At 58.5% G+C, this 115,612-nt stretch overlaps 3 protein-coding genes across 10 annotated transcripts; 2 read left to right on the top strand and 1 right to left on the bottom strand.

The window, feature by feature from the left end:
* Positions 1-348: 348 nt before the first annotated feature.
* NSD1 (nuclear receptor binding SET domain protein 1) lies at positions 349-106,470 on the top strand. Of its 7 annotated transcripts, none has more exons than XM_075918718.2 (23): positions 375-429; positions 6,333-6,517; positions 36,296-36,431; positions 43,229-43,401; positions 49,336-51,445; positions 62,799-62,920; positions 63,027-63,318; positions 64,136-64,245; positions 65,119-65,194; positions 66,073-66,191; positions 74,578-74,709; positions 74,894-75,017; positions 75,099-75,299; positions 76,105-76,284; positions 77,525-77,681; positions 77,885-78,090; positions 78,511-78,623; positions 79,350-79,619; positions 80,149-80,265; positions 82,336-82,477; positions 83,541-83,647; positions 94,503-94,707; positions 98,990-106,470. In XM_075918718.2, the coding sequence occupies exons 1-23, from the start codon at positions 390-392 to the stop codon at positions 100,744-100,746; spliced, it is 7,074 nt and encodes a 2,357-aa protein (XP_075774833.2). In that variant the 5' UTR covers positions 375-389; the 3' UTR covers positions 100,747-106,470. The 7 variants fall into 7 exon arrangements, with proteins under 7 accessions (XP_075774828.2, XP_075774833.2, XP_075774827.2 ...); XM_075918712.2 differs by having other exon boundaries at positions 49,336-51,850; XM_075918715.2 differs by having other exon boundaries at positions 74,894-75,299.
* Positions 106,471-106,730: 260 nt separating this feature from the next.
* RAB24 (RAB24, member RAS oncogene family) lies at positions 106,731-111,347 on the bottom strand. 2 transcript variants are annotated; one of them, XM_075918721.2, is made up of 8 exons: positions 111,187-111,347; positions 110,137-110,205; positions 109,832-109,910; positions 109,440-109,507; positions 108,846-108,945; positions 108,525-108,575; positions 107,768-107,906; positions 106,731-107,055 (listed from the first exon to the last, which is right to left on the bottom strand). In XM_075918721.2, exons 1-7 carry the CDS (start codon positions 111,301-111,303, stop codon positions 107,806-107,808), a joined length of 585 nt encoding a protein of 194 aa, XP_075774836.2. In that variant the 5' UTR covers positions 111,304-111,347; the 3' UTR covers positions 106,731-107,055; positions 107,768-107,805. The 2 variants fall into 2 exon arrangements, with proteins under 2 accessions (XP_075774836.2, XP_075774835.1); XM_075918720.2 differs by having other exon boundaries at positions 107,768-107,830.
* Positions 111,348-111,378: 31 nt separating this feature from the next.
* Positions 111,379-115,293, top strand: PRELID1 (PRELI domain containing 1). The gene is made up of 5 exons (XM_075918719.2): positions 111,379-111,559; positions 113,374-113,599; positions 113,666-113,779; positions 113,943-114,021; positions 114,987-115,293. Exons 1-5 carry the CDS (start codon positions 111,435-111,437, stop codon positions 115,124-115,126), a joined length of 684 nt encoding a protein of 227 aa, XP_075774834.1. The 5' UTR covers positions 111,379-111,434; the 3' UTR covers positions 115,127-115,293.
* The last annotated feature ends 319 nt before the right edge of the window (positions 115,294-115,612 follow it).

Raw genomic sequence — 115,612 nt, 5'->3', positions numbered from 1 at the left:
GGCTTGTGGACCCGCGGCTGCCAGGCAGCCGGCGGCCGATGGAGGGAGCAGCGGCTGGGCGCGTAGCCGCCCGACTAGCAGCGAACACAGAGCAGGGAGGGGCCGCGGATGAGCCTGCGTCACGGTTCTGGGCAGCGGCTTGGAAACCAGGGTTCACTAGTCCTGGCTGAGCCCTGACTCCCAGGAGACACGGGGGGGGGGGGGGGGCGCTCTGGGGCCAGGCAGCAGCTGGCAGCTGGCAGCCGGGAGCCAGGAGAGAGGGAGCCCTGCTTCCGCCTAGCGCAGCCCCCCTGTGGCCACAGCCAGCGGACGAGAGAGGCCGAAACGCCCTGGGTTCCAAAAGGAGCGAGAATGGGTCCATCAATGGCGGTTGTCCAGGAAAGTGAGGGATGCTGCCCCATGCACGGGGAGTCCCTGAGCCTACTCCAGGTAGGAATAAGAGATCCTCCGGAAAGGGCTTTATTCCGGAGGATCGCGCCAGTCTGGACGCGCTTTCCCCAAGATGGAAAAAAAGCGGCGGCCATGTTTATTTAAATCCCCCGCGGATTTCCCTATTCCAAAGTTAGAAATTAGCATGCCTCTTCCGGAGAAGGGGCCAGTCTAGACGTAGCCAGCTGCTTTTGTGTAAAAACTTGCCAGCTGTCTACACTGGCTGCTTGAATTTGCGCAAGAACACGGACGTACTGTACAAAATCAGGGCTTCTTGCGCAAATACTTTCACGCTCCTGCTCAGGAAAAAGCCCCCCTGCGCGGGAATACTTGCTCAAGAGGGCCAGTGTAGACAGGGAAGAATTGTTTTGCGCAAAAAAGCCCCGATAGCCCCGATCGCCATTTTAGCTTTCTTGCGCAAAACCGCATCTAGACTGGCCACGGATGCTTTTGCGCAAAAGCATCCGTGCCAATCTAGACATGGTTTTGCGGAAATACTTTTAACGGAAAAACTTTTCCCTTAAAAGCATTTCTGCAAAATCCTGCCAGTCTAGACGCAGCCATTGTGTAGTGGGCCTAGTTAGCACATCTTGCACGGGGCCCAGTGGGGTACCTCGCCCCACCCACTCAATGGCCCAGTAGCAACTACATGGAGTGTAGCCCCCAAAGCTTGTCTCTCTCCTCACACTGGTCCAGTAATGCCAATCCTGCCAGAGGCAAGGCTGTCAGCAGAGGCCCTGCCGCATGAGCAAACGGTTCACCTCTGCTTGCACGGGAGGGGCAATACGTGGGCTTCTCCCCGTCCAGGCCAGAGACTGTCCCTACAAATCTGGCCTTGCCCCTAGACATTGGGGCCAAGGCTGGCTCCCAACCTGGGGACACTTGAGGAAAAGCCCTCCTAGCCCGCAGCACATGCTAACCTCCTCTAAGCAGCACGGGGAAGGTGAGTAGAACCAGGGAGGTGGTTTCTCCTGCTCCAGAGGGAAAAAGCCTGGGGGGGGGTGGAGAAGAGCAGGATGCATCCCCATCCCTCTGCTCTGGCATGTTTCAGGCGATGCCCCTTTAAGAGAAGGGGTGCAGTGCGGGGGCCTATAGAGTCCATGGTGCAGTGTGTAGTGACAGGCGCCCCCCAGCCCGGGTAAGGAGGTGCCGACGCAGCAGGGAAGGACCAGGCCCGATCCAGGGGTGTGGCGAACAAAGGAAAATAACCTGAGTTGTGGTGCCTGAGAGGGAGTCACGTGCAGAGATCCCCAGGCAGGAAAGGGGCTGGAGGCCCTGGTGCCATAAGGAAACCACCCACAGGCACCAGGTAACGAGGCCCAGGTCTGGCAAGCGCCACAGCCGCAGCATCCAAGGGTCCCTCCCTCGGCACGAGGTGCGTAAGCCCGGAGCAGCGAGCCTCTGGCGTGCTGGCAAAGCCTGCCCACACTGCGCTCCTGGGACCCCGGGCGGCAGGGGCCGATACACTAGACTAGAGCCGCTGCGGGCCGCGACCGAGCTGTGCAGGCCTTGCAGTGATGTCTGCCTGGGAGTGCGGCACCTGCCCCCAGCACTGGCAAGTCCCCCGCCCGCCGGCCCCCAGCTAGTGCGCATGGTGCGCCCCGCCATGAGTCCCCCCCAGCTAGTGCGCATGGTGCGCCCCGCCATGAGTCCCCCCCAGCTAGTGCGCATGGTGCGCCCCCCGGCCATGAGTCCCCCCCAGCTAGTGCGCATGGTGCGCCCCCCGGCCATGAGCCCCCCCCAGCTAGTGCGCATGGTGCGCCCCCCGGCCATGAGTCCCCCCCAGCTAGTGCGCATGGTGCGCCCCCCGGCCATGAGCCCCCCCCAGCTAGTGCGCATGGTGCGCCCCGTCATGAGTCCCCCCCAGCTAGTGCGCATGGTGCGCCCCCCGGCCATGAGTCCCCCCCAGCTAGTGCGCATGGTGCGCCCCGTCATGAGTCCCCCCCAGCTAGTGCACATGGTGCGCCCCGCCATGAGTCCCCCCCCAGCTAGTGCGCATGGTGCGCCCCGTCATGAGTCCCCCCCAGCTAGTGCGCATGGTGCGCCCCCCGGCCATGAGTCCCCCCCAGCTAGTGCGCATGGTGCGCCCCGTCATGAGTCCCCCCAGCTAGTGCGCATGGTGCGCCCCGCCATGAATCCCCCCCAGCTAGTGCGCATGGTGCGCCCCCCGGCCATGAGTCCCCCCCAGCTAGTGCGCATGGTGCGCCCCGTCATGAGTCCCCCCCAGCTAGTGCACATGGTGCGCCCCGTCATGAGTCCCCCCCAGCTAGTGCACATGGTGCGCCCCGCCATGAGTCCCCCCCAGCTAGTGCGCATGGTGCGCCCCGTCATGAGTCCCCCCCAGCTAGTGCGCATGGTGCGCCCCGTCATGAGTCCCCCCCAGCTAGTGCACATGGTGCGCCCCGCCATGAGTCCCCCCCCAGCTAGTGCGCATGGTGCGCCCCGCCATGAGTCCCCCCCAGCTAGTGCGCATGGTGCGCCCCGCCATGAGTCCCCCCCAGCTAGTGCGCATGGTGTGCCCCCCGGCCATGAATCCCCCCCAGCTAGTGCGCATGGTGCGCCCCCCGGCCATGAGTCCCCCCCAGCTAGTGCGCATGGTGCGCCCCGTCATGAGTCCCCCCCAGCTAGTGCACATGGTGCGCCCCGCCATGAGTCCCCCCCAGCTAGTGCGCATGGTGCGCCCCGTCATGAGTCCCCCCCAGCTAGTGCACATGGTGCGCCCCGTCATGAGTCCCCCCCAGCTAGTGCACATGGTGCGCCCCGCCATGAGTCCCCCCCAGCTAGTGCGCATGGTGCGCCCCGTCATGAGTCCCCCCCAGCTAGTGCGCATGGTGCGCCCCGTCATGAGTCCCCCCCAGCTAGTGCACATGGTGCGCCCCGCCATGAGTCCCCCCCCAGCTAGTGCGCATGGTGCGCCCCGCCATGAGTCCCCCCCAGCTAGTGCGCATGGTGCGCCCCGCCATGAATCCCCCCCAGCTAGTGCGCATGGTGCGCCCCCCGGCCATGAGTCCCCCCCCAGCTAGTGCGCATGGTGCGCCCCGTCATGAGTCCCCCCCAGCTAGTGCGCATGGTGCGCCCCGCCATGAATCCCCCCCAGCTAGTGCGCATGGTGCGCCCCCCGGCCATGAGTCCCCCCCAGCTAGTGCGCATGGTGCGCCCCGTCATGAGTCCCCCCCAGCTAGTGCAGTGCGCCCCGTCATGAGTCCCCCCCAGCTAGTGCGCATGGTGCGCCCCGTCATGAGTCCCCCCCAGCTAGTGCACATGGTGCGCCCCGCCATGAGTCCCCCCCAGCTAGTGCGCATGGTGCGCCCCGCCATGAATCCCCCCCAGCTAGTGCGCATGGTGCGCCCCCCGGCCATGAGTCCCCCCCAGCTAGTGCGCATGGTGCGCCCCCCGGCCATGAGTCCCCCCCAGCTAGTGCGCATGGTGCGCCCCGTCATGAGTCCCCCCCAGCTAGTGCACATGGTGCGCCCCGTCATGAGTCCCCCCCAGCTAGTGCACATGGTGCGCCCCGCCATGAGTCCCCCCCAGCTAGTGCGCATGGTGCGCCCCGTCATGAGTCCCCCCCAGCTAGTGCGCATGGTGCGCCCCGTCATGAGTCCCCCCCAGCTAGTGCGCATGGTGCGCCCCGCCATGAGTCCCCCCCCAGCTAGTGCGCATGGTGCGCCCCGCCATGAGTCCCCCCCAGCTAGTGCGCATGGTGCGCCCCGCCATGAGTCCCCCCCAGCTAGTGCGCATGGTGCGCCCCCCGGCCATGAATCCCCCCCAGCTAGTGCGCATGGTGCGCCCCCCGGCCATGAGTCCCCCCCAGCTAGTGCGCATGGTGCGCCCCGTCATGAGTCCCCCCCAGCTAGTGCACATGGTGCGCCCCGCCATGAGTCCCCCCCCAGCTAGTGCGCATGGTGCGCCCCGTCATGAGTCCCCCCCAGCTAGTGCGCATGGTGCGCCCCCCGGCCATGAGTCCCCCCCAGCTAGTGCGCATGGTGCGCCCCGTCATGAGTCCCCCCCAGCTAGTGCGCATGGTGCGCCCCGCCATGAATCCCCCCCAGCTAGTGCGCATGGTGCGCCCCCCGGCCATGAGTCCCCCCCAGCTAGTGCGCATGGTGCGCCCCGTCATGAGTCCCCCCCAGCTAGTGCACATGGTGCGCCCCGTCATGAATCCCCCCCAGCTAGTGCGCATGGTGCGCCCCCCGGCCATGAGTCCCCCCCAGCTAGTGCGCATGGTGCGCCCCGTCATGAGTCCCCCCCAGCTAGTGCACATGGTGCGCCCCGCCATGAGTCCCCCCCAGCTAGTGCGCATGGTGCGCCCCGCCATGAGTCCCCCCCAGCTAGTGCGCATGGTGCGCCCCGCCATGAATCCCCCCCAGCTAGTGCGCATGGTGCGCCCCCCGGCCATGAGTCCCCCCCAGCTAGTGCGCATGGTGCGCCCCCCGGCCATGAGTCCCCCCCAGCTAGTGCGCATGGTGCGCCCCCCGGCCATGAGTCCCCCCCAGCTGGTGCGCATGGTGCCCCCCGGCCACGAGTCCCCCCAGCTGGTGCGCATGGTGCCCCCCGGCCATGAGTCCCCCCCAGCTGGTGCGCATGGTGCCCCCCCGGCCATGAGTCCCCCCCAGCTGGTGCGCATGGTGCCCCCCCGGCCATGAGTCCCCCCCAGCTGGTGCGCGCGGTGCCCCCCCGGCCATGAGTCCCCCCCAGCTGGTGCGCATGGTGCCCCCCGGCCATGAGTCCCCCCCAGCTGGTGCGCATGGTGCCCCCCGGCCATGAGTCCCCCCCAGCTGGTGCGCATGGTGCCCCCCGGCCATGAGTCCCCCCCAGCTGGTGCGCATGGTGCCCCCCGGCCATGAGTCCCCCCCAGCTGGTGCGCATGGTGCGCCCCCCGGCCATGAGTCCCCCCCAGCTGGTGCGCATGGTGCCCCCCGGCCATGAGTCCCCCCAGCTGGTGCGCATGGTGCCCCCCCGGCCATGAGTCCCCCCCCCAGCTGGTGCGCATGGTGCCCCCCCGGCCATGAGTCCCCCCCAGCTGGTGCGCATGGTGCCCCCCGGCCATGAGTCCCCCCCAGCTGGTGCGCATGGTGCCCCCCGGCCATGAGTCCCCCCCAGCTGGTGCGCGCGGTGCCCCCCCCCCGGCCATGAGTCCCCCCAGCTGGTGCGCGCGGTGCCCCCCCCCCCGGCCATGAGTCCCCCCTCCAGCTGGTGCGCGCGGTGCCCCCCCCCGGCCATGAGTCCCCCCCAGCCTGGCCCCCCCAGCTGGTGCCCCCCCCCCCCCCCCCCCCCGGCCATGAGTCCCCCCCCCCAGCTGGTGCGCGCGGTGCCCCCCCCCCGGCCATGAGTCCCCCCCAGCTGGTGCGCGCGGTGCCCCCCCCCCCGGCCACGCGGCGCCCCGGGAGCGGCAGGAAGCGACACAAAGGGCCGGGGCGGGGCGGGGCGCGCGGCGCTTCCCCAGGCGAGGGGCGCTCGGCCGGCGCGGCCCCGTCGCTCCGCCAGCCCGGCCCGGCCTCCATCTTGCGGGCGCCGCGTGCGGCCCGGGCGCGAGGCGGGGGCAGCAGCGAGGCCGGGCCCGGCACGAGGCGCCCGGGGGCCGCGCGCGCGCGCTGATTGGCCGGCGCCGAACCCCAAGAGTCGGTGAGGGAGGGGCGGGCGCGCGCGCGGGATGGCGGCGGCGGCGGGCGGGTGCGCGCGCGCGGGGAGGGCGGCGGCGGAGCTGCGGGCCGGGCCGGGCCGTTGTGTGCCCGCGCGGCGGGGAGGGGCCGGGCCGGGCCGGGCGGGGGGCGGGCGCTGTGGGCGGCGGCGCGCGGGGGCCGGGCCGCGGGGGGCCGCGGAGCGCGGCTCCGGCCGCGGGGGGGGGGCGGCTGCCATTTTGCGGCGCGGCCCGGCCTGACCATTGTGCTCTGCTCGCTCCGCAGGTCGGTGCCCGCGGCGCGGGATGGAGCCGAGCCCCCCGCCCCCCGCCCCGCGCGCCCCGCCCGCGCCCGACAGCGCGAGCCCCGAGCCGCCCGCCAAGGACCCGGCCGCCTGCTACATCCCGCTGCGCCGGCTGCAGGACCTGGCCTCCACGCTGAGCGCCGCGCCGGGCCCCGCCGGGCCGTGTGTAAGCGGGGGGGCTGCCATCTTGCGGGCGGCGGCTGCCATGTTCGCGCGGCCTGCGGGGGGGCGCCATGGCCGCCGGGTGTCCCGCCTCAGCCGGGCCCCCCCCGGGCTCCCCCCGCGCCTCCCGCCTCAGCCGGGCCCCCCCGGGCCCCTCCCGCCTCAGCCGGGCCTCCCGCCTCAGCCGGGCCCCCCCGCCTCAGCCGCTGCGGGGACCCGGGGCTCGGCCAGGCCCCCCCGCCTCAGCCGCTGCGGGGACCCGGGGCTCGGCCGGGCCCCCCCCGCCTCAGCCGCTGCGGGGACCCGGGGCTCGGCCGGGCCCCCCCCGCCTCAGCCGCTGCGGGGACCCGGGGCTCGGCCAGGCCCCCCCGCCTCAGGCGCTGCGGGGGCTCGGCCGGGCCTGGCTCTGAGCGCTGCGCCCGGCCGCGGGAGCCCGGGCCCGCGGAGGAAGGGAGCCGCCGGGGAGGGAGGCCGGGCGGGAGCGAGCAGCGCAACGGGGCCTCCTGGCTCGCGCGGAACATTGCGGGGCTGCGGCGCCTTTCCCGTCACTGCAAGTCCGTGAGCCGTGCAGGGCAGGCGCGGCCCTGCCGCAGAGGGGCCGATGCGGCGGTGGGAGGGATCTCCCGACACGAGCGGGGTTCTCACAACAGCACTTGACGCTTCGCACTCCAGGGCGATTTGTGATTTCGTGGGTACTGTGAAAGTTGGAAAGGGGCAGGAGTCAAATAACTTGTATGAGATTTGTTTGTAATCTTTTGCATAAACAGCAGTCTCAGGGGCTTGGCTTTCTAATAAAACACAATCCTTTTTGCGGTATTCTGGATGAATCCTTAAGATAGTTGAGTGCACTTAGTACAGTTGTATTTGGAGAGAAAAAAAATGCCATGGTTTTTAAAAAGGACCTTTTAACCAGCAGATCCTCCTCCTCTGTGCATTGTGGATGTCTTCTCTGATTTCTTTATTGGCAAAAGTGAATTCTTGGGCGTTTACATTTGCTTGCCGAACGTAGATTTTAGTCTGCATCTCATTCCCAACAGACTAGTTAGCTGTTGTCCCGACTGCAGGATCTTTACTATTACAGATGATAGTAGATAGAAATAACCAAGCGAGTCTCCCATTCTAAGCTTAGTTATGCTAACACTTAACTCCTGATTCCACCTGCTTACTTGTCTTTTGAGTATCTTTGAAGTTGTGGAAACATTTAAATCAGGAGCTGGCACTGCTATTTTGAGGTGCTGCTTTTCAGAGATGGAGTACTCTATAAGCCTTTACAACCCTGCCCTCTAGGACAGAGCTCCACCTTTATAGAAGAACTTGCAGGGAGCTTTTGTTCATGCTGGTAACTGCTTTGAGTATGCCCACAGCTTCTCAGACTTCCTGTTTTGTTAAGAATAAAGCCTCTTTGAGGATAAGGCCTCTTGCTTGTGCCTGTATGTAGCTGGTTTTACACGAAGCACTGGGCGGGATGACAGGTTCAAAGATGATGGTAGCGCCTGCAGTGCACTTGATGGGAAAAGATTTGGATTTTTTGGTTGGCAAGAAAAGTCCCATTTAAAAAGAGGCACATTGGTGTAGGCTACGTTCCTGTATTACTTAGGTGAGATTAGAAAGAATGAATGTACCATTTTGCCTGATGTAGGGCTGTGAAAAGTGGTTAACCAGTAAACAGAATGCTTACCATTAACTGGACCTTAACTGTTAACTCTGGTGGCTGGTTGGCCAGAGGGACCACAGGCCACACAGCTCAGCTGGCCAGAGTATCCTGGTCTCTGTGTGGCCGGCTGGAGGGACCTTGGCCTGCTAGTGGCCCCAGCAGGCCTGCGGGAGAGACCCTGCCAGCCAGAGTAACCTTGGTTAATGGTTAACTGGTTAAATGATAGGATTTTAATCATTTAACCAGTTAACTTTTTAAACATGATATGTGAATAGTTCTGATCTCTTTGCCCACACTACAGGTCCCGTGGGTGAGAGGTTGCTTTGCTAGAGTTCACTGCTTTTAAATGTTAAGTGCATGTTTGCGTCGGGTTGGGATGTTAAATTGAGTTTAATTTGCTAACCGTATAACAGCTGAACATTTCAGGGTTGGGGCGGCAACCAGGTGGGAGCTGGTGCACCCCAAGAGCCCATTTTTAAGCTGGCTCCCAGCTCGCACCGGGAGCTGGATCAGGACCATGCTTGTTGGTTACCCATTTACAGTTACACTCTTATATCCCTAGTATAGGGTAGACTGAACTTCTGTGTTTATCGACTGGAGTTACTGCAGGTACTATAAAGGTACCACAATGCAGTGACACCATCAAAACCTGTTGGAAAGTCAACTCGACAAGATGGTTACTGCTGTTTTTCCTGCCACCAATGTTACTTCTACTGAACTACAGCTTATTGTTTACCTTAGAAATGAGTAGCCATGTCTAGTTCTGCTGCTGATGAGTGCTTGCCATTTTAATATGTGACTGTAAGTAACTTCAGGCCTTCTGAAGCCTCTGTTGCTGTTTTTGGTCTTTGCAAGTGGAGTAAATCTGGGGAGACCACAGTGGGAATTCTAGAGACTGTACTGCAATGTGTTGTCCTTGCAAACCTCCGAGCCTCAGGCTCTTGTAAATGCAGGGCCATGTCTGTGTGCAGAGCATTGCAGGGCCAGGAAATTGTGTTCTGATTTAAAAAACAAAACAAAACAAAAAAAACCTTCATTTAAATTGTGTTGATTTATATATATTTTGTTATAGTATTTTTTCCCTTCTCCTTGACATTTTGGTCATTATAGTAAATACACCAAAATTATCTGGATTGCCAAATTAGGTTCTTAGGAAATGCTGGATTTAGGATTACTACCTAGTGCAACCATAGCATATGTTCATTGATAATGCCTTTAATGACATGGTCACATGGTGTAGTTTCCATAGGACTCTGCTGGGGTCAGGGTACAGGATGCCCAGTGCTCAGGGAATGAGGCATCTGTTCGGTGTTCCTTATCATTGCGTGTAGCCCTGTGTCTTCCTTGATATCATGCTATCCAAAGCCTGCACTACATACAGAATTACTGATTTCCTCATAGGCCTTTCTCGTTACTATACTAGCTGGCCCTCGCAGAAGTGGCATTCCTCTTTTACGGGGAAGGAGCTAATGTATTGGGAGACGCAAGGCCATATTTTTAAGAGTTAGTCATTGCACCCACTTGAGACATCTAGAGGGCACATGTGATGCTAGTGGAACAGTAGTGGGGATTGTGTTGCCAGAACCAGCTATATTGTATGAAAGGTGGACAGGCAATGGCAGTCTTCAGCTACTTGTGGGTTGGCAAATTTGAAAGGCTGTGCAGCGGCAGTCAAAAAAGCAAATCAAATGTTAAGAATCATTTCAAAAGGGCTAGGGAATAAAACAATATCTTATTGCAACGGTATAAAGTCATGGTATGCCCCATCTTGATGTGGTCACCTCAGCTCAAAAAAGATGGATGGGGAGAGGGATAGCTCAGTGGTTTGAGCATTGGCCTGCTAAACCCAGGGTTGGGAGTTCGATCCTTGTGGAGGCCATTTAGGGATTTGGGGCAAAAATTTGTCAGGGATGGTACTTGGTCCTGCTGCGAAGGCAGGGGACTGGACTCAATGACCTTTCAAGGTCCCTTCCAGTTCTAGGAGATGGGCAATCTCCATTAATTTAATGTATTATTTATTAAGATATATTGGCATTGGAAAAGGTTCAGAGGGGGCAACAGAAATGATGAGGGCTTTGGAACAGGTACCCTATGAAGAGGGACTTTTCACCTTCAAAAAGGGGACACTAACGGGGAATATGATAGAGGCCTATAAAATTGTGCCAGATATGGAGAAGGTAAAAATGGAAAAGTTATGTACTTGTTCCCATAACATAAGAATTAGGGGTCACCAAATGGAATGAATAGGTAGCAGGTTTGGAGCAAACAGGAGGAAGTTCTTTTGGTACAATGCACAGTCGACCTGTGGAACTCCTTGCCCGAGGATGTCTTGAAAACTAGGACTTTAATAGGGTTCAAAAGAGAACTAGATGGGTTCATGGAGGTTAGGTCCATCCATACTTATTAGCCAGGATGGCTAGCAATGGTGTCCCTAGCCTCTGTTTGTCCCAGGCTGCAAATGGATGACAGGAGAGGGATCAGTTAGCTGATGGTTACCTGTTTCTGTTCACTCTCTCTGGGGCATTGGCCACTTGCAGCAGACAGTATATTGGGCTAGATGGACCCTGGTCTGACTCAGTATGGCTGTTCTTACGTTATGATTTTCAGGAGGCCCTCAAAGCACTTTTCTGGCCGCCAGAACTAATCCGTGCTCAACTTCAAAATCCCAGTGCAAGCCATGGAGGAGTAAGAGCACTTCTGAAAAAGTAACAATTGTTTTTATAATAAAAAATGTTAGGTAACATAAATATAGGAATTGCTGCTGCTCCTATGTAATGGATGGCTTCTGTTCTGTGACCTCCCTCCCCTTTAATTCCTTTATTCTATGCTAGCATCTTGTTAAGTGTACTGCTATTGGAGAGATCTCTGGAAGAATCATCTAGTGCCCTCTATCAACCCTCGGTTTTCTATGGCGCAGTAACCTGAGCGGTTTGGCTTTCCGTATTAAAACAGGCAATGTGCTCCATGTGCGTGTACCTTCTGATAAGAAGAATCTGTCCACCTGCCACTATCCTTGCTCTGTCTCTCTGAAAGGCTTCCTTTGAACACTGACACTTGTCTGGAGTGGAAGATCGGGCACTCTCTTGAAAGGTGCTGTGTGTCTGGATGTCATAGGTCCTGTGCAGTAGGGTGTTAGAGAAGTGACTATGCTGTACCTTTTAAAATGCATTCATATTTTAAATTTCATGCAGAAATCTTCAAATGTGGGGATTGTACACAAGGAAGAGTGGTTCAGTGTAGGGATGTTAAAGACTAGTCAACAATCTGATATGCATTTGCTTATTGGATAGTCTTTTACCTAGTTGATTCCCCCCCCCCCCCTTCTCCTTTGCTGCCTCTGTGGTGGGGGGGAACGGGTACTTCAAAGTGGCAGTGCCGCACAGTTTTGAAACCCCAAGGCGGCCACTGCACAGCTGATCGGTGGATCAGATGTGTGGCGGGCTGCCCCTTTAAATTGCCACCTCCGTGCATTTCAAAGGGGCAGTTGTTGTGGAGCCCGGGGTCAGCTGGGGACTCCCAACTCACCCCGGGTGCCCTGTGGCATTTCCCCAGAACGTGGGATCAGCTGGGGAGTCCCCCGCTGACCCCCAGGTTCTGGGGAAGTGCTGCACGGAACCCGGGGTCAGCTAGGGACTCCCCAGCTGACCCCGGGCTTCTTGGCTTTGAAATGCACAAGAGCCCCCCACTGGGGACTCTTGTGCATTTCAAAGCAGGCATTACACCGGGTGCAGCCTGGAGTCAGCGTGACTTCCCTCTGCACGCAGAGTTCTGCGATCCTCCTTTGAATGGGGAGTCCCTGCTGGGGCTCTTGTACATTTCAAAGGAGGAATGCGGAAGTGTCTGTCGACTAGTCGACGGAAATTCCATCCACTAGTCCACTAACCACATTTTAACATCCTTAGTCCAGTGATGAGTGCTAGCCTGGGCTTTGGAGAGCCAGGTTTAATACCTGCTCCTCCACACACATCCTGTTTTCACCTGATACTTGTGGTGCTCAGGAAATTAGGTGTGAGCTACAGGTTTTCCTTTGCATGGTGGCTGCAAACACTGTGTTATCACTTGGTATGTTCACTTATATTTCACATCATGCAACTCAGTGTCCGATTAGTCATCTGGGCATATAGGGTCACCCAAGGTGTTCGAAGCTGAACAGATGCTACAGCTGTGAATAGCAAAACCTCAAGTGGTGTCTTCCAAGTAGTTAGAATTGGGTCACAAAAGCCATTGGCATTATGTTCTTCAGAGCACTGAAAGTATGTGTGTTTCTGCCTCAGAACTTTATTTTGAAGTCAGACTTAATGTTAAAACCTTCACACATTTCCCCTTATTTTAATATTTGAGTAACAGAAACTTTTAAACAAAATACTACTTTCTCTGTGTTTTCCACCTGTCTCATTCTTAACCATGTGTTTGAACTCAGCTTCTTTTATTACTGTGTTTATTATTTAGTTGTTTGATATTTCTCATAGAAAATCTCTTCCAAGACTTCCTTTTTACACATTTATGTAACTGGATGTGTCTGTAGTTCTCTTCTTTTTAACTCCTATTAATTTTAGCCAAGGTTTGAAATATAAGGATGTTAAGTACAGGCAGTCCCCGGGTTACGTACAAGATAGGGACTGTAGGTTTGTTCTTAAGTTGAATCTGTATGTAAGTCGGAACTGGCGTCCAGATTCAGCCGCTGCTGAAACTGATAAGCGGCTGATTCCAGGAAGCTCGGAGCAGAGCAACTCTGCCTCCGGCTTCCTGTAGTCAGCGCTGGTCAGTTTCAGCAGCGGCTGACTTGGGGACGCTTGAGGCAGAGCAGCTGGGGTGCTGCTGGGTTGCTCCAGTAGTGCCGCTCCTCGGCGCTACTGGACCAACCCAGCAGCACCCAAGCTGCTCTGCCCCAGGCGTCCTGATTCAGCTGCTGCTGAAACTGACCAGCAGCGGCTGAATCAGGACGCCTGGGGCAGAGCAGCTGGGGTGCTGCCGGGTTGGTCCAGTAGCGCCCAGAGCGGCGCTGCGGGACCAACCGGCAGCGCCCCAGCTGCTCTACCACAGGCGTCCGGAGAAAAGCCTGGTCTGCTGGGGGGGGGGGCACACTAGCTGCGCCGCCCCCCCCCCCCAGCAGACCAGGGAGACGCGGGTGGTGGACCGAGACGCACTGCGGTCCAGCCGCCCGGGTCCTCCGCGGCTTTGCTCCGCGTCTCCCTGGTCTGCTGGGGCCCCCCCAGCAGACCAGGGAGACGTGGAGCAAAGACGCGGAGCACGCGGGCAGCAGGACAGCCCAGATGCGCCGCAGCTGTCCCGCTGCCCGCGTGCTCCGCGGCTTTGCTCTGCGTCTCCCTGGTCTGCTCGGGGGGGGGAGGCTCCCCCCAGCAGACCAGGGAGATGGGGAGCAAAGCCTTGGAGGACGCCGGCAGCGGGACAGCCGTGGCGCGTCTGGGCTGTCCCGCTGCCCGCGTGCTCTGCAGCTTTGCTTAGCGTCTCCCTAGTCTGCTGGGGGGGTTCCCTCCCCCCCAGCAGACCAGGGAGACGCGGAGCAGCTTTTCTCGCCCTGGAGGGGGCGGCGGGATCACGGCGCATCTGGGCGTCCCGCCGCTCCCGTCCTCCGGGGCGAGAAAAACCCCGTTCGTAACTGCGGATCCGACATAAGTCGGATCCGCGTAACTCGGGGACTGCCTGTACTGGGTAACTGACTAATCGAATAGTCGATGCATATTTGCATCAACTATTGAATTAGTCGATGGGGCACCTCCGCCTTTGAAGTGTAGCAGCAGCCCAAGGGTTGTTGCTACACTTCAGAGGTGAAAGTGCCAAAGGCCGGGGTCAACTGGGGACCCCCCTGCTTGATCCGGGATCCCTGTGGTGCTGCCTCTTTGAAATGCACTGAGCCCAGGGTCAGTGTGGGAGTCCCCAGCTGATCCCAGGCTCCACGCTGCATTCAAAGCTGTAGCGCCACATGGAGCAGCTGACCCCAGGCTCTGTGCAGCGCTACTGCTTTGAAGTGCCCCCCCCCCCCCCCGCGCCCACTGCCTCTGATAAAGATAGCAAGGGAGGGGAGCTACTAGCTGACTATGCTTTCCACTAGCCAAAAAGCATTTCTAATAGCCCTTCACATCCCTAGTTTGAAATTAATGTTTGTTTGATTATGGCAGAGTAATCGCAAAGACAGAGCACAACAACAAATATTTTAACCCAGAAAAGTCACGACTGCTAACTTCTTGCTGTAGTATAACTGCTACCATGGAAACCCTTTGTGGACTATTTCCAGAGAGAGGTTAGAACTTGTGGTTTTCATTGAAGACAGTTGATTGTGTGAGTTGGAGTTCTGTGATTATTTTTTTTCTTGTTACCACCATATTAACTGGACATTCCTTAAGGTACCAATAAAGCAAATACAATCAGAAATACATACAGCTCTGTAAGGTCAGTGGAGAGAGGTGACCAACCCTTTGGTTTGTGTTCAGCCTAACAAATTCTGAATGTGAACTAATAGTGTTTCTCCAAAGAACACCACCAACTTAGAAATCAGACTTCTGCATTGTTAATCTGGATGTAAATAACATGAAAAAACAACCATCATGTAACTGATTGAGCTAGGACCCTAGGCGGAGTTTATGCTTATCAGTTATACTTTTATACCCCGATTGTTATAAATCAGTGGTTTTCAATAGGGATGTAAGTGAGTAGTCGAGTACTCAATACTTGATAAGGCTAAGTTTATCGGGTAGTCGAGTACTCAAGTACTCGCTCCCTCTGTATGAGAAGTAGCAGGGGTGGGGAGAAACAGCTTAAAAGCCAGTTGCCTGCAGGGCAGTTTCAGACAGCAGCCACTGTTCCTGGGGGTCCCAGCAGGGAGCTGGGACGCACCCCCCCCCCCCCCCCCGGTGGACAGGGGCTGCTGCTGTGAAGCTGCCCTTGAACAGGGGCTGCTGGATCCAGTGCAAGCCGGGACTGAGCTGTGCCCACTTGCACTGGTCTGGGACCACCGTGCCTCTACATCTTAAATGGAGTAAGAGTCACAGGGCTCAGTCTCAGCTTGCGCTGGCTCCGGGAGCTACCTCTGCAGAGAAGCTCCCCTTAACTAATTGTATAGTCGATACAAATGGCATCAGCTACTCGAATAGCAGAATAGCCGTGCCTCAACATCTGTACTTTGTAATTAGGCGTCTGCAAACCAGAATCCGGTTCTGTGGGTCCTGCTACTGAAGCCCTGAGTCTTAGCACCTCAGTGGGGCTGAAACTTTGAGCGCTGGTGCTTGCCTGCCATTGGGCAGAAGCCCAGAGTCCCCTACTAGGGATGTAAAATCCCATTGAATTACTAGTTCCCCAATAAAAAGGGGAGGCAGTTGGAGGGTGCACCCCGGACAAGGTACGCTCTGGACGGACTGGAGCGCCCCTGCCCGGCAGCATGCCTGGGCCCCGTGTAGCTGGAGCATCCCCTTGACCGTGGCATGTGGGGAGCTGTTCCAGCCCCCAACAGTAAACCCGAACCTCACTGATTTTAAGGGTGAGGCTTACCAGTTAACCATTCACATTCCTATCCCATGGGGCTAAAGCCGGGAGCCACAGGCCCTGCATGGCTAAAGTTCTCTTCCCCTGCGGCTGAACCCAGAAGCCCCGAGTCCCTGCTTGCTGAAGTGAGGAGGCTCCCCTCAAGCCCTGGAGTCTTTTATGGTGTGTTGGCGGAAGGGGAGGACTGGGGGGGGAGGGGGGGGGGCTGAGAAACCTCTGTTATGAATAACACTTAAGATTACTGCCACTGAGATTAGGGGCGAGATTCTGTGTCTGGATGCCTCTGAGAGCACATTGTATGCAATGAGCTTCATTGCTTCTCTTGTGCAGTGCTTCAGTAGACTCGTCTTCGTCTTCATCTTCATGTGTGTCACTAACACAGCAGTGAGGCAGATTGTAAAAGATGTGACTGGGCCGCAAGGGGGAGGACGGGGTGGGGAGCTGTTGTAAGCTCCTTTACAAATGCTGAGGGCATCAGTTCACTAATAGGAAAAGTGACTGTTTGGTCCTGTCTGTAGTGATCCCCTTGCCCTGTCCTATACAATCTTGGCTAGGGGAAATGCAGGGAAAGTCATTTGCCAGTGGGGAAGTAGCACCACCTAGGGATGTTAAATACTGGTTAATTGAATAGTCGGGTAACCTCAAGAATTCTTATCGGTTACTCGACTAGTCTATAGTCCCCTGGGGCCAGGGCCACCAGCCAGTGTGTTCCAGCCTCACTACTGAGGAGCCCCCTACCACTCTGTGGCTGCCTCTGGATCAGAGGCAGCAGTGCAGGGTGCCAGGCGAGAGCTGGTCTGCAAGGGGAGCCAGTTTAAAAACCAGCTCCCCTCACGGACCAGCTGCCTGTCTCCCTGTGCTGCTACCTCTGATAGAGAGGCAGCAGTGCGGGGTGGCAGTAGCCCCCTGTCTAGGGGTGGAGTCTGAGCTCCCAGATCTGGTGTGTGCCGGAACTGAGCTGGGCTGCCTTCCCACCTGGCTCCTAATATACTTTAAATGCAGAGCTGCAGCAGGAGTAGGTCCTAGACTGCTAAAAAATTTAGCCTGCTAAAAAATGTACTGGCAAATGTGTGTGTGTGTGTGGGGGGGGGGGGGGGGTGGGCGGAGCATGTAGTCTATAGCATCAACCCATAAGATTTTGCTTATCTGTGAATTGGTTACACTATTACATCCCTAGAACCACCATCATTATGGTTATGTCAGGGTTCCCCTTTTAATCAAAGTCTGACTTGAGATAGAAGATCTCAATTGCAAATATTTGTTGCAGTTTCTGCACTGCTAGAATTTCCTGTAGTAGTTTGTAGTGAATAAAATTTTAATTGTGACTTTAAAAAGTGTCGCATAACTACAATGTTTCTAGTGTTCAACGTTTTCTTGGGTACCTTTTGAAGCTACAGTAGAAATAGAGCAGCCAGTTACTCAATGCAATGTGTGATTCTTTGATAGAACCATAGTGCAAGAGTATTTGATAAGTTACATGTTTTGGTTAACTATTTAGGGTTCAAAGTGTTACCTTTTTGAATGCTGACAGTGGTAGAACAGGATGGCTGAAGTTTGCCGCTATTACTGATGACTTAAGGTGAAGGACAGCATAGAAGTTACTTAGCACAAGGACTGGGGGCTTAGTGTGACACAATATATCAGACACATTGCTTGGTGCCAGGCAATGGGATTTCAGAAGATGCCAGCTAAGATCTATTCTGGTCCAACTGGACTTTTTGCTTTCCTATAGAGGCTGGGCCATGGCCAGTGAGAGCTTTAAACTATGTTTGATAGGGCAGGTGATTAAAGCCCACAGGTGAGTGGAAAAAAGACCTGGGAGAAGGGTCAGAAATTTGGGGGAGCATGGGCTGTAACAGCAGGGATAAAGGTGATACAAGATGGAAATGGGGGGTATCAACTCAGTATCTTAGATATCTGTATATTAATGTGAGAAGTATAAATATTAATAAATCATAATACTGGTAAACACACCCATGACGCAGTTGGCATTGCAAAGACTTGGTGGGATAATAAGCAAGACTGGAATGTTGGTATAGACAAGTACAGCTTGCCCAGGTAGGACAGAAAGATAAAAAGGGGGAGGTGGTGTCGAAAATGTATACCCTTGGACTCAGGCTGAGGCAGAAATAGGAGACTGGCTTGTTGAAAGTCTCTAGGTAAGGATAAAAGAGGTAATTCCATGGTAGGGGTCTACAACAGGACACCTAACCAGGAGGAAGAGGTGGATGAGTGGTGTTATATATATAAAATACAAATAATAAAATCATCCAAAGCCCAGGACTTGAGGGAGATGGGGGGGGGGGGACTTCAACGCTCCAGATGTCTGCTGGGAAAATAACACACCGGGGCAGATTATCCAACTAGTTCTCAAAATGTATCGGAGCCCGTTTTGGATGCCAGAATGTGGAGAAAGCTAGTAGGGGAGGGGGTGTTTTAGATGGGATACTGACAAATAGGGAGGAACTGGTTGAGAATTGGAAAGTGGAAAGCAGTTTGAGTGAAAGTGATCATGAAAATGATACAGCTTGTGAGCTTAAGGAACTAGGGGGGCAAGCAGCATGATAAAGACAATGGATTTCAAGGAGGCAGACCTGAGCAAACTCAGGGAGCTGGTAGGCAAGGCCCCATGGGAAGCAAGTATGAGGAAAAACAATTGAAGACACTTGGCAGGTTTTCAAAGCGACATTATTAAGAGCACAAGAGCAAACTATTCCATTGCTTACCAAAGATAGAAGTCTGGCAAGAGACAGCCCTGGCTTCACCAGGAGATCTTGAATGATCTAAAAATCAAAAGAGAATTTTACAAAGAATGGAAACTGGGTTAAATTACAAAAGATGAGTATGAACAAATAATGTTGCCCCTGCGTTCTGGTGTTAAAGCAAAGCATCAAATGGGGTCAAATGAGCTAGTGACGTAAAGGGTAACAAGAAAACATTCTACAAATATATTAGGAGCAAGAGGAATACCAAGAACAGGGTAGGCCTGTTAATCAATGATGAGGGAAGAACAATAATAGAAAACGTGGAAATGGCAGAGGTGCTTAATGTCTTCCCAGTTTCGGTTTTCTCCAAGAAGGTTGGTGGCGATTGGACGCAGCGTACCGAATGCCAGTGAAAATGGGATAGGCTCAGAAACTAAAATAGGGAAAGACCAAGTTGAAAATCACTTTGGCTAGTTAGTTATTTACACTTCAAGGCCTGATGGAATAACCCTAGAATACTCCAACTGATTGAGGAGGTATCTGAGCCATTAGCTACTATCTTTGAAAAGTCATGGAATATGGGAGAGATTCCAGACAAATGGAAAAGTGCACATACAATGCCCATCTGAAAAAGTAAGGACGCACCTGGGAATTACAGATCTTACATTACATTACCTTAGCTTCTGTACCCAGAAAGATAATGGAGCAAATAATTAAGGAATCTACTTACAAACATCTAGAAGTTAAGAAAGTGATAAGTAATAGCATAGATTTGTCAAGAAAGAATCCTGTCAAATCAACTGGATAGCTTTTCTTTGCCAAGGGAACAAGCCTTATAGATTGGGGGGGGGGGGGGGAGCAGATGATGTGGTATATCTAGACTTCAGTAAAGCTTCTGATACAGTCTTGCAAGACCTCATTGACAAATTAGGGAAATACAACCTCGATGGAACTGCTATACGATGGGTGTGTGACTGGTTGGAGAACCATTCCTGGAGTGATTCACAGTCATGCTGGCAGAGCATAATGAGTGAGGCTTTTCAGGGATCGGTTCTGTGTCTGATTTGTTCAGTATCTTGATCAGTGATTTAGATAATGGCATATAGAGTGCGCTTATAAAGTTTGAGGATGATACCAAGCTGGGAGGGTTTGCAAGTGCTTTGGAGGATAGGATCTGGACAAACTGGAGGAATGGTCTGAGGCAATGGATGCCAGCCTTTTTTAGCACAATATCTCTTTTTGAATTTAAGTGCAATCCAAGATCTACCTCAAACAGAAATACCCTTGCCCTGTCTCCTTCCTGTCCCTTCTCCAAGGCCCTGCCCCTGCTCGCTCCATCCTCACTCACTTTCATCAGGTTGGGGAAGAAGGTGGTTGGGGCGCAGGCTCTGGTCTTGGATTAAGGGATCTGGAGTGTGAGAAGGGCTCAGCTGCTCTGGGGTGGCAGAGTGGGTTCTAGGTGCAGGCTGTGGGAGGGCGTTTGGATGTAGGGGTGCTTGGGGATAGGGCAGGGGCTTGAGGTAGGAGTTTGGGATGTGGGCTCCAGCTAGGCACTGCATACGTCAGGTGGCTCATGTTGGTGGTGCAGTGCCCTGGCCCTGCACCACTCCCAAAAGCAGCCAGCAAACCACCTCCATCCCTAGTCCTGTTGTGCCCCCTGTCTGCTCTGTGGAGAAAGAATGCAGAGTGGGAGAGGCCACCTTGACATCAGTGAGGGCAAGAGATGCACAGCAGTGGGGGGAGAGGCAGCTGAAGTGACAGCCTTCGACAGCCTCGTGGCCAAAGCAGTCAGGATCACCTGTCAGAGGTGCCAAGATCTGCCAGTAGATCCTGATCTCCTGGTTGGTGATCACTGGTCTGAGGTAAATAGAATGAAATTGAACAAGGACAGAAGCAAAGTTCTCCACTTAAGAAGGAAGTCAGTTCCATACATACAAAGTGGAAAGTGACTGCCTAGTAGGGATGTTAATTAGGTTAACTGACAATCGAGGAGTCGATGGGATTTCCATCGACTACTCCATTAGTTGATAAACAGTCCTGGCTCACGGCATCTCTGGAGCCCTGCGGCTCTGCCCCCCCCCCCCCCACCCCCACACTGTGGAGGCGGTGCTGGAGAGGAGGCAGCTTTTAAGCCGGAGTGTTATAAGCAAGATGTGAGAAGTAATTTTTTCTCCACTCTGCACAGATTAGGTCTCACCTGGAGTATTTTGTCTAGTTCTGGACACCATATTTCGGGAGAGATTTGGACAAATTGGAGAAAGTCCAGAGAAGGGCAACAAAAATGATCAAAGTTCTAGAAAACGTGAGCTTTGAGGGAAGATTGAATGAGTTGGGTTTGTTTAGTCTAGAACAGAAAAGACTGAGAGGGGATGTAACATTTTTCAGGCATCTAAAAGGTTGTTACAAGGATGCAGGATAAAAAAATAATGTGGCTGTCACCTTTAGCAGCAAGATGGTGTGTGATGATTCCCCCTGTTGGGTCGCTTATTGGGGAATGAATCTGGGACTAAGGATGTTAGCGTATAGTTGTCTAAACAATTAACCGATACGCCTCGGCTTATTGGTTAATCCAAATGACTACACGTGTTCTCTCCCCCCACCCTCCCGCTCTGGCTTGCTGCCTCTGGGACTCCCATAGATTGGCTCCCACCTGCCACCTCGTGCTGCTGCCTCTGATATAGAGCATCATTGCAGGGTGGCAAGGAGCTCCCCAGGAGTGGGGCTCGGAGCACACCGGCTGCTGGCCCTGCTGAGACTTGGTGCAGTTACATGATTATTAAATTACATGCTATCTGACTGGTGCTGTTTTGAGCTAAAGGGCAGGAGCAGATTCAGAACCCTAAGTATGTAGTAGTCAGCATCAGCTCTGTGGCTGTCTCGGCTCTGGTGGAAGTGAGGAGCCCGGTCATCCTGTGGGAGCCCTCCTCTGTGCATCCTTCCCCAAGAGGACTCTTCACCAAAGCTCAATTCTGATCCCTTCCAGCTGACTCCAGCTCCCTCTTTCCGACTGAGCCTCACTGTGCTAGCAAGGTGTGCTGGTGGCCTGTGTGTTAGCAGTTCTGTGGTTGGGGTGGGGAATGGAGGGCTGGGAGGTGTCAGTCAGGACTGCCACAGGGTACAGTCATGATGTGCCGCATGCATAGCTGGCAAGGCCCAAATTAGGAAAGTGCATTGTAGCATTTCAGGAGTTTGACCTGTGCTGAAAGTTGGTGTCTCAATGGAAGGATGGAAGGAAGAGGAGAACAATGCTTCGTGCTGGCTGAAAGAGGGAGACCTGTGTGTGTGGGGGGACGGGACGGGACGGACAGTGGGTTGGTTACAGTTGTGTTCTGGTGTGCACTGGAGATGGACACGAATGCCTCCTGGAGCATTTCATCCGCAAAGCTATTGGCACTGGAAAGGTGGCAAGGAATGTTGGAGCCTGTTCCCTTGTGTTGCATCTTTTCAGGATTTTGGGTGGGTGGAACGTTTATTGATGGGATCTCTGTTGTCACAAAACAGTGGTGTGGGGTTTTCTTAATTATTAATAGTATGACGATCCTTTTGGCTGGCTTTAAAAAGGCATGATTCAGGACACTTGTGAGCTCCATTTGAGAGTCATCATAGACTTTAGTTTGGCACCTCAGTAATGTCACTTAAAAAAATCAAGAACTTTCCTGCATTTGTGATGGCTATAATTAACATAGCAAATTAGCTTTCATTAGTAACTCTCCCCTTGTTTCATAGTTCAAAATACTGATTTGGGGCTTCCATTTTCCACTTTTGTTCTGTCTGATTGTTTGCATGTGTAAGTTTGGAAATGTGTAAAAAGGGGGAAGTAACACTTTAAAATGTTACCAGACACTTCGTAGCCAGAGTTTGATAGAAGAGACTGGTGTGGGGAAATAGTTCCTTGGATCTTTGTGTGATGTTCTGGTGAAAAATCTAGCTACTGCTCCAACAGCTGCATGACTGAGTATAGGCTAGCTAGCAGAGTGCTGTGTTTGGGACCCTCTTAGAGCTTCCCTCTCTTAAAGTCAGTGCTCTGCTCCACTCTGGCTGTTAGCAGGAAGAAGGAAACTCGTTTGCCCTCTGCAGCAGCAGGAAGTCAGAGAGGGCCTCTCCTTCTGCCTCAGAGCTTCCTAGCTGCTTCAGAAAGGGGCAGAGAAGGATTTTTATGACATTGTTGATCTTTCCTTGTGGATAATTAATACCTGCCTTTGCTGCGGATGCTGTTTCTTGTTTTCCCCAGCAGTTGCTTGGGCATTATGTGATTCTGGATGAGTGTCACAGCTGTCTGCAGATTTCTGAATAGCATCAGTGAAAGAGACCAGAGTCTTGTTAATTTCACTCTGCTGTCCTTCCTCTCTGCACCAGCATTGTCTGTACATTCATTGTCCATTTATGAAGTTACCACTTCTTCCTCATTCTTAAAGTGATGGCTGTGGCTCTGCTATTCCCCAGGGCATATTGCTTACAGGTCTGTTCTAGATGTAAACCAACCAGGGAGAGATTGTTTGGATAATGTAAAGAATTCTAACTTCGCTTTCTTTGGGGTAGAACAGAAGCAGCTGAAGTTTTCTACTTAAAATTTGCCATGAACACAAACCTCATTAAGGATTAATGCCTTTGCCTGCTCTGGAAAAAAGCTCAAGTTAACATTTTCAAAAAGTCTTATTTGTTATGCTATACATGCACAGTGAAAACCTTGCTTAAATCTGCATGGGCACACTTTTCCTAGGCAGCGTTTTTTATGTCAAAAGGTGCATAAATATAATTTTACAGTTGCACAGTCAAAATTGTTCTAAGTTATGGAATGCAGCAGTAGTTAAGGTTTCAGCAGCAATGCTTGCTTGGCTATATTGTACATATGTTTTCTATTCCTGTTTTTCTAGTTAAATCCCTATCTTAATGGTACTGTTCAGTCCATACAATTTCTCCTATACATGTGTGATACATGCAGGAAGTGCAGCACAGCCAAGTTAAGCTTGCTGTCTGAATGTTTTCACATTTAGCTGTGCAACCTCAATGTTGGATTGTGCAGATTTTTTATTTGGAAAATGTGCATTTTTCTTAACTTGATGGAAGAATAGTTTAAATAACTTAATGTGCTCAAATCAGGAAACTATAATTTCCATCCCAGAATATTGAAAGAACTGGCATGTGAGATTGCTTGTCAGGTAGGAAGGATTTGTAATAAAACTCTCAATTTGGGGAGAGCATCTTAAGAGTGGAGAATAGCTGTCATATTTGTGTAAGAATGAGAGAGAATGTGATCTGGTCATGACTGAACTGTTAGTCTGATCTCAGCAATATGCAAGGCTTAGAACAAACAGTGAAAGAAAGGATAATTACATTAATGGAGGTAAATGGGAAAAGGGATTTACTTGCAATGTGGGTTTACCAAACGTAGATCATGCCAGTCTAACAGATTGTTTAGAACAAGGGAAGTGTAGTAGATCTTATTGACTTCGGCTTCAGTAGCATGGTACCACATGCATGACTCAGCCATTGGTGTGATGGGGATGTGAAAAAGGCACATATGGCCCTAGGATGTATCAGGCAAGACATTTCCAGTAGCGAAAGAGAAGAATCAATGCCATTGTACGAGGCACTAGTGAGACTTTATTTGGAATACTGTGTATAGTTCTCGTCACCCATATTCAAGGAAGATGAATTTAAACAGGAGCAGATGCAGAAAAGAGCTAATAGGTCAATCAGGGTAATCGAAGGCCTATGTTATGAGAGAATTTAGAGGAGGCTGGCTTGTTTGGTGTAGCAAAAAGAACATTCCTACATTCAAAGTGGAAGCGCCCGTATCGACTAATCAAATAGTTGATTAATCTAATTTTAACATCCATAGTAAATACCAGGGAGGGTGAAGAACTACGAAAATTTACAGAACAATATCAGCACAAGAACAAATGGATATAAACTGACCATGGCCAAATTCGGGCTGGAAATTAGAAGTGTGTTTCTAACTATCGTGTGGGCAAGGCTCAGGAACAACCTCCCGGGAGGAGTTGTGGGAGCAAACTTCATTAGTTTCAAGAAAGAATGGCTAATTGTTAGTGTGATTTTGAGAGGGTTGTTGGTGATGATGGGTTAGAGCAGGGCTACTCAACTTTGGAAGTCCTGGGGGCCACAATGTTACAATTTGGGTTTATGTGGGGCACAGTATGTGGCCTGTGGGTGGGAGCCAAAACACAGTCGTAGTCAATATAGTGGTCTTCTGTTGATATGCACTTTAGTAGTTAAATCCCTGGACTGTCATTGCTCACTGACAGTGCTGTCAGACGGGTCGAAATGGGGTCAATGTTGCATTTTGTTAATATCCGCAGAACTGACTTCAATGGGGCCTGTGTGTTGTGTAGTCTGGCCTTAATCTTTGTATTTTTGCCCATCAGTGTGAAAGCAGCTATTTGCATATATTTGCTTGTATATGCAACCACACTTAAGTTGCGGCCCTTGGCATGTGCTGTGAGTATCATTGTGGCCACCAGGGCTTCCAAAGTTGAGTAGCCCTGGACTACATCCTGGGGGCCAGTCTTCATGTGCCACTTGAGGGGTGCTTTTTTGTGGTGTGGACTTGCGTCTGCTAGGAAATTGGACTGAGAACTGTCAGCTCCTGCAGTTAAGTGTCAGGTTTGTGGTTACAGTGAACCCTCGTTTATCGCGGTAGATAGGTTCCAAACCCGACCGCGATAGTTGAAAATCCGCGAAGTAGGGACATGTATATTTAACATGTATACAGCGAGCCCTCGCTACTTCGCGGTTCGACCATCGCGGATTCACGTATATACATAATGTAATGAAAAAAGTCCGCGAAGTCGTGAATCCGCGATGGTCGAACCGCGAAGTAGCGAGGGTTCACTGTACTATGGTGGTGTTGCTGCCATTATGATCTGTGGCCAAGATGTTCCAAAATAAGGGCAGGTATTATGTAAAATAATAAAACGACAATGGCACCTGGCAACTCTAGATTTCTCTTATTGCAGCTTTCTGGATAGTCTATTGAGTGAGATTCTAAACCTAGTTAATTAAACAAGCATAAGAATTAGCTAATCCAACCCTTTTTTTGCCTAGCAACATGAGTGTAGCTCAGGGCTGGGCAAAAGGGCCTCCGCAGGCTAGAGCCAGCCCTCCAAGCGGGTTGATCCAGCCTGCGGAAGCCCTGCCGCTCCCTGGCCAATCAGGCAGCGTCTCCTCCTGCCCTGCAAGGGGCTTGGCCCTTAGCAGCAACTGGCAGTTGACTCTAAATGTGGCGCTGCTCCCTTGCAGGGCGGGGCAGACTTTGTGTCTGCCCCCATTCCCAGGCCCGGATTGACCAGGGGAGGGGGAAGTGTGCGAAGTCTCCTCCTATTGCCAGGAGCGCGGGTGCCTAGAGGGAACTGCTGGCCGTTCAAAATGGGAGGGGGAAGACTTCATGTGCTCCCCCACCCACAGACCAGTCATGGTCTGGGCGGGGAAGCATGGAAGTGTCCTGGCCCCGCCCCAGAAATTCCTGAAGTGGCCCCTGGTAAATGATTGCCCACGCCTGGTGTAGCCCATCAGGGCTATGGGTCAGTGGGCGGCTACTCTGCCCCTGTCCAGTGAGTCCCGGTGTCCTCCTGTCAGACCTGTAGTCAGGCCAAAGAAACAGTGGAGCAATTGCACTCCTCGGGGTGGGCAGCCTTATTCCTGGGCCCTGGGCCAAGCCAACCGTCCAGGCTCTACAGGACCCCGGCCTACGGGTGGGGCAGGATGACAAGCATGCAGCCAGTGACGCGGCCAATCCCTGGTTCAGGGGGTGGCAACAGTCAGTCGGTGCAGTTAGATCACAGTGGGCTAAATAAGTTATCCTTGGCGCAGGCCGTTAGCCTGCAGTGACAGCAGGGAGACTGCCAGCCAGAAGTTGGGGGGGGAGTGTAGGCCCATCCGTTCCACTGTGTCCCAGCTCAGGGCCCTAACAGAAGCAGACCAGTCTGCTGTGGGTCAGCAGGGATCCTCACTCTGACGGGTGCTCTGGATCGGCTTGACTACTGTCAGCTGTCCCTGGGCTTCTTATGTTCTCCTCTGCACATACCTGGGCCTCCAGCAGATCCTCAGGGGTGCTGGGGGTCAACAGCTCAGCTTCAGCTATTAGCAGGGCTTGACGCTCCTCCCAGTCAGCGTCCGTCTGGGGTCCCGAGTCCACGTCAGTCCTCAGCCTCCCAGCTTGGGAACACAGGGCAGCTGTCTGGTTCTTCTAGTGGCTGGGCCCTGACTGAGCTCCTAGGCTGGCTGCTTATAGTGCTAGCCATGCCTCCTGACTTCTGCCCCAGCCGCACATCTGACCAGGCTCTGCCCAAGAGGGCTCACAGGTCAGTGGGTGGCCACTCTGCCTCACTACAATGCTGTTTCGTTTGTTATCCCAGGCAATTAGTTGAGTCCGGGGTCTAGTGGTTGCTCCCTGAAGGCTGAGGGAGGGGCTTTTCGAAGTGGGTGGGCTTGGATTTCAAATAGAGCGTCACTACAATGCAGTTTAGCAAACAGCTTGGGAATTTGTGTCAAATTAACTTATGCTAAGAGGCAAAGAGAAGGAAGTCTTGACGAATGATACATTGCCAAGTATCAGAGGGGGAGCCGTGTTCGTCTGAATCTGCAAAAGCGGCGAGGAGTCCTGTGGCACCTTATAGACTAACTGACGTGTAGGAGCATAAGCTTTCATGGGCAAAGACCCACTTCGTCAGATGCATGTAGTAGGTACCTGCCTCTGGAAATTTCCACTCCATGCATCTGACGAAGTGGGTCTTTGCCCACGAAAGCTTATGCTCCAACACTTCAGTTAGTCTCTAAGGTGCCACAGGACTCCTCGCCGCTATTGCCAAGTTGTTAGCAACTATCCAGTTTATAATACATATTGAACCTCTCTAGTCCAGAACTCTCTTGTCTGGGAACAACTGTGGTCCAGAATGTTTTTAGATAGTTGGATGGCCACTTTTCATTGGTGCGGCCAAGTTTCCTGCAGTCCCATAGAGCTTGTTTGCAGCCACCAGTCCTGGTTCTGTGCTCTGTGCTGTTGTTTAGCTCTAAATGGCTTCTCAGAGCCCAGGAAGCAGTGGAAGTGCTGGTGATGCTGCTAGACAATATTGATCCCCCCATGGTCTGGAAAATTCTCTGGTTCGGCACCAGTCAGGTCCCCAGGGTGCTGGACTAGTGAGGTTCAACATGTATCAACTAACCAGTTGATCCACTCAGCCTTACCCACATCTTCATCCACATCAATAAGCAGTTTTCCTTCCGATGCTTTATTCTTGCAACTAGGCCCTGCATCATCTTCCTGCACTGCTAACACTCGACACGTTTCCTTCTTACCCAGGGAGCAAATGTCTTCAGAATGTTCCCGGATAGGGGCTCTCCTGTGCTCAGAAGCCATGACAGTTTTTCTGTGGCAATAGTGTCTCTGTCTATCTGTCTGGTCGGTTGGGCTGTCTGTCTAGGATGTTAAATACTGGCTAATTGAATGGTTGATTAACCTCATGGATTTGTATCAGTTAGTTGACTATTCTATAGTCCCTGGGCAGCCCCTGTCCGGAGTGGGGGAGCGTGAGCTCCTGGACCCAGCACACGCCAGAACTGAGCCAGGCTGCCTGTCCACCTGGCTCCTAATACATTTTTCAATGCAGAGCTGCAGCGAGGGTATATCTAGGACCCAGTGCAAGCTGAGAGTGAGCTGGGCTGCTGGCCTGCCTGCTAAAACATGTACTGGCAAGGGGTGGGGGAGAAATGCGTGTAGTCTACAGCATTAACAGATCGGCTTTTGCTTCTCGGTTACTCGACTCCACTGTTGTATCCCCTGTATATATTTATAGTCCTACATTAGTCTGGGTCTGTCGTTTCCTTTTTCCTCAGCCTTTAGACTCTCTCTCTTTGATCCCTGCATCATTTTGTCTTCCTCCCCCACCTGCTACAGTTGGTCTGTTCCACTTACTCCTTCCTCCCCCAAATTTCTCAATGCCTGTTTCCCTTTTCACTTTACCCCGCCAGTGTCGCTTCCTCACACACAGGCACATTAGTACATCCCTCATCCCATCGACGCTTCCACACAAAGGACTCAGAAATGCATCAAACAGCAACTAGGCAGAGGACTAAATATACGACATGAGGGTAATGCTCAGATAAGAAGCCACGGCCCCTGTAAGTTTTTCTTGGATGCCTCTCTGGCTGTTCTCTCTGTCTCGCTCAGGGTGCATGTTTAGTAACCTCATTGCCATTGGTTTTAAGGCTCCCAACTCCTCTGTGTACTGAAAGAAAGGGGCATGCTTTGTTCTCTCCTCTGGCCCCAGAATGCCCTGCTGATCTCTCCCTTCCTGACCCTGGGCACCTTGTGTTTATCATAGAGTCCAGTTCCCCTGGGTTTGGCGCTGCCTGTAGTTTCCTGGGCACCAGTAGCCTGCCTCATTCTTGAGTTTCCGTGCTACCTGGCTGCTGCTACATAGTCACAGTAAAATTAACCAGTCTGTTAACTTCTTTCCCCTGTGGTGGAACGCACATTGAAGCTACTATTTGCACGCTTAGGGTATGTCTGTCCTACTGGCCAGGTCAATGGGGAGTTGATTTATTGAGATTAGTAGAGACTCAGTAAATCTATCGCCCTATCATTCTCATGGCGGTGGAGTAGCAGAGTCGACACTGAGACGTGCGAGGGGTCCCGTTGGCACACTGCAGGGAAGAGGCGTTGTCTTCAGCTGTGTTATGCATGTAGCTGACACTGTAATTTAGATGACTTGATCTCCCGCGGCAGTGTAGACCAGGCTTTAGAAAGGCGCTGCTGTATCAATTTACACTTGCTTCATGTTGGGATGGGTATCGGCACCGACGTCAGGGTGAGAATCTTCCTTTTTGAAACTCAAAGCTTACAGTCTGCAGAAGTTGAGGAAAGATTCAGAGTTGCCCTGCATTAGTCGAAGTTCTTCTAGAGCCTGTTTTTATAGCACCTTTTATGGGTGACAAGATGCTCTTCAGAGTTACCAAAGATCCATGCAAGGATCATTTGACTTTCCGCTATATTGTAGTCCCTTCTTATGTGGGAAGCAGCAAATGGCATGGCATCAGTGAAGTGAAGATGCCATTAGAAATGTAAGCGGGCAGAAGGGTACTGCTGATCCAGGCACCAGAGCGCGTGTTCCCCGCCTGTAGTTCACACATGGGTGTAGAGTGATCCTGGACTCCTTGAGAAGATTGTAGCCATAAACGAATGTCCTCACTGAGCCAGTGTGAAAGCCTGGAGACCCTTGGGCCCGTTTTCTAGAAGGTGCGTAGATTCATCACCCGAATTTCAGGGGTGCCTCTCGCTTTCACTGGAGCCGGTCGGTGCTCAGCACTTTGGAAGATCAGGTGACTTTTCCAGGCACCTAAGGAAGGGCGCAGGAGGCTAACTATAGATCCCAGTTTGGAAAATCTTGGCCTGTTGCTTTGTTCAGCTGCCACTTGGTCTGCAGTGGCTCATTGTTGCCGCTTTGGCAAGAGGCCGAAAAAAGCCAACAAAGTATTGGTGCTATCTGATCTTGCCATGCCATGTTAATGATCTGAAAGCACCACAATTGTCAGAGTGAGGGCAGTGGTTGCGTCATTTCTGCAGCCTGTAGCTATCTGTGTGGGCATTCGTTGGTGTGGATTTGTGGGCTCTCCTCCTTCCAGTGAGACTAATGGAGATGAATAGCAATTCACAATGATTCTCAGTGGTTATGGGACATTGTCAGTAGTTACTACTGCTTAATAGCTTGGCTGTTTTAAAAGGAAGATTAGCAGAACTCTCGAGGGCTTTCCTGGTTTGTGCCGTTTTGATAAAATCCTGTAGCTGTATGTGCGTTCTTTGCTCACTGTTTATTTCGTACCCAACTTATGGGGAACGGCTGGTCCGAGGAGTTACCCGGTTGATGCCTATATAACGTTATTGCTTTAGTGTCTGTAAGAACCTCTTTGGGATGTTCTTGTGATGGCCCAGAGGGATTCTCAAAGAACTACACCAGCTCTTTCATCTCCCGAACCACTGGAGTGCGGGGATGACATCTGTTTAGGGTGGAAGCATCATGCAAGGCTGGGCTTCTGGGACTGGGACGCTCTCGCCACGGTTGAGTTTTGGGTCTGTACTTTGACAGATGTAGGCCACTTAATTTCACTAAAGACACTCTTGCGTCATCCAGAAATAGTCTGAACAGATTATTTACTTTCTAAATAATCTAGGCTGGTTCATGCCCAGTCTCAACACGTACTGATTTAATGTTCCACCTGATTGAATATAGTAGGCCTTGCTAAGCCGACTTGAAAGAGAATATCAGACTTAATATACAACGTTCATTGTGCTGCCTTTCGAACAGAACCGAGTCCTATCATCTCCCTCTCCATGTGCTCTGTTTCCAGTCACCAAGTGACTTCCGTCCATTCTGTATGGTCTATCTCATATTGGGCAGGTCACCAGCTTTATTATTTAAAATTCCATGTCCTCTCCTATGCTAATGGGTGGTAGAATGGGGTTAATTGCTAGATTACAAGGAATGGGAATTAGATCAATTTAACTGGCATTTTAAAAAATCATTAGCTGTCCTCTGAAGTCTTATAGTTCCAGGTACAACTATATTACAGGTTGCACCTTCCAGAACTGGTGCTCTCTGCTTCGCCAAGACCATGGATGTTCTTGGACCAGAGAGCCTCAAGAACCAAGTGGCAGGAGGCTTAGCAGCCTGGTCAGGGGCTGGAGCCTGTGGCAGTTGGGGCCTGGGGCTGCTATGGACCCACAGCAGGGTGCAGGGCCGGGTTGTAGTGGAACTGGCATCACTTTGGGGCGGCAGGCTGGGAGGCCTGTGGCAGGGGACCTCCCCTGGTCCAGCCAATTCCCTTGTTCCAGATTGGTCAAGTCCAAAGGGTGCCTGACCAAGGAGGTACAACCTGTGTCTTGGGGTCAACCTAAAACTGTATGTCCTCCCTCTATTCTATTGGGAATAAAACGTATGGCAGTCATACTTTGGGTCCCCAAAACGGAGTCAGGCTTTCTATGCCAAGTTAAGCAGAAGCGCCATCTCTATTTCTGTTAGTGCCCAGTCACTGCAGTTGGCTCCCCCACATTAGTTCTGGACACTGTCTAATGGGAAATGTGTTTTTTGGAAATCTAGAAGAGTCTTACTGCGTCTGGGAACTGGTGGGCAAGAGTGTGGCGAGGTGTTCGGCTGCAGGCCAACTGGCTCTGATGCTTGTAATGAAGGCAGTGTACCAGTTTGCAGTAGCTGAGTTTCTCTTCATGAGAGCATTGATGGAGCCTTCATGATGATGCTTAATTATAAGACCAACATCTGACTCCTGGTGCTGAAAAAGTCAGTTGGTGAAGAATTAAAATAATTGTGGGGTGGACTGAATGTTGCTGGAAATGGCAGAGGTGCTTAATGACTTCTTTGTTTCGGTCTTCACCGAGAAGTCTGATGATGACGGGATGCCTAACATAGTGAATGCTAGTGGGGAGAGGGGAGATTTAGAAGATGAAATAAAAAAAGAACAAGTTAAAAATCACTTAGCAAATTTAAATGTCTGCAAGACACCAGGGCCTGATGAAATGCATCCTAGAATACTCAAGGAGCAGATAAAGGTATCTGAGCCTTTAGCTATTATCTTTGGAAAATCATGGGGGACAGGAGAGATACCAGAAGACTGGAAAAGGGCAAATCTAGTAACCAGCTATAAAAAGGGAAATAAGAACAACCCAGGAAACTACAGACCGGTCACTTTAACTTCTGGTCCAGAAAAGATAATGGAGCAGTTAGTTAAGGAATTCATCTGCAAATATCTGGAAGATAATAAGGTGATAGGGAACAGCCAGCATGGATTTGTAAAGAACAAATCATGTCAAACCAATCTGATAGCTTTTTTTGATAGGATATAATGAGTCTTATGGATAAGGGAGAAGCAGCGAATGTGGCTTAGTAAGGCATTTGATACGGTCTTGCATGATATTTTTATAAATAAACTAGGCAAATACAACTTAGATGGGGCGATTATAAGGTGGGTGTGTAACTGGCTGGATAACTGTTCTCAGAGAGTAGTTACTAATGGTTCTTAATCCTGCTGGAAGGGCATCACAAGTGGGGTTCTGCAGGGGTCTGTTTTGGGACTAGTTCTGTTAAATATCTTCATCAACTATTTAGATATTGGCATAGAGAGGACACTTATTAACTTTGCAGATGATATGAAGCTGGGAGGGGTTGCAACTGCTTTTGAGGATAGGGTCAGAATTCAAAATGATCTGTACAAACTGGAGAAATGGTCCGAGGTGAATAGGATGAAGTTTAATAAGGGCAAATGCAAAATGCTCCACTTAAGAAGGAACAATCAGTGTGTCTCACACAGAATGGGAACAAATATCAGAGGGGTAGCATGCATCTGACGAAGTGGGTCTTTTCCCACGAAAGCTTATGCTCCTACACTTCAGTTAGTCTATAAGGTGCCACAGGACTCCTCTTCGCTTTTACAGAATGGGAAGTGACTGTCTAGGAAGGAGTTCTACAGAATGGAATCCAGGGATCAGAGTGGACCACAGTTAAATATGAGCCAACAGTGTAACACTGTTGCAAAAAAAAAAAAAAAAAAGGCAACATGATTCTGGGATGCATCAACAGGTGTGTTGTGAGCAAGACATGAGAAGTCATTCTTCCACTCTACTCTGCGCTGATCAGGCCTCAGTTGGAGGATTGTGTCCAGTTCTGGGCACCACATTTCAAGAAAGATGTGGAGAAATCTGAGTGTCTCCAGAGAACAGCAACTAGAATGATGAAAAGTCTAGAGAACATGATCTATGGGGAATGACTGAAAGAACTGGGCTTGTTCAGTTTGGAAAGGAGAGGCCTGAGAGGGGACTTGATGGCAGTTTTCAGGTATCTGAAAGGGTGTCACAAGGAGGAGGGAGAAATTGTTCTCCTTGGCCTCTGAGGACAGGACAAGAAGCAAGGGGCTTAACCTGCGGCAAGGGAGGCTTAGGTTGGACATGAGGAAAAGCTTCCTGCCTGTCAGGTGGTTAAACGCTGGAATAAGTTGCCGAGAGGGGTTGTGGAATCTCCATCCCTGGAGTTATTTAAGAGCAGGTTAGATAGACAGTTATCAGGGATGGTCTAGCTGGTACTGGGTCCTGCTGTCAGAGCAGGGGACTCGACTCGATGACCTCGCGAGGTCCCTTCCAGTTCTAGAGTGTAATGTAATGGAGTTAACTATTTTGGTGCTGCCTAAAATCTGCGTCTTTGAGCTGTGCTATGGGCCTGTGTCCAGGAGGGACTTTTGTGCTGGCATAGGTACATTGATGTAGGGATACCGCTGTGAGCATGGTGCTGTGTGGCTCCAGGCTGAGAGAGAAATCTCGCTTAGCCAGAAAGTTTGCTCATCTTAGATTAATCACTGCCAGAATTTCATTAAGTACTTTGGGTTGTTCACATACTTCAGAAAGGCAACAACGTGACAGTCAGATGTATTCTGGTGGCCCCTAACGGCCCGCAAGGGCGGGGCCCTATCTGGCAGGTGCTGCACCTCTTCCCGCCCCCCCTCAAAGTGAGAGCAGCCCCTTGTCAGTACTACAGACAAGACACTTACAGGCCAGAAAGGGAAGTGACACTCTGTGGAAGGAAAAGGTTTGCCCCAGATTGCACAACAGGCCAGTGGGGCAGAGGTGCTGGAGGATCTGGCAATAGGGACTAGATGGAGTGGGAGGGAGGGGAAGGGACTGACAGGGAAGGGGAGAGCAGGCGTGTCTCAGTCCCACCTACCCCTCTCGCGTGCGTGCTGTTCCCTGGGGGCGAGACCCCTCTCCTGGGGACTTTCTCCCTGTGGGAGTTAGGGGGTTGGAGGTCCCTGCTCCCCACAGTGGGGCCTGAGCCCTGGTATGCTCCAGCGTCTGGGGGAGCTCATGCCTGTCAATTGGGGTCTAGCCTTCTTTCCCTCTTCCCTTCCTCTGGCCCACCAGTTCCCCAGTGCACTCTAACACAACGTACTGGCTGGGGCTAAGGTGCGCTAGGGGGCCCAGCGCAGCTGTGGGCCTGGAGATCTCCTTGGCTTGCTGGAGGACCTGGTGTAAGCTTCCCAGTCGTAAAGTGGGAAGTGCTTTGAGTTGGCTTCTGGAAAGCACCGTGTGCGAGCCAGGAGGAGCCGCCAGCTGTGGAGCGAGGCGAGAACGGTCCGTGTCTCACTGACCACCGACTCCTGCCCACAGACCTTCTGTTTCACAACCCCAAGAGGTGAAATGGTCAGAACTCGGGTGGAGTTAAGGCTGCCTGGTGGGAGCTCGTGCCCTTCCAGAACATTAGACACAAGATCTCACCTGAGAAACCTCAGGTCAAAAGTCTCCGAGCCCGTCACTGGAACGGCGAGTAGCATATAACCCAAAGCCCATGTCCCACCCTGCTACTGATCCCACCCTGCAGTGACCCAGGCTGGTGCCGCCTCCTTTGGTTCTCATCCAGCTTGCCTTACCGCACGGTTACAGCTCTTCCAAGCTACTCGGTGCCCCCGCCACGGCTACCCTGGCGGCAGTGCAGCTGGACAGCATGCCAGTCGCTCCCAGTGGCTGCTGCCAGCTGCAGGGGCAGAGTTACGGTTGCATGGGCTTTTCCCACGGCTCTGTCCTGGTGTTCAGGAGTTGGTTTTGCTGAACTTGGCATCTTGGAAGGGCACAAGCCTAGCACCGCGTTAATGCAGGCGCTTTGCTATTCGCTCAAAGGCTGGACAGATAGGAAAGGAAGTCTCCCCGCCTCCCGCCCAGGGTTCTAACGGGGACTGGGTGGGAGTTAATATTAGTCTAGTTTTTCCTTCTTGAGGTCGTCCAGGTTCTGCACCAGTGAGGCCCTCCTGGAGTCAGGCTCTGCCGTCCCCTAGGGAAGGGTTCCGTCTTAGGACTCCGGGCCCTGCAGATGTGAAACTGCTGCGGCTCTTTTCTAGTGCCCCAGCAATTGGCCCCTCTTGCTGCTGCTTGTTACAGTCCTTTTGCTGGGACCAGGCCTCCTTTGTAGCCCGTTCGGAGCCTGCTCCCTCCAGGAGCATCTTCCTAGGCCCCCTTTTCTGGTGTACACTAACCAGCAGCCTTGGGAAGCCCCCTTTCCTCCGGAGCTGCCTGGTGCCCCCTGCCTCAGCTCTTAGAACCATTATTAGGCCTGGGTGTTCCTGCGTTCCCGGTGTGGCTGGGCAGCAGTCTGTCAGTTAGCAAGTCAGGTGGCTCTGAGTGGATCTTGTCACCGATACTCCCTGAAGTAGCCAGTGGACCTGTGTGTAGCCTGCTAGCACGTGGATCGGGCAGTTTCCTAATGCATAACAGTTCAGGTCCAGCTTCCGGGGGCAGATGTGGCGCGTGTGTGGCTGCCTTTCTGGGGAGCCACATCTCAGCCAGTCACACCCCGATGTTGCTATTTGGTTCCTTTGCATTTTCAGTCTGCCGCTGCTATGAGACTTGCCTTCTCTCTCACGCTTGGGGTTTGGGAGGTCAGGGGCTTCGTCCTGCATTAAACCAAGCTGCAGGAGAAATGGCAACAATCTCGTGATCATACATGCATCCAGTGCAGCATCCAGTGTTTTATCAGCACACTCCATTTCCTATGCGTATCGTCTCCGAGGCAGGTACTGTTCATCTGCTCTTCTGATCACCACCTTCCAGCCAGAAAGATCTCAAGATATTCTGCTTCATGCTCTGTGAACCATGGCATCTGGCTGAGCTGGTTGTAGCAGTGTTGGCAGTGAGCAACGATGTGATGTTTGGCTGTGGTGGATTAGGAAGGAGAGGGTGGTAAGAAATGGTTAGTGTCCTGGGAAAGTTGTAGGAGCAAGAAATATATTAAGGTCTTTTAAAAATAGCAATGTTGCCTCTGGTGTTGTATGTCTTATGACGTTGCAACCAGATGTGAGACTCTTCAAAAGTATCTGTTTGCTTACTTGAGTCCTCCTGTTTGATTTCTGTCCAAAGAATCGAGCCAAGAAGAAACCTGCTCCAGTGAAGTATGAAGTTGGAGATCTAGTCTGGGCTAAGTTCAACAGACGACCATGGTGGCCCTGCACAATCTGTCACGATCCAGTGCTCGACTGTCACTCAAAAATGAAAGGTAATGCGCCCCCCCCCCCCCCACACACACACACAGAGGGGACCAAGTGCCACGGTAGCTGCCGTTTGTTCTTACTAGTAAGACGCATTTGGGCTGCCTTTCACCTGGCAGTGCACAGAGGTTACAAAAGATGGTCCCTGCATGAGAAGCCTACAGACTGAAAGACAGGCACGGCTGTGAGCTAGTGGGCAGGGCGGGGCGATGCGAATGAGTGGGTGAGTGCGTGGCTGGCCTGTACAGCTTTTGGCATTTTAAAACGAGCGCCGATGTAGGCAGAGGCAGGGAGCAGGTAGCATGAGAATGGGGATTGGTGGCACACAGGAGGAGGAGCGCTGTGGTGCCTGGCGTAGCCGGAGGAGAAACTGCCCTTGTTGCACTCTCGGATTTTACATGTACAGCAGTTTAAAGAAGCTGCAGCAGGGGCCTCTTATTCCAGCACACCCTGAATGGGAGGCCTGTATCTTTGAGTGTTTCTTTTTCCTGCTTCCCTCCAGCCTCGCGCTCTCCCTGCATTCCCTTGGTAACTGATACATCTTTGGAATGTCCCAGTGTCTGGGGTAGTGCTCCATATGCAGGACAGGCTGCTCTCTAGGGATGTGTTGCTTCTGCAACTTCTGTGGCCTTCACCCTTCTGGAGAGCTGGGCTCTGAGAGCAAGCAGCATTAGTGGCCATCAGTTCACACTGCTGTGGTCTGCAGCTGCAACCCAAAATGGAGCCCTACAGAAGGTTGAAACGAGGTCCAGTGACAGGATGAGTGTACACACGGAATATAGGATAACGTTAGAGAGGCCATGGCACAAAACAAGATGAAGCGAGCCAGAGACATAAAGGGTAACAAGGGAAATAGTCTAGAAATGCAACAAGGAGTCCTGTGGCACCTTATAGACTAACAGATCTGCTAGTCTAGAAGATGCCACAGGACTCCTCGCTGCATTTGCAGATTCAGACTAACACGGCTACCCCTCTCAGTCTTAGAAATATGTTCCAAGCAAGAGGAAGACCCAGGAGAGGGTAGGACCACTGTTCGTACGGGGAGAAGCAATAACTGAACGTGTAGAAAAGGCAGAAGTGCTAAATTACTTTTGTTTTGGTTTTCACCAAAAAGGTTCTCAGTGATTGGACCTCTGGCACCCTGAATGCCAGTGAAAGTGAGGTAGGGTCAGAAGCTCAAATAGGCAAAGAAGTTACAAGTGACTTCTGCACATTAGATGTCTTCCAGTCACTAGAGCTGGATGAAATGCACCCTAGAATGCCCACGGAGCTGACTGAGAACGTATCGGAGCCATTAGTGATCATCTTTGAAAAGTCCTGGAAGACAGGAGAGATTCCAGAGGACTGGAAAAGGGCAAGTATCCTGCCCATCTCTAAAAAGGGAAGTAAGGATAGCCATGGAGAATTACAGGCCAGCCAGCTTACCTTGGAGCCAGTAATTAAGCAATGGGTTTTGCAAGTACCTGGAAGATAATAAGGTGAAAGGAACAGTCAGCATGGATTTGTAAAGAGCAACCTCATAGCTTCCCGTGGCAGGGTAAGAAGCCTTGTGGACGGGGGCAACAGTCGATGTGGTGTGCTGAGTTCCCTCTAAGCTACGCAGTCACGCAGCACCAGGGCAGTAGCCTGTTAAGTCCTGGTCAGGTCTGTGGTGGGGAATAATGCCTCTCTCCAGCCTCAGACCTGCTGCGGTGGGAGGAGGTGCCTTGCCAGCTCTGGCTCTGCTGTGGCGGGGAGAGGTGTCCTCAATTTGCCCCAACCTGCAGAAGCAGGCCTGACCCTCCCCCCGCTGCTTCTACCCAGCATGAGGCTGCAGACCCCCAGCCTGGGAGCCCTGACATCAGCACCCCTCTGCAGCTAGCAGGAAGGTCCTGGGAGCAGCTGCAGGTCAGAGCAAGGTGGGGGGAAGGGCACCTGAACATACGTTGCAGGCTGTGCAGCTCTGCTAATCGGCAGGGAGGCACGTGACTCTCCGGCAAGGCTGTCCAAGCGCGCAGCTTACAGCACAGATGGGGCATGGCCAAAGTTCCCTCTAAGATTCTCCATCCTTGGGTGGGTCGAAATGTCTTCTGTGCCCCTCACACTGAGTAGTGTGTGGATGTGCACCCCCCAGTGCACCCCCGCCCTGCCTCCAGTGGGCTGCAGTCTGCCGGCATTCCAGCTTGCCAGCACTGCACTCACCTGAAGGTGGCTCGCCCATGCACCCATAGCCTCGCACCCCCAACATCTCTGGGGGGAAGGAGTCAGGTACAGGCTTCCTGGGAAGGGTGGCGGGAGAAGGATTTCAGTTTGTGCCAAGGGAACGGGGCTCCCTAGACTCCCTGTCGGAGATCCACCCCGGAGGAAAGGCCAGAGGCTAGGGGTTAAACAGGCAGGAGGTGAAGAGGAGCAGTCCCGTTCAGTGCCATCCCAGGCAGGCAGAGAGCTAAATACTGGCAGAGGTTAGAAGTGCTGCTGCCCAGGTGCTAGGAGTCTAGGAAGACGGGCAACTTGAGTGCCGGGCCTGGGATGAGGCTGTTGCTCTAGCAGGCACCAGAGACACTGGGTGGAAGGATGCGAATCCCTGGGTCCCGGGAGTGGCTCGGGAGGACAGACTAGGTGGCACGAGTGAGGGAGCGGTGCAGGAGTCAAATCCAGGCCAGCTCTGACATGACCCAAACTGTCACCAGAATCGCTCTGGATGGACGCTCCGTACAAACAGAGAAGTCAATAATAATGGGGGATTTCAGCTGTCTCCCTACTGGCTGCACTGGATGCAAAGATGAAATTTCTAGACCTTCTTAATGACTGTCTTGGGGCTGGTAGTCCTGGAACCTTAGGGATGGTCAGGCAGTTTCAATTTAGTTCTAATTTGGAGCATAGGATGTGGTAATAGTGACCATAATGTAATTCGATTTAAAATCCTTGTAGGTGGAAAAATACCAAAGAAACCTACCACAGTTGCATTTACCTTCAGAAAAGGGTACTACAAAAATGAGGAAGCTAGTTGAACAGAGATTAAAAGGAAAGGTCACACAAGTGAAATGCTTGCAAGACGCATGGGAACTTTTTTATAAAATCATAAAAGGCTCAAACTAAGGGTATATCCCACATTTAAAAAGAAGGGGATCAAAAAGTGCCACCTTGGTGAACCAGAATAAAAGAGGTGGTTAGAGGCAAAAAAAGGCCCCATTTCGAAACGGGAGTGAAGTCCTACTGAGGAGAACAGACAGGAGCATAAGCTCTGGCAAGTCATAGTAAAAATATAATTAGCCAAGCCAAAAAATAACTTGAAGAGCAAATCTCAGACTAAGAAACCAGCAGCAAAATGGAAAGTACATTGGAAACAGGAAGCCTGGTGAACCATCAGTAGGGCCACTGGGCAAACTAAGTGCTAAAGGGGCGGATCGAGGCCTTCACTGCAAAGGTTTGGGGAGATTCTGGCACCTGAGCCCTTTTTAGGTAACACATCTGAGGAGCAGTCCCAGATTGTGGTGTCAGTAGAGGAGCCAAGTGATACAGGAACAAGTGCCCCGGGCCACATGGTATTCACCCAAGAATGCTGAGGGGATTGAAATAACATTGCAGAGCGACTAACCGTGTCTGTCCCAGGTGGCTGGAGGGTCGCCAGGCCCCTGCTCAGTGGGAGGGGAACAGGACATACGCAGTCTTTGGCCTGCCCCAGCTCAGATCCGTATTTGCTGGAAGTCTGTGCTGTGCCCTGTCTGGTGAGTGCGTGAGAGGGCTCAGTGGAATGCCTGGTGCCCGTGCAGGCTGGCGCTGCTGCTGCGCTGTCCGCAGAAAAGCTAGGCACTGACTTGGCCATGGAGACCGAGCAGCCCTGTCCCTGCAGAACAGGGTGGGGAACAAGACTGTAGTGCCTCCCCCTCCCTACACCCTGTGTGTTCTAATGCCCTTAGTCCAGGCCCTTCCACGAGCACTCGGCAGTAACCCAGTGTCGCAAGCCCTCTCCCCCCTCGAGCATGCTGAGCTCATTGAATGCTCTTGGCCAGAAAACCCCTTCTAAGCATTTACATGCTTCCAGTACAGGCAGTCCCCGGGTTACGTACAAGATAGGGACTGTGGGTTTCTTCTTAAGTTGAATTTGTATGTAAGTCGGAACTGGCGTCCAGATTCAGCCGCTGCTGAAACTGACCAGCGGCTGACTACAGGAAGCCCGAGGCAGAGTTGCTCTGCCCCAGGCTTCCTGGAATCAGCCTCTGATCAGTTTCAACAGGCTGAATCTGGACGCCAGTTCTGACTTACATACAGATTCAACTTAAGAACCCCAGGCGTCCCAAGTCAGCTGCTGCTGAAACTGATCAGCGGCTGATTCTGGGAAGCCCGGGGCAGAGCAACTCTGCCTCGGGCTTCCTGTAGTCAGTGCTGGTCAGTTTCAGCAGCGGCTGACTTGGGGACGCCTGGGGCAGAGCAGCTCGGGTGCTGCTGGGTTGCTGCGGTAGCGCCGCTCCTCAGCGCTACTGGACCAATCCACCAGCACCCCAGCTGCTCTGCCCCAGGCGTCCTGATTCAGCCGCTGCTGAAACTGACCAGCAGCGGCTGAATCAGGACGCCTGGGGCAGAGCAGCTGGGGTGCTGCCGGGTTGGTCCAGTAGCGCCCAGAGCGGCGCTGCGGGATCAACCGGCAGCGCCCCAGCTGCTCTACCACAGGCGTCCGGAGAAAAGCCTGGACTACTTGGCGGGGGGCGGGGAGGGGGGCGTACTAGCTGCGGGCCCGCCTCCCCCCCCTCCCCCCTGCCCAGCAGACCAGGGAGGCGGGGGACCGAGACGCACCATGGTCCTGCCGCCCGGGTCCTCCGTGGCTTTGCTCTGCGTCTCCCTGGTCTGCTGGAGACCAGAAGACCAGGGAGATGGGGAGCAAAGCCGCGGAGCATGCTGGCAGCGGGACAGCCGCAGCGCGTCTGGGCTGTCCGCTGCCCGCGTGCTCCGCGGCTTTGCTCTGCTTTGCTCCCTGTCTCCCTGGTCTGTTGGTCTCCAGCAGACCAGGGAGACGGGGAGCAAAGCTGCGGAACATACCAGTAGCGGCGCATCTGGGCTGTCCGCTGCCCACGTGCTCCCTGGCTTTGCTCTCTGTCTCTCTGGTCGGGGAGACGTGGAGCAAAGCTGCGGAGCACGTGGGCAGCGGACAGCCCAGATGCACTGCGGCTGTCCCGCTGCCGGCATCCTCAGAGTCTTTGCTTCCCGTCTCCCTGGTCTGCTGGTCAATAGCTGCTGCCTGGCCAATAGTCGGATCCCCGTAACTCGGGGACTGCCTGTACATGCCTTTGCCTTGTGCTCCCAGGGCATGCAGGGCCAGCGTGCAGCAGTTTGGGTATTGCATGCACAACTTTGCACTCTGTTCCTTAGAGTGCTGCGCTCGCTGCCACCAGCGCTCTGCATCAGTATCAATCTGCTGAACAAGCTGGAAATTAAGGCCTAGGATGGTATTTGACCATTTCCTTTCCTAAATTCCAATACAGAGACAGCTGGACTCACCTGTGAGCGGGTTTAGGAGCAATATTCCCTCTAATCTTTTCCACCCATGTGCAGAATAGTTGTTCTGTACACTGAGGCATGTACGGATGTGCACTACCAATAGACACAAAGAACCTAGCGGGGGGGGGTGCTCTGCTAATCAGCTGGGTGGCATTTGAATCTCTCCTGAGCATCTGCAGTGTACAGGACACGCTGGTTGGGAGATGGTAGTAATATGTGGGGCATTTCCAAATTCAAGGCAGTGGAAAATGTCATGGACTGGGGTATCTGGTCTCTCTCCTATGGAACCTGGTCTTGTGTGCTCTCTTACTCTATGCTGTATGGGCTGCAGTATTGCCACCTGTACTTTGCTGCTTTCGGAGCTGGGCAGCAGCTATTGGCCAGGCAGTATCCTACCAGCAGCAGCTTAGAAGGAAGTCTGGCAATGTCATACCATATCCTGCCAGCCTTATTTCTGCACTGCTGCCTCCAGAGCTGGATGCCTGGAGAGTGGCAACTTGACTGGCCCAGCTCTGCAGGCAGAAGGGTTGCAGTACCATACCAAGCCATCCTTCAGTGCTGCTGCTGGCAGCAGTTCAGCCTTAGCGCTGGGCTCCCAGCTAGCAGCTGCAGCACTCCACTGTCTAGCTCTGAAGGCAGCACGCTGCAAGCAGCAACACAGAAGGGTAGCAGTACCACAGCCGATAGAATAATCTTGTGAACGCCCTCCCCCAAGCTCCTTTTTGGATCAGGACCCTGACAATTACAACACTGTGAAATTTCAGAATTAAATAGCTGAACACATGAAATTTACTATTTCAAAAATCCTATGGCCATGAAATTGACCAAAATGGGCTGTGAATTTAGTAGAGACCTAATACTTTTGATTTATTCATATATTCTCTCAAGCTCACCTTCCTGCAGTTTTTACAACCTTCTAGAGGGCTGGAGAGTGTAAACATTAAGGGGATAAAAATTACGTTGCTTTTTGTATTTCCTGTTACAGAAGGAGATGATTGGGTTGTTTTCACCAAATGATTGGAGCCCAACTACCAAGTCTTTGCTCCAGTGAGAAAGGGTTCCCTAGGCTGTCTATCCACTGTTTAACAGCTATCTCCTCTCCAAGATGCAAAATACTAACCAAAGGCAAGGAAAACTGAGACAAAAGCATGTTCACCGACCTTCTGACTAGGCATTCTCCTAGCGGCATTTGCTTAGGAGTATAGGAACAAGTTATGAAGAGAATGTGTGGCAAACCTACTAATAAACTTGCTTGTCAATTTGTTTCCTTTCCTATGCTACTATGCTGTTTCAAGCAAGACAATAATCCTGTTCAATTTTTTTTAAATAGTTTCCAATCGGAGACCATATCGAGAATACTACGTAGATGCCTTAGGAGACCCTTCTGAGAGAGCCTGGGTCGCAGGAAAAGCGATTGTGCTTTTTGAAGGCAGATATCAGTTTGAAGAGCTACCTATCCTTCGGAGAAGAGGGAAGCAAAAAGAAAAAGGCTACAAGCACAAGGTAAAGCTTCTGTTCTCGGTAGCTTGCATTTGCACAGCAGACTTGTTCTCGTATATCTGGAAATGCGCCCTGAAAATGTTTTTGTGCACTACTAATTGTGAGGGTATGCTGGTGAATTGATTTGCATAATTCCTGTTCATAGTGTTTCAGCCACAAGGATTTTTCCAGACTTCCTCCTATTTCAGGGCATAATGTGTCACTTGTACGTTTCTGCAGAGACCATTCGGATAGTCCCAGTTGGACACGCTCATTTTCATTCCATAGTACAGTTCTGTTGAGGTGAAATGTCAGTGATGATTAAAGGTGTGCTTGAAGTAACTTGCTTTGCTCTCCAGTGACCTCTCCTGGCTGACACTGGGACAGATAATGCGTCTGGCCTGTATGAGAGCATGACACAAAGTACAGTAACTGTGTTTAAGCCAGTAAAAGCACTTAGAGTTCCTCCTGATTTGACTTAGTCTGATTGATGAGGGAGTTGCATACTCTGGCCCCTTGTCTGCGGTGAAGCAGCCTGTGTTTCAAAGGTGCAAGATAATATAATCTGAGCTTCCCGCCCTGCAGCCTTACAAAGGTGGCTGAAGAAATGTCGCAGTGCAGCATTATTACAGTGAAGGCATATACAGAAGGCCAGTGGATGATGGCAAGTGACCAGCCAGAGGGAACCAGCTGTATCTTACTCCGACACTTGAACTGCTGAGAGCAGTGGCTGCTTTGGTAGGGGGTTAGGTTTTGTCGTCTCAGTGTAAATGGTAGGGAAGGGTAATAAAAAGCACCAGAGGTGCACTCCTCTTCGTTGGTTCCGGCAAGGTGGAGGTTGAATTGTGGGATGTACACCACTGTTGAGGTGCAGTGCAGCTGTGTGCCACCAGCAAACCTAGATGCATACATTTTAAAAGTTCATGGCTATGAGAGAGAATTTTAAACCAAGGGCTAATTAAACAGTGCATGGCACTTACCATGAAATCAGATAAAGAAAATTAATAATGCCCTCGGTTTCTATGTATTTTATCACCCTGCCTAAGAACTCCAGCTCAAAACCAGTAAAACGTGGGGTACGGAACGCAGTTTGGATCAAAGGGGTCGCCATGTTAGTTTGGATCTGCAACAACGGCGAGGAATCCTGTGGCACCTTAGACTAACAGATGGATTGGAGCAGACACTTTCGTGGGCTTTTGCTCCAATACATCTGTTAGTCTCTAAGATGCTACGGAATGCAGTTTGGTAAATCAAGCAAAGACATGCCATTAAGTGAAAGCCTAAAAAATGTGCACCAGAGGCCCAGTTTGATACCTACTCCTACCATAGCCCACTGAATCCTCCAGGAAAACTGCTCTCAAACGTTGAGGCATCTGACAAGTATTACTGGCCACTGCAGCCCCAGAGCTTCCTGGGCTTCATTTGCAACTCCGGTTGCCTACATTACCACCCTAGTTCGAGCTAGGGTGGTAGTGTAGACATACCCCTTGACAGGTGGGAAGTTTTTCCTAATGTCCAACCTAAACCTCCCTTGCTGCAGTTTAAGCCCATTGCTTCTTGGCCTGTCCTCAAATGTTTAAGGAGAATAATTTTTCTCCCTCCTCCTTGTGACCATTTTTTAGGTACGTGAAAGCTGCTCTCCTGTCCACTCTCTTTTCTTTTCCAGACTAAACAAGCCCAATTCTTTCAGTCTTCCCTTCTACCTCATGTCTTCTAGACCTTCCATCATTTTTCTTGCTCTTCTCTGGGCCTTCTCCAGTTTGTCCACATCTTAGGCTAGGTTAGAAAATACCAGCATGACACTGCAAATCAAACTGTAAGGCTGTAGTCCATATTCCCAGACAACGCTAAATCCAGACATTTTAAGCCACTGGTAGAGGTAGCATTCCTTTTGGAACCAGATGCATTAACCTGTGTACCAGGTAAGGAATTCTGAAATGCCATCTGATGCAACATCCAGGCATAAACGACTTCCTAAATGGGATTGTAATGAATGTTTGGGGCGGAGAAGAGATGATTATTTGGAGTTTGTTTTAGAATTAACTCCAGGAGTAACTGTTTTCCCAGCCTGTGCTGGGGGAGACAGTCTGAGTCTCGCAGGCCTCCCGCAGACCAGTCAATGGAATCCTCTTCCGTGGAACTCACTCTTTTGCATGCTCACACAGCGTTACTGTTTCCCTCCCTTGAAGTGAACCCATTTACTCCGAATGGCTCCCGTGCTTTGCGCTAGGCAGCAGTCCCATCAGTGGTGTAACCTGGAGGACTGTCCTAGACTTCCCCAAGGCACCATGCAGCTGAATGATGTGTGTTTAGGCTTTCCCTCGTAAGACAGCCCCTGGATGGCTCGTCACTCTTCTACAGCTGCCTTCTCGTCTGTCAGCGCCTGCTGCCCAGAGCTGACACTGCTTCATTGCAGCTCATGGGGGGGCAGATGCTGGAGTGTTTCATGCTCTTCCTGACCAGCCAGCATCCCCGGATACCAACACTTCCACACCACAGGCCCAGGGAAGAGGCTGCAGCCTGCTTGGGACTGCCAGTCCCTATGACGGGGCTGTGCACCCCTGCCTCCAGTTCCTCCCAAGTCAGCTCCTTCCTCAGCCAGCGCGGTTCGGTGGGCAGGGATAGCCCCATCTCTAGCTAACAGAATGAAATCTCGGGGCTGCTTTGGCAGGCCAGGAAATGTCAACAGTGGGAGGCAGAAAAACCAGTTTGACTGATGTTCACGTTTGGTGGCTTTTGCATGCCGAGAGCACTCTTGGTGCCAGCCCTTCCCAGAGTAGCCCACACAGGCCCTGCAGCCATCTTAGCTCCCCGTCTGCCGTGGCTCGCGTCAACCCAGTGGCCAGTTAAATTGAACACCGGTGAGGAGCTGGGCTGTCAGTCATGATCCGATGCCCCAAGGCTCTGCAGGACTAGCCCCAAAGTTCTTTATGCTGTAAATTTCCATTGGCGTCTCTAGGTTTTGCAGTGTACTTCAGTGGGGTTAATCTGGGAGCTTTCCACGACCACCTGCCGATTGGCTTCCCTTCCTTATCGCTTCTGGGGGCGCCTCCAAGGGTTGTTAATTCATGTCGTATCTGGCACAGTGGATGTTTTCTGATAGTCTCCAAGTTTCTTATTTCTTCTTGATCTGGACATTCATGGTGGCTTTCACGCTCGTTCTTAATGCTATACACCACCTTCACTCTCACCGAGAATTCCAGGTCAGATGACACTTCAGAAAGGATTATATAGGTACTGAAGCAATAACACAAGAACCGTACACAACTTAGCTTGCAATGCAGACAAGACAGGCCTTATAGCAAACATCGTAATAAAACTGTGTTCTAAGACAAAGAAATGACTGTACGAAGTTATGGTCTCTTCCAGCCTGAACATGGGGGATGCACTGATCAGCTTACTTGATGCATATCTGCCGATGGCACAAGCTGCTCCTTCGTGCTAATCATGAAGGGTGGCTGGCCAGGTGAAACAGAAGCAAAACATTCTATAGGCCTTCCTGCCTTAAGAATACTACTTGTATTTCGATACAAACATGAATTTTGGCTACAGCAGCAGCATAGCTAGAGCTGCAGAGAGGCAGTTGCTGGAGAAAGTTGCATCCCTCCCTGGCTGCCTCATACAGCCCAGTTGGTGCTAGGAATCCTGGTATGGTCCCCACCCTGATTTCCCTCCAGCACATCACCTTCCTCATGCTTTCTGCAGGGTCAGGAGGCATCTAATTAGTGGACCCTTGTCTGCATGACTCCACTAATTAGGTGCACGGCCCTTTGTACGCAGCTGCCCAGGCACGCACAGTAGCGGGACCTATGCTTCTATACATGCACTTCCCTTTCTCCCAGTTCCTCTTGCGTGGGGGTTATTCCCTCTCTTTGTTCCCAGCCTTCTGTCAGTTGGCCCTGGGTACCCAAGCGTCCAGTCTGCGGCTTGAGTCCAGTGCTGTGAATTGCAGGGGTGCAGTGCTGGAATGTCTGCATCCTTGTAGACCAAATGCATCGCCTCCTTCATATTGTGGGGGCAAGCTAGGGTCTCCTGCAGAGCCACGGAACAGCTGGCTGCTCTGTGCCACTGGGTTACTTCCGCCGCTTAGTCAGGTGAGGTTCTGTAGCTCACCCTTGGCAAGGACGGCAAACTGCTCCCCTGCCCTGGAGCTCAGCCTGTTTCCGGAGTAGTAACGCAAGCCTGACTGAAAAGCTGGCAATGCCCTGGGCACCTTTTTGTGTAGCCGGGTACCGTGCCTCCGATGGAGACGATACCAGACCTTCATCTGCTTTTTACTGCCATGACAAGCTGCTGGGTTTGTACATGGGGGAAGAGGAAGGTTGTGGGGATAGGAAGAGGGAAGGCTGTGGGGATAACGGGGAGGGGAGGGGAGAGGCCATGGGGATACTGGGAAGGGGGAGAAAAGGGGAGGCTGTGGGGAGATTGGGAAGGTGGGAGAGGGGAGGCTGTGGGGATACCAGGGAAAAAGGGAAGGCTGTAGAGATACTGGGGAGGGGGAAGGCCGTGGGGATACTGGGAAGGGAAGGCCGGGGAGGGTGGAGGTCGTAGGTCGTGGGGATACCGGGGAGGGTGGGAAGAGGTGAGGCTGTGGAGAGACCGGGGAGGGGGGAGGTCGTGGGGATACCGGGGAGGGGGGAGGCTGTGGGGATACCGGGGAGGGTGGAAAGAGGGGAGGCCGTGGGGGGAACTAGTTGAGCTATTGCGAATAGAAGGAGGCAAGCAGGGTCACGGTAGAGCGTCCGGTGCTTTCTGCACTCAGTGCTGTAGACAGAGCGGTGCTGAGGCCTCTCTGCCCCAGTGGGGGGGGCGCTCAGTCCGGTCATGCAGGGGGTGGTGCTGGCTGCAATCACAGTTGCTGCATTAGGTGCCTGCTGGGAGGCCAACGTATTCAGTGCCTGAGAGAGGCCACTGTGCCTGGGGCCCTTTTGTCAGCATTCATGGGTTGGGAGGGAATTGCACCCCCTTTCCTGGTAGGAGGTTACTGGACGCGATTCAGGCCTGGGAGTGTTGGGAGGACACGCGTTGCAGAGTGCCGGATGGCTGGTCTTACAGCAGCTGCAGGAGCGCTAGGAAAGCACGCAGGAAGCAGTGTCATCCGTGCAGCTGGGAGCGCGGTGCGCTTGGAGCGCTGGGCGTCTGTGCTCTGTGGACGCGCTGTCCGGGAGCCGTGGGCCAGGAGGTGCCGGCGCGGTGCGCTTGGAGCGCTGGGCGTCTGTGCTCCGTGGACGCGCTGTCCGGGAGCCGTGGGCCGGGAGGTGCCGGCGCGGTGCGCTTGGAGCGCTGGGCGTCTGTGCTCCGTGGACGCGCTGTCCGGGAGCCGTGGGCCGGGAGGTGCCGGCGCGGTGCGCTTGGAGCGCTGGGCGTCTGTGCTCCGTGGACGCGCTGTCCGGGAGCCGTGGGCCGGGAGGTGCCGGCGCGGTGCGCTTGGAGCGCTGGGCGTCTGTGCTCTGTGGACGCGCTGTCCGGGAGCCGTGGGCCAGGAGGTGCCGGCGCGGTGCGCTTGGAGCGCTGGGCGTCTGTGCTCCGTGGACGCGCTGTCCGGGAGCCGTGGGCCGGGAGGTGCCGGCGCGGTGCGCTTGGAGCGCTGGGCGTCTGTGCTCCGTGGACGCGCTGTCCGGGAGCCGTGGGCCGGGAGGTGCCGGCGCGGTGCGCTTGGAGCGCTGGGCGTCTGTGCTCCGTGGACGCGCTGTCCGGGAGCCGTGGGCCGGGAGGTGCCGGCGCGGTGCGCTTGGAGCGCTGGGCGTCTGTGCTCCGTGGACGCGCTGTCCGGGAGCCGTGGGCCGGGAGGTGCCGGCGCGGTGCGCTTGGAGCGCTGGGCGTCTGTGCTCCGTGGACGCGCTGTCCATGAGGTTCCAGTGTATTTGCAGACCCCAGGGCTGGGTACGTGGCATTGTGCTGTATGGTTCTGCTGAATGTCTAGTTGATAGTAATCTTCGTTTTCTCTCCCACATCTAGGTTCCTCAGCGCTTTATGGCGAAGTGGGAGCTCAGTGTTGGCCACGCAGAAGAATTCCTTCTCAAGGGGACTGAGGAACCGAAGGGCAGTCCGAATTCCAGCAAGCTGAGCAGTGAGGATGTGCTCTTGGAGCCCGTCACTAATGGGCCGGTAATGGAGCCGGCCAGGCAGCTGAATGGCTGTTTGAAAGCATTGGCGTTGGGCTCCAAACACTCAGGCAGTGAGAAGGGCAGGGCCTGCCCCGCATTTCCTGTGAAAAAGAGCTCGGAGAGCAGGAAAAGGACGAGAGTAAAAAAGAGCAGCTCCAGACTGGAAGCATCTAGGAGAGAGGCTGGAGAGCAGGTGCCAGAGAACATAGCTAGACGCATGATTGCGGGGGACCTGCCCGATAAGCATGCATCCCATGAGCTGTGCCGGATAGCAAACAGCCTTACAGCCGCCAATGGGGCTGTGGAAAACTACCTGCTCTCTTCCTTTGGGGAAAGACGTTTTGAAAAGACAGCTTTGAAACAGGAGCGGGAGGTGCCTCGCGGCGACTCCCTACAGGACACGCTGACAGTGGATTTGCTTTCCAGCAGCTCTCCAGAGACGCACACAAGCCCCGGGGGCATTCTTTGCTGTTCCAAGTTACAGGTACACTACTCCGCAGCGGACACGGCTATGGAGAAAAAGCAAGATGAATCCGATTCGCTGACTTCCTTCTCAGATGATGGGACTAGCGACCTAGATCTCGAGGACCAAAGTTCTGAGGCAGCCTGCAGTGCCCTGGAGATGAGTGACCCTGCAGATAAGGAAGAAGATGAGTCCTCTCCAGGGCTGTGGGGAGACAGCAGGTGTTCTGAGAGCGAGCCATGGAACAGCAGGAAAAGGTCATCGAGAGATCACAGACCTCCTGGAGGCCCTAGAATTGATGCCGACTCGGTGGATGGGGAGCTCCAAGGAGCAGCCTCGGACACGGAGATGCCCGTTATCGCTCTAGAGTGTTCTTCGGCGGTGAGGAATGCCCACCTTTCCCTTGCAGAGACGCACTCTCCGCCCCAGCTTGGGGCCCAGGAAGGCTCCCACCTTGGGGTTACAAACGAGCTGGATCTACACCTGAAGAACCTCCAAATGCCCCGGCTGAAAAGTATCCGAAGCAAGCCCAAGGAGAGTGCGGCTGGGCTCGGCCCCCCTCTGCTGGAAGAGATACGTGCTGTGAATTGCTGCTCTTCTGACCCTGCCAAAAGTGGCAGAGCCCATAGCCAGGAGCCGCTAAACAGTGTGCGCGACAGAGCCCGGGACTCTGCTGAGCTGGAGACTGCTGTGGTGAAGCACGTCCTGTCGGAGCTCAAGGAGCTGTCCTGTAGGTCCATGGGGGACGAAGCGAGTGACTATGGGGCCCCAAAGACCACAGCCCCTTTACTCTTCTCTTCGGCCTCTGGGCAGAGCCGTTTGCCCATTGAGCCGGACTACAAGTTCAGCACCTTGCTGATGATGCTGAAGGACATGCATGACAGTAAGACAAAAGAGCAGCAGCTGCTGTCGGCTCAGAACATGGCCCCGGGGAGGAATGCTGGCATGGGCAGCTCCTCTGGGAGCAACTCGGCAAGTGGCTTGAAGAATTTGGCTGCAAAAGGGCCCCCTTATAAACTAGAAACAAATGGGGATTGCGTTGTGGAAGCAACACGTCAGCCCCCCGATGCCCGTGAACCCTCCCTTTCGCATGGTGCTACGGCCAAGAGAAATGGGCAGAGTGGTAAGAAAAGGGAGCCCACGGACGCTGCTCTTGCTGGTGCGAATGGCGCAAATTGCATCTCCAGACACCACTGTTCAAAATCTAAGCAGCCCTCCAAGCTAGTAAATAATGCCGTGTTGGTCAGGAAGGATTTCAAGCTAGCAGCGCTGAGGAAGCCACCCAGTCAGGTCTCTGGAAGTCTGCGTGGGGATACGCAGGGCACGGGGGCCAGTCGGGCTGGCGATGGAATAGAAGAAACGGCAAGGAAAGCTCCCGAGCTGCTGGCACACTCCACTGATGAAGACTCTGCGTGTTCGTCGGATGATAATTTAGACCCTCTCAGGGAGAGGCCTGAACCTGATAAAAATACTGAGAGTTGCACGTCTGCTGAAAATGGTGAGGGCCTAGACTTGGATTCCGAAGTGAATAGCGAAAGCTCCCTGGGGGAGGAGTCTAACGGGGTGACCCACGTAGCACCCAAGAAGCGCTGGCAGCGGTTCAACCAAAGGAGTGCTCGAACCAGTCGGCACGCCCATAGACCTAGGGAAGAAGAGTGCTCCAGGGCCAGCCTGGGGGGCCTGAATTCTAGTGACATTTCCCGAAGGGGAAAGGAGTGCCTGGAGCGCAGATCTCCCCGCCCTTCCCCGGGGCTCGAGGGAGACCTGCCAGGCCAGGACTGGGCGCATCACTTAGACTTAGTTGTGAAAAGCTTGAGTGTGTGTGATAAGCCAGACGATGCTGCGATGCTTTCAGACTCGGAGCTTTCCCGCTTTGCTTCCCAGTCTGAGTTCTCGTCACAAGGTAAGGAGCTTGGTGTACACCTACGGAAGCGCGTGTGGCCACGCACGTGTGCACTCTGTAACCCTGCACTTTGAAACCACAGCCCATCCTGTTATTGCCTGGGCCGCACCGGGCATTGTGGGCACCAGGCCGCTGGTGCTGCGTGGTGGGCAGCTCCAGGAAAGCACGGAGCAGAGAGGTGCTTTGAGTACCCGGTGACTCGCTCGGGCTAAAAGCGGACCTACGTGATGGTGAAAGTAGCGTCTCCGTAGTGTGACCAGCCGCTCCTTGTCTCCTCCCTCTGCCTCTCCCTCTCCCTCTCCCTGCAAGGTCCCAGCTGGGACGTAAGTAGGCAGACTGGGTGCAGGAGGTCAGGAGGGAGCAGGGTCTGCTCTTGGACAGGTTGGTTGTGGCCCCCAGCTGAGCCTAGCCACCACGTGTGCTTTGTTGTGTAGGTCTCAGCAAGGACTGATGCCCCATCTCTGTTAGGGTGGGAGTTCGTTATGACAAGGGGTCCACTAGGAGGCCTGTGCAGCCCTGCCAGGCTCAGGAGGGGCTCAGTGGCGGCCACTCCGCCCCCCTGCACCGAGACACAGGCGATGATAAAAGTCCTGGAGCAGGGCGACAGTGAACCCCGAAGGCCCTAGCTCTGGGAGGGTAACAGGCAACTGGACAGTTCAGTGCCCAGACCCTGGATTGGGGTGGGCGGCAGGGAAACGCACGCAAATAGTTCAGGGCCTGCTGCTCAGGTGGGGGGCTGGCGGGGAGATCCTGCGGTACGGGAACAGCCAGAGGGAAGATCCCCACCCAAGAGCGGGGTGCAGGGGGGGACGCAAGCCCACTCGCTGCACTGTGTCCCGGCCCAGGGCCCTAGCAGCAGCAGAGCAGTCGGCTGCTGGGTTGGGGGACCCGTACTGCAACACGCTGACCTGCCAATGGGGCCAACTGTCCCTGGGCTGCTTCCATTACCCCCTCCGGCTGTACCTGGGTCCAGTGCAGTCCTCTGGGCACCGTTGTCCCAGAGCCTCCGGCCGGTCCTCCAGTGTGGGCCCTGTGGCCCCGGCCAGCCCTCGGCTTCCCCAGAGTCCAGCTCCTCGCTTGGGGATGCAGGGGAGACTTCTGGCTTCCTTGGTGGCTGGGGCCTGGCTGGCCTTTTATATCCCTGGCCCTGCCTCCTGGCTTCCTGTCAGGTGGGTTGCCAGGCCAGGTGCTCCCACCAAGGCTCTGAGAGCGCTCGGCCCCGCGGCAGGCTGGTTTTGGAGTGGACAGAGCTGTTGGCATTAGGGGTATAAGAGAAGCCGAGTAGTTGGCAGACCCCTCCCCAGGACGAGCCAGCCGTGGCTCTGCTGCTGGCCCATCCCGCTCACACCGGCAGGCAGGGAGGGGCCGGGAACCAAGGACTGAAGCCCGGGAACTCGGCACTCCCAGGCTGGACTACGGGAGATGCGGGCTCCCCTCACTGGCCAGACTGGTGCGCTCTGTGGCGTGCTGGGCCGATGCTGCCGGCGGCGCTGGGCAGGCGGGGACAGCGCCTTGGGCCAGGCTGGGTGCTCGGGGAGCCCGGACGCATCCCACAGGCACCTGGGCGGAGGCTCCGGCAGCCAGGCCAGTGTGGCTAGGCTCACTGTCAGCTTGAGTCACCCAGGCTGGGCGCTGAGCGCTGCACACCAGCGTTGCTGGGGCTTTGGCCAGGGAGGGCAGGCGCTGTGTGGCTCAGCCCGAAGGGGCAGAGCAGGGCAAGTGGCCAAGAGGGGCTCCCATGGGTGCGGGCAGTGCTAGGGTTGCGGCTCAGCCTCCACTGTCCACCTGTCCTGGCCCTGCAATTCCCTGCTGGGCTCTGCCTGCCCTGTGCGGCGTCTGGATGCCATTTCCTGGCGTGTTGGGGAGCCCGCCCCCCTGAAATGGCTTTGGCAGTTTGCTCCGTGGGGCTGGAGGCGCCCCTCGTCGACTCAGTGCTGTCTTCCCGGGACCCGGCCAGCCCGCCCGGGCTGCTGTGGCCCTTCGGCTTCCCCTCCCAGCGGCGGGATGTGCGCGGTGGTCCCCGCCTCCTCCCAAGCCGCCAGGGCCTGGATGGGAAGGGGATTAAATGAGACGTGCTGGGAAGCCGCATTCCAGATCAAACGCACATGCGGGCTGGGCTCGCCCAGAGCGTTTCGCTGCCCATGGGGCTGCTGGGAACCGGGCGGCTGGCGCGCCCAGCTCTTCTTACACGTAACCTGCAGCGGGGTAGCTCCCAGAAGGTTGCAACCCTGTTGACTCCTCGTGTAGTCGATAGAAATTCTGCCAGCTGTGTGATTAGCTGAGTACTCGTTTCGTAGCATCTCTGTTGGCATTCCTGTAATCCGTGGGGTGAGCCCGGAGCAAGCCGCATGGGTGTGGGGGCTGCATTAGTTCTGGAAGCGACTGGGTAGGCAGCAGGAAGCCTCAGCTCAGGGGAGGTGTCTGTAGGGATGGAAGGTAGGTCTATGGGGCTCCCGTTGTTCAGCACTTTGGAAAAGTTGGACATGCCGGAGGAAGTTCGGTGCTGCTCTTCTGGTGTATCCGAGGCAGTTTTGTCTGCAGATCCACACTTCCACTGGTGATGCAGGAAGCAGAAAGAACCCTGCTTGACTTTCAGATCCCTGAGCAAGCTGTAAGGTGTTGGGCTTGGTACCTGTGACGGCGCGTCGGGCTCCCCCGACCCTGCACCCCGGAGCAGCCAGAGCAGATTGCGCCAGCAGTAGAACAGGGGGGTTATTGCTCCTCCAAGATACAGCCCAGACGTGGGGTGATTACAGGGTTCAGGGCCAGGGTGGTTCAGACCCCTTGGGTTAGGGCCCATCACCCCTAGCCCCGGCCTCAGCAACTTCAGTCTGTCTCCCTCCTGGTTCCAGCCCCAGACTGCCCCTTCCCCCACCACACTCTTCCTTTGTCCAGCTTCTTCCCTTAACTTGTCGAACTGGTTTTAGCCACCGCCCTGGGGTGGTAGGGCGCCCCCTGCTGGGCCGTGCTACAGACAGCTGCCAGCGGGGGTCCCCCACAGCCCACGCATAGCGACCAGCAAGGTACTAACACTACACCGCAGTACCATGTGACAGATTATAGATCAAATGAACATACAGTGCACTTGAAATGACTTACAAACTGTCTAGCTGATAGAAAAATGCAGGACAATGTAGCACTTTAAAGACTAACAAGATGGTTTATTAGGTGATGAGCTTTCGTGGGCCAGACCCACTTCCTCAGATCAAATAGTGGAAGAAAGTAGTCACAACCATATATACCAAGGGATACAATTTAAAAAAAAATGAACAAATATGAAAAGGACAAATCACATTGCAGAACAGGAGGGGGATGCGGGGGGTGTGTGTGAAGGAAGGTAAGTGTCTGTGAATTGATGATATTAGAGGTAGGGAGAGTGGGATGTTTGTGAATTAATGGTATTAGAGGTGATAATTGGGGAAACTGTCTTGGTAATGGGTGAGATAGTTCAAATGTTTAAGTCCTTGTTTGAACTATCTCACCCATTACCAAGACAGTTTCCCCAATTATCACCTCTAATACCATTAACTCACAAACGTCCCACTCTCCCTACCTCTAATATCATCAATTCACAGACACTTACCTTCCTTCACACCCCCCCCCCCCCGCATCCCCCTCCTGTTCTGCAATGTGATTTGTCCTTTTCATATTTGTTCATTTTTTTAAATTGTATCCTTTGGTATATATGGTTGTGACTACTTTCTTCCACTATTTGATCTGAGGAAGTGGGTCTGGCCCACAAAAGCTCATCACCTAATAAACCATCTTGTTAGTCTTTAAAGTGCTACATAGTCCTGCATTTTGCTTCAACTACCCCAGACTAACACGGCTCCATTTCTATCACTATTCTAGCTGATAGGTCTCCAAATGTAATTGTGGTCAGGGAATCCGCATTGAATGGGGTGTTTTTGGCAGCATCCTGCAAGGATCCGTTCTTGGCTCCCTGCTTTTTAACATTTGTATTGGTCACCTGGAAGAAAACACAGAATCGTCACCAGCAAAGTTTGAGTTAGCACGCTGCTTTAATACTGGCTCCAGTTCTGGTGTCCTGTCAGTCAAGAGGCATGTTCCTAAATTGAAGAGCCCCCAGAATGAGTGAGCAGTTAGAAAACATACCCGGCTGCTTGTTTCCAGTCTAGCAGTACCTCCATAGAGAACAGGGATCTAGCGATGGGCTCTCCAGTCTAGCAGGACAGTAAACTTCCGATAATCCAGCACCTTTAGGACCCAGGGGGTGCCGGATTATCAGATATGCCGGACTATCAGGGGCGGGGGGGGCTATGAGGGGTCTGGAGTGGGGTGGGAAGGGATGCCACCCCAGACCCCTCATAGCCCCCCCTTACAATAGTCCGGCTTTGCTCCAGGCATCCCTGATTCAGCCGCTGCTGGTCAGTTTCAGCAGCAGCTGAATCGGGGATGCCTGCAATAGAGCAGCTGGGGTGCTGCTGGGTTGGTCCCGCAGCACCGAGGGGCGGCGCTACGGCACCAACCCAGCAGCACTCCAGCTGCTCTTGGGGACGCCTTGGACAGAGCAGCTGGGGTACTGCCCAGTTGGTTCCGTAGCGCTGCCCCTCGAGGCTGCGGGACCGACCCGGCAGCACCCCAGCTGCTCTTGGGGACGCCTGGGGCAGAGCAGCTGGAGTGCTGCCGGGTTGGTCCCACAGCGCCAAAGGACGGCGCTGCGGGACCAACCCGGCAGGACCCCAGCTGCTCTGCCCCAGGGGTCCCCAAGTCAGCCGCTGCTGAAACAGATCAGCGGCTGATTCCAGGAAGCCCCGGGCAGAGCTACTCTGCCCGGGGCTTCCTGGAATCAGCCGCTGATCTGTTTCAGCAGCAGCTGAATCGGGGACCCCGGGGGCAGAGCAGCTGGGGTCCTGCCGGGTTGGTCCCGCAGCCCCGAGGGGCAGCGCTACGAGACCAACCCGGCAGCACCCCAGCTGCTCTGCTCCCGGCTTCCCCGATTCAGCTGCCTGTCAGTTTCAGCAGCAGCTGAATGGGGGAAGCCTGTCTGGCTGCCCCAGCACTTCTGGGTTCCTGATGGTGCCGAACCATCAGGAGTCCCGGAGCATTGGATGCTGGACTAATGGAGTTTTACTGTACCTCCATAGAGAACAGGCATCCGGCGATGGGCTCTTCAGTCTAGCAGCCAGAGGAGTAATGCTAGGCCAGCAGGAAGGGTCAAATTTCTCACAGTGCAGTTACCCATTGGAAGATTTCCCAAGGGTTGTGGATTCTCCTCTACTGCTGGACTGGGTGTTTCTTCTAGAAGATCTGCTCTGAGACTTCCTTGGGGGAAGTTCTCTGGCCTGGCTTCTGCTGGAGGTCACATTGTCCCTGCTGGTTTGACCATTAGGAAAGCAGCAGATTGACTTGCATCCTCGAGCCGTAATGAACGTGGCACCTCCGCTAGGCCAGGTCCACACGGAGCTAGATGGGAGTGTGGAGGGACCCTTCCCTGGAACCGAGCGCTGGTCAGACTGCCGCCCAGTGCTAAGCAGAGGCAAGGGCAGAGTGTGCTGATGATCACTTCCAGCCTAGCAGAAGGCTCGACCCTCCATTCCTGGATGTGAGGGGTTTACAGTCCTCTCTGTGTCAAGCCCAGTTCGTGTTTCCTGTTCTATATTTATCTTTAGCCCACTGCTTGCGTTACTCTCCGTACAATTGTCTGTGTGTCTCGCACTTTGTGCAGCCAGCTGAGAGGAGTAATACGCTGGGGACGGGAGGGTCAGACAGGGTCCAACACAACTGGCTTCGTCCAGGGAGCAACTGTAAATTAAAACCTCTTTCAATAAAAGTTATTTGGTGGCAGTAAAAAATCTTTAGTGTTTTGTCCTTCCTTGTAAAGACCCAGTTCCCCAAATGGCATTGTGTGTCGGCAGGAGAGGGCTCCCGCTGACAGTGCAACCTTCCCGCTCGCTTGCGGCCAAGCGTTGTCGTTCCTTGGGAGAGCGAGCAGGGGAGGAGGCTTGAGCACCCATAGACAGCGAAAGCTTGGTCCAGCTAATGCCAAAGTGGACGTGGCCTTGCTCTTAGCTCATAGCCATCCCGGAGGCGTGAGCCCGCTGTTCATTAGTGCTGATTGCTTAGCAGTGTGGGCATATCTAAGGCTCCATAGTCGTCGGCTGAAGAAGAGGCGTGTGCCCCTGAAAGCTCATGGACCCCCCTGTGTGTTTTTGGTCAGTCTCCAGGGCACGGCTGTGACACTTGAGAGTTAGACTAACTCGGCTGCCCCTTTGGGACAGTCTGAGGCGGGGAAGGGAATCAGTGTTGGCAGGGAGGCAGTACCTTGGGGCCCTCTTGTCGAGTGGATCACTGCTGTTGCGCCGCCCACATTTCAAAGCCTTCCGCTTTCTCTGGGCAGGGGGCTGGACGCTGGACTTCATGACCTCTCGGTCCCAGGATTCGATGAAGGGTTGAGCGTTAAAGCACATAACGTGGCAGCTGTCGCTGTTGTCATGTGGGCTGTACAAATGGCCACTTCCCAGGGTGAGTGCCCCAGGGACTCGGGGGCTGAGCCCGGTTTGATCTGCATCACAGCAGTTGTTTGCATCTACCTCAGGCAGTCATGTCACCTAGACAGGCTTTAAATGGCTGGGATTTGCTCTGGAACTGTGGGCTCAGCTGACTGAGTTTGGGTCCCGAACCCCTGCCCTGCACCCTCCCTTTACCGAGTGTCAGAGCAATCCGACTAAGGGTGCTGGCTGAGAACAGAGCCTTAACTGCATGGCCTTAACTGCGTCATGCTCCTGCACAACTGGGCTTCCAGGCGGTGCCCTAAGCTGCAGTGTTTGTGCCCTTGCTTCGCGGGGAAGAGCGCCGTTGTGCCAGGAAGGGAAGAGGGCACCGACGAAGTTACTAGCTGCTGGTATTTTTAAGGCGGTCCTTGAGCGGGCGAATGAGGTGATTGGGCTGTACAGGTCCATGCTAGGCGCTAACCCACTGCCCCTTTTTGTAGTGCAGCCGTACAGGCAGTGCGCAGGGTGAGCATGGTGCGGTGAGACGTGCTTGCCTTCCAGGCCAGTTGTGCCCCAGGGCCCGGACCCCACCTGGTCGCTGCTGCCTACTGCTGAGAGCTGATGGAAGCCTGCCGGGCTTGTCGCTCCATGTGTGGGTAAGATAGGGCTTTGACCGGGGGTGGGTATGACGCCCAGAAATGCTGTCCGGCCTCCCGCCGTCCTGGCTTCATGAAGTGCCTCTTAAGAGAAGTGAAGAGCCTCCTACGCACGAAGGCGTGTTCCTGAGGTTCGGAGCCTTGGCGAGACTGAAGCCACCTGACTGATGAGCAGTGGGACTCTCCTGAGACGGCTGTTGACTGACGGAACGATGGGGAAGGGTAGAAGGCCATTGCTCGCCCTGCATCAGCATCTCCCAAAGGGCGCAGAGGAGAAGGAAGCGCCAGCCTCCCTCTTAGTCGAAATCGTAGACATCAAGTCCAGGCCCCTGCTCCCACGGCAGGACCTAGCACCATCTAGCCCACCCCGGTAGATGTGTCTAACCTGCTCTTCAGTATCTCCAGGGATGGACATTCCACAACCCCCCAGGCAATTGATTCCAGGCTTTAACCCCCCGACAGGCGGGAAGCTTTTCCTAATGTCCATCCTAAACCTCCCTTGCCCCAGTTTAAGCCCATTGCTCCTTGTCCTGTCCTCAGAGGCCAAGGAGAACAATTTTTTTCCCTCCCCCTTGTAACATGCTTAGGTACTTGAAAACTGCTGTCACGTCCCCTCTCAAGCCCAGTTCTTTCAGCCTTCCCTCAGCTCTGAACCGGAGCTCTTCACTGCTGCACAGCAGGTGTACTCAGCACAGGCTGTTCGGAGTCTTGTCAAAGGGCTCACCAAGAACTTGAGAGCTGGCTGAAGCACTCCCTGGACTTTCAGTGCTGCTGGTCAGTGAGGCGTGGAGCACTGGAGGCGTTCCAGAAAACTGAGGCAGCAGTATTTACAGAGACTGCATGGGCTAACCTGAGTAGTTGTAGGCTGGAACCCTTCAAGAACATGGAGCTGCTGGTATGGGTTGCATTGTAAAGAATGGAAGGGTGGCAGCAAGTAACAAATGCAGATCGACATTGGCTTCTGGTAATTAAATCCTGCCAAGCTAACTGTCTTTGTCTGTAGGATTACAGGCTCTGCTGGGAAGGACGGTAGTGTGGTTTTAACAGACTGCGTTGGGACCACTGAGCAGTTAGATCTAACCAGTACCTGGCACACGATCAATGGATGAAAACGATATAAGCGAAAGGTCTCAACTTGTAGTAGTAAAGGCAATTCTCCATTAGGGGGTGCGGCGTAGGGATGTGAGCGTCTAGTCACTTCCCCCACCCTTGCTGGGGGGGAGGAGAGGGTGCTTCAAAGCAGCAGCACCACGTGGAGCTCGGGGTCTGCCGCTTTGAAACGCTGCATGCAGCCCCAGGCCAGCTGGGGACTCCCCTGCTGATCCCGGGCTCCATGCGGTGCCGCCGCTTTGAAACGCCACAGGGAGCATGGGGCTTGCGGGAGACTGCTTGAGTTCCCTGCTGGCCCTGTCTCCCTGCAGTGCTTTTGCTGCAGTGTAGCAACAGCCCTGGCGGAGGCGCCTGCTGGACTAGTGGACTAGTTGCTGGAAAGGGCACTGACTATTTGATTAGCCACTTCCTCGACATTTTACATCCCTAGTGCGGCAGGTGTCGGTGACTGGCAATGTTCCCCAGTGACTGGGAAGGAAGTGCCTGTTAATGTGGGCCGATGCCCCGCAGATTGGGGAGTGGTCCCTGAGAGAGTGCGGCCTGTCCTTTGTGAAGTGAGGCCGCAGGTGCTTGACTAAATCGTACGCCTGGGAAGACCGGCTGTGGTCCATACCGACCCACTGGGGGCTCTGCTGGGTGACCGGAACCGGAACATGGCCCTCAATCAGCTGACCAGGAACGTGCCCCCCTCCCCCCCCCCCCCCCCCCCCCCCCCCCCCCCGGTGAGAGGCTGTGGCTCAGGGCTAAGGGTGCATAGATGGGCAGATCTCGATTAAGAGCAGAGAGGTCAGCCCCCCCTTCCGGTTATCCTGGGGAAAAGGGCCTGGGGATGCCCTGGCCACTCGGAAATGTTACTCCCGGCTGTGGAGGGGACAGAGGCAGAGTGTGCACCCCCCGTTCTTTGCGAGGAGCAGCCAGGGCCGAATTATATCAAGCCTGAGAAATTTCCTCTGGCTGCTGGAAGCTCTGCACCGTGTGGGTATGCGGGGGAGGCTCCAGATGTGTATGGGGGAGGGTGGGGCTTAGAGGGTTTGGAAGGGGGGTCCAAATGCACGGGGTTTGGATGGACAGGGGAACAGCTCCCTCTATAGTGATGCCCCCACACACCAAGTCCCGTGTGCTGACACAACATTTGTATCTGCATCTGTATCCACAAAAATGAGCCCCGGCTATCCACATGTGTGGATGCGTCTAGAAAGCCATGGGTTTGCAGGGCTGCCAGGGTGCCTGCACTACCGTTGTGCCACGCTGAACCCCGACACACTACAGGGGATTCTGTACCAACCGTTTTTGAAACGTCACGTTCTGTGAAGCTCTGCATATTTTAATTGTCAAAATCACAGAGAAACAAAATACTTGTCAGCAGATAATTGACAATGGCTTGATTATACTGTGGGGTTTGACCAGTAAAATATGCAGACTTTTGCAGCATTTTAAAATATGTGCAGAATTCCTTCCAGAGTAGCTGTTTTGGCTCTGTGTTTGGCCCTGGTGACCACTGCGGGACTCGTGTCCAGTTCTGGTGTCTAGAGCTCAGGAGAAATGTGGTTCAGGGTAGTGCCACAAAAGCAACGAAAGGGTTAGAAACCCTGCCTTGAGACAGCTCAGCAAAAGGGAACTTGAAGGGGCAGCTTGCTTCGTGGCCTAGTAGTACCTACATGGGCTCTTCAGTTGAGCAGCGAAAGCTCCCCGGCAAGCCAGGGCTGGAAACGACACGCGCGCACACACGCAGTAACTAAGCCCAGGAACAACTTCCCAAGAGTCCTGGTCAGTTCCCCATCATGGGCAATGTTTGATTCAAGCCTGGGAGTTATGGGGGCGGGCCTGGCCTGGGCTGTGCAGGAGGACATGCGAGATGGCACCGAACCCGTGAGCGGGAGCGGGTGTTTATTTTCCTGCCCTAGGCCAGTGCCTTTACAAGCTCCAGAGGCAGGTCTCTGCCCTGGCCAGGCAGCAGCCTAGCACGTGCAGGGCTGTGAAGCTAAGTGGGAGGAGAGGGAGGGGGACTCCTGGAGGGTGCTGCATGCAATCGGGCATGGAGAGTGTGAGGAGCGGGTTCGGGTACAGCTGTCTGTGGAACTCTGGCTTAACTTAAGCTATGGTACTGTGAGCAGCCTCTTGAGTGGGCGGGGGTGTGAAACCAGCGAGCAATGGTGTGTAGAGTTCAGGGGCGGGGAGCGCTCCGAGGGACATGCAGGTGAGATTCCAGAGGTGCCCGTGCAGCTCGCACTGACCCTCGAGACTTGGGGGGCCAGTCGCTCTTGGGCACTCGCACCCACTGGTCCAAGAAAGGGTTAATAAGCAGGCCCTAGCCTCTATTCTGCAGTAGAAGAACCACAGTTGACCTGGATCTGCTGACTCTGGCTGGGGCTGTGGGTATAAAATCGCAGAGAAGCCTTTGGGCTCAGGGACTGGAAGGGGAGAGCCCCCGAGCCTGGGTTGCAGCCCATGCCTGAATGTCTCCCCTGAAACTTGATAGCCCAGCGGGCCTGAGTCAGCCAACCTGGCCGGCTGCAGCTGTGCCCCGTGTGCCGTGCAGACTTCACCTTCCTGATAAGAGAATCAAGTGAAGGGAGGTTTCTTCTCTGGACTGCTCTGCTTTTCTTAACGCTGCTTCCGGAAACCAGCGTGGGAGCCGGCTCTGAGGACGGGCTAAAAGGGGGATTTCACGCCAGCCTTTTGCTCTTGTCCCAACTGCCACCCTCAAGCTGGTTTCTCTCTTCCCAGCATATTCAGACAAGAAGCGCCTTAGGAAGCCGAGCAAGCGGCTTCTGGAATATGCAGAAGAATACGACAAGATATTTGCACCGAAGAAAAAATCCAAGAAGGGCCAGGAGCAATTGCAAAGGGTAGGTGAGAGCAAACCCCTGTGCTCAGGCTCCAGCAATAGCTGTGTTCTCGCGGGGCGTCGCACGGTGCAGGTTAACCCCCTTCCATCTGTCTCTTGTGCGCTAGGTGAGCTCCCGGGAGAGGGCTGAGTTGGAGGGTGAGGAAAGTCTTCCGGCACGATGCAGTCATGGCAGCGATAACCGGAGTCTGCAGAACCCTCTGGAGTCAACGCCATCTTCCTCTTCAGCCAAAGATGCTCCTCCAGTCCTTGAAGCAGAGCCGCTGTCCCATTCCTCCGAGCCCCCGGACCTGCTCCTAGACGGACACTGCGATTTGCCAGAGCTGACGCTGTCTTCCCCTGACGTGTCTGAAGTTTCTGCTTGTTCTCTGGAGGCAGAGGACCGCTTCCTGAAATCAGGTGAGCGCTCCGCAGCACGTCTCCCTGCTGAAGTGAGGGAGACTGCTCCCGTCTAGCGGCCGGGTGCTGGACAGCGAAGGAACCACTCTCTGGGTCTGTCTGGCTACACTCTGTGGTGGGGCTGTAAAATGGAAGAGTGAGCAAGCATCCGTAGCCGCTCACTTCATACGTCCACACCTGCATGGATGCCTTGTCGGAAAGGGTTTGTGTCTCCAAAACTCTCCGGCTCTCGGGATCGGTGTGGTTGCTGCATCTCTAGGAGGCAGGTGCTTCAGTTAGGGCTGATCTTTCCCTGCGATTGCAGGGCCTGGAGCACTAGAGGTTCGGTGGCGGAAGACACAGCTCCAGCCACTGGACCCTTGGTCACCTACACCCAGTGTAGAATTACCTGGAACGTAATGTCTGGGCCAGGCGGGTGGGAACGCGCTCGCACACCTGGCTGGGGGGCCAGAGGGGGGTGGAAATAGGGGGCAGCATGTTCATTGGGCTCCTGCCTGGCGTGGCTACTGGTTGCCTGGCTCGCTCGGTCACATTGCTAGGCTGTGCTGGCTGCCCTAGCAGGCAGCTCTGGTTTTTCTGTGAGATTGACGTTGCTATGCAAGCATTGGTATTGTGGCCAGCCCTGAAGATCACAGCCAGGCTGAGGTCTGTGGCACTGAGCATGCCACAAATGTAAAATCAGACCAGTTGCTGCCTCAGAGACCCAAGGGTTAGCAGCTGGCTGAGGTTTTAACTGTCAGCTGGTATCTGATAATGCACCTGTTCGTCCAAATCCAGTGGAAGAAATTTATTTTTCCTAACAAGAACTTTGTTGCAGGGAACTTGGAGAGGAAGCGTCAGAGGAAGCCAACTAAGAAGCTCTTGGAATCCAATGACCTGGATGCTTTATTTATGCCAAAGAAGGAGGGGTGGACTCCTCCAAAGAAGGTAAGTTCCTTCCAGCTGTTCCCTGACCACTAGCAGGACACCAGGTTCCCCCTCTAGCTGGTTGCAGATGAGCTGTAGTGATTTCATGTGTGTTTCAGGCTCCCGAGGGAGCGGGATTTCCTCCGCGCTCGTGAAAGCTCGTACGGTTTGGGAAAAGCTCAGCACACACCCATTCAGAACACTTTGTACAAATCTCCTTATAAATTCATCCCCACGGGCATTGCTTCCTGCCGGTGCTGCCAAGCCCTGCGTAGCTGCCCCCTTCTCGCTGCGCGTTACGGTGACTGAACCATTGGAAAGGAGGGAAACCGCTTCGCTTGTGATGGGCCCGGGTGTCTGCTGGGAAACATCTCTCCCCTCCCCTTGGCACTGGCAAAGGAGACGTGCCAGGGCCCCGGGTGCAAGTGCTTGGCGGTGGATTTTTCTGGTCGCAGAGCGGGGAGTCTCCATCGCGTCTGTTCTCTTGCTGTTTGATCTGGATCCTGAGATCCTAGCCCTGAATTTTCATAGGCCTAGTTTTCTCAGGAGGGGGATGCCCTTTCTCTCCCCGCTCTCCTCTGCGAGTGAGCATCCGGGCGTCTTAGCTGGGTCCCCCCTATCCTGCTCTGAGAGCTGGGCTTCCGACGTAGGGGTGCAGACGAGTGCCCGTACACACGGCTAGCGGACACGCCTGGGCTTAGGGTTTAACGCTCGCGGGTACGCGTGGTCCCCAGGCCACCGGGGGGCCACCGGGCTCTGCAGGAAGCATCGTCCGCCCACAGCAAATGGCGGGACAGTGTACAGGTGCCTGCCTGGCCTGCTTGCCGCCGCAGCCATGAGCCCTGCCTGTGGAGGGCTTGCCGCTGGTAACGGGTCCGTCCTGTGTGTTCCCAGTGCTTCGAGGCTGGCCCCCAGGAGAGTGACCTGGCTGAGTTCTATCCCACCCCCCGGTTTTTGGACCTCGGCGAAGGTAGGAACTGGGAGGCGTCTGGGCAGTGCGCCTGCATTCCTGGGCTGGTCGGTGCCAGGCCCCTTGACAGACCCAGGAGTGGGGGTGTCTGGCTCGGGAGGAGAGCAGCCGGGAGCGCTGCCCAGCTGGGCATGCCCTCTGGTCTGGGCGCTGCGCCCGCGGGCTCAGCTGGAGGCGCCTCGGGAGGCTTTTGGGAGCTGTCTCGTCGAAAGGCGGGGAGACTCCATACCTGCCCCACGGACAGTGGCTGGTGGAAGCAGCCTGCCAGGCCAGCTTGTCCCATACGGCTGTGACTGCGGCAGCGGGTATTGCCTGGCCAGGGGCCCTCTTGTTTTTCCCACCCGAGTGGAATGAATTTCCTTACGGGCACTGGTGGGGGGAGGTGCGACACACCTTCCTAGTGGTGCATGTGGCGGGAGTGGGACCAAGGGCTTGTGAGCGTGGGGCAGAGGGTTGGGGTGCAGGAGGGCGAGGGCTCTGTCTGGGGGTGCAGTCTCTGGGGTGTGGCTGGGGACAGGGATTGGGGGTGCAGGAGGATGCTCAGGGCTGGTAGGGGCTTGGCCTTACCTGCCTGGCACCTTGCTGGGGATGGCAAGCAAGGGCCCTTCCCCCGGCCGTGGCAGCTCCGTGTGGGTCTCCTCCCACTGGCCCCAGCAACCTCTGGGCTTGATGCTGCAGCCCTGAGCCTCCGCAGGACTTACGAGGAGGCTGCGGGGAAGGTAGGCAGTGATGGGAGCGTTGCTGCGTGCCCCAGCCCAGGTCCATGCCCCTGGGGGTGTCGCCAGCACAGCCGCTTGGTGGGACAGCCTGACGTGCAGGGCTCCTGGGCGGCAGAGTCCTTGTTTGTGCATTGGGGTGACACGGGTCTCTCCCCGCAGCTCCCGACAAGCTGTCCGAGAAGCAGAGGAAGCGCAAGAGACTGCGCTACCCCTCGGCGACGGCGCAGTACAAGAGGGGGAGGAGCGAAGACGCCCTGGGGGAAGCGCCCAGCTCGGAGGTACTGTTCGTTCTCCTGGGGGCTGCAGGCTGTAGCCCCTGCTCTCCCCTCCTCCCGGAAAGGCACTGCTGTACTGTCTGTGTGCCCTGACCACCCCTTGCAAGGACTGATGGGACCCTGGAGCGCAGCCTTCCTCTGGGGCTGTTGCTCAGCGAAGGGCGCCCGAGAGACGGCTCATCTGGAGCTCTGGCGTGCCGCTGTGGGAGGGGAGGCCTTGGCTGCAGCCTCGGGGCGTTGGCTTCTTGCGCACTAGAGTGTGGCTGCCGCGCTCGCCTCCCCGCTGCCTTCTGCGGGCCGGGGGCAGCGGCAGAGGGAGGGAAGCCGGTCCTGGGGAGGTCAGGGCTCCTGGTTGCTTTCCGGCCACTCCTGCCCCATCCAGAGCTCAGAGGCCTCCCGTGGGTGCTGTGAAAGCGCCCTGCCTCTGGCAGCCTCCCAGGAGTGAGTCAGGTCTCCCCACACCCCGGCCTGGCAGATGACACCACTTGACCCACAGCCGGTCCTGGCCAGCGGTATCTCAGGTGCCAAGTGTAGGCCTTCCCCTGCCTCTCTGCTGCAGGGGCTCCCAGCTGTTCACCCCGGCTTGTCGGAGCAAGGCTGCAGCCTGCCGGGGGTAGTTCCGGAGGTTCCGCTTGCTTGTGACGCTCTGTGCCAGGCTGGTCTGCTGGCAGCCAAGTATCTCCGCGCGGGCGAGTGCCAAGGGTCCCGTCGCAGATGCCCCTGGCCTGGGAGTGGGTGTGCAGCCGGGAGTCCTCTCTCCGGTGCTGCGGGGGCCCATACAGCCACGTCTGGAACAACAGGTGCTCTGGGGCAGAGGGAACCTGCCGCTGAACTCTGTCTCCCTCGCCTGCCTGGGAAGCCCCACCTGCAGCGGCAGGCAGGGGAGAGATGGCGCTGGCGTGGCACAGCCCAGGCCATGCCTGCTGGGCTCCCAAGGGCTCCTCGAGGAATCGTGGGCAGCGGAAGGCTCAGGAAGAGTGGCTGCCCGTTGCCCGTGGTACGTGGCTGTTCTTCGCTCGCTGGTCAGGGCTGGGATCTTAGCAGAAATGGGCCGTTGGGGAAGTCTCCTTGGCAGCTGCCTGCTCCATCCCCAGCTCGCCTGGGTCAGCCCTGCATGTGGCTGCAGGGAGCTGCGTGCCAAGCCGGAGCAGAAGGCCCAGACACCCAGCATACAGGGACCGGCTGACGCAGGAGGGGTTAGGGCTAACCCTGAAGTAAAGAGTTCAAGCTGGAGCATTCTACTGCAGTAACCCACATGGGGGCATCGTGCCCCCGGCTGTGCGGTCTCTCCTGCCCCCCCCCCTCCCACAGAAGCACAGCTCGGCGTACGTATCTGCTCCTGTCTGGCTGCATTCTGTGCTCCACTGATGCTGGGAAACACAGGATCAGCGTTACTGTAGCAAAGTGAGGAGGGCCATGTGGGCGAGAGGGCTGCAACGACCCTGTCTAAAGCCTGCAGTGCCCCTCTGCAAACACCCAAGACAGCGACTTCCCCCAGACCTGCCTGGTCATCCGCGCCCAGCTGGATGGCTGGCCTGACTCCTTTCTCTACTATCGCTCCAGCTCCGTGAGTGTTCTGCAGCAGGACCCTGGCCTGGGCCTCGCTAGCCTGGCTAGGTCCCGTGAGTGGTGCCCAAAGGGAATCCTCAAGGGAGCAGACGTCGGGTAGCCTGCGAACCCTGCCTGGTCTCCATTACGGGGACCACTGCCGTGTGCCGGAGCGGGACAGGGCTGGCATCGGAGAGCAGCCAGGGCTAGCCGCCTCCCCAGGCGCCAGGGGAACGGAGCGACCTGCCCCTGGAGCTGCAGGGCATGTATAGAGGGGTCTGTGCTGCTCGAGGCAGGAGCCAAATGGCTTTGGAAAGACTGGTGCAAAATGTCCGCACGCCTCACCCTAACCCGCCCTGCCGACGCCCCAGACCGACCGACGGGAGCGCTGACCTCCGCACGCCTCACCCTAACCCGCCCCGCCGGCACCCCGGACCGACCGACGGGAACGCTGACGTCCGCACGCCTCACCCTAACCTGCCCTGCCGACGCCCTGGACCGACCGACGGGAGCGCTGACCTCCGCACGCCTCACCCTAACCCGCCCTGCCGGCGCCCCGGACCGACCGACGGGAGCGCTGACCTCCGCACGCCTCACCCTAACCTGCCCTGCCGACGCCCCGGACCGACCGACGGGAGCGCTGACCTCCGCACGCCTCACCCTAACCCGCCCTGCCGGCGCCCCGGACCGACCGACGGGAGCGCTGACCTCCGCACGCCTCACCCTAACCCGCCCCGCCGGCGCCCCGGACCGACCGACGGGAGCGCTGACCTCCGCACGCCTCACCCTAACCCGCCCCGCCGGCGCCCCGGACCGACCGACGGGAGCGCTGACCTCCGCACGCCTCACCCTAACCCGCCCCGCCGGCGCCCCGGACCGACCGACGGGAGCGCTGACCTCCGCACGCCTCACCCTAACCCGCCCCGCCGGCGCCCCGGACCGACCGACGGGAGCGCTGACCTCCGCACGCCTCACCCTAACCCGCCCCGCCGGCGCCCCGGACCGACCGACGGGAGCGCTGACCTCCGCACGCCTCACCCTAACCTGCCCTGCCGACGCCCCGGACCGACCGACGGGAGCGCTGACCTCCGCACGCCTCACCCTAACCCGCCCCGCCGGCGCCCCGGACCGACCGACGGGAGCGCTGACCTCCGCACGCCTCACCCTAACCCGCCCCGCCGGCGCCCCGGACCGACCGACGGGAGCGCTGACCTCCGCACGCCTCACCCTAACCCGCCCCGCCGGCGCCCCGGACCGACCGACGGGAGCGCTGACCTCCGCACGCCTCACCCTAACCCTCCCTGACGGTGCCCCGGACCGACCGATGGGAGCGCTGACCTCCGCACGCCTCACCCTAACCCTCCCTGACGGTGCCCCAGACCTATGGGACCGCTGACGTCTGCACGCCTCACCCTAACCCGCCGTGTGGCGCCCCGGACCGACCGACGGGAACGCTGACGTCCGTACGCCTCACCCTAACCCGCCCCGCCGGCGCCCCGGACCGACCGACGGGAACGCTGACGTCCGCACGCCTCACCCTAACCCGCCCCGCCGGTGCCCCGGACCGACCGACGGGAGCGCTGACCTCCGCACGCCTCACCCTAACCCGCCCCGCCGGCGCCCCAGACCTATGGGACCGCTGACGTCCGCACGCCTCACCCTAACCCGCCCCGCCGGTGCCCCGGACCGACCGACGGGACCGCTGACGTCCGCACGCCTCACCCTAACCCGCCCCGCCAGCGCCCCAGACCTATGGGACCGCTGCCAGGGTCCCTCCCCCTTGCTAGCCCAGCAGGGCGCTCATGTGCCTGCCTGTCCTGGCCGTCACAGCACTTCCTCTGGCGCTGAGCGTTGCAGATGCACACTGCGAGGGGGGAGCCATGGCCACCCACTCGGCGTCCAGGCCTGGCCTGGCTGCTCCTGCCCACGCCACTTGCCAGCAGGCTCAGGGCTCAGCCCTCTCTGCGCGCTGGCCCTCTGGTTGGGACGCAGGAGCTCACCCTGGTGCTCCAGCCAGGCTGTGGGGGGCTCACCCTGCTCCACGTACCATGGGGGGCTGGCCCGTGTCCATTGTGGTCCCCCCCCACCCCACATGGCTAGCTGGAGGGAGGGGGGAGAGGTGGCTTCATCCCTCTTCCCCCAGCCGAAGTTGGGGCCTCACCCTCATTGTGGCTCTTGCGGTGTGGAGCCGGCCTGTGAGTGCTTGCACCCAGGGAGCGGCCGGGTGACCGTGCTGGTCTGTGCTGGGGGAGTGAGTTCTCAGGACTCTGAGGTGAGCATGTGCCAGGCTGTGGGATTGCTTGTAGGGCCAGCGAGGCTCCTGGCCTGCCCCACCGCGGACAGATGGCTTCTGGGTTGCTGGGAGCAGGCTGGGGACAGGTGCACGCCAGGGTTCTCTCCAAGGTGTGCGCCTGCCCAGAAGCACTCAGCAGCACTCACCTTCCTGCTGGACCTGGCGTGGCCGCTCCCGGGGCGGGGCCCGGACTGCGTTGGGGGTTGGCTGCTCTGGCAGCTGGAGCTGTGTTGGCAGGCAGCAGCTCCCGCCAGGGTTGGGGCCACAGGGGGATGAGCGGCTGCTGCCAGGGCTTTTCTAATGCCAGTAACATGAGTTCTCCTGGCTCAAAACTTGTAAACTCCAACGTTCTTATGCAGTTGTGAAATAATAATGACCTATAAGGAAAGGAGCCCCGAGGCTTTGCCTATGCAAGTTCTGCCTGGCAAAAGGGTTAGGAAGCCAGCTGTGTGTTTCTGATCCTCTGGGTTGAACTGTATCATAGCAGCACGGATTAGAACAGCTAGCCCCGGAGATTCAGTGCAAGGCCACGTGCAAGCCTCTGACCTTCCAGTACTGCCCCTGCACCAAGGTCACGCAAAGGTGCGACTAAAACGCCAGCTGGAAGCGCCCCCTGGAAACAGAATTCTCAGCTGGCCAGAACCGGCTACTCTCCGGGCCCTACTCTGCACAGGGTGGCAATTCGTGAGAAAGAACCTGACCCAGACGTTGATGCAGGGCCTCGGACAGCAGAATTTCTGCCCTGGAATTGAGGGGCCAGCCTCTCCTCTGGGGAGGATCCTTGTGCAGAGAAGGTAGGCAGCATGTTCTCCAGCGCACCTTCTGTGCACTCCCCAGCGCTGACTGAAGCTGCCTCTGCCATCAGAGCCCTTTAACGAGGACACACCGTGAGGATCCAAAAGGGAAGCTGGAACAGCAGATTAGTCTGCCTCTGTCATCCAGGCCAAGTTCTGAAGTGATACAAGAAACCCCCCAAGGTTTCGAAAAGGCACTGTGCAAATCCCAGACTCAGGCGTGGCTGACCACCAGGGTGAAGCGCTTTGTAAAAGGTGAAATGCAGGGTGAGAACCCACACAACTCCTTTACAGAAGGGCTTTTATTAAGCCCCAAAATATAAGAAAAGCCAAAACAGGAAATCTCCAAAGTGCCCTTTTTAAAAAAAGAAAAGCTGGTTTGAAGGGAGGCGTTCTAGAATGCCCAGAGCCGAAGGGTAGCAACACCTTCGCTGGAACAGAGCCTGTAAGAGTTTGGCAAAAGAGCTCTCCATCTGGGCATTGGAGAGGAGAACAGAAATGAACTTCATCTTGATACTTGTGCTCCCTTTTCTTTGGTGTTGGAGTTTAAAAACTGTTTTATTTTGTTTTCAAATGCCTTTAACGTGGATTAATCCCTGTGTTTTTAGAGACAATGGTATTGCTAGTCTACACGTGTATTTTGACGTCTGAATCTCCCCTGTGTCAAACATCCTCAAAGAAATCGTGTCGTGTTGGACCCCTAGTATTGAATAGCTGCTCTGAAACCGTTTATTAAAAATTGGGGTTATCGTGATTCTCAGGATACCAAGGATACAATTGTCTCTCTCAGATCCGTAGTCTGTCATTGTCATGAGATGTCAAGATATGTTGAAGATAATGTTTAAGTTCCACTGATAGGAGTAAAACAAAAGGAAAAATATGTAGCACTATTATTTTTTCCTTTTGTTTTACCAAGATCAGACTAACACAGCTACCTCTTCACTGCTAGGAGTGAGAGACTCACTGAATTTTGATTGACCATTCCAAGGGCTTGCCACTTCAGACGCTGGTGCTCTTTGATAGACCACCCCTAACGATTCCCTTCCAAACCTTTCTGATCCAGGAGAGATTTTGCATACTTCCCCAAACAGCAAAGTGACCTCCAGGTCATTGATTACTCAAGAAAAACAACCTGATTTCAGTAGTTAGTCCTCAAAAACAATATTCTACTTTTACAGTCTGACATAACAAATACGGTTTAATGGGTCTGATCAGGGAACACAAATAGCCTGTAGTGCAAGTTTTCAAGGGAATGTTTGTTATGCATTTGTCAATGATCTGCTATAAAATACACGACAAATCAGGAACAAAACAATTGAGACTGGTGAAATGTGTTAGCATATAATTCTAAACAGAAGGCAGCAAATATAAGTGAACACAGCGTGAATGATTGAACAAGCTCTACAAATGAATGCAGTTTTAGGGTATATCCGGTACAGTCAGCAATTTAGAGGCTGTGTTCCACAAAGACGTCTATGGACCAATGTCAAATAGATCAAAAAGCAGAGGAACTCATTCAGTTTTTATTTCTCACTACTCTCCTGCCTCCACCTTCGCCACTGCCCTACGCCTACTTTATGAAAAACGAGACGAGACACAAAACTTCCCATTTTGTCTCCAAATCAAGGGCATCAGTAGTAGAAGGGAATATTGGAGGGCTCTGTGGAGCCTCCTGCTGGCCATTTCTCCTTGTCAGGCTTTGAGAGGCTCAGCCCCCTTGCTGGGTAATACACAGCCCAAGTGAGGGTGGCAGGGAACAGCCGAGTAATGGAAGCAGCCTGTGACCTGGGACCTTACTGGAGACGGACCGACGCGGAAATCGTGGTGCTGGTGCGGAGTGGACAGGTCAGGTTCCTGCGTGGGAGGCCAGCGAGAACGGAGTGGAGCAGAACAAGGAGGCTAATTGAACGGGGGTCCCTGTTCCTTTAGTCACTTCATATGAAATGGCCAGTTCAAGTCCGGCGATTGTGGCTTCTCCCTTGTTTTAGAGTTGTGTGTACATCTCCGCGCCAGAGCCCCTACGGAAGCTGGGTGGGGCCTGTGCGTCCTGGCGGATTAGCTCGCCTCAGGCTCTCGGCAGTCCACAGGTTTAGGCACCACGCCCAGGGCTTTCATTTGCTGCTTGTTGAGTCTTTGCATCATCGGCCAGCATATGGTCAAACAGAGACTAAACTGCAGTCCTTTCCCCCAGTGGAAATGGGGAGGTGGGTGTTGGGGGGAACCCCGGCCCACCCTCTGCTCCGGATTCCAGCCCAGCCCCTGTGATAGCAGCTGCCCCAACACCTGCCGCAAGACAGGCTACTTCCCCGCCCCTTCCTTCTCTCTGGTTTGTGCTCCTAGTGTCCGTTGTCTCCTTTCCTCCTCCTCCCAGCGGCGCCCCTGTCCTCGGCGGCACGCGCCCCAGCTGCCGGCAAAGCTGCTTTTAGAGCCAGTCTGCCCTGGCTTTCTTAACTACTGCCGGTGTCCTAACTGGCCCGGACTCTGCAGGCTGGTCAGTTAGCCCCGATGGCCTCTGCTGGTTCCAAACCAGCCCCTCCCTCTGACTCTAGGTCTGAGGCTTATAGATGGCCACTCCACTGCCTTTCTGCAGCCTGCTGCTCTGGCCTGCGTCGGGGGCCAGGCGCACGCGTCCAGACCAGCACCCAAGACAACTCGGCCCGCTCCTGGCTGGCAAATCCTAGGGGGCTGGTGCGCACTGCCCCTGCTTTGCAGCGGCCCGGTGAGCCCGCTGGGTCAGGTCTGTCCGTGATCTCAGCCCCCTTGCTGCACTGCAGAGCACACCTCCGCCCAGCCCAGGTACTGCCCGCTGAGCAGCAGCGCTCCCGGGTAACGGGCTCGCCTTGCCTGGCGCTCTGCCCCGGTGCCAGCTCCCAAGCGGGTGTCTCACCCCTGGTTGGTGCAATAAAAGGCCTCCCCTCCTTGTCGCCTCCCTGGTTTGGAGCTGCTGCTGCCGCTGCTCTTGGGCCTTGCAAGGAGCCGGTGACGCAGCTCACGAGGGGCCGTGGGATGCTGGTGGCTTGCAGGCTTTGGAAGGCAGTTGTGGCCTAAGCCTGTGATGGACTAGTCGACTATCCAGGAAGCAAATGCTTATGGGCTAGTCAGTCGACTAGTCGATTCTCCCCGCCCAATCAGGGGGGGGGGGCAGAGCTTCAAAGCAGCACTGCACAGCTGAGCCTGGGTTCTGGGGAAATGCCGCACGGAACCCCGCGTCAGTAGGGGAGTCCCCAACTGACCCCGGGCTCCATGAGGGCGCGTCCGCTTTGAAATGTACAAGAGCCCCCGCGTGCAGCCCGGGGTCAGCAGGACTTCCCAGGGGCCCCTGGCTGCAGGTGGACTTCCGCATCCTCCTCTGAAACGGGGGGCTCTTCTGCATTCCTCCTTGGAAATGTGCAAGTGCCTGTCGACTGGTCAGTTACCTGGGGTTCACACCCTTACTGGGCCTGGGCTGTGGCTGCAGAGAGGACCCGCAGCCTGCCACCGTGCCGGCCAGCAGCCCAGCCAAAGCGCTGCCAGCGGCTCCTGGCCTGCGGTGTGGCACGGTGCTCACTGCGGTGGAGCAGGCCTAGTGCCGCGAGGTGGGGTTGTGGCACAGCCGGCGCGTTTGTCAGGCCAGGCGGGGGTGTGGCCGTGCACCAGCCAAAGGGGCAGGAGGGCGCGGACAGCGTTTGCCCCGGGGCAGGAGGCTCCCCGAGGCGCGGCTCCTCCCCCCCAGCGTGCTTGGTGCCTGCGATTGTGACACTCCGTGGTCTGGCAGGGGGAGACGCCTGTGCAGGGGAGCGCCGCCAGCCCCGAGGACGGCTCCGAGCAGGACCATGGAGCGCCTTCCACCAGGAAGCTGCAGGGGGAGCGCGGAGGCGGCGCTGCCCTTAAGGAGAACGTCTGTCAGGTAGGGAGCTGAGCTTGCTGGGCAGCGTGGCGCTGTCGGCGGGAGCCTTGTCCGGTTTGTGGGCGCCTGGCGGCTGGCTGGGAACGAGGGGGACGCGCTGGCGCCGTGGCGGGGCCGGCGGCGTTTCAGAAGGGCTCTCGCGGCTGCGGTTTTGCCCTGTGCGTGACGCTGCGTCCCCCCACAGATCTGCGAGAAGCCAGGGGAGCTGCTGCTGTGTGAGGCGCAGTGCTGCGGCGCTTTCCACCTGCAGTGCCTCGGGCTCTCCGAAATGCCGAAGGGCAAGTTCATCTGCACTGAGTGCTCGACAGGTATGCGCCGTGGGGGGGCTGCGGGCGGCCGGGGGAGCCCGGTCTCTTCCCTCTGCGGTGTGACACTGTTCTCTCCTCCAGGCGTGCACACCTGCTTTGTGTGCAAGAGCAGCGGGGAGGCCGTGCGGCGGTGCCTGCTCCCCTTGTGCGGGAAGTACTACCACGAGGAGTGCGTGCAGAAGTACCCCCCCGCCGTCGTGCAGAACAAGGGCTTCCGCTGCTCCCTGCACATCTGTATGACCTGCCACGCTGCCAACCCGGCCAACCTCTCGGCATCGAAAGGTAGAGACGTGGGCCAGCCGGGAACTGGGGCTCCTGCTGCGCCCACCCCTCCGGGCCCCCGCAGGGAGCAGGTCAGGGCCAAGGCGCTCGTTGTGGGCCTGAGCCCGAAGGTGTGGGTTGCTCAGCCTGCCCAGCCGGGAGCCTGGGCCCGGCCACTGCCCCCGTGGCTCTGCACAGAGGCTGCTCAGCGAGGGCTGGAAGCCAGGCCTGTGCCCACGTTGCACACTGGCCTCCCGCGCTCCCGTTCTGGGCTTCGCTGAGGCCTGAAGCCAGCAGGGACCGGCAGGGCCCCCTCGCCTGCAGCGCGCACTGTGCGCTGGGCCCCAGCTCTGCAAAGAGCCATACTGGCTCTGGCCACGGGTGTATGCCCGTGGGGCGTGGAGCTGTGCGCACAGGTTCCCCTCCCCTCCCCACCAGCTGCGGTGCCTTTGCGGGTGGCCACTGCGCACCGGCACCGTGCGCAGGGCGTGGGCTGGGCTGCGACTCAGCCGCTGGCACATGGCAGGAGCTAACGTGCCTGTCAGACCTGCCCAGACCTCCGGGGCTCTCGGCAGCAGCCAGGGCGGCGCCTGGGAGCAGGGGCCACGGAGGTGCCAGCAGGTTTTCCCCAAAGCAGCGACCCCCAAACTTGCTACTGAGTGACCCAGCAACTGGGGGGACCCATTTGTGGGACAGTGGCTGCCCCTGCCCTGCTGGAGAGACGCCTGCACTTCTCTGCCTGGCCCAGCAGAAAGGAGAGGCTGGGTGGTCCGTGGCCCCCCCCCAGCTAGGGCCCAGTGCTGATTGCACCCTTCCCTCCCGCCAGGGCGCCTGATGCGCTGCGTGCGCTGCCCGGTGGCGTACCATGCAAACGACTTCTGCCTCGCGGCTGGGACGGTGACCCTTGCCTCCAACAGCATCATCTGCCCCAACCACTTCGCACCACGGCGGGGCTGCCGCAACCACGAGCATGTCAACGTCAGCTGGTGCTTTGTCTGCTCAGAAGGTGAGACCCTTCCCCCCGCCCAGCGCGCAGAGCATCCGGGGCAGGCCGGCGCGGGGCCCGGCAGAGGTGACATGCTCCGGGGTCTTGGCCGGTTCAGGGCATGCCTGGCAGGGGAGATGTGTGGGGGACCCTGACGGGTTCAGAACGGGCCTCCAGGGGCGGTGACTTGCGCAGGGACCGGGGGAAGGGGCGGAAGACACGTGTGCGGGGTCCATGGTGGGTTCAGGGCGGGCCCAGTGGGGGTCATGGGTGCGGGGGGGGGGTCATGGCGGGTTCAGGGCAGGCCTGGCGGGGGTGACGTGCGGGGGGGCCCTGGCGGGTTCAGGGCAGGCCTGGCGGGGGTGACGTGCGGGGGGGCCCTGGCGGGTTCAGGACGGGCGACGACGTGTGCGGGGGCTGTGACGGGTTCAGGGCAGGCCTGGCGGGGGTGACGTGCGGGGGGGCCCTGGCGGGTTCAGGGCAGGCCGGGCGGGGGGGACGTGCGGGGGGGCCCTGGCGGGTTCAGGGCAGGCCGGGCGGGGGGGACGTGCGGGGGGCCCTGGCGGATTCAGGGCAGGCCGGGCGGGGGGGATGTGCGGGGGAGCCCTGGCGGGTTCAGGGCAGGCCGGGCGGGGGGGCCGTGGCGGGTTCAGGGCAGGCCTGGCGGGGGTGACGTGCGGGGGGGCCCTGGCGGATTCAGGACGGGCGACGACGTGTGCGGGGGCTGTGACGGGTTCAGGGCAGGCCGAGTGGGGGTGACGGGGTCTGTGGTGGGTTCAGGGTGGGCCCGCCGTGGGCAGCAAACGCGGAGACAGACTGCAGAGCCACCTACACAGCAGGAAAAAGCTCCTGGGAACGGCCGTGCACCGCCGCACCCGCATGCAGAGGCAGGCCAGGGCGCGTCTTGGCCCTCGGTGAATTGGAGCCGGCCGCTGGCCAGCTGTGCTCTCCGCTTGAGTTGTGGGCCTGGAAGGGCGAGGTTTGACTGCTGCACGGCCTCACAGGGGTGAGGTGGTTCTCTTGGTCATGCCAGGAGAGGAGACCTCTCTGGGCGCCCCCCCAGCCTGCGGCACAGGGCTGAGCCGAGGGAAGGGCACAGTCTGCTGCAGTCCTGGTGTGATGGGCTCATCTGTGTGGTGCCTGGGCGCGGCCCCGACAGCCTGGTGCTGCGCCGATGGCGGGAGCCGGGAGTCGGAGCCCTGTGCGGAGCTCAGTGGCTGTTTCCGGTGAGCGCTCACCTCTGTCTCGCTCCTGCCCACAGGGGGCAGCCTTCTGTGCTGTGAGTCGTGCCCGGCCGCTTTCCACCGGGAGTGTCTGAACATCGAGATGCCCGAGGGCAGCTGGTACTGCAACGACTGCAAAGCTGGCAAGAAACCCCATTACAAGGAGGTGGTCTGGGTCAAAGTGGGGCGCTACAGGTGGGTAACGGTTAGTGTCGCCCGCGCAGAGGGCCCCGTCCCTCCTGGCTCTTCCCTCTTCCTCCAGCCACGCCCTGCCCAGCACTGCCACAGTGGAGGCACCGGGAGCCCCAGGAAAGTTGTTTCTGTGCCAGGGCCCCTGGAGAAGCACCAGCGGTGCCAAGGCAGTGAGCCGCTTTTCCTGTTCCTCTCCCCCGCGGCAGGTGGTGGCCAGCGGAGATTTGCCATCCCAGAACAATTCCCGTCAATATCCAGAAGATGAAACACGACATCGGCGAGTTCCCCGTGCTGTTCTTTGGCTCCAACGACTACCTGTGGACACACCAGGCCCGGGTGTTCCCCTACATGGAGGGCGACGTGAGCAGCAAGGACAAGATGGGCAAGGGAGTGGATGGCATTTATAAGAAAGGTAAGGCAAGGGGCGCTCCTGGTGGCTCTGAGATGGCCTGGCGCCGGGCCTCAATGGGCCCCCGTGGCCAGGTGAGCCTCGTACGTGGCCCACCCCGAGTGCACGTGGCGCTTAGGCCAGGGGGCAAGAGACACTGAGCGCCTGGTTCCAGCTCCTCCACAGAGTGGGCACGTGGGCCTGCTGGTGAGAGTGGCATCCAGCCTGCGCCGCCCCCCCGACACAAAGCTGCAGCCCCCGGCCAGCCACTGCCCACCCCAGCTGACTGGCGGGCGCGCTGCAGCCGTGCGTGGCCCTGGCAGGGCCCTGGTACAAGCACCTCGGTGTCGGCCTCCACTCCTGCAGCGGGGCCACTAGTGCGTCCAGCTGGCCGCTCCAAGGAGGCGCCCGGGCTCGCGTCACACCGTGGGTCTTGGCTTTCAGCTCTGCAGGAGGCTGCTGTGAGGTTTGAAGAGCTGAAGGCCCAGAAAGAGCTGAGGCAGCTGCAGGAAGACAGAAAGAACGACAAGAAGCCCCCTCCCTACAAGCACATCAAGGTGAGGGCGTGGCCTCGCCGCGCGGGGAGAGGGAGGCCGGCCGGCCAGCGGCGCCGAGCGGCTGGGGCAGGGCGGTTACAGGGCCCCCGGGGCAGGCCCAGCATGCCTCTGAAGGCCGAGTAGCTGCCACCAGGCAGGCGGATTGAGAGGAAGGGTTTCACCTTCCAGGGTGCACTGAAGAGGAGCTCTGTTCTCTCCTGTAGCCGCTACTGGGCATCACTAAGAGGTGCTGCTTTGCTGGGACATCCGCGGGCGTCCTGATGGAGCCACGGGGTGGCCACGGCCACGGGAATGTCTCTGCCAGCTAGCGGCAAAGGGCAGAGGTCTGAGCAGGGTGCGAGAGGTGGGTTCCAGGCGAGCCGTCTCCTGGTGTGCGTCGCAGAGGGGATTGCGCGGCGGCGCAGAGGGCGTCTCTGTTGCTGCCTTCGAGCGTCGGGTCAGGAACCCAAGTCCAAGGCCCTGCTTGTGCTACCAGCAAGACGATGGGTTCTCCAGCGGGCGCTGCCTCCAGCCTTTACCTGGGCCAGAGTTGGGAGGGGCGAGAGCTGCTTGCGAGGCCGTCCCAGGAGGGTCCTGGGCAGTGAGCCGGCGCAGGGGCCGTTCCCCCGGCAGGCAGGTGGCAAGGCGGCGCCCGGGGAGAGGGGCTGGAGCAGTGCCTGCGGCCTGGGGGGTCGTACCGGTGCAGGTGTCTCCTCGCTAGCTAACCTGCTGTGTGCACGCTCCAAGGTAAACCGGCCCGTGGGCAAGGTGCAGATCTTCACAGCAGACCTGTCTGAGATCCCGCGCTGCAACTGCAAACCCACCGATGAAAACCCGTGCGGCCTGGACTCGGAGTGCATCAATCGGATGCTGCTGTACGAGTGCCACCCGCTGGTCTGTCCGGCCGGGGGGCGCTGCCAGAACCAGTGCTTCTCCAAGCGGCAGTACCCCGAGGTGGAAATCTTCCGCACGCTGGCCCGGGGCTGGGGCTTGCAAGCCAAGAGGGACATCAGAAAGGTACCCGCTGAGCCGAGGGGCCCGCTGGAAAGGGAGGAGGCTTCCACCCAGGTGGCAGGGCTCAGCAGGGGACGTGGAGGCCCAGGGGCTTGGGGGGGGTTCGGGTGCCAGGCAGGGGAGGCAGGAGCAATTCTCCCTGCAGCCATGGTGCACGGACCCAGGAAGACGCAGGTGCTGAGATGGGGTGTCCTTAGGGAAGGGCAGGGCAGCGTTGTCCCAGCTGCGCGGGTGCCGCTTGCACAGGTTTCCCTGCCAGCAGGTGCCCTGTACTGCCAAGGGCCCGGCTGGGTCGGCTGTATGGAATCCAGGCCCAGCTCCGCTGTGCTCGAGCAGACGGGGGAACTGGGCCAGCCGGCGGGGCAGCTGGCTGCTCCCTTACCATGCTCCTGTCGGGTTTTGAAGAGTCACGAAGCTGCTGCGGAATCCAGGTCCCGCTTGCTGCAGAGTGCCTGCGGCCCAGCGCGTAGACGTGGGAGCGCCCCACGGGCCGCAGGGCCTGAGCAGCTGTCTGTCCCTCCTTGGCTTGCAGGGCGAGTTTGTGAACGAATACGTGGGAGAGCTGATCGACGAGGAGGAGTGTCGGGCACGAATCCGCCACGCACAGGAGCATGACATTACCAACTTCTACATGCTGACTTTGGACAAGGTACACGATGGGCCCTGCCCGGCCTCTCCAGAGCACAGGGCCCCTGCAGCCATCCGAAATAATAGCACGACGTTCCTTAAGGACAGTGCAGAGCACTGCACTTAGCGGGGCCATGGGGACAGAGCCACCGACTCGCCTTCCTGTGGCTTTTCCACACTTCTGCCTGCCTGCCGTCCTAGCTCATGTTCTCTGGACCTTCTCCAGTGTCTCTACAGCTTTCCTGAAATGTGGCACCCAGAACTGGACACAATGCTCCGATTGAGGCCTGCCCAGCGCAGAGCAGAGCGGGAGAATGACTCCTCGTGTCTCGCTCGCTACTCTCCTGTTCATGCAGCCCACAATCATGTTGGCTTTTTTTGCAACAGGGTCACACTGTTGACTCCTATTTAGCTTGTGGTCGACTCTGCCCCCCAGGACTCCTTCCTAGACCATCGCTTCCCGTTGTGTGTGAGAAACAGATTGGTCCTCCCTAAGGAGCACTTTGCATTTGTCCTTATTCAGCTTCACCCTGTTGACATCGGCCCATTTCTGCGGTGTGTGCAGATGGGTTTGAATTATGGCCCTACCCTCCAGAGCACTTGCCACCCTGCCCAGGAAAGCTGTGATGAAAGTCCAGAGGAGAGCAACGAGACTGAGAAAAGGTCTAGGGAACAGGAGCTGTGAGGGGAGACTGGAAAAGAGAAGCCAGAGGGGACATAGGAGTGCAGCTGCCTCTGCGTCATACACGTGTCCCTGGAGGGTTTTGTCCTGTTTATTTCACGTCTGTTTAGTCCGAGGCCTGAGAGGGGGCGGGGCATGAGGGCAGCTTTCAGGCACCTAAAAGGGTGCCTCAGGAAGGAGGGAGAAATTGCTCCTTGGCCTCTGAGGACAGCACAAGCAGCAAGGGGCTTAACCTGCAGCAGGGGAGGTTGAGGTTGGACATGAGGGAAAAGTTCCTGCCTGTCAGGGGGTTAAACGCTGGAATAAATTTCCCCGGGGGCTGTGGAATCCCCATCCCTGGGGCTGTTGAAGAGCAGGTTGGACAGACACCGTCAGGGATGGGCTAGATGGTGCTGGGGAGGGCCGGGGATGTCCAGGGTGCAGACGTGAGGGTCACGGGCGTGCAGGGGGACAGGCAACAGGCTTTCTCTAAATACAACTTCTGTGGACCCAGCCACCGGTGCCTCAGGCGACCCCGCTACGGTGGGGATGCTGCCTTCTGGCTCCGGAGGCCGCTCCCATGCCGGCCGTGCTCAGAGGAGCCTGCTGGGACTGGCGCTTACTGATTGCCACCCCATGGCTCTGCTCCCCTCCCCTTCCCTCCCCTCACGCCCGTCCTCTCCTCTCCTCTCCGGCCTTGTGTGTCTCTCGTGTGTGGCAACCTGGTCTCCTGCTGGCTTCGAGCATCTCTGGGCAGTCAGGAGTCCCCACGCCGGGCCATGGCCAGCAGGCTGGGGCGCTAGCGACTGGGCCACGCCGAGGGCCCAGCTTGGTACCTGGGTTTCGGCAGTTCCCATCCTGGACTCACTAGAGAGCTCAAGCTGTGGGTGAAGGAACCCAGAGCCTGCTAACCCTGGGCTGGCTTTGCTGCGTGCTCACCCCGGGGGCCCGCCCGCCCGCGGCTCAGTAAGCCCTGCTCTTGCTTGGCAATTGGGTGCGCTAGTCAGCATCCGAGGCTCCTCCAGCCGTGGCTTCAAGCCCCTGGCACCAGTCGTAAGCTGCGTGGCTGGCCGATTGCAGCCCTTGCCATCAGCCCGCAGTTCCGGTCAAGCCATCCGGCTCGCCGCTGATTGGCCAGGGCATCAGACTCTGCTGCCCACGTGTTCGGTGTGCTTCCCCGGAGAGATCGGCAAGGCTGCCTCGTCCCCGCTGGCAGGGCCCTCTGAGGAGCGTGGCGCACTGACATCGCTGGCCACGAGAGCGAGGTGCTGCTCTGCCGGGCACAGATGGGTTCCCCTCCGGGCGGGGCCTGGGCGGTGGGGGAAGGGAGTTCTCTGCGGCCTGCTAGCGCAGCGGTGGGCACACAGCCTGTGGCGCGCTCTGGGGGCAGGGCGGGGGCTTTTGAAGAGTCCCTTTTACGTGTGATTTCAGGACAGGATCATTGACGCCGGGCCAAAGGGCAATCACGCCCGGTTCATGAACCACTGCTGTCAGCCCAACTGCGAGACTCAGAAATGGTCCGTGAACGGCGACACCCGGGTTGGGCTCTTCGCTCTCGTCAACATCAAGGCTGGTAAGGGGGGGCCTCTGGCAGGAGGAGGAAATACTGCGGGACCCTCACTTCCTGGTGGAGGCAGCAGCGGGCCCTGTGTGCGCGGCTCCCCTTCCCCGTCTGTCGGCCAGCGTGGGCATGCAGGGGCCATGCAGCGTAAGGGTGGGCGGGGGAGCGCCGGTGCACAGGGGCCAGATACGCAGAAACGTCCCTGGGAATGGCAGACGCCCTGCATCCAGCCCCCTGCCTTCCTTCAAGTCCAGCTGCTCCCTGGCTCCGGGCGGGGCCCAGCGCTAGGCTTCCTGGGCTGCCACTAGCAAGCAGACAAGTGCAGAGCCCAGGGCTGGGGCGCGGGTGGCGAGGGGCAGAGGCTGGTGCCCTTCCCGTTTGTGCCAGCTGAGCAGGGATGGAGCATGGCCCCCTACAATGGACCGGTAAGCCTGGGCTTGTTGCTTACTCCTCAGCCACGCGGCTGCAAGGGGGAGTGGGAGCTGGTGCCCATGAGGAGCTGGCTTTAAGCAGGTTCCCACAAGCAGCGGCTCCGCCTCCCCTCCCTCCCTTCCGCTGCACTGCTGCCTCTGAGCCGATAGGCGGGGAGCCGGCTCCGCGGACCCACCTGCTCTTGCTGCAGAGGCGGGGGCAGGCAGGAGCTAGTGATGGGAGAGCTGGCTTAAAAGCCAATTCCCCCAGCGGTGCCGCATGCTTCCTCCTCTGCCTGCGCTGCCGCCGCCTCTGAGAGGCAGCAGCATGGGGCGGGAAGGCTGTGTGAGGAGCTCGGACCCCCGGCGAACAGGGGCTGTATCTTTATCTGTGAGAGGCGGCAGGGCGGGGCGAGGCAGATCGGCACGGGGAGCTGGTTTTACACTGGCTCCTCCGCGGACCAGCTCCCGCCTGCCACCCCGCTACCTGATAGAGGCGGCAGGGGCTCCCCAGGAGCGCGCTGGCTGCTGGCCCCGCCCCGGGGGTTATCAGTAGCCGTGTAACCGCTAAGATTTCGTGCGGTTTCCCGCGACCCACCGGCCCGTTGGAGGCGCAGAACTTCCTGCCGCGTGGCTTGTCGCTTACCGATCTCTCGTGTTGCCAGGGACTGAGCTGACTTTCAACTACAACCTGGAGTGCTTGGGCAACGGGAAGACGGTTTGCAAGTGCGGTGCTCCGAACTGCAGCGGGTTCCTAGGAGTGCGGCCGAAGGTAGGACAGCGCTCCAGCTGCGGCTCTTCCCGAGGGCCTGCTTGCTGCGGGCTTCCACGAGTGCCGAGAAATGCCGCAGCCTTTGGAGAGCGGGTGTGAGGATCCCGCTGCCTTGTGACGGGCACAGGTGCGCCTCGCTCGCTGTCGTGGGAGCGGACGAGGGGCCTTGCGGGAGGCGCAGGGGTTTTGGGGCTGGAGGCGAATTCCTTGTGTTGTGTTTTACAAATGACCCCGCTGATCAGCGCTTCTGTGCATTGAGTGCAAGCAGCAGCTGCTTGTTAAAACAAGCAAAGAGTGGACATAAGTCACCCCTGAAAACGCTGCTCGCCCTGAACGCATCCAGCCGCTGCCCCAGCAGAGCCCAGTAAGTCTGAAGAGGAGCGCTCGGCCGTGGCTGCACTAGGAGAGTTCCCAGGTATCGCCCTGCGCTGGCTTCGCATGGGGACGCGATGGCCCAGGAAATTCTCTGCCCACGGTGGTGCGCTCCCGTCGGAGGAGGGGTGTTTGCGTTGAGCCCTAGTGTGGCACTCACAGGTCCTCAGTCGTTTACTGCACTTGGCTGTTGGCCTGGGGTGGGATCTTAATGGAACAGGGCAGAGCTGGTGGGCCTGGCAGAGTTGAGTTGGCTGCGGCCCGGCGTTTTCCACAGCAAGCTGGGCCTGAATTCTGTGGCAGGATCCCCGGTTTCGTGGCCCTGGGGTGTAGCCGATTGGAAACTCTGCCTCAGCTTCCTCTGAATGAGAAGCCGGCTCTTCACCCGCTCATACTGTTCCAGCGAGGTGCGCTCCTGCACCGCATGCCCTGCTCTTGGGCACTTCTCCCTAGCACCGCCCCTTCGGGTCAGCTGGGGCGCCTGCTGCAGTGGCGCCGGACCATGACCCTGCCAACATGACCCCCTTCTCTTCCTTCTTGCCCGCGCTCCGGCGGGGGGAGGGGTGGAATAGAGACAAGCAGCACGTCTCAGAGCACCAGCTAAGAGGTGAGAGTGATCGTCCCCCCAAGCCTTCTGACTGTTGGCGTGGAAATATGAATCTGCATAGCGCAAAGATGCTTGATGCACAACAGGTTGAGTTAGAGGCGAGGTTTTCAGGTCCCATGTGCTGCCTCTGTCCGTCCTGTTTCCGTGCGTGTCTTGGAAATACGATGCGAGACTCCCTAGTTGGAGATGTGCTGTTGAGGCCTGTTGCTGGTGCCCCGATGGACTCAGTGACTTGGCAGCAGCCTGCTCTGTCCTGTGAGTCCGGGGTGGTTGGTGCTAGGAAGACTTGTGACCAGGTCACCTGGCACTGGGATCTATTTGAAACCTGGTATTTTTCCATGGACGGGGGATGTAAAACAAAGGGTCCCCGCGCTGCTGGGGAAAGTCTGTTAAGCAATGGGAAGCCGCCAGCCCTTTGTCCCACCCTCCAAAGCCCCTCTTTGATGTGGGGGCAGGGCTGCCTGGAGCGAGGCTCTTGGTGGGTGAGCGCTAGCGGTGCGTGTGACACAGGTCTGTCCATCAGGCCCTGCTGCGTGTGCACTGCCAGGCCAGGGCGGCTGTGTGTCGCCTGTCTGTCACTGAGGGGGATGAGCTCTCGCGGTACAGCAGTCACAGCGAGACGCGCTTGGGGCTGAAGCGGTGGAGTGTCTGTTGCTCTGCCGGGGGGAGTGCCTGGGGAGGCCAGAGGGCAGGAAGGCGGCCTCACTGCCATGCTCAGGGCTCTGTGCAGGCACTCCCCCTCAGCATGAGGAACCCTCTGTCCAGGGGGCTTGCCCCCCTGCGGTCCAGCCAAGGAGTGTGGCTGCAGCGCCGCCGGGCCTGCCCGCTCCGCTGAACAGCGGCATGGAGACACCCGGGTGTGCACGGCAGAGCAGGCCGTGGCGCTGCCGCTCTCTGGCCGGGGGACATGACCAGCAAGGCAGCCGAGAAGGCCTGAGCCCAGGTGGCGCCCTGTGATCTATGGGGAGGGACTCGCCAGACTGGAGCATGCCCGGATGCCAGCTATGCAGCAAGCAGCTGCGATGGCCCTGCGGGCGCTGTGGTGGATGCAGCCGGGGAGCGCAGCTTCTGTTCCACAAGCTGCTGGGGGGCAGCGTGGAAGGGAGGTGGGTGAGGCACCGCCGGGCTCTCAGCTGGACTTGGGTCTAGTTGCTCCAGTTCTTGTTGAGCCAGTGTGAGGGCCACCAGGAAGGCCACGTTCCACCACAGGTGCAGCAGCATGTAGGTTGCCATGGGCTTGAAGGGGCCCCGTGAGGTTACAACCCTGCAGGGGTGTGGGCCACTTACCTGGGGGGTGTCATTCCAGGCCTGTGAGGAATCTGGCTCGGGGACTCGCCCCAGTGGGACGCAGCGGTACGCCCAGGTGCACAGGGTTTGGGGGTCCCTCTGCCGTTGGGCGCACCGAGCAGGGGCCCTCTGCCACTTCCCGGTTGCGTGGCCCTGGTGGAAGGCTCTGCTGTGCTTGGCCACGAGGGGGCTGCCGCTGCCGGTGATGGAGGCGCCTGTGGTTCTGGTGGCGAGGTCAGGGAGCAGCAGCAGCCGCACTGGTGGTAGGACGGACACGGCCAGCCGGTGTTGTGGGGTCACTGGGATGGTGGGAGGCGTGCCGCAGGCGCCCGCGCCACGGGGGCAGAAATCCATCCGCTGGTACTTCCTGTTGGCTGGGGAGCCCCACCTCTGGGAGATGGTGTGGATAATGTTGGATGGAGGGACCACTCGCGAGTGCGGAGCCGCCAGCTGGGGCGGAGTCCTAGGAGGATGAAGTGGGCTGCATGCAGCTCTCCCAGCTAGAAGGCTTCCTGACAAAGGGGCGAAGACTTGGGTCCACCCTGTCAGTTGGCATAGACCACGGTGCCCCCCACCCCCCGACGTGAGGCAGGAGTGCCTGGCAGGCGAGTCACACTGCTCCGTGGCCATCTGAGCTGTCTGATCGCGGACGCCCTGGTGGGTGGGAGGGTGACTCCACACACCACGTCCAGGTCCAGCCACTGTCAAAGCATCTGGAGGACGTGGTGGGAGATCATCACCGCCACACCTGTGCTGCCGCGGTGCAGGCAATACATTGGTGCTGGTCAGGTGTGCGAGTCTGCCTCGGGCCTGTGACCACATGTGCAGGCCACCATATGCCCCAGGAATGGGAGGCGTTGCCATGTGGTGGTGGGTAGGGACAGGTGATTTGAGACAGTCCAGCCAAGTGTGGTTCGGGCAGGGATGCCTGTGTCTGGCACTGCCCCCAGTGGGAATGAGGACCGGCATGTCCGTGTTGAGCATGAGGCCCAGTCAAGAACCACGAAGCTTTGCTTCTGCCTGCTGTCGGCCTCGTCCTCTGCAGAGCCAGTCCAGGTGGGGGTAGACCTGAACCAGTGTGCCGGAGGACAGCTGCCAGAGCGCACCCCAAAGCGATGGCCCGTGGGCTGGGCTGGCAGCAAGGTGGAAGGCAGCGCCCCGTCCTCTCAGGTCCACAATAGGCCTGAGGCCTCCCTTTGCCTTGGGGATGAGGAAGTCTCGGGAGTAAAATCCCCTCCCCTGAGCTCCTAGGAACCTGCTCCCAAGTCCGGGTGGCACGTCCCTGCTGTCTGAGGAATTGCCTGCGAGAAGGGTCCCTGAAGAGGGCTGGGCTAGAGGGTGAGAGCAGAACTGAGTGTGACGGCACGTTGGGGGTTCCCCGTCTCCTGCACCCCGAAATGGCACAAACAGACTGTACCAGCCAGTGGAATTGAGGGTGGTTTATTGCTCCTCCAGCACAGCGCAGCACAGATGTAATCTGGTTACAGGAACTGGGCTAGGATGCCTCAGGCCCCCTTGAGATGGGGGAGACTGGGCCCCTAAAACTCCAGCTCCTCTCCCTAGGCTGTCTCATCCATCCTCACAGACAGCCACCAACCAACTAACTAAATTCCCTTGCAGCCCTGCCCCCCAGTCAGGGCAGCATCCACCTTCCTTTGTTCCTCTCCATGGGGGGTGTCTGGCCCCTGGCTCAACAAGTTTGGCCTTACCTCTGCCTAGCGAGGTTTTCCCTGCTGGGTCTTGCTCCAGACAGCAGGGGTCACCACCGCCCAGCAAGTACCCCCACTACGTCACAGTTCTCCCCCCTCCGAGAGCGAACTGAGCAGGGTCACTCCGCTCGTGACCTAGGGAAGTTCGGGTCCTCTGCGTGGGAACCCGCCCCGGGGACATGGGTGCTCCCCTTGACTCAGGCCGGCCGTGGCAAGGCCCCACATGAGCTGGCTTCCCTCTGTCCACTCGCCGCCCCGCTCCAGGCCTGTCCTCGGGGGTCACACCCACCCTTCCGCTGGCCTTGATCTCTGGCCAGGGTCTCTCGGGCCGGGGCCATGAGCCCAGTGAGCCTTCTCTGGACAACCAGGGCGGCTTCCACCCCCGAAGCTCCATCCAGGGAGGTCTTCCCCTCCCATAACTCTCTCAGCCAGCCCAGAGGGTCTATCTGGGGTAGAGACCCCCAAGCCGCTTTCCTCCTGTCTTGGGCCTTCCCGCCCCTCTGGCAGGAGTCACAGGACCGGCAGTACCGCTGCACGGCTGTAAAGATTCCCGGCCAATAGAAGTGCTGGAGCAGCTTCAGCCGGGTGCTCCGGATCCCCCGGTGGCCCCCAACGGGGACATCGTGGGCCAAATACAGCAGCTTGAGGCGATACTTTCGGGGGACGACCAGCTGCCGCTGGACCCCCCATGCCCTCGCCTTCCTGGGGGGGAGCCACTCACGGAACAGGAGCCCACGCTCCCGCAGGAATCTCTCCTGGCCACCTCTCCCCCGGGGCTGAGCTGCACGGAGGCCAGCCTGGTCCCTCAGCCTCTGCAAGGAGGGGTCTGCCTGCACCTCAGCCTGGAATTCAGCTGCTGAGGCAGGGATCGGGACCTGTCCCCCACCTCTGGGATAGGACCCCGTGTCCACTGGGATAGGACCCTGAGGACGCTGCCAGGAGTCCTTCCCTGGACCCACGTTGTCAGCCCCCCGCTGGCTCTGGCTCCGGGTAGTGACTAGAGCCCGCTGGGATTCATGGGGCCACTCCTCTAGGTCATTCCCCATCAGCACCTCGGTGGGCAAGTGTGGGTGCACCCCCACTTCCTTGAGGCCTTCCTTCGCCCCCCATTTCAGATGCACCCTGGCTACAGGCACCTTAAACGGGGACCCGTCTATGCCCTTCAGGGTCAGCTGCGCGTGGGGTAGTATCCGCTCCGGGGCCACTATGTCGGATCGGGCCAGAGTCACCTCCGCCCCCGTGTCCCAGAAGCCCGTCACCTTCCTACCATCCACCTCCAGGGGTACGAGGCACTCGCTCCGCAGGGGCCGTCCTGCCCCCACCCGGTACACGGAGAAATCCGCCTCCTGAGAATCAGACCTCCCAGGGGAGGTGCACTGAGCATCCTTCCCCTCTCTCTGAGCTGAGGTTTGCCTGCCAGCCCCTGCCTCTGGGGCAGCCTGCCCTTCCTCCCGCCCCAGCCAGTTAACCCTGGAAAGTCCCCGGTCCTGGGACCTGGTGCACTGAGCCCTCTTGTGGCCTTTTTGCCCACAGCGATGGCAAGTTAGGCTTTGGGCTGTCTCTGTCCAGGCCCTGGCTGGTTCTCTGGGGCGCAGACGACCTGTTCCTTGGTCTCGCCCCGTAGTTGACTCCCTCCGTCGCTCAGCCGAGATCCGGTCTCTGCGCGGTTCTCTCTCTCTCCGGGACTCCCGTTCACACCCGGACCGGCTCTCCGTGAACTCATCCGCCAGTCTCCCGGCCTCCTGGGGGTTCTCTGGTCTCCGGTCCTTGAGCCACAGCCTCAGTTTGGGTGGGCACGCTTCATAGAACTGCTCCATCATGACCAGCTTGAGCAGCTCCTCTGCGGTCTGGGCTCCGACTCCAGACACCCACTTGCGGCAGTATTGCGCCAGGCGGGAGGCCAGGTCCACATAGGTCTCCCGTGGCCCTTTCTGTACCCCCCGGAACTTCTTCCTGTACATCTCGGGGGTCAGCCCGAACTTGTGCAGCAGGGCCTCCTTGACTCGGTTGTAATCCCCTGGCTGTAGGTCCTCCAGCTGACTGAGCACTCCGGCCGCCTCCTGGTTCAGTGCGGGGATGAGCTCCTGTAGCCAGTCAGCTGGGGGAACCCGTTGCAGTCCACAGGCCCTCTCAAAGGCACTGAGGAACCCGTCTATGTCACCCATGTCCTTCAATTGGGCCACCATGAGCCTCTCCAAGCGTCTGGCAGTCCTGGGACCCTGGGGCCCATCCGCACTTGGCGCAGCCGGTGCCCCGCCGGTTCTCCGCTCTGCCATGGCCAGCTCATGCTGCCGCTGCCTCTCTCGATCTTGGCGCTCCCTCTCTCGGTCCTGGCGGTCCTTCTCTCGGTCCTGGCGGTCCTTCTCTCGGTCCTCTACTTCCAATTCCTTCATCCGCAGCTGGATCTCCAGCTGCCGCAGCTCCGCTGGTCTGGCCCCTGCCCTAGATGGGCTACGGCTTGCAGGCCTCCCGGGAGACGCTGTCTCATCTCTCCGGTGGGTTCCAGCGCTCCTCCCCCTCTCTGAGCCTGACACACTCTCAGGTGGGGTCTGGCTGCTTCCCCTGGGGACAAGATCCTGGCCCCGTGGCTGGTCATTCTCTTCCAGCTGGGTAATCAGCTGGGCCTTGGTTGCTTTCCGCACAGGCAAGCCCCTCTCTCTGCACAGCCCCACCAGCTCTGCCTTCAAGAGTCGGGCGTAGGCCATCTGCCCGCTGGGCCCCTTGGTGCAGACTCACCAGTCTAGTGCTGCAGCGCCCCACGATTCCCAGGAACCGCTTCGCTCTGTCTCCAGCACGCCTGGCTCCAGGGCTCTTGCTTCTACTGCGCCTTGTCGCTTGCCGCTGGGAGCTTCATCCACGGGGTGCAGTGCATCCCACTTCTGACACCAGTGTGACGGCGCGTTGGGGGTTCCCCGTCTCCTGCACCCCGAAATGGCACAAACAGACTGTACCAGCCAGTGGAATTGAGGGTGGTTTATTGCTCCTCCAGCACAGCGCAGCACAGATGTAATCTGGTTACAGGAACTGGGCTAGGATGCCTCAGGCCCCCTTGAGATGGGGGAGACTGGGCCCCTAAAACTCCAGCTCCTCTCCCTAGGCTGTCTCATCCATCCTCACAGACAGCCACCAACCAACTAACTAACTTCCCTTGCAGCCCTGCCCCCCCAGTCAGGGCAGCATCCACCTTCCTTTGTTCCTCTCCATGGGGGGTGTCTGGCCCCTGGCTCAACAAGTTTGGCCTTACCTCTGCCTAGCGAGGTTTTCCCTGCTGGGTCTTGCTCCAGACAGCAGGGGTCACCACAGCCCAGCAAGTACCCCCACTACGTCACACTGAGCACTCCATGGTCTCAGGCAATTAGGAACCTGCCCGGTAAGACTGGGACAGACGACTCAGGGAGGAGAGAGTCCGGCTGGTGTCTGCCCTTGGGTGCACCTTCCAGAGGGTGGGTTAGAGCCTGAAGGAGCTTTCAGCTGGTCCTGTCCTGGCTGCTGTCACTGGCGTCTGCGGGGCCTGGAGTGGTATGACCTCAGCTGGGGCCCTGAGCACGTCCAGAGACGAGCCGGAGGGCTGGGTCCAGGCCCTCTCTGAAGAGAGGCCTTCAGGGGCAGACTCTGCCTCCAGGGACACTTGGAGACCACTTCGCCAGCGTCGGCTAAGGCTGCGAACTCAGAGCAGGTGGGGCCCTTACTAGATGAAGGAGGTACCCTAGTGACTGATGATGTGGGGAAAGCTGGAGTACTCAATGCTTTCTTTGCCTCTGTCTTTACGGACACGGTCAGCTCCCAGACTAATGCACTAGGCAACGCCGTATGGGAAGGAGGTGGGCAGCCCTCGGTGGGGAAAGAACAGGTTAAGAACTATTTAGAAAAGCTAGACGTACACAAATCCATGGGCCCAGATTTAATGCATCTGAGGTACTGAGGGAGTTGGCCGGAGCCTTTGGCCATTATCTTTGAAACCTTGTGGAGATTGGGAGAGATCCCGGATGACTGGAAAAAGGCAAATGTAGTGTCCATCTTTAAAAAAGGGAAGAAGGACAATCCAGGGAACTACAGACCAGTCAGCCTCACCTCAGTCCCCAGAAAAATCATGGAGGGGATCCTCAAGGAATCCATTGTGAAGCACTTGGAAGAGGGGAAGGTGATCAGGAATAATCAACATGGATTCACGAAGGGCAAGTCGTGCCTGACCAATCTGATTAGCTTCTATGCTGAGGTAACTGGCTCTGTGGATATGGGAAAGTCAGTGGATGTGATAGACCTTGACTTTAGCAAAGCGTTTGATATGGTCTCCCACAATATTCTTGCCAGCAAGTTAAGGGAATGTGGATTGGATAAATGGACGGTAAGATGGATAGAAAGCTGGCTGGACTGTTGGGCCCAGCGGGTAGTGACCAACGGCTCGATGTCAGGTTAGCAGTTAATTTCTAGCGGAGTGCCCCAAGGTTCGGATTTAGGACCGTTTTTGTTCAACATCTTTATTAAAGACCTGGATGAGGGGCTGGATTGCACCCTCAGCAAGTTTGCAGATGACACTAAGCTAGGGGGAGAGGTAGATACGCTGGAGGGCAGGGATAGAGTCCAGAGTGACCTGGACAGATTAGAGGATTGGGCCAAAAGAAATCTGATGAGGTTCAACAAGGACAAGTGTCGAGTCCTGCCCTTGGGAGGGAAGAATCCCAAGCATTGGTACAGGCTGGGGACCGACTGGCTAAGTAGCAGTTCTGCAGAAAAGGACCCGGGGGTTCCAGTGGCTGAGAACCTGGACATGAGTCAGCAGGGGCCCTTGTAGTCAAGAGGGCTAATGGCATATTGGGGTGCATGAGGAGGAGCATGGCCAGCAGATCCAGAGAAGTGATTATTCCCCTTTTATTCAGCTCTGGTGAGGCCACATCAGGAGTATTGTGGCCTGTTCTGCCCCCGCCCCCCGCCCCCCCCCCCCCACTATAGAAAAGATGTGGACACATTGGAGAGGGTCCAGTGGAGGGCGACCAAAATGATTGGGGGCTGGAGAGCATGACCTGTGATCATGAGGCTGAGGGACTTGGGTCTGTTTAGTCTGCAGAAGCGAAGAGTGAGGGGGGATTTGAGAGCAGCCTTCAACTCCCTGAAGGGAGGTTCCAAAGAGGACGGAGGGAGGCTGTTCTCAGTAGTGATGGGTGGCAGAACAAGGAGCAATGGGCTCAAGTTACAGTGGGGGATGTCAAGGTTGGATATTAGGAAAAACTAGTTCACTAGGAAGTGGGTGAAGCGCTGGGCTGGTTCCCTAGGGAGGGGGTGGAGTCTCCATCCCTAGAGGTTTTTAAGTCTCGGCTTGACAAAGCCGTGGCTGGGTTGATTTAGTCGGGATTGGTCCTGCCTCGGGCAGGGGGCTGGACTCGATGGCTCCTGAGGTCCCTTCCAGCCCTAGGATCCTGTGATTGACCTCTCGAGGTCCCTTCCAGCCCTAGGAGTCGATGAGTCTAGGATTCTGGGATTCAGTACCATGATCTCAAATAAGGTCCTTAGTGGCCTTACACTGCTCCTCCTCCACCTGGGGCTGCACAGGATCCCCATGTCTGGTGACTGAGTTCCCTGTGGCTGCACTGCCCCGATGGCTTACTGCCTTTGGTGGGGGAGTGACATTGGTGCCTGAAAATGCGGCGGGGAGCTGTGGGCCGAAGAGCCACGTGTCTCTGGGGGGACAGTACTGACTCCATTAGAGCGCAGGGCCTCTCTTCCCTCATGCAGGGCGCAAGTTCTGGCAGATCCTCCCTTCTCAGGCCGGGAGCGTCCCCAGACACCCAGCACACATTGGACAGGGCGCAGGGTTTCCACAGCCGGGAGCCATGGCGCTAGGTCTGACCTGTAGGTCTGTGGAGGAAGTCCCCAGCCAGGGTCAGTTTTGCAGGCTCTTCCCTTGCTGCTGGAATCCCCGTGTTCCACGCAGCCCCTCCCTCGCTCCCCGGCTCCTGCGTGGCATTCCTGCCTCGCTCCGGCACACGCCTGCTCCTGGGAGCAGGACGGGGCCTGGCGAGAGGGCCGTGGACATGACTGTTGGACGTTGTTCCTGCTGCGGTGGAAAAAATGCGTGTCAGAAAATCCTTATGTTACTCACCGGCTTTGTTCCAGGCCCACCGCGCAGCCCAAGGGTGGAAACCAGCTAGAGAAGGAAGAGGCTTTGAGTGGAAACTGCTCGGGCAGCCCAGTGTCTGACACCTGCCTTCGCCTGAGTCTCTTAATCCTGCTAAGCAGCCGTCTTGTTCCCACTGTGTGTTAGTTTTGCCCTTGCTAAATACCATGCAGTGAACATCTTCATCTTCCCGCTCAGTGCGATATGGCAGCGGCAACAGCCTCTTACTGCAGTTAAGCTGGATTTGCAGACGTTTGGGAACAGCTGCGCGAGCGGATTCAGTAGCAGTGGCATCCCGTGCAAAGCAGGGTGGGGTGCTTTCCCACTGCTCTCACTGGGGCTGAAAGCACCACTCGCGTCTCGCTCGCTTCAGCCTAGCTCCTGGGATGTACTGGGAGGGGTTTGCAAAGATGGTGCCTGGTCAGTCAGTCCTAACAGCCATGGGATCCCTGTCCCTAGCTCTGGTCCCTTCAGGTCATTAAAGCAAATCTGCTTTTAATTCTTTAATTTGTAAAAACCCAGCCGGAGGTCTGGGATTCAGTAGCCCGGGGATCAGGGCTCAGTTCCGATTACAAATAGCGGCCGAGCAAGGTGAGGCTGGCTGGCCCTGCCATTTAGCTGGAATTGTCGCTGCGCTTTGGGGGGATTCCGTCCGTGGCCCCGTTGCCTTGTTCTGGAGGGTGCATCCGCGTGGCCTGTGCCACTTGCTTGGATCAGCCGGAGGGGAGGGGCAGAGCCCAGTGTCAATCTGTGCACTCTTGCTTGCAGAATCCCCCCAGCCTGACAGAGGAGAAGTCGAAGAAGTTCCGGAGGCGGCAGCAGGTGAAGCGCAGGCCGCAGGCAGAGGTCCTGAAAGAGCGAGAGGACGAGTGCTTCAGCTGCGGAGACGGAGGGCAGCTGGTTTCCTGTAAGAAGACGGGCTGCCCAAAAGTGTACCACGCAGACTGCCTCAACCTAACCAAACGGCCGGCAGGTCAGTAGCGCCTGGCTCCACTCTGGGGAAGGCAGCTGGCTAGCCCTGCCTCGAGGGGAGGGAACACTTGGTTTTCCAGCAGCAGAGGTATAGCACCCCCCAGGAAGCAACTCTATGGTGGACCCCAGTTTAAGAAATACAGATGAATTGATCACTGGCGTAGAAGTTGGAGGTTACCTAGGGACCAGTGATCATGACCAGCGTACGTTCAACACGAGCACACAGAGAGCAGTCCCAGCCAATAAAAGACATTGGGTGCTTCTAAAGAGTTAATTTCCCAAAGCATGGGGAAATTGGGAGCAGTGGAAGCAAAAACACATGTAGGCAGAAGAATGTAAATGAAACTGGAAAGTAATTAGATAGCCAAAAAGCCACAACGCCGCAGCCAAGAAAGGGAAGAAATGTGGCGAAAAGATCATGTTGGAAATCACCAAGAGACAAGCTGGCAAAGAAGGGCGATAGAATACCTAGAAGTTAGGAAGTTTAGAAAAGGGCTAGGAAGCTTAACCAAAAGATGGAAAAATCCATTGCTGGCAGGGCAAAGGCCAGGGAGGAGGGGCTTCTTGGGGTATATCAGGAACCAAGTAAACCCTAGCAGTGGCGTTGGCCAATTGCATGACACAGATGGTAACACTGTTCATAGAAATACTCCTGCTCTGTTTGGGAAAAGCAGGCTGATGGCTTGTCTCACAGGAGGGTGAGAGAGTATTTTCCCATCCATTACGGCTGAGGAGTGCGAGACCACAACTGCCAGGGATATGCTCAGCCAGCCTGTAGGACTTGCACCCAAGAGTCCTAAATGTGGCTGAGGCGCTCCCTGGTCCACTGGTGCTCATTTTTAGTAAGCCCTGGCATTCTGAGGAACCGGCAGTAAACGGGAAGAGTTCGGGCTTAAACCTCTCTGGTGCGGGGGATTTGTTAGCTGGATCAGAGCCCAGCAAGCAGGGGCAGTGCTGCTGGTGCCGCCCTGGGGTTCAGCACCCGTCAGGCCTAGCGAGGTTCCACCTGCACGCGTGTGGTGCCCACATTCCAAAAGGGAGCTGCAGCATTGAGGGGCTAGCTGCTACGGGTGTCAGCTGCTGGAGATGTAACGGCCATGGATATATCCTTACCGCAAGCCAGCAGAGTGCTGTGGAAATAGGTCGTAGCAAACAAGCTGGGTTTCACTCTTGGATGAGAGTACAAGATTGGTTGAGAAAGGGAACTCCTGGATGAATATGATCTGGAGACGGGGTAAACAGGGAGGTGGCAACATTTGCAGACAATAATAAACTGCTCAGGGTAGCTAAGACCAAAGCAGACTGTGCAGAGCTTCAAAAAGCTCTCCCCCAACTAAGTGACTGAGGCTCTAGAAGAACATAATTTGTTGGACAAAAGTCAACATGGCAGGAGACAAATCGCTTGATCATTGTCTTCAGTCCACCCTCTCTGGGGTACCTGGTGCTGGCCACTGTGGGCAGACAGGACACTGGGCTAGATGGACCTTTGGTCTGACCCAGTACGGCCGTTCTTATGTTCTTATGTAAAATGGCAAGTGAAATGTAATGTTGATAAAGTAATGCACATTGGAAAACATAATCCCAGCTAGACACACACTGAATGGGGACTAATTTGGCTACAGCTACTCGAGAGAGAGATCTTGGAGTCATCGTGGAGAGTTCTCTGAAAACATCCCCTCGGTGTGCAGCAGCCGTAGTCAGAAAAGCAAACAATGTTGGGAATCATTAAAAAAGGGATGGAGAATAAGACAGAGAATATCTCATTGGCTCTCTGTAAAACCATGGGACGCCCGCAGCTTGAACACTGGGTACAGACGTGGTCACCTCATCTCCAAAGAGATCTATTGGCATTGGAGAAGGTTCAGAAAAGGGCAACAGAAATGCTGAGGGGTTTGGAACAGGTCCCGTATGAAGAGAGATTAAAGAGACTGGGACTTTTCAGCTTAGAAAAGAGGAGACTAAGGGGGGATATGACAGGTCTATACAATCATGAGAGGCATGGAAAAAGTGAACAAGGAAAAGTTATTTACTTATTCCCACAGTATAAGAACTAGGGGTCACCAAATAAAATGAAGAGGCAGCAGGTTTAAAACAAACCAAAGGAAGTTTTTCTTCACTCAGCGCACAGTCAACCTGTGGAACTCCTCGCCGGAGGATGCAATGAAGGCTAGAACTTTAACAGAGTTCAAAACCGAGCTAGATCGATTCCTGGAGGGTAGGTCCATCAATGGCTATTAGCGAGGATGGGTAGGGATGGTGTTCCTGGCCTCTGCTTGTCTGGAGGTGGGTGACATCACGTGAGGATTACCGGCTGTGATCTCTCCCTCTGGGCACCTGGCACTGGCCACTTTGGGCAGACAGGACCCTGGGCTGGATGGCCCTTTGGGCTGACCCAGTATCCCCGTTCTTCTGTACCTGACAGCAAATCCACTCCTCCCAGGCATCCCCTCAGGCCCTGCCCCCGCGCCCCAGGGCTTGTTCCCCCCGCCAGTGGTGGCGCAGTGTCTCTGCCGGTACCTCAGCCCTCTGCTGGGGTCACCGCCTTCTCGCCAGCCCTTCTGGTGTCCCACTTGCCCCGTCTCTGATTCTTCTACCCTCTCCAGCTCCATTCCTCAGCCTGTCTTTGAGGTTCAGCCTTCAGCCGTCTGCACAGCCAGCTCTGCCCCTTTCCCTGGGCACTTCCTGCCTTGCCTCTTCACTTCTCTGGGCTCTCTCTTCCCGGTGCTCATTAGCCTGGGGACGACTCTCCTGCTCCAACTGGCCTTCTGACTCGGGGCCCCCTTGCTCAGGGGTCGGGGCCTGCCTGCTAGCCGGGCTGGCTTCGCTCCAGGCTCTGCAGCCCCAGGTTAGCCAGCCTGTTCCAGGCCCGCTGGGGCCTCTCGCAATGGCAGCGAAGCCCAGATGAGCTGTGCTGAGAATTGGCCAAGGAACCGGTGCCGGAGACTATTCGCGGACTGCAGGGGTCCTGGGCCTCGGCAGAGCTTTGGTGCTTAGCCCCCTGCGACCTGCGGCCTGGGGCAGTCTGTGTCGAGCCAGCCCTGCTCGCCGTGCTCGGGAAGCCCCGGGGCAGTGCGACAGGGCACGTGGCTGGCGCTACAGCGCGCGGCCCCTTAGGGACCAAGCAGCCCCACCTGAGTTCCCAGTCCATGCGCCAGCAGCACACGCACCCCTGGCCTGGGCTAACCACAGCAGCTCGCAGGCCGCCTCTCTACACAGCCGCGCGGAGCCGGCCCGGGGGGCCACGCCTTAAAAAGGGCGCTGGGAAATTGAAAAGAGCCAGGTGCGATCTCCGGCCTGGGAGACCAGCCGAGTGGGAGCCGGGATGCCCATCCCCTACACAGAGGGATGATGGTGGGCTGTTGCGGAGGAGGGACGATGGGATGGAGGAAGCGGGGGGGAGGATGACGGGGGGTGGAGGGACGATGGGCCGGAGGAAGCGGAGGAGGGATGACGGGGTGGAGGGATGAAGGGCCAGAGGAAGCGCGGGGGCGGCGCGGAGGAAGGATGATGGGCTGGAGGAAGCACGTTGTGGGGGGAAGGAGGACGGGGGGCAGAGGAGGGCCAGAGGAAGCCGGGGGCGGGGGGGTCGTGGCGATTAGGGGAAAGCTGAGCGACAGTGGCACAGGCCCTGGGCCGGGAGCGGCTCCGGAGAGGAGAATGGCCTAACAAGGAGCCGTGGCAGGTGCCTGAAATCAGCCGTGCTCCGGCTGGGAGTCAGCCTGGTTCTTGCCCGGGGGCACAGCCGCCCAGGCGCGGTGATCTGCCCGAGGCCCTGCTCTGGGGTTCGGTGCAGGAGCTGTGCCCGTGGAGCGGCGGGGGCAGCTCAGAGCCACGGAGCCTGTGGCCGTCTGCTGCGCCCTGAGGTGACCGTTTTTCTCCAGGGGACTCTGATCCTAGCAGTGGGCGAGAGTCCCAGCCAGTCTCCTTAGACCCCGGAGAAACAGGCCCCTGCCTCCAGTGTTCGTCCCAATCGCCTTTCCCCACCAAGGGGGGGAATTCCCTCCACCCTAGCTGGAACTGGGCGCCCCGGGGGGAAGGGGCTCCAGACGTCACATCTTAGCCCTGGGGGGTGGGGCTCCGGACCTTCCCTCACCTTTGCGCGGGGGAGGGGGGCTCTGGGGTCCATCTGGACTTGCTGTCATGGCTGCAGCTCCACGGCCCCTGGAGGAGGCACAGAGCATGGCTGGCAGTTGGGCAGCAGGTCTCCGCTGCCCTGGCCCTAGCTCCCCCCGGAGCTATCCCGCTGCCCCCCTAAGCTGCCTTCTCTCCCCTGTGTGCTGCAGGCAAGTGGGAGTGCCCTTGGCACCAGTGTGATGTGTGTGGCAAAGAAGCAGCTTCCTTCTGCGAGATGTGTCCCAGCTCCTTCTGCAAGCAGCACCGGGAGGGCATGCTCTTCATCTCCAAGCTGGATGGCCGCTTATCCTGCACGGATCACGATCCCTGCGGACCCAACCCTTTAGAGCCGGGGGAAATCCGTGAGTATGTGCCTCCCACGGTACCGCCCGCCAGCTGTCAAAACACTCAGCCCTCAGACCACCAGCCTGCAGTCGTGGGCCTCAGACTGCCGCCTTCCGACAGGCTGCCTCTGGCCGTGGCCCTGCGGCTGCAGCCCTCGGACAAGCCCTGCTCCGCTGTGGCCCTGCGGCTGCAGCCCTCGGACAAGCCCCGCTCCGCCGTGGCCCTGCGGCTGCAGCCCTCGGACAAGCCCTGCTCCGCCGTGGCCCTGCGCCTCCAGCCCTCGGACAAGCCCTGCTCCGCCGTGGCCCTGCGCCTGCAGCCCTCGGACAAGCCCTGCTCCGCCGTGGCCCTGCGCCTGCAGCCCTCGGACAAGCCCTGCTCCGCTGTGGCCCTGCGCCTCCAGCCCTCGGACAAGCCCTGCTCCGCCGTGGCCCTGCGCCTCCAGCCCTCGGACAAGCCCTGCTCCGCCGTGGCCCTGCGGCTGCAGCCCTCGGACAAGCCCTGCTCCGCCGTGGCCCTGCGCCTCCAGCCCTCGGACAAGCCCTGCTCCGCCGTGGCCCTGCGCCTCCAGCCCTCGGACAAGCCCTGCTCCGCCGTGGCCCTGCGCCTCCAGCCCTCGGACAAGCCCTGCTCCGCCATGGCCCTGCACCTCCAGCCAGATGATGAACCCACCGTTGTGTCCCTAAGGGTTCAGCAATCAGAGAAACCTCTCGCCACGGCTGCAGGCCAGCAGCCTCCGCCCTCGGACGAGTCTCCCGCTGCTCATCCGCTCTCCAGTGAGTCACCAGCGAAGGGCCTGCACCCTCCCCTGCCCTCGGACGAGTCTCCCAGCACTGCTCCGCCTCGGTGGCCTGGGCTGTTGGATGAGTCTCCTGCCCTTGCTCGGATCCCGCAGCCTGAGCTGTTGTGTGAGTCTCCTGTTCCTGGCCCGCAGCCCCTGCTGTCAGGGGAGGCGCCCGGCCCCGGCAGCCTGCAGCATCAGGCATTGGACAGGCCTCCTGCGGCTGCAGCACCGAGGCTACTGCTGTCTGGGCAAGCGCTGAGGCCGGTGGATCAGAACACCCAGCCCAAAGCGAGGGGGGCCGCAGTGGCAGCGCTGGAGCCGCAGCAGAAGGAGCGAACGTGTTTCCCTGAGCAGCAGCCCGCTCGCCCTGCAGGGAAAGGTGCGCCACACGTGGGCCAGGCCCCTTGGCCCACGGAGAAACTGCAGACGCGGGAGCTGACGCACTGGCCTGCTGGGAAAGTGCTGGCCCCTGCAGAGCAGCCCCCGCATGCCACCGAGAAATTCCCGCCCTCTGAGCCAGCTCCTCCGGCTGAGCGGGAAGTGGGCTCAGCACGCACGGAGCAGGCCCCTTGGACAGCAGCGAGGTTACAGCCCCCCCGGCCTGCCAGGGAAGCCCCCGCGCCCTCCGAGCAGGCTTCGTGGCTTGCCAGGAACATTCAGACACTGGAGCGGGCCTCTTGGCTCTCTGGAAAAGCACAGATGCCCCTGGGGCAGGCCCCTTTGCCTGAGCAAAACATAGTGCTGGTCCATACCCAGGGCTCTCCCAGGCAGGGACTGGCTGAATCGAGCCTGAAGTGAGGCTAGTGCCGAGGCAGGCAGGGTGCAGTCGGTCAGTTTGGGGGGGTTTTCTTTGGCCCAGCTGCTCCCGCGACGCACGCAGGGGCGCTTCCCGAAAGTGGCAGCGCGAGCAGCCTGTTCCTCGTCCTCCTGCAGAGGGTAGTGTTGGAATAAAGAGTCCGCTCCGCACAACCCTGGTCCCGTTGCACCTGACCGCTCTGTGGCAGCAGAGTGTGCACTGCGCCGGGCCGGGCCGTGGCACAGTCACTGGACACGCTGCAGAAGGGAAGGGCTTTGCACTCGTGATGCTCGGGTCCCCTGGCCGGCGTTGCCGGGGGCCGGGCTCTCCAGAAACGGGAGGCTGTAAAGCGGCGGGCTCCCTTGGCGTTAGTGGAGGTGCCAGGCCCGCCACGCTGCACCTGTGGCTCGGCGATATTCCACGCTGTGCCGGGAGGGGGGCGTCTCTGGAGACGCTCTTTGCTTGGATGCTTGCTCGGGGCCTCAGTCTGTAAGCGGGAGAGGCAGACTTGCCACCGCAGGTGCAGTGCTGGGAGCCCGGAAGGCAGCTGTGGCAGGTGGAGCCTGAGCAAGGTCCTGCTGGATGCCACGCTCTGCCTGGGACAGGGTTCCTGCTCGACCTCAGGGGCTCCCAGGAAGGGGTCTCTGCCCCTGCCCTCGGCACAGGCAGCTGTATCCAGAACGGGCTCGTTAACCACCTCCCCCAAGCAGACCTGGCGGGCGTGGCCTAGGTGGCCCGTGTGGTCTCACGAACACGGGGCTCGAGCGCCTGCCCCCCCCGTTCCTGCTCGTGCCGGGAGCGTGCCAAGGAGATGAGGCAGAGACTGCTTGGCCCTGAGCAGGTAGAACTACCACGGGGGGGCGGGACTGCTTGAGCCTGTTCCTGCGAACCCCTGCCCTGGGACGGCACCGCGGCCAGGCAGTCCGTCCGTGTCCCCCCGCCCCCAGCTTCGGCCCCCGCATGTCGCTTTCTCTCCCCAGGGGGAGCCCTAGTTCCAGACTTGCCCCGTCCCGCTGCTCCAGGAGAGGGCAATAATTAGCTTAGTGGGTTCCTGAGTCGGGGGAGCAAACCCCGATCTATTCTCCTTTCCAAAGTCAGCTCCCAAGAGGGCCCAGCCCCAGGTGTGTCCCCCCTTGCGCAGTGCCGGACTGGGACAAGCATATAGAATCGGAGTGGTCAGGGCTGGTTTCCTGGGTCGGCCTGCAGGGCCTTTCCTGATCTGCCAGGCTGGGGGAGGTGCAAGCAGCTGTTTTGTGGGACTCCTGCACTAAGGGAATCAGGCCGTCTCCTCAGAGATGAGATGAGAAACTAAGGGCATTTTATTAACTTTTAAAAATAAAAACACAATGACAAAAAGAGGTGCCGAGGTTCAGTGTGCTCAGTATTTCCCGCGAGCCGCTCGCTGCCTCGCGGTGGCAGCCCTTCCCGCGAGCGGGACTGTCGTGTGCGTAGGATGTCCTGTGTGCCCGCCGCCCTGCCAGCAGCCACACTGCTCTGTCCTCCCTGGTTTTGCGATGTCGTGTGTTCTATTGACTAGTTACTTGTTTCATGAAAATAAACTGTGAATCTCTTTGGTGCTGGCTCTTTCACATCTTTGCAAGTGGAGCCGTCCTCGCGTACAGGTCTGAAGGGTCGCCCTGCCAGGTGAGTCGTGCACTCCGTGCTTTCGCAGCGCCTGTTTGAATGGTCAAGTCGCTGGGCCACGCCCCAAGCCCACAGCCGAGCGTACACCATGCTTCTCTTCTGTGGTCCCGTGTGTCCAGCCACCTCTGCACATGGCAGGGCTGTGGCCAGAGCTCAGCGCCGAGAAGGGGAGGAAATGAGGACGCTGCTGTGTCTGGCGGAAAGGGCCGTGCAGGCTACTGCTGCTTGGAGTGTGCCCGCCCCAGCCGTGCCGCACGGAGGGTTGTGCTGGTGGCTGTGTGGCTGGTGATGGTGACGGCAGCGCTGAGTCCGAGTGCTCTTACCTCTGGATATGACCCCGGAGAGAGGCCCACCCACCGCCCAGGAGGCCTCTGGGAGAAGTAACGTGGTACCTGCCCCAGGGTTGTTGCCTGCCGGGGAAACAAGAATCACCGTGAGGGGCGGCCGTAGAGCTCGCCAGCACACACTGGGCTGGCAACATGCCCCTTCGGTCCATTGCCACCTTTCAGAATGGGACTCGTGCAGACACCGCAGCACCCCCACACCTGTGCTCACACGGGAAGCCAAGGGAAGGGGCAGACAGCTCGGTCAGGCCGTTGCCGTAGAGCCACGGCTCTAATGGCTGCAGCAGCGCCGGGGCAGTTGGCTTCACTGAAAGCAGGAACTCTTCCACACTGGTGAGGACAAGTGCGTTGGACCTGCCCCTCCCCCACTGGTCTGAGCCCTGCGCGGCTGCAAGGCCCGGGGCAGCTTCTGAGCCGTGCTTCCTGGTGGCAGGTTCAGAGAAACTCTCCAGTAAGCTGCAAAACGGCGGAGACTGTCCCCACCTTCCCCGCGCTGCGGGCGTGAGACGGAAGCGCAGCCTTCGGCGAGCTCCTCCACGTGCCGGACCCGGCCATCTTCCATTGCGGCTCTGCCCGGGGCTGCGGATCACCTGCCTCGAGCGCCTTGCCTCGGCCCCGGTTGCTCACGCTCCGCTCGGTAGCTAGAGCTTTTCAAGTCGGGTAGTGGGGATCAGGAGGCCTCACCCACCTGCTTCCCCTAACGGCCGTGGCGTTTATGCCCAAGCCCCCTGTGTTGCTGCCGTCCAGTCTTGCTGTCTCCCGGAATCATGTCCCATCCAAGTGTGAGATCTGCTACCACCCTCTCCCCCAGGGGCTCGGCCGTCCCGGCAGCTCCGACGCCGCAGGCACTCGCCGCTCTCAGCACACGACGCGGTCGAGAAAGAGACACTCCTCAGAAGTGACAGATTTGCTGTCAGAGCAGAGCATGCTCACCCCGGCCCCAGCCTTGGGCTGAGGGAGAAGCCACGTCCCAGACCAGGTGCTCACGGCCAAAGCTGGCACTAGTGCTACCAGGAAATACCAGCTCTTGGACACTGCCCTCAAAGATGGCACGGACAGCAGCATTCTGTGCCCAGGCGGGACCACCCTGAACAGCCAGACCTGGCCCTGCACCGACAGATCCCTCCACCGAGCAGTGGGCCAGACCTCGCAGGCCTGCTCGAGTTCCTGCCTCTGTGCGAGTTGGGAGCGCCTGACCCTGATGGATCTGGCGCCAGCGAGACGCAAGTTGCATGTCGCACCACTAGCAGAGCTGACACCGGGAGAAGGTACTGGCGGCTCCGCCCCTCAGCTTGGATGGCTCTGGCGGAGGGGGAGCAGCTGACAGTTGGCACCAGGGCAACCGGGCCCTCCTGGGCAGCCAGGAACCAATGACATCGCCTTGTGGGGTCTTCCCTGTTTCTCCTGAGACCAGACTGGAGTGCGGGGACTTGCAGAGCCACGCTGCAGACTGGTCCGTCTGCCTGTCGCTGGATTAAAGGCACGAGGAACTTTGGAGAAGGGCTTCTGGAGCCATCCTCAAACCTCTTCCAGGGAGGTGTGCTCCCCGCCCCTCAGTTCACAGCCACAGGCATGGTGGCCTCTGGGGCTGAGGGCGGGAGAGCCCTGGGGGGGCCCAGAAGCTGTCTGGGCACTCGGCTGGAGTGAGGCGGCAAGGGGTCACCTGGGGACTGCCCAGCCCCCGCTGTTAAACCGGAGCCCTAAGAGCCACCAAGAAGGTGCCAGAGCTAGAGGGCAGCAGCCACTGCTGCATTGCTCTCCCCTCCGGATCCTGGCATGCCTGCCCCCCACCAGCTGGCTTCTGGTGGGGCAACACTAGCCTCTGCCTGCTGGAGCAGCAGCATCTCAGCTGGCTGCACAAGCCCGTCCCTGCCCCATCAGTGAAATGCCTCACTCGCGCTGTGGAGTCCCCAGGGTGGGAGCTGCTCAACACCCTCATTTGCATAGCTAATGAGCCGCCATTTTTGCAGAAGAGGCTCTTGTGCTAGGAGTGTCCACACGGCCCCCTCGCCGACTGGGTTCAGGAATAACGGCGTTGTGCAAGATCGGTTTGCGTGCAGACAGCCCTGGTGGCCGGGTTCTTGGGGGGTTCAGGGAGCCCCGCCAGGAAGTGGCCTGATGCTCCATGCGATGGGCCCCGGCTTGCTGGCAGAGGGCTCTGCTGCTGCTCCTGCCTCCCTCCGTCAGGGTTTAGTTACAGCTCTCACCCCTCCCGTGGGAGCCAATGTGCCCATGCGATGCAGGGCCCTGCCTTGGTCTGTTAACTCCAGAAACAGTCTTGTGAGCCCCCTCCCCCGTCCCCAGCGCTGCCCCGTGAGCTGCTGAGCTCCCTTGCGCCCGTGGGAGAGGGCAGAAGACCCTTCCCCACGGCTCTTTGGCTCCATGCAGAGAAGTGGGCTCTGTCCACGACCCTCCCGTGGATTTCCGGCGGCTGGCCGAGCCCCCTCCTGCTGAGCGGTGGGCATGGGGCTGAGCCGTGCCCAGCGCCTCAGAGAAAGCAGGGACGTTCTTCACCCTGCAGGTGCTTTCAGCTTGGTGGGCACAGCAGCCCCCTCCCCCGCTTTGGATGCTCTTGGGATTTGGGGGGGGGCCCTTGGCCTGTGCCTAAGGTGACACCAGGCCCCACTGACCTGGCTCCTGGGCGCAGGTGTTGCCTCAGCCCATCCCTCCAAGGCCAGGCTCAGGTGCCCACCCACAGCTAGAGGTAGCCGGGGCCTTAGTGACCTCCTTTCCTGTGCTGGTGCTGAATCCGGACGCGGTCTTGCCAGCAGCTGTCCCCCAGGCTCAGCCCCCAGTGAGCTCTGTGCTCCCTGCACTGACAGCCCACCCCCTGGGGCTGGAGAAGTGGGGGTGGGGGGCCTGGCTGTGCTCAATCTACCTCGGAGAAATGGCGACGTGATGGTGCTAGGGCCCCTCGTCCCTCACAGGCCTGGGCTGAGGCTGGGGGCTGCTGTGGTGCTATTGCAGTCAGCTTGGTGCAGGGCTCTTCCCCTGCATCCCACGGGCACCGGCTGGCTTCACGGCTCGGTTGTTTGAGCCTTGGCGGTCAGGGCCGTGTGCCCATGGGCAGGCACCTGAGAGAAAATCCAGCCCTAGGGCGCTGTGCTGCAATGGTCCAGGGTGGCCTGGGGCCTGGCCCTCCCCAGCCCAGCCTATGCTGAGCAGGGCAACAGGAGCATGGTTGCTGTCAGCAGGGCAGGCCGGGGGTCCCCCATTGCTCTCACGACCCTGGCGCTAGGCTTGGCATGGCCACAGTGCTGCAGCCAGGGGCTCCTCCGCCCCCCGCTAAGTTCACATCTGAGCAGCACATGAAACAGGGGCGCTCAGCTGGGCTTGTATGAAGCTGCTTTAAACACGGGGCCACTTTTTAAAAAGCAAAGCCCCTGCCCCCGCAGCCAGCACCCTGGGCTTCGCCTGGACTCCGGCCCGGGCATGTGGCTCGCGCCGAGGAGCTACAAGAATATGCACAGGGGTGTTCCTGGCGGGAGGGACCGAGGGCTGCTGAGCTGGACAGTGGGCAGGGCCCCTACGCTGGAGGCACTGGGGATGGTGCCAGAGCAGCGCTACGGGAAGGGGAGCCGGGGCGTCTCCGACCATTGGGCCATTTCACTGGGGCCCCCAGGCTGCTGGCTGTGTATGTGAAACGTATGCTAATGACGAGGGGTACCCAGGCCCCGGCTGTACTGTAATTCTTTGTATAGAGAAGAACCAATTACTGTAAAGTAAAGTTTAACTTGACTGTGGCCTCCTGTGCGTTTTGTCGCAGCCTCTGAACACTTGCCAGACGCTTTCCCTGGGCACCAGGGGCAGGGAAGTAGCTCCCGCCAGCCCTGGGCTGCCGTGTGCAACAGCCCGGCGGGGCCGAGAGCGCATGAGTCCTGCAGGCCTTAGTGCCATTGCTGGGGGCGAAAAGCAGGGCCACAGGAGCCTCCTGCTGCAGGAGGGGCAGAGCTTTCACCCGCCCCCCCGGGCCAGGACACAGGACCACTCGCCCTGGCCTCAGGGACCACAATGCACTTTATTTACATTTGTATAACTTAACAGAAGCCACTGAACGAGCCTGCCATGAATCAGGCACCGCAGCCATGGAGCAGACGGCCCCAGCTCCAGCTGGCTGGGGAAAGCAGCTTTCCAAGGCCCAGCCCTAGAGGCCAGAGGCACCTGGGGTGCGTCAGTCACGCGGCGGAGGGAGAGCCATGCAGGGGTCCGTGCTCCGTGTGGCAGCAGCCGAGGGGCAGTCGGAAGAGCAGGCGGCACCTCAGCGGTGGCAGCAGCCGTACAAGTAGGGGCTGCTCTTCCGGCTCAGGTCTATGGCTTCATCCTCTGAAAGGAGAGCGAGGTAAGGGGGGTGCAGCCTCTCCTAGCCCTGGGACAGCCCCAGAGCCAGCGAGGGGAAGGCCGCTGCCGGGGTGCAGCCTCTCCTTGTCCTGGGACAGCCCCAGAGCCAGCGAGGGGAAGGCAGCTGCCAGGGTGCACCCAGCCTTGGGTGGACACACAGGGGAGCGGTTCTTGGCTTTCACTTCTCCCATCAGCCCCTCGAGTCAGGGAGCCCTGAGCTGAACGAACAATCCCTGCTGATCCAGGGCCCCACAGCCGGGCCCTGCAGCCCCCTCCCTGGGCCGAGGAACAAGACCCCCTGGCCAGAAAACACAGCAGCAGCCTCTGCAGAGGGCAACAGGACAGCCCTGCCAAATGCGGCACTTGCCCTCTGCCCTGGTGGTACCAGCCTGCAGGGCATCCAGTGCCCATGCAGCAGCTCAGCCAGGTTTGCCCTGGGGTTGGGGGAGCCTCCGTCCCTGCTGCCAGGTGGAGGAGCCAGGGGAGGGGCCCTGCTGGGGAAGGTGGCAGCAGCTCCCCACCAGCCTGGCCTTGGAGAACGAAGGGGCTGGGGCGGGTGCAGCTTTGAGACCAGACCCTTCCCTGGGGGCTGTGGGGCAACAGCAGGCACTCAGAACACCCCCCTTGCGGGCGGGGGGAGTGCCGCACGGGCACCATGCCAGGTGCAATGGAGCATTTGCACTGCCCAGCCACTCACCTGTCATCAGCTGGAAGGCAGCGAGCTGGACGTAATCCTCAGCCACCTTCTGAAACAGCTCGTCTGGGGCAGGCAGGCAGGGGAGAGTCAACAGCAGCCCTGCTCCACTGGCGCCCCACACTCCCCACGGGGCCCGCCCCTGCAGGGAGCGGCACTTGACAAACCCATCGCCTGCCTGCTCCAGGGCAGTGGGGCAGAATACAGCCCAGGTATGACCCGCCCCCAGCACACAGCCCTGCTCCACTGGCGCCCCACACTCCCCACGGGGCCCGCCCCTGACAAACCCATCGCCTGCCTGCTCCAGGGCAGTGGGGCAGAATACAGCCCAGGTATGACCCGCCCCCAGCACACAGCCCTGCTCCACTGGCGCCCCACACTCCCCGCGGGGCCCGCCCCTGACAAACCCATCGCCTGCCTGCTCTGGCGCAGTGGGGCAGAATACAGCCCGGGTGTGACCCACCCCCGGCACACAGCCCTGCTCCACTGGCGCCCCACACTCCCCGCGGGGCCCGCCCCTGACAAGCCCATCGCCTGCCTGCTCCAGGGCAGTGGGGCAGAATACAGCCCGGGTGTGACCCGCCCCTTGGCACACAGCCCTGCCCGCTCCAGCCAGACAGGGGCCCTGTTCCCCCCTCCTGAGCATGCCAGGGGCCCAGGGCAGGCCTGGCTAGGAAGAGGCAGCGAGCCCTGAACCTGCGGGCCACCTTCCCCCCGCATCTGCCTACTGCCGCCCTCCTGGGGCCCACCCGGCACTCACCCACGCTCCGGCCTGTCTTGCTGGAGGTTTCAAAGAGCTCGGCTTTAATGTCTGAAAACACGAGGGGGTCAGTGCCTGTGCCGCTAGCGCCAGGCGCTCCCGGGAGCCAAACTGCCCCAGCCCCCTCCTCCTCCCCCAGCTGGCTTGGTGTGACAGGCCAGCACCATGGCCCACAGGCCTGCTCCTGCCAACAGGATCCGGCAGGGCACTGGCTCCGCAGCTTCTGCTGCAGCATGCCCAGTGCCGCCTCTCTGCCCCCTTCCCCCGCCAGGGCCCCGGCTCCCTCCCAGCCCTGAGGCTGCGCTGCAGGCCCAGACGTACCTTCGGCGTAGTCCTGCACGTCGTGGAAGTCAACGCCCCGCTTCCTCCTGTCCTCTTCCAGCAGGTCACTCTTGGTGCCACACAGATAGATGCGGCAGTTCTGGGGCAAGCAGAGAACCGTCTCAGACACGCTTCCCACGGGCCAGCCTGCGGCACCGCACAGCCACAGACCGGTCCCCTCCCGCAGCCACGGGCCAGCCTGCGGCACCGCACAGCCACAGACCGGTCCCCTCCCGCAGCCACGGGCCAGCCTGCGGCACCGCACAGCCACAGACCGGTCCCCTCCCGCAGCCACGGGCCAGCCTGCAGTGCCACACGGGAGCCAGCAAGCCCACAGCCCAACCCAGGGGGGAGACACCTGCCCCGAGCAGGACCAGGGAAGCCCCAAGCCTTATGGGAGGGGGGAGGGGGGGAGAGACGGAGTTGGCTGCCACATGCTGGGCTGAGCGTGTCAGGGCCTGCCTGGCCACCTATAGACGCAGCGCCGCACAGGAAGGCAAATCCCTCCTGCCACTGGTCCCCACAAGGGCTCCAGAGCATGGTGTGAATGAATTCCCTCCTCGCTGCAGCTCCCCAGCCGCAGTCCCGACTCACCTCCTCAAATGTCTGCAGCTCGTTCACCCAGAACTGGGCTCTCCGGAAGCTGCTGCTGTCGGTGAGATCTGGGAGATGGGAGAAGTCAGGCGCTGCCCTGGCCAATGCGTTCTCCACTGGCCCGCCCCATCCCAGCCAACACGCCCAGCTGAGCTCAGCTAAGAGCACTAGAGGCAGGCGCCATCCTTGTATACGCCCCTTCCAGGAGACAGGCAAGCTAGCAGCATCCGCAGGGGCCTGCTCAGAAGGGCTGGGGTGCGGTGCCTCCGTGCGAGGCCGGACGTGTGAGCGGCAGCCGTGGTCAGAGCACACTCCGGGGCAGGGACCACGGGGCACCTTGCTGCGAACAGCACGGCTGCGGGGAGAGCCGGGCGCCTGGGCAAAGCCCTTACCGTAACAGACGATGGCCGCTCTAGCCCCGCGGTAGTACATCCGACTCATGGCCTCGTACCGCTCCGAGCCAGCCGTGTCCTGGGGAGAACAGGGATGGACGTCTCTTCCCAGGCCCTGGGAGAGAAGCCACAGCAGCTCCGCCAGCATCAGGAGAGCAGGGGAGCCTCCTGCCAGCCGCTGAACGCAGAGCCCCTGGCTGCCGGGGAGGGGACTGGCCCGTGGACCCCCCCCCCGTGGGAAAACTCCGCAGGCTCCAAGCGCCTGGAGCCACCAGATCCCACAGGCCACGCTCGTCCCGACTCACCCAGATCCCCAAGGTCACGGTCTGGCCCCCGGCCGACAGCGCTTTGGCCACGAACGCGGCCCCGATCGTCTGCAACAGAACAGGCAGGAGGGAAGCGGCCGTTTGCTCAGACTCCCCGGCCCCCCGCCCAATGCCCAGACCGGGAGCCAGGGAGCCCCCACTGGCGCCTGCTGGCAGAGGCTCCGGGGTCAGCTCGAGTCCCCCCGAGCCCCGACCTGCGGGCCGGGCACTCGCGCCGTGGGGTGGTTGGGCCGGGGGGGCCCGCGGGCCGGAGGCGGGGGGGGGGGGGGAGGGCGGCCCGCGGGCCGGAGGCGGCGGGGGGGGAGGGCGGCCCGCGGGCCGGAGGCGGCGGGGGGGGAGGGCGGCCCGCGGGCCGGAGGCGGCGGGGGGGAGGGGCGGCCCGCGGGCCGGAGGCGGGGGTGGGGGGAGGGCGGCCCGCGGGCCGGAGGCGGGGGGCGGGGGGGGGGGCCCGGCGGGGGGCGGCCCGCGGGCCGGAGGCGGGGGGCGGGGGGGGGAGGCGGCCCGCGGGCCGGAGGCGGGGGTGGGGGAGGGCGGCCCGCGGGCCGGAGGCGGGGGGGGGAGGGCGGCCCGCGGGCCGGAGGCGGGGGGGGGGGAGGGCGGCCCGCGGGCCGGAGGCGGCGGGGGGGGAGGGCGGCCCGCGGGCCGGAGGCGGCGGGGGGGGAGGGCGGCCCGCGGGCCGGAGGCGGGGGGGGGGGGGAGGGCGGCCCGCGGGCCGGAGGCGGGGGGGGGCGGCCCGCGGGCCGGAGGCGGGGGTGGGGAGGGCGGCCCGCGGGCCGGAGGCGGCGAGGGGGGGAGGGCGGCCCGCGGGCCGGAGGCGGGGGTGGGGAGGGCGGCCCGCGGGCCGGAGGCGGGGGGGGAGGGCGGCCCGCGGGCCGGAGGCGGGGGGGGGGAGGGCGGCCCGCGGGCCGGAGGCGGCGGGGGGGGGGAGGGCGGCCCGCGGGCCGGAGGCGGCGGGGGGGGAGGGCGGCCCGCGGGCCGGAGGCGGGGGGGGGAGGCGGCCCGCGGGCCGGAGGGGGGGCCCGCGCTCACGTTGTGGCAGGGCCCCGCGCGGAAGCGGCCGTGCACCGAGCGCTCCACCAGGCTGCTCTTGCCCGCGCTCTCCTGGCCCAGCAGCACCACCTTGGCGTCCACCCGCGGCCCGCGCATGGCGCTGAGCGGGGGGCGGGGCGGGGCGGAGCTCCAGACCGGAAGTGCGCCAGACGCAGGGCCGGAAGTGCGTGCGCGTCCAGGCGGAAGCGAGGGCCCGACCCGGAAGTGGCGCCGCGTCCCCCAGCCGCATGGCGGCGGCGCAGCCCCGGAGGCGGGCGGCCATGGGGAAGCAGAGCGCGAGCCTGGGCCTGCTCCGGGGGCCCTGGGACCAGGTGTTCGCCGCCTTCTGGCAGCGCTACCCGAACCCCTACAGGTGCGGCCCCCCCGGCCCGACCCCCCCCCCCCCCGGACCCCCCCCCCCGGGCCCCCCCCCCCGGCCCCCCCCCCCCCCCGGCCCCCCCCCCCCGGCCCCCCCCCCCCCGGCCCGGCCCCCCCGTGCCCCCCCCCCCCCCGGCCCCCCCCCCAACCCCCCCCTCGGGCCCCCCCGGCCCAACCCCCCCCCCCCCCCCCCCCGGCCCCCCCCCTCGGGCCCCCCCGGCCCAACCCCTACAGGTGCGGCCCCCCCGGACCCCCCCGGCCCAACCGCCCCTCGGGCCCCCCCCCCCCCCGGGCCCCCCCGGCCCAACCCCTCCTCGGGCCCCCCCGACCCAACCCCCCCTCGGGCCCCCCCGGCCCAACCCCTACGGGTGCGGGACCCCCCCTCCAGACCCAAATCCCTACAGGTGCTCAGGATCCCCCCTACAGATCCCAGTCCCTACAGATGCACGCTCCCCCCTCCCCAGGACTCCCCTTTGGACCCCAACCCCTACAGGTGCGCAGGACCCCCCTCGGACCTCCCCTCCGGGCCTCCCCCCCCATGGACTCCGTCTGCTACCCCAACCCCTATAGGTGCACGGGAACCCCCCACTCCTCTGGATCCTCCCCCTGGGATCCCCCATACACCAATCCCTACTGGTGTGTGGGACCCCCCCCCCGACCCTCCCCCCAGGCCCTCTAAGCTCCTCTGGAGCAGGCTGGGGGTCTCCATGCCCAGGAGCGATTGCAGGGGGCCGTTGTGGGCCCTGGTGGAAGCCAGGACCAGTGGGGTCCCACAGGGTCTTTGCTTCCCCAGCTTTGTTGGCGGCTTGTGGCCGGGGGCGAGGTCCGTGTCCTGGTGGAGCCAGCCTTGGCAGAGGGGGCTGGGACGACCCTCATCCCCTTGTCCCACGTGTGACTCGAGAGCTTTGAGAAACCCCAGGGCCAGCCCAGCGCTCCTGGCCAGCTGCTGCCCTGCCTCTTTGCAGGGGTGGCCTGGTCTCTGCCTCGCCGGGGCTCCAGGCAGCCATGCCTCTGCCCGTGGAGACTGAGGCAGTCCACGTCCGTGTGGCCTGCTGAGAGCCCACCCAGCCCGCACTGCGTCCTGCCTCGGTGCCCTCTAGCTCACAGGCCTGGCTGGCCAGATGCGCGATCGTCCCCTGGTGAGGGGTGAGGACAGGTCGCCGGCTTGCGTCCCAGCGTGCCCTACAGCGTTACCCTGGCACCCGGCTGCTGCCCTGCCCACGCCAGCTGCTGCCGGGCGCAGTAGTGCTGGCTAGCGGCCCAGCGGTGTCACAGAGCTCAGGGCCAGGAAGGGACTGCAGCTGGCCAAGCTAGTCAGTGTGTGCGTAGAGCCCGGGCCGGCCGCTCCAGGGCTCACTTCGGTGCTCCACGCTGGAGTGCCAGGGGTAGGGGTTGTGCACACCCCACCCAGCCGGCCCTGCCCCACTCCCCAGCCCCCACCCGGCCTGGCCTGGAGCTGAACGCAGGGTGGGCCAGCCATTGCTGAGAGCCACCCACCTGCTCCCCTCTATGGGAGGGGACGGCCTGTGGGGGGCACTGGGGATGCTGACACGGCCTGGCTGCCCTGGGATTTCTGTGAAACAAACCCCCAATATCCAGGGTCACTGCGCCTCCAGCAGCGCAGCCTGGGGTGTCCCTGGCATGGTTCCGTGTCGAGCTGCTTTGGGGCTGCAGGGCGAGCGCCTCCTGCAGGCGGCCCACTCTCCCTGCAGCACCGGGGCTCTCCAGGTCCCAGCAGAGGCCCTGCCTGTGTGGGGCTGTTGGAGCCGAGGCCCAGCCTGAAGTGCGCCCTCCCCCGCCTCTCCCCAGCAAGCATGTCCTGACAGAAGACCTTGTCCAGCGGGAGGTGACCGCAGACCACAAGCTGCTCTCCAGGCGGCTCCTCACCAAGACCAACAGGATGCCCCGGTGGGCGGAGCGCTTCTTCCCGGCCAACGCCGCCCGCTTGGTGTACGTCCTGGAAGACTCCATCGTGGACCCGCAGGCCCGCACCATGACCACGTACACCCGGAACATCAACCACGCGCGCCTTATGGTGAGTGGCCAGGCCGGCGCCGGGGGCCGTGGGCACGGCGCTGGCTGACGGGGCTGTCTCCTGCAGGTGGTGGAGGAGCGCTGTGTCTATTCCATGAACCCAGAGAACAGCGGCTGGACTGAAGTCAGGCGGGAAGTGTGGGTCTCCTCCAGCCTGTTCGGCGTCTCCCGAGCCGTCCAGGTGAGTGGCTGCCGCGCTCGCCGCGTCCCCTGGCACGGAGCACTGGTCCGGGGGCCAGGAGAGGCTGGTTGCATCGGGTGCTCAGCGTGCAGCCCTGTGGAGGGAGGGCGCTGCGGCGGATCCCAGCTGTGGAGGCTTGCAACGCCGGGCTCTCTTCTTCTAGGAGTTTGGCCTGGCCAGGTTCAAGAGCAACGTGGCCAAGAGCACCAAGGGCTTTGAATACGTGCTTGCGAAAATGCAAGGTGAGTGCTGGGGCTGGCGGGGGCTGCGCTGGCGGGGGCGGGACGGGGCTGGCGGGGGCTGCGCTGGTGGGGGCTGATCTAGCAGGGGCGGGGCGGGGCTGGTGGGGGCTGCGCTGGCGGGGGCGGGACGGGGCTGGCGGGGGCTGATCTAGCGGGGGCGGGACGGGGCTGGCGGGGGCTGATCTAGCGGGGGCGGGACGGGGCTGGCGGGGGCTGATCTAGCGGGGGCGGGACGGGGCTGGCGGGGGCTGATCTAGCGGGGGCGGGACGGGGCTGGCGGGGGCTGATCTAGCGGGGGCGGGACGGGGCTGGCGGGGGCTGATCTAGCGGGGGCGGGACGGGGCTGGCGGGGGCTGATCTAGCGGGGGCGGGACGGGGCTGGCGGGGGCTGATCTAGCGGGGGCGGGATGGGGCTGGCTGGGGCTGATCTAGCGGGGGCGGGACGGGGCTGCCCTCCCCTTGAAAGTTGGCACCAAGGGCCTTTGGCCTCGCTCAGAGCCAGCTGTGGCCGTTGGGGCCTGCGGCAGCACCTCCTGCCCTGTGGAGTGAGTGGGCAGGTCTTACAGACATGGGCCTGCTTGGCTCTCCCTCGCTCCTCCTGCCCCTGCCAGCGTGTGAACAGAAATACCAGGCCCAGGCTGGCACCACAGCAGGGCAGGGAGTGGAGGCCCCAGCGGCTCCCCACAGTTGGAGGGCTGGCTTGCAGCAAATCGTGGGGAGGGTGCTCAGGATGTGGGTCGGGGGGGTGCTCACTGAGGATGTGGGTCAGGGGGTGCCCCTGGTCCATGCCCCTGGGTTTCCTCCCTGCTGCAAAGCCCCAGGCCACAAAGAACGCTGTCCCCTGCCCCGGGAGGCTGTCAGCCTGTACCGCAAGCGAAGACACAGGCAGGGCCGCAGGCCTCCCGAGAGCCTGGCTGAGGGGAGAGCTGCCGGGCTCACAGCTGGCTTACGCTTGCTCCTTGCAGGGGAAGCTCCCTCCAAGACCTTGGTGGAGACGGCGAAGGAAGCCACGGAGAAGGCCAAGGAGACAGCCCTAGCGGCCACGGAGAAGGCCAAGGACCTGGCCAGCAAGGCAGCCCCCAAGAACAAGCAACAGTATGTGTGAGGAGCTGGCGCCCGGGGCGCCCTGTGGCACTGGCCTCTCAGCACGCAGGAGCCTCCCAAGAGTTTCTATTTTTTAATTGAAGCTACCAAGTCTGACAATCCGCTGCCGCGCGACCCGCCCTGAGGTGTAATTATCATTAAATCGTCTGTGATGGGCCGGCAGGACCAGCCAGGCTTCAGCAGTGGCCTCGAAGTGGGGGTGCCCGGTAGGGCTCGGAAATCTCCGGTATTGACTAGTCGAGTAACCTCACGAGTTCTTCTCCGCTGCTCGACTATTCCGTGGTCCCGGGGGGCCGGCGGCCAGTGCGCTCCAGCCCCTCCCGAGCAGCCCCCGTCACACCGTGCTGCTGTCTCTGACCCGCCTCCCCTCACAGCCCAGCTGCCTGTCGCCCTGCTCGGGGCAGGGGGCCTGAGCTCCTGGACTTGGCGTGAGCCAGGTGCCCGCCCGGCTCCTGATACGCATTAAATGCAGAGCCGCAGCGGGAGC

This window comes from Pelodiscus sinensis, chromosome 16 (genome assembly GCF_052426305.1).
Source record: "Pelodiscus sinensis isolate ZL-2025 chromosome 16, ASM5242630v1, whole genome shotgun sequence".
NCBI lineage: Eukaryota > Metazoa > Chordata > Testudines > Trionychidae > Pelodiscus > Pelodiscus sinensis.
The sequence above is the reverse complement of the archived record's forward strand: the minus strand, read 5'-3'. Positions and strand labels throughout refer to the sequence as shown.

Coding starts and splice junctions, on each gene's coding strand:
- NSD1 (XM_075918710.2), top strand. CDS start 390: ATGCTGCCCCATGCACGGGGAGTCCCTGAGCCTACTCCAG. Junction 76,285..77,524: donor GTGCTTTGTCTGCTCAGAAG/GTGAGACCCTTC, acceptor TCCTGCCCACAG/GGGGCAGCCTTCTGTGCTGT. Junction 77,682..77,884: donor GTCAAAGTGGGGCGCTACAG/GTGGGTAACGGT, acceptor CCCCCGCGGCAG/GTGGTGGCCAGCGGAGATTT.
- PRELID1 (XM_075918719.2), top strand. CDS start 111,435: ATGGCGGCGGCGCAGCCCCGGAGGCGGGCGGCCATGGGGAAGCAGAGC. Junction 111,560..113,373: donor CGCTACCCGAACCCCTACAG/GTGCGGCCCCCC, acceptor GCCTCTCCCCAG/CAAGCATGTCCTGACAGAAG. Junction 113,780..113,942: donor GCGTCTCCCGAGCCGTCCAG/GTGAGTGGCTGC, acceptor CTCTTCTTCTAG/GAGTTTGGCCTGGCCAGGTT.
- RAB24 (XM_075918720.2), bottom strand. CDS start 111,303: ATGCGCGGGCCGCGGGTGGACGCCAAGGTGGTGCTGCTGGGCCAGGAG. Junction 110,206..111,186: donor GCGCGGGGCCCTGCCACAAC/GTGAGCGCGGGC, acceptor GTTCTGTTGCAG/ACGATCGGGGCCGCGTTCGT. Junction 109,508..109,831: donor AGCGGCCATCGTCTGTTACG/GTAAGGGCTTTG, acceptor CCCATCTCCCAG/ATCTCACCGACAGCAGCAGC.